Source organism: Thalassophryne amazonica, chromosome 20, assembly GCF_902500255.1.
Source record: "Thalassophryne amazonica chromosome 20, fThaAma1.1, whole genome shotgun sequence".
Lineage (NCBI taxonomy): Eukaryota > Metazoa > Chordata > Actinopteri > Batrachoidiformes > Batrachoididae > Thalassophryne > Thalassophryne amazonica.
Window position 1 is genome coordinate 56,785,084 of NC_047122.1, and position 144,179 is coordinate 56,929,262.

The following is a 144,179-nucleotide window of genomic DNA, read 5'->3' on the forward strand; positions in this document are numbered from 1 at the left end:
AAAAGGGAGAGCTGCAGGAAACAGAGAGAAGTCAGTGTGTTATTTATTCAGGAGAAGAGGATCAGATGGGGGGAGATGGATGAAGAAGGCCAATGAGAGCCAGACACAGATCTGGACCTAAACCTGCTTTATCTAATGCTCCTTGAGGCTGCAGAATTGTGTACAACTACACAAAACTGTTGCAAAGAGTGGTCACAAACTGAGTGCAACATTCTCACAACTCTCTATATATGTGTAATTTTATCTTTGGATGTTGCATTAATCTCAACGATGGGGGTTAGGCAGGCAGACAAAAGCTAAGAAAAGGTATGGACCATCTTAGGGGTGTCTTAAATTGCATTACAAGATTCTTCCACACATGAATAGATTGTAATGTTTACAATTACAGTTACTAAACTGTTGTTTTTGCATTTGGTTTTTTTTTAGGGGGGGGGGTAGATCCCCCCAGCACCCACTATACCCGCTCATTCAGTAACACCCATCCCCCATTGGAAGTAGACTCTACATATAGCAGCGGTGGCCGATGACAAGGTGGCTAAGGTACGCAGCTAACTGTATGATCTGTCATTTAAGAAGTTTTATTACATTTAGTGTTGTAAACATGTGAACACTTACCGATGGAGGGACAATCTCTATTATACTGGACACTTCTCATAGTATTTTTAGATGTTTGCCGGCAACAAGAAGTGGTTTTCTCTGTTTCTGATTGTCCTGTGCCTTTACACTCACTCACCCATTTGTCGGCGACGGTCTTTGCATTCTAAATCAATAATGCACTGAGTAAGTTTGTTCTGTACCAAATGAAAAGACAACCCTAAAACATTTTAAAAATAAATCAATAAGGAAAAAATAGAGCCCAAGTTGTAAAATATCAGAGTTCCACTTCAAGGAGAAGCCTGAGCAAACACCCTGGGTAACAATCAATGACATAGTTAATTAATTTTGGATAATCTCAATAACTCTATTGAAAATATCTCTTGAGAGGTATATTTCAGGAAAATCTTTGCAGTTGTGTTTCCATCTCCGGTGTTTCCATCTCACAGAGGAGGATGGTTTAGATTGCTGTGTGGAGTGATGGGTACCACAGGCTGGATACACACCAGCAGAATAACAAAATCTCTACAGATGGGTTCAGCATACAGAAAGTTTCAGAAAGTTTAGAACTATTCTCCACAATAAAGTAGTTCATCTGACATCTTTCTTCTTTTTTTCAAACACATTGTTTGATGACATTAAACCACGTTTAGCAATTTTCCAGACAGACGGGGTTAGGTGACAAGTGTTACAGACGAGGAAGAAACTCAGTTTCTATACGCAGACCCAAGGGAGGGGAGACTAAATGCCACCTTCACATCTAGCAGGCGGATTGATTCGGGGCCTTTGGGGAGCAACGGGAAATACCTCAGCCTGACAGGAGACACAAAACCAAACAATCAGCGGCCCCTTGAGAGAGGGTTCAACTGCAGTATACTTTGAATTACGAGCCCCAGGCATTTGGTTTGTTTTATATAACAGAAAATCTTTCGACATTTGAAATGCATATTTTAAGACACAAAGCACTTAACCTAATGGATGAACACTGGCAAATTTCTAATGCAAAATTTAAAAAAAGGGCATGTCTGATGTAAAATTTAATACTCTGAAATGAACTTAATTAATATACTTAATTATGTGATGTGCATTATAGTCTGTAAGGTACATTCATTCATTTATTTTCTATACAGACTCCAAACAAGGGTCAAGGCAGGGGGGTTGGGGCATTTCCCAGCAATCATAGGACATGAGGTGGGGTACATCCTAGAGAGGACTCCAGTCTAACACAGGGCCACATATACACAGGCAAACACATTCACACTTGCACGCACTCGTCGGACAATTTAAATTTTCCATTTCACTTAACCTACACATCTTTGGAAGTGGGAGGAAGGACCTAGGAGAACAAGCAAACTCCACACAGAAGGGACCAGGTGGGAAGTGATGCCACGACCTCAGTTACATCAATGTCTCAAGAAATATCATCCGCTACATGCAATTTTTCTAATATACCAGTTTATGTCAACCTTTTACCAATCAATTCTCTTGTTTGTTTACTGCAGATGTCATGCAAGATAAATACTGAAATTTTAGGTAATTACAGTAGGAATGTAGACATGGGTTCCTTCCATCTTATGTTGAATTGGGGAAGCATTTGATTGACTTGGCTGCTTTGTGACACAAACCAACCAACAAACAATCGGATGTGACCGAAAACATAACCTCCTTGGTGGAGGTAAAAAGTTTTTGCATTGAATTTGTTGAGACATTCACTTGTCTTGGTCATGATACTCTCTGTCATATTTTCCTTTGAGATCAACAGAGACCTGGGAAAAGCTTTTGGGATCATAAAGTGCATTGGAGCTTGGAATCCCAGAACCTACTTATGTGATGTGGGAAACTTTTTTTGAGGTTTCATGGCAACTTTTGGGTTTGGGTTCGAACTAACAAGCACTAACAGGCACCCAGGTACTGCCAAGGTGTAAGATTATGTAGACATATGATTGTTTCAGCTATTGCAGTATATGTGCTGCACAGCCAATGCTATAAGTATCTTTGATGACCATCAAAATCAGACCTAAGTGAGATGAAAGACAATTTTAGTCCTCCTCACTGAACATTGATCTTGATGGACCAGGAAGGAAAGAGTCAACAAAGCATGGAAATACGGTGGACATTTAATTTGAAGGGCCCATAGAAATTGGACAGCACCTGCCCCATCCCTGTCTTTATAATGAATTATTTGTCATGGTAACTGTTGCTTAGCAATAGTTCAGTCATTATTTCGATAACCGGACATATACATCCACCCATATACAAACATTGATGGATTTGATAAAAGCTATCAATAGCATCAAAGATGGAACTGAGTCAGGTTGAAGTCAAATTTAATCCTCATCATTGAACTTTTATCTAGTTAATTTTTTTAGGTAGATATTATTAACTAACTAGAAGCACTCAGAGAGTGCAAACCTCCGCCAAGGCCATGGGATTACTGACGCCATAACATCTACATGCCGTGGAATCATTGAACCTATAAAAGTGTAACAATGATGTTTGCTCAGTAGTAAAAAAAGTTTCATCTGCTGTGACTGGATAGCATGTATCCTTAGCGCTTGGCATCACAGTTTATTGCAACTTGCACCTTTCCCAGAAGCTACTGTCATCTGAGCACTGATATTAATATTGCACGTGCTTATAGACAAAAACAAATAAGAGACAAAATTCAATTTATTATTCAACTAAACTGCAAATATATCAATTTTTTAGCATTTATGAAACACTTCTCTAAACAAGGCCATAGGGTCACTGACCCTAAATAGATTCCCTCCTTGGCACAGTGATCTATTTCTTTTTGTCTCTTTCTCTAAACTTGTATATAATAATCATTAGATTATTAATCTATAAACAAAAATAAATTTAAGAAATATTACAATTTGAAAACAAATGCACCCGAACGTGATGACAGCTGCAACTGCTTAATGCTAACTTTTAACATTGAAAATGCCATAGACATGCTAACATGTTAGCATCGGGATCTGGATCATGATCCGGATCACCACTAAAATTTAATCACTTGTTCCTCTTGTCATTTCCAACCTCCTTGGTGGAGGTAACAATAAGAAATATTACAATTTGAAAACAAATGCACCCGAACGTGATGACAGCTGCAACTGCTTAATGCTAACTTTTAACATTGAAAATGCCATAGACATGCTAACACATTAGCATCGGGATCTGGATCGTGATCCGGATCAACACTAAAATTTAATCACTTGTTCCTCTTGTCATTTCCAACCACTCCACAAAATTTCATCAAAATCCATTCAAAACTTTTTGAGTTAACCTGCTGACAGACAGACAGACAAACAAACAAACAAACCCGACCGAAAACAAAACCTCCTTGGCGGAGGTAATTATTGCTAAGTATTTCAGCATTGTGCCCAAGGAAGCAAAGAAGTGTGGAAGGAAGTGTGACTTTTAATTTGGAAGGCCTTTTAACTATTTCAACATTGGGCCTTCCCCTTCTGCTATCACATACACTCACTTACACAAGTATTTCAACACTGGTCCATCCATCACTGAGGTCCATACGTATTTGGACATGTAAACATGTATACACACACATACAACTGGCATTTATACATAAGATCTTTTCAAAGTGGGATAGCTGACTGTAGGAGCAGAAATTTGTTTTAAGGAAGAATGTGGGACAGTGCTCAATTCCTCTCAGCACACCACAATGTCCACTTTTCACTATTGTTTGGACACACTTGCATACGTGAATGGTGAGTTAAATATCAAATATTTACTCTCAAGTTGTGACTCAACATTGGAAACATTTGGGTGAAATGCCAGATTTGCAGACACTCAATAGATCTGAGGCAAATTTGATTTTTGGAGCCACTTCTATACGAACACAAGCTTCTATGAGATCTCCAACATGCCATGTTTGGATTTGGATTTACACTTAGTTTATTTTGGCTTGGTTCTTTGCCAGAAAGATGTAATCCCACTTCAGTCTGTCTTCATATGAAAAAGTGAGTGCAATAAAAAGTCAGTGGACCCATTTTATTTTTTGGATAGAGGCCACAAGGGGAACAGCAGTGTCACTGAGTTTGCAAGATATCAGCAAATGCAGCAGCAATGCACTTAACTTCATTTCACCTCATCTCATATGTGCACTTTTTTGACATGTAAAAATAGCAGCATGTACGTTTCCTCGTGCATAATTTCAGAAATGCATTTTCCCCTTGCAAAATTCTTGCATGCATTCACTTAAAAATTTCCAGAATTTCACAATAACAGGGCAATGGAAAATACATCATGTGATTATTAACCATGGTTGGAAGTCACACTAGTCAACATATTGTACAAGACAAACTGATCTCAAACCAGTGTTGCCCTACATTAGTTTATGTTTGGAGTATAATGTCCCTTATTATTCCACATCCTCAGTGTGGGATGTCATGCATCAATGAACCAGCAGCTGTGCTTATTAAACCAGCACTGTTATGTCTGCTCCTGGGTTAAAATTTCCAAATAAAAATCAAGCAACTGTGCTGTGTTATGACAAGACAGAAGGCAGTGGGAATGTGAGTGCACAGCACATGAATGACCAGGAATGACATCAGTTCATCAGTTGATGCATATCAAGATTAACTTTATTTATCCCGAAGGAAATTATTTTGCCAGAGTACCGAAACAGTAAACAACAATACACAATTACAGAAAGTGCTATTAGTTAAATAGGAAAGAAAAAAAAAGCCAACTAGAATACAAGTACCAAAACCAAGTGTAGAACAGTGACTAAAATGATAAAATAAAATCTAATAAGTACAATGTTTTTATGCACAAGTTGTTTGATAATTTCAATTTAATTTCAATTTCTTTTTATTTATATAGCGCCAAATCACAATTGCCTCAAGGCACTTCACACATGTAAGGTCGAACCTTACCAACCCACCAACAGTGATAAGGAAAAACTCCCTCTGAGGAAGAAACCTCAAGCAGACCAGGCTCAAAGGGGTGACCCGCTGCTTGGGCCTTGCTACAGACAAAAAATTATAAAAGAATTCACAAAATGAACATACAGTAAATGTTGCCAGTGCACAGGATGGTTTCTGAAACAGATACCACATGCATCTCTGGATAGAGCCGCACCTCAAACAGAGAGAAAAGAAAAAAAAAAAGAAGCAGAATCAAGCATCAGAAAGACAAATACAGTATAATTTGTCAGCATTAAGCAACAACAAAAACAAAAGAAATACTAAGGCAATCACCGGCCACAAGCCCTAAGCTTCACCAAAAGACCCAGAACCTAGATAAAGTTGAGGCTGCGGCCTGCTCCATTTACTAATAAAATGAATTAAAAGAGTAAAAAGCATAGAAGCGTACTATGCCAGTATGCTAGCCATACAAAAGGGAAAATAAGTGCGTCTTAAGTCTGGACTTGAAAGTCTTTACAGAATCTGACTGTTTTATTGACGCAGGGAGATCATTCCACAGAACAGGGGCACAATAACAGAAACATACACATAAATTGAATAACTCTTTTCATTATGTATTCATTCTGTAGAAGGGGGAGGAATGATACAGTCCGATTGCCACAGGCAGGAAAGAGCTCCTGTGGTGTTCTGTGGTGCACCTCTGTAGTCTTAGTCTACGACCAAAGGTGCTCTGATAGGACGTCAGTGTGGGATACAGGGGGTGGGAGGTCTTCAGCATCCTCCTCTCTGACACTTCCAGCTCAACCCCCAGGACAGAGCCAGCTCTACTGATGAGCTTGTTGAGTCTGTTCATGTCAGCTGCCTTCAGCCTACCACTCCAGCACACTATGTGAGGGCTCATTGTGTGAGTCTTAATCCTTATTATTTGCCAATGGAGATTTCCCACCCTACCGTCCTCATTGTTTAGATCCTACCGGCAGCTGATGCGTTACGGGCCAGTGATGTCATCACCTCCACAACGGCGAGGCTACAGAAACTGCACCCAGGTGATTTCATTGCTATCTCTGGGGATTTTATCCTTGTTACCCTTTCAACATCCCTTCCCACTTTCAAGCAGTTTGTTGATTATAACACAAAAGACAATAGACCTGCTGTATGCTAATGTCAGTTTCAATTTTCAAGTTATTTTCATTTATATAGCACACAGGCAACTGTTGTGAAAGTGTCGTGACACGGACCCACAACAGGGGGCGGTAATGAACGGACAATGGATAAGCCAAAAAGTAACAATTCAATGTTGTGAATCGCACAACGAAGTACAGACAATAACAATATGGTGGAATGTCAATTATACACAAGGTGGCATGTGGGCAGGCTCGAAGACAGAAGACGTCTGGTGAGAGAAGAGCCGGATCCCACACAGCTTCCACCACCAACGGATCTGAAGAACACCAGAGCCGCCAAGCCCTGCGCCCCAGGTGGCCACTGTCTTCAGCAGTCAGACCCGGTACTGCTGGCAGAGAACAGAAACAGTATTGATGAGTGCGAGTTCGCACACTCAGTAATCCCACAGTCTGTGTTTAGTTAGGAGGGAGCACCTCCACCTCCAATCACACACTCGTGCAGCTCCTGTCTAACCACTTATCTGGTTGGAGTGTGAAGCGAAGCCGTCGCTGATCACACCAAACGCCAATCCCACAGATAAGGCAGACACCACAGGAAAACGGCTGCAAAAGAGTTCAGACTATTATTCAGTGTTAAGTCAGCAGAGAAGTTACCTGAATGGTAGCTGATTTCTCGGCGAGGAGGTGGAGTTGCAGTCCGGCCTTTGTAGTGGTGGTGATGGGTGACAGCTGGTGTTGATAGGTGACAGCTGTCACTTCCAGCGGCTCCGACGCCCTCTCGTGCTTGGAGCCCGCACTCCAAGCAGGGCGCCATCTGGTGGTGGTGGGCCAGCAGTACCTCCTCTTCAGCGGCCCACACAACAGCAACAGTGGTAAGGAAAAACTCCCTCTGAGGAAGAAACCTCAAGCAGACGGGACTCAAAGGGGTGACCATCTGCTTGGGCCATGCTACCGACACAAATTACAAAACAATTCACAAAACGAATAGGAAATGTTGCCGGTGCACAAGACAGGAGGGTTTCAGAAACAGGCACCAGAAAGATAACAAATACAATATAATTTATCAGCATTAAGCAACAAGAAAAACAGAAGAAATACTAAGATGATCGCTGGCCACTCACTCTAAGCTTCACTAAAAGACGCAGACTTTAGATAAAGTTGAGGCCACGGACTGCTCCGTTTCCTAATTAAGGGAGCATACAGTGCCACCCTCCAAAGCGAACCATAATCTGGTATATTTAGAGCCACTTTACATCCCTGCAGTCTGGCAGCAACCTGTACTCACCAGAGTGGTACAGAGGTGGCCACAGGAGTCAGTAGACAGTCTTTGTGGATGTTTTGAGGTGGCTGACTGGGGTGCGCTAGTGATGCGCAGGGGGAGGACATGTGTCCAGGATTCCACTGCTTATTGTTCACATAGACAGTGACATGGCCACATACTGGGTTTGAAAGCTGCTGGCTCATTCTGTTGTCTGCACTGCAGGGCAGTGATGCCGGTAACGCGTTACTTACTAACGCGTTACTCTAATCCGACCACTTTTTATAGTAACGAGTAATCTAACGCGTTAATCTTTCCAAATCAGTAATCAGATTAAAGTTACTTCTCCATGTCACTGTGCATTACTATTATTTTCATTGTGGGTCGATAGCAGCATTAAACTTGGTCTGTGGGCAGGAGGTCAGGGTTCGACTGAACTGCCCACTTTAAGTGAGCTGTGAGCTTTTCATCCACGGTTTTTTGCAGCTGCTCGACTCGTCCTCACCTCTTAAAGCGCGGTGATCAGCACACCTGCACTGAGCTTTACAAAGACATTTTTATACTTTTTCCCCTCCTTTATTTAGAATTCTGAGCTGAGCCGCTCCGTATCGTCTCGTTAAAAACAGCTGATACTCTGCGACGCGTCAACAACTAACACTATTTTCCACTCAAATGCACCTAAACTCTCTTTCTGAGGACCACATGATGTGAAAACGCAATAAAACTTTCTTACCTGTAAATCTGGTCCTGTTTTCTGCATAAATAAATGTTATCCATTCTTTGTGCTCAAACGCCAAAGCAGGGGCGAATCCAGATGGAATGGGGGCGTGGGGCAAGGATGTGCCCCCCCACAACACCCCTAGATTAAAGGTCCAGTTTTGAAGCCGTTTTTACTACAACTACTAATATTGCTTAAAATAATAATAATTTCGACAAGTAAAATGTTTAGAGAGTTAGAATTTAATAGTTACATTTCTAAACAATGTAGGTTAGAAATTGTTACTGTTACAGCGCTGTCAACAGTTAAATATGAGGTCAAGAAAGAGGTCTTTATTTTACTTTTTATAAAATAAGTATTTATTTTCATTGAAGTCAAGAAAGGGTGACTATAAAGTGAGTTGTTGTCGGCAGCTGGGAAAAGTAACTAAAAAAGTAACTAGTAATCTAACTTAGTTACTTTTACAATTGAGTAATCAGTAAAGTAACTAAGTTACTTTTTCAAGGAGTAATCAGTAATCAGATTACTTTTTCAAAGTAACTGTGGCAACACTGCTGCAGGGGCAGCCTGGAATGTTCATCATGCACGGACAATAAGGGCTTACAGTGCATGAAACGTGCTTCACACAATGAGCATTGTTTTGCAGTACACTCGTGTTGGTAAAAAAGAGAGAAACTTGAAAACAAACTGCACACACTTTTAAGTTTATTCCATTTTGAGACATTGTCACATATGGCATTGTTATTATTTTGTTTGTGCCTCTGAGTTAGTGCCTTTGTTTGTGCACGTAATAAATAATGTACACTTGAATATTGGGGTGCTTGTTATTTTCATTTTGTCAAGCTACAATCTAAGAAATTAAAATACAATGCAGATTGTGTTATTTGTGAAATGAGTGCAGCAGTTAGTGGGTGTGTGTGCAGTTCAAAGACCCACCAGTTGCTGACCATTTCAGATTTCCTCTGGAAATATACTATAATGCTATGAAAGCCATATTAACAGACGCTACAGTTGTTAACAAGAGGATATGCACAATAAACATATAGCGCTGCGTTCATGCCGCTTGTAATCAGCAGTGATCTGGTAATTGTGTGGCACACAACTGTAGACTGCACATCAATCAGGGTGAAAAATTGGCAGTGGGAGATGGGCCTTAGTCACGCTAACCCCCTCATTTGTTAATGCCAGGAAGAGTTCTGCCTTTCAAAATAAAATAAAAAAAACATTTTTGATGTGTAACTTCATGTGGTACTTCCACTGCTTTGAAGATGAAATGCATTTGTCTCAACTTTTGAAAACCTGAGGCATATTCACTGCAAAGTACATTTAATGAACAGATAAATCAGTCATTCAAAAACAGTTGGCTTTATCCCCCTGGTGGTCTGTCAGTGTTCTGCAGGTGGGCCATGAGAGGGCATTAAAAATGACTAAAGAAAAATGTCTTTAATTTAGAATTCTGCAATGAAGTTTTAAGTTAGTCAGAAATATCCATGGTTATTTTAAAAATATAATCATAAGGAATCAAATAAAACCGTGGGATTAAAATTGCATTATGTATTGATTTGAACACGTGTAACATTAATGACGGATGATGAATAGATAGCCAGCCTTCATTTTAGGCTAATGTCTCTATCAAAATTGGAATTAAAGGTTTAGACAGGCCACAGCCTTATAACACCATTACACAATAAATGTCTTACAGCATATAATGAGGTTAAACTGATTAAATTGTGGGGAACTTTAATGCACCATATCCATACAAAAGCAACTTTGTTTGATATATATATATATATATATATATATATATATATATATATATAGTTTCTACACCTGCTTACTCCAATTTGGGGTTAAGGGTTAAGGTGGAGGGGCTGGAGCTTATCCCCAAAGTCATAGCTCTTGAGGCTGGTTACACTCTGGAAAGGATGTCAGTCTGTTATGAGGCCACAAATAGACCGACAAACACAAATCAAAACCCTCACGCACACCTACGGACAAATTAAAGTTTCAAATCCACCTAACCTGCATGTTGTTGGATGTGGAAGGAAGCCTGAGCACCTGAAGGGAACCCACACAAACACAGGAACAACATACAAACTCCACACACAAAAGGCCACAAGTGGGAATTGATCCCACAACCTTCTTGCTGGAAGTTACAGTGGCAAAAACTATTGTGCATCAACTCAGAATCTGTGCAGTTGGCTGCCTGGATATTTATTATTATACGAGGTCTGTTAGAAAAGTAAGGGACCTTTTTATATTTTGCAAAAACTAGTTGGATTTGAATCATGTGTGATTGCATCAGCCAAGCTTGAACCTTCGTGCGCATGCGTGAGTTTTTTCACGCCTGTCGGTTGCGTCATTCGCCTGTGAGCACGCCTTGTGGGAGGAGTGGTCCAGCCCCCTCGTTGGATTTTCATTGTCAGGAAATTGGCTGATCAACTGCCGCTTTGCTTCATCAAAATTTTTTCAGAAAGTGTGAGAGACAGCCAGCACCGCCGTTCGGCATAAGCAGACTACGCAGCTTGCGTGGGGCACCAACCATGTTGCACTAGTTTGCAGGGCCTCCAATTGACTGAAAAATGTGTTGAAATTATTACATTATTACCAGTGATGCCGGTAATCTAACCACTTTTTTTTGTAACAAGTAATCTAACGCGTTAATCTTTCCAAATGAGTAATCAGATTAAAGTTACAAAGTTAAAGTTACAAAAAACTCCTGTAACAGTGGAATGTGCCGTTCATTTCCAAAGTAAACGCTTTGTTGATCCGGACGTCGTCTGACTACCAGAGAAATGGCAGAAGAGTTTGACATCAGTACTTTTTCGGCATGAAAAGACGTGCGGAGGGATTCGCGCGTCGGGACGGAGGCGCAGGGCACAGAACAAAAAGCAACGCCGTGATGAAGCCTCACAGGACATGTGGCATATCCAGCTCGTCCACAATTTCTCGGATAGTCACACAACTGAAAAGCCACCGAAAGCCATCTGAATCTTCTGAATGGTGCAAGAGCTGGGCATGTTAGGGCTTGTCCTGTGAGACCAACACGGAGGTGCTTTCGTCCCGCGCCATGAGCGGCTCCGTGGCGAATTTCTCCGCTCCTCTTTCCATTACAAAAACTCCTGTAACAGTGGAATGTGTCGAAAAAGTGCTATGTCCAGCTGTCTTGCCATTTCTCTGGTAGTCAGACGACGTCCCGGATCAACAAAGCGTTCACTTTCGAAATGATCTGGTCGTTTGAGCCTGTCGATCGCCACTCGGTGCACGGCGCGCGATCCGCCGCTGTGGGCCGTCTTTAATCCAGTTGTAATTGTCCTTAATCTCTGTGATCCCCATAAGATCTTCACCGAAACCCATCTGAATTTTCTGAATGGTTTCCACTTGGCTGTCTCTCACACTTTCTGAAAAAATTTTGGTGAAGCAAAGCGGCAGTCGATCAGCCAATTTCCTGACAATGAAAATCCGACGAGGGGGCTGGACCACTCCTCCCACAAGGCATGCTCACAGGTGAATGACGCAACCGACAGGCGTGAAAAAACTCACGCATGCGCACGAAGATTCAAGCTTGGCTGATGCAATCACACGTGATTCAAATCCATATAGTTTTTGCAAAAAATAAAAAGGTCCGTTACTTTTTTAACAGACCTCGCATTTATTTATTTATTTATTTTAACTGTGCAGTGTAACAAAACACATAAAATGACTTAAATGCATGACAAGAAAATGTTGAAAGTCTCTTTGGGAGTATTGATCACAGGAAACAATCAGCCACTGTGTCAGCTGTGTGACAGGACAACTTCCTCTGCTTTCATCCTCTGAGTTATATTTTGTTATCTGGGTCGGTGATACTTGATCACTGCCATGGCAGAATATCGAAAAGAAACCAGATATACTGAAAGCCTGTGGTTTTTAGAATTCAGCTGTGACTGTGTCCATTCAGACTGAGATTAAGTGCACAACCATGCTGTAGTGCAGATTGAAGCTTTTATTGTGCAGTGTGAGATATGGCATTTATGATGCATTGGAAAAGAACAGTGGTGTCAAAGATGGGAGAAAGGGAAAGTGTTGTAGAGGCAACACAGAGGACGGGACTGTGCCAAAAAAAAAAAAAAAAAAGACAAAGAAAATTGATAGAGGAAAGTTTCCAGTTCCCACTCTCTGTGGTGGGCAGAGTATATTTTTGTAGCTTCCGCTACAAAACAGGAGTCAGAGGAAGGGAGAAAGTCAGAGAGTGAGTCTGGCTGTGTGTGTGTGAATTTGTAAATTAGGCGCGCCACTCCACTTTAAGAGCTTTGGCACTTCAGCCAACATCCTGAAGCGGGCTGCTCTCCACCTCACCCCTCCTCTTGTCTCCTCCTGACCGGCGCACGGACTCTAGAAGCTTAAAGAGAAGGCAGAGAGGAACTTTGCACAAGTGAGGTACCTCCTGGGAAACAAGCCCACGGTTGGTTTCCTGGACTACGCTGGTCTAGGGGAATAGTGGCGCGACAATAGAAGGCAACCCTTTTTTTCCTGTGTGTATGCTTCTGGATGCACATATTGCAACAGAGTTGCAGCAATGACAAACCCGGGTCAAAGGAGAAATTAGAGGCAGAACCAGCAGGGGTTGGACTGCAAAGGCTGGAATCAGCGTGTTGAAGATTTTACCAACAGACGGCAAAAGAAAGAAGAACTCCACTGCCTCATTTGAGGATTTTGCCCCTGTCATGGGCCACCTTCTGACCCTGACTCTCCCTTACCTGGCCTACCTGCTGGCCACTGCGATCAGCTTAGAGCGTCGCCAGCACCACGTTCAGCACGGTCCCTGTAGCTACACCTTTATCCTCCCTGAGGTCGAACACTGCCGGTCCCTGAAGGACTTCCAGGTCACCAACACCCTCCAGAGGGACTCTCCGCTCCAGGATGAAATTGATGTGAGCCAACCTAAGCAGGGTAAGGCCCAAAATGAGAGGCCTTCCTGGCAGGAAAAGAAACTGGAGAGCCTAGAGAGTGCCATGGAGAATAACACCCTGTGGTTGCAGAAGGTACAGTCTGGTGTTTGAAATGGCTGAGTGATGGCTTTTTGTATGTCTTCATCTCATGGTTGCATTCTTTTGCTAATTATCACTGTTTGCCTGTTTTGATGTGCAAATATTAAAATGTGTCAACAATGAGTAAACCTCTTTTTAAGCAAATTGTGCACCAAAATTGGCATTGATTGTGCAGAAAATTTAACATATTGGGCTAATAGTTAGACCTGGGTTCAATTGATCGTTGCACCACCTTAATGTGTCATTTGACTAGACACTTAATTTGCATTGTCCTGGTAGTCCACCCTGTGATAAATGGGTACCAGCCTTGAATTAGCACTTGGACCAATGGACTTCCGGGCCTATATAGGACGTACTACTTATTTGACATAAAATGAGTCCAAAAAGTGTTCTGTCTGGGATTAAGAATAATGTGGAATGAAAGCTACTTAACATTTTATTCCAGAGAAAATCAAAATTCAGAAAAAAAAAAATCTTTACATTTTCTTTGCTACAACTAGATAGGCATTGCTGCACATAAACACAGAAACAGTCAAAATGGTAACAACTGAAACATTCAGACTTGATATATAACAAAACAAAAACATAACAAAATTAAAACTGACATATATTGCAGATGCCATGGTCAGGGATAGTGGCAAGGCAGTCAAGCCTTGTTTCCATTGTGGAAGGTTCCTGCTTCCAGGCCACTCCTGCCCATTCTCAAAGTAATGTGGATAAACGGGCATAAGATTGGAGCCAAATCAACATTCAGATCCACCTCAGATCTGCTCTGGTGACCCTGATTGAAAAAAGGGAGAAGCTGAAGGGATTTATGATAGAGCAAATGGAATAGGAGTTGAGTTACCAACTTAAAGGCATTCAAGGTGTGTCCACTTCAGGCTGTCTGTCTTTCGACAAGACATTTCACCTACATTTTCCCAGTCTACCAAGCTCCAAGTAGTTATTGACCTCAGGTAGTGAGTAACCTGCAATGGACTAGCCTCCCCTCCAAGGGGACACATCATATAACCCAATCCGGAATTATATGTCGGCCCTGTTGGACTGGAAACAGTTTACTTCCTTCCAGCTTTAAATTTTGAAAGCAGAACTGCCAACATGCTACTGCATTTATATTTTGCTTCCAGGTTCAAGAAGATGTCTTTAGCAATACGTTCTCTCAGTGGAGGTATAGTTTCTGTGAGTCCCTTAGACTTGTGTATGTTTTTAAAGACATATTTGTCAAATACATGTACAGAGATTGGCCTGTTTATTAATTCAGCTGTGTACTCTCAAAGGATTTACTACCTTTGATATATAGTATGATGCAATCAAATGGTTTGGTGGGTGAGTGTGGAGTGGGTGGCAATCATTTTATGAGCTAGATGACAAATCCTTTTTTTTGTTGGCTTGCCATCCTCCGTTTCTGAGGTTCAGTTTTTTTTTTTTTTTTTACCCACCTCTGCTTTTCATTCATTCATTCATTCATTTTCAACTAGTTATCTGGGTCCAATTCATGGCGGCAGAAGAAGAAGCAACTCATTCCACACTTTCCTACCCTTGGCCAAGTCCCGTAACTCTTCCCGAGGTATCCCAAGGCATAGCTAAGACAACTGGGAAATATAATCTCTCCAGCATGTCCTAGGTCTTCCCCAGGGCCTCCTCTCTTTTGGAAGACCTGGAAGACCTCTCAGGGAGACAACCAGGTGATGGTCTAGTGGTTAAGCTGTTGGGCTTGAGACGAGAAGATCCTTGGTTCAAATCCCAGCCTGACCGGAAAATTACAAAGGGCCCTTGGGCAATGTCCTTAATCCCCTAGTTTCTCCCAGTGTGTAGTGAGCGCCTTGTGTAGCAGCACCCTGACATTGGGGTGAATGTGAGGCATTATTGTAAAGCGCTTTGAGAGTCTGATGCAGATGGAAAAGTGCTATATAAATGCAGTTCATTTACCATTTAGGATAGGAGCTGAAATCAACTGGTAAACTGAGAGCCTCACTTTGTGTACCTCAGCTTTTCATACATCAGACATAATAAACTCGTGCAACTCATCACTTGATCACATCCACACTACTATCACCCTGCCTTCATTATTGATATCTAATTTCTGAGGTGGGATTTCCTGGATGATGGCTGGATACATATCTTGGCTCGGTGACCATATGTGGTGTATGTGTTTTCCTGTATTTAAGGCCAGCGGGATCACACAAACTCCCCGTTGCATGAGAGAGGTGAAAGACACGATGAAACAAGTCTGCTAATGTCACACAGTGCCAAATATGTCTCACACAGCTAAGCCTTCCAAACTGAGTATCCCCACCCCCCACTGGTGAAAAACACAAACTTCACTTTTCATAATCCACATATAAGCCTCAGTCTGAAATATGAACACTGCACATTTCCTCAGTGGGACTGAGAAATAATTATCTGTGGACAACATATTTTTGAACATCAGGGCTTTTGGTGTTTGCAGTTCGATCCTGGATTATGATGGTCTGATGGGATTAAATGAAATAAAGTGATTCCAAGCATTTTCAATAATGTTTTCATTGCAAAGGCCATCAGAGTACAAAATAGTGAAAAAGGGAACTTTATTTTATCGCACATTTTTTTAAAGATTCCATCACTTGTTCTTCCTATTTTTTTTTACACAACCCACCAAAACTCTGAACTGTATCTTCAGTTCCATCATTCTTTGCTTACTGCTCCTTGAAGAACTCTATTCTGTTTGTCGCTCGTTGCAAATTCCTGTTCCCCTGAGCCACTTGCTCTGTTCAACAGGACTACTTGCAACTCAGACAATTCACTCTGTCTGCTCCTTGGATGACTCCATTCCATCCATCGTTAATCAGAATAATTAATTGTCTCTATAAATAACTGTGATTTTTGTTACTTGGGAATTTATTCTATTGTTTATTGTGTCTTCAAGCTTCCCTCAACAGTTTATTCCATTTCTCATTAATTGGGATTACCTGCTCAATATATATATATATATATATATATATATATATATATATATATATATATATATATATATATATATATATATATATATATATATATATATATATGCCCTTCGTTGAGATTTCTTCTTCAGAAGAACAATTTATTTGGACCATCCTAAATTGTGACTTCCTACTTCTCATAGTTGTAAAATCTGGTCTTCTTTCATTGCCACTTCCTGGTCCTCTGAGGAGCTCTGATCAGTCTTTTTATCTTTCATCTGGACAACTGATCCTTCCAGCAACTAATTTTCATTCATTCATTGCCTCTTTCTGCCTCATATCAGTTTATTCTGTCAATCATTTCTTGCAACAACCTGCATCATGGTATTCAACTATTACAATTACTTGTTCTCCACAATGTCTTATTGTTCTCATAATTTTTGTGACATTCTGTTTTTACAAAACTGTTCATTCCATTCATAGCTCATTGCATCTTCCTGCTGCCCAGACCCATTAATTCCATTAACCATGCATTGTAATGTCCTACTTCTCAAAACAATTCATTACATTCCTCACAAATTGCCTACATCTTGGAACAGTTTATTGCATTCATCATATATTGCAACTTCCTACTTCTTGGAATTTACATTCATCATATGTTGCAAATTCCTATTTCTCGGAATGGTTCATTCCATTATTCATTCATTGCAGTGACATGTTTCAAAATAATCTATGCCCGTCACTATTTATTGTCAGTTACTATGTCTCAGAACAATTCATTCCATTAATTATAAAGAATTTGCATCTTCCTACTCTGACCAATTCATTCAATTAGTTGTTCACTGCAATTCCCTCTTCTGAGAAGCAGTTCATTAATTTTGTGTTCGAGCTCTTGGTTCATTTTTTTTTCACTCTTTCCTTTGTACATAAAAAGCCTCCGTTATTCACTATGTTAGTAAGTGAACATGGGATCCAGAGGGTGTTTAATTACACAAACTTGTGTTTCATAGTAGCAGAAGGCAAATGCATATTTGATAAAAAAGATGAAATTATTTTGGTCACTTGAAAGATTGCAAAGAGCAGGTACCTCAGTGGGATAAGGAGAATGAGTAGTCTGTTGACCTGGGTTTGATTCCTGGTTATGCCACCACCTGTCTGTGCCTTGAGACATTTTCTTGGTTTCACTCCTTTCTGTTTCGGTCCATCTCCTCCATTTTTATCCAGACTCCTCTGCTCCTTGGGGATGATGTATGTGTATCTTCCCACACCTTGACTTGTCTGCTGTCAGATCTCAAACTATCTGTCTATCTAGCTTACCCTCTCTTGACACACACTCAGAAACGTACAGGAAAAAAAACACACACACACACACACACACTCAAATCCCCTGTGCAAAGTCTGTCTGATGCTCAGTCTGTGAACCGGAGACCAAGTTCCGTGTGGAGCAGGGGTGGGCATCGAGGGCCGGGACACTGCAGGTTTTCCATGCAACCATTCACCTCAGCAGGTGGGTTGCTGATGAGCTTCTCCTCTGAACATAAACACCTGGTTGTCAATGAAATCACCTGCTGAGACACCTGATCATTAATGAAATCACCTGCTGAGGTGACTGGTTGCACGGAAAACCTGCAGTGTCTCGGCCCTTTATGGCACATGATTGGCCACCCCTGGTGTGGAGCGTCTCACAAGGCTGCACTACACATGCACGTCAGACAGATAAAATATAAATGAGAGAACATGTGCACATTTTCATTGAGGTTTACAATATGTCATGCATGCATCCAGTGAAGCTGGCAACTACTAACCGGTTAATCCCCCGGTTTGAAATTAATCACCTATCTGCTACAACCAGGTGAAGTTGGGGCACTCCCTTGACCTTATTATAATTGCTGGGGTCATCAAAACAGAGGCACTTGTGCTGGATCATGTCCAGAGAAAGGCACCACACGGACAAAAACTCGTACCTGACCATTTCTGACAATGCAAGTGATACTCATGCAAATCTACATATAAGTACAAAATACATTTGGTGTCACCTTATGTAACTGGTTAACTTCCAAGTCTCACCATCAGAAATCAAAGATTCAAACTACTGTAAAAAGTCACTGTTCCTGTTAAAGGTGTTAATATTTGGAATATTTGCTCTGATACATTAAATCATTTGGTAACTTGATTGGCTTATGAATTAGGTTTATCGATTTTGTTTCGTTTTTGGGTTTGTGCATGGTGCACTGCTGTTTGCTGTTTGTGTTTTGAAATTTTAGTTTGATGATTAATTTATATTTTGTTTTTGTTATAACGGGTATATGTGCAGGTGTGGTCACATGGTTTGTGCAGTTGGTTTCAAATCCCACCCCTGCCACATTCCCTCCATGTAATGTGGAGTTGCATCAGGAAGGGCAAAACTGAAAACTTATTCCAATTCAACATGCAGATCCACCTTGACTCTGCTGTGGTGACCCCGGGTGCAAACATGGGAGCAGCCAAAGGGTCTTACTTACTATCATGGGTACAGTATATGCATATTTTCTTTTTTATACATATGCATATATTTTTTTTATTTTTTTTGGTAAAGGGGTGGGCATTTATAAGCTTTTGCTTCTGCCTACACCCTGTCGGGCACATGGGTACATTGTTAAATTGTTTTCTTTGCTATTTTGAACCTGTTTGTGCCAAATAAATAAATTATTTGTGCCAAATAAATAAATTAATTAATTCATACAGTAAGACAGAAAGCACCAGGACCCTCAACCTTCATGCTCCTGCAAAGGTCTTTGCATCACCAAACACCTTTACACAAGAACTTCATGAATATAAGTCTCTAAGCTGTTCCCAGGTATGTCTTTATCTAAAAGTGTGCATGGACTGCAGAGGAAAAAATTACAAATAATGTCATTGTCTACATACCTAAGGACCAAATAGTGTCTGCATTCATTTATACACTGATGAAGTAGCTAATGTTATCAGTTCTGCTAGTAGCTAATCAATGCTTGGCACTACAAAATCAATATGATATCAAGGCATCTCGTGTTGAGTAAAATGCTGAAACAGTCAGCCAGCCCTTCTACAGTGAACTTTCTGTTTTATTTCAAGGTCTTAATTAAAAAAAAAAAAAAAATGCATTAACCATTAAGAAATTACCAGCATTTATGTACATGCAGTACATAGTTTTCTTTGTGAATTTCCCTCCATACAAAGAACAATAGAATTAAACAATCGCAATGTGCTTGTAGGATCGATTTTCAGTTTTAATTCAAGGCGTTTAACATGATGTTGCACTAACAATTCAGAATTACTGCTGTGTTTATACAAGGTACTTCAGTTTCAGAGGCTACAAGTACTTAGACAAACTAAATGTAACTATCTATGCAAATTATCACCTTATTGCCAGTTTTATTTCAGTGTTGGTAAGTCACTGACTTTATTTCCATGGTCCTCTGTGTTAAATCTGACTGGAATAATTTATGTTCTTTTTTGCCCATGAAATAAAAAAAAAAGACTAGTGGGTGAACCCAGACACATGCAGGATCTATGAAGGCGTTACAGACTTCTGTTGATGTCAGTGGAGAAATTGACATAGCTGTATATGTCCCACATCCTATCTCAGTGGTGGAAGAACATGAACACCTTTACTCTGTGGACTTCTTGGAATGGGAACTTTGCAAAATCATTTGCAAGAAAGAAGAAACTACTGCAAAATCATCCTTCAAATAAAATCTGAAGTGGACACAAGCCTCAAACTTTCAACACCCTGCCCGGACAAAGCATGATGCATAAAAGATCACAGTGCTGCTGAGGTTTCCACATAAACACTGCATGACCCGAGAGGACCTCTTCTGAATATACGTGAGGGAATACTGACCTTTCACCCTGAATGGGAAGGCCTTTTCAGCACCTCGTGGAGCTCATTACAGCGATTTGCATACACTAGGGAAGAACTTCAGTTCGTGATGACGAGCTTGAGACCTGCGTGAGTGGGCATGTGTGTATGTGCACATACGTATTTCAATGAAACATTGCAGTGTTTCATTTGAAGCTTCCACTGGGATGGTCCGACCCTCACTGTGAGCTTTCTGCACAAGCCCCATGAAAGAACTAATTCAGCAAGTTTCACAAAAGAATCTCTAAGTGGATGAGCATTACGGGACAGTATTAATGTTTCGGATTCCTTCTCATATTTTGAAGAAGAAAGCAGTGTTGGGTTTTGATTTTCTCGAACCCTAATGCAACCCCCGTTGACTCCCTTTCACATTTTGCTACCCTGATGTGTTGGCACGGTGGATGTGAGCATGTTTTTGTAAGTGCTTTTACAAGCCTGACAGGATTATGCTAATGCTGAAATATTGCATAGAGATCAAGGTAGCTAGGCTACCCTTAGTGACCTAATTCCTTTGCCTAGTAATGTTTCATTAAGCCAACGTTGCAGCACATTGCCCACGATGCTCACATTATCCAGTTGCCTTTTATTTTCGTTCACTTCACTGTCTTGAACACTCTGATTTCACCATCGCGTTTTACTCACATTTTAAACCCAAATGGGATTGTACCAGCGCTGCTGCCGCAACCCATCAATCACGTCATCAGATATGAAACATATTGACATTGCCCCTATCTAACAATCCTTAGGTGGCGCAGTCGCTCATTTGTCTGAACAGTAAGCAGATATATTTCCCCTGTCATACATCAGCTGTTTCTTCTATGCACAAACCTCACACTGAACCCAAAACTGGTACAAAAAGTGTTGGTTGTGGCACTTTTGAAGGTTTTGGGAGCATTTACATAGGCCATATAAGGTTACAATAACATAACTAGGGTTGCCACCTTTCAGAAATGAAAATAAAGGACACTCACTGCGGCTCCTCAAAGCCACTACCACCACCCAAGGAGTGATATATTTAATTTTGAAAAAAAAGCATTTAGTCATACCTGCTTTATTAACATTAAGCTGTTCATGATAAACTGTGCAGTCACTGAAGTGTGCAATAATAAACATAAATATTAAGGAAAATCTCTTTAATCACTTTAATCTTTTTTCACTTTAATCTTTAAAGTGAGGACATTTTACTTTAAGAGGAAATAAAAAAATAAAAATACTTGTTTGCCTTGTACTCATTGCCACTAAAGCTGTCAAGCCAGGGGTTCGACTCTTCCCACTCACATCTGTACATTTGCAAATGTTTTTGCTTCTTTGGATGTGGTGGAGTTTCAGGTATAGACATACCAGGCAACAAGGCAACCCGTGACAGGACCAGAAAGGTGGGCATATGGAGATGCAGACTTGAAAGTCTGAGGTCTATCCGCTGTACCTGTAGCAAGAACCCAATGCGAGGTACAGAGATGACACTGACAGCCCTTAATATTTCCTGTGTTTCATTTTGTTCATTATTCAGTTTTAATGAGTGTGTGGGATATTTATGAAAATACAGAACAATTTACATCCTTTATTGATAAAGGTAAGAGTACCAGCTTCATTACTAAAGTCAGGAGATCCAGTACCATTACTAAAGTCAAGAGTTTTAGCTCTATTACTAAAGTTAAGAATTCCAGCTTCATTACAAAAGTCAGGAGTTCCAGCTTCATTACAAAAGTCAGGAGTTCCAGTTCCATTACTAAAGTCAAGGGTTTCAGCTCCATTGCTAAAGTGAAGACTTTCAGCTGCATTACCAAAGCCAGTACGTCCAGTTCCATTTCAAAGTCAACAGTTTCAGCTGCAACAGAAAGGTCAAGAGATCCAGCTCCATTACTAAGGTCAAGATACAATACGGGACACAACAATTAATTGTCAAATAAAGGACAATTCTGTATTTTAAGGGATGGGTGGCAACCTTAAATGTAACACATTTTGCTAATGACTGTCTTAAAGAAAATGCTAAGCACAGCTGATGTCACCCATGTTGACTAGTGTCAACAGCCATTAGAGTCATCTGATATTGGGAAACATTTTGGTTGTATTGTCTTAATGTTCTGGCCAAGGTACCAATTTCCATACACTCTAATGGAACATGATCAATGCTAAAGTGTCTCCATGATATGTTTAGGAAGTATTTAGATCTCAGTAACCATGGAGGCTGGAGAGCACATGTTAATCAGGGAAATCCAACTTTTTATTTGATCCAATCAATCTCCCTGCCCCCACAAATGAACAGAAATTCAGATAGCACCACAGCACAAAAAGCTAATGCATTTACCATTAATACGATACGATATGATACGATACACTTTATTGTCCCCTCAGGGAAATTTGTCTTGGACTCATGCTAGGTGCCTTACAAAAAAAGAGAAAACAAACAATACAGATAAAAACACAACCACATCCATAACAAATTAACATGACAGGAGTCAGGAGAAACACCATAAATATTGCATAATTCCAATTTTAAACATTATTGTTTAACAATTTAATAGACATGGGGACGAATGAATTTTTAAATCTATTCAGCCTACTCCGAGGAACTCTGTACCTTCTCCCAGAAGGAAGGAGAGTGTACTCTGCGTGAAGAACATGAACTGAATCCATCAGTATCCTCTGAGCTGCTTTCAAAACAGACTCTTCATAGAGTGAACTGAGGGACTGATATTGTTTCTTTCCGATTATCTTCATTGCATCATCAATTTTTCTGTTAAGTTTCGTTTTAAATTGTACAGAAAGATTGCCGTACCAGGCAGTCATGCCATACCTAACTAGGCTCTCTAACACTGCCTGGTAAAACAACAACATAATTTTCTGATTGACTCCATACAAACGAAGTCTACGAAGGAAATAAAGTCTTTGATGGAATCGGGAGCACAAACTGTCCACATGTGCAGTCCAGCTGAAGGTATTGTCTATGTGCAGCCCCAAGTACTTGTATGAGTTGACCTGGTCAATGGGAATACCATGTATGACCACAGGAGTATGGTCCCCAACAGTCCTTGGATCCAGAATCATTTCCTTGGTTTTATTGACATTTAAAACCAAGTGGTTGTCATCACACCACTGCACAAAGTGTTTCACTTCAGGGAAGTACTTTGTTGGACTTGAGTCTTTGTGCAGTAGGCTCAAAATAGCTGTATCATCAGAAAATTTAAAAACAAAGTTATTGCAATAGTTATTTGTACAGTTATTAGTATAAAGAGTGAAGAGAACAGGAGAACTGACACAGCCTTGTGATACACCTGTATTTGATGATTTGAGTACCGAAAGAGCTTGATTAACTCTAACTTGTTGTAATCTATTAGTTAAAAAGGAATGATACCATCTGATTAAAAGTGGGTTAACATTCATTTCCTTTAACTTGGACAACAACAGGTATGGCTGTAATGTATTAAAGGCTGAGCTGAAATCAACCAATAAAATCCGTACATAAGCAGTAGGATCTTCCAAGTGCTTAAGTGAAAAGTGGGTTAAGCTGTTAATGGCATCGTCAGTGCCTCTACTCTGCCTATAAGCAAATTGGAATGGATCAAGTACAGGGTTAACAACCGTCTTAAGGAAAAATAGCATAATCTTTTCAAAGCACTTGCTTACAACAGATGTTAAAGCTATTGGCCTATAGTCATTATTTCCAAGTGAGCACGATTTTTTGGCAATTGGAACAATAATGGATCTTTTCCAGAGGGTTGGTACAGTATGAAGGTCTACGGACTGCTGGAAGACAGGACACCAAGCAAGGGCCAGTTCTTCTGCACATGCTTTTATAAGCATTGCAGAGATGCCGTCTGGGCCGGTGGATTTTTTTGTAGACACCTTCTTAAAGATTGATTAAACTCTCCATGAGTCGATTGCAATCCTAGTATTTTGATCAACAGGAAGATTTTCCAGAATATTCTTACAATCATCAGAAAAATCTTGTGTTTCAAACCTCAGAAAAAAATCATTTAACTCATTTGATTTTCCTTGATCATTTGTTGCAAGTGTCTTTTTAGCTGGATTCGTATTTGTCATTATCTTGATGTTATCCCACAGCCTTTTAATGTCTGATTCGCTAAAGTTCTTCTCAATAGTTTCCCTGTGTAATATCCTGGCCTTTTTCAGCAATGTATTAAGTTCTCTTTGTACCACTTTCACACTCATTCTATCTTTGTTCTTAAATGCTATTTTTTTCCTATTAATACACTCTTTCACCTGTTTAGTTATATATGGCTTATTATTTGGGTACACTGTAACTTCTTTCTTACTCATAACACTGTCTACACAAAATTTAATGTAATCTGTTATTGCTTCAGTGGCTTCATTTATTTCCATTTCATGAAATATTTCCCAATTAGTGCAGAGAAAGGATCCTTTAAGTATCTCCATATTGTCTTTGTCCCATAAAATCACTGTCTTTGTTTGTGGCTTACTTCTTTTAAGAGCAGTCTTATAAAGCGGGATCAACTGGACAATATTATGATCCGAATTTGAAAGTGGAGGCTTTGATTTGGCAGTGTAAGCATTTTTCACACTGCCATAGCATTTATCCAACACTTTGTTTCCACGCGTTTCGCATTTTACATATTGTTGAAAACCAGGAAGAGATAATTCTAATTTACAGTGATTAAAATCACCCAAGACAAACACTGGGGCCACCGGTGTACGTTGCAACTGTTTATGAATGCATTCAGCTATAAGGCTTGCTGTTCTTACTGCATTCCCACTAGGTGGAACATAAACAACACAAATGATTATATTCCCAAACTCCCTCGGGAGATAGAAAGGCCTCAGTGACAGACACAATAATTCTACATCCGATGTACACGTAGTCTCCCTCACGGTATAGTGCCTGCACCAGCTGTCATTCACAAGCAGGCAAACCCCGCCCCCTCTGCTCTTTCCTGACAACTCGGATCTGTCCCCTCGGATAAGAGAGAATCCCTCAAGTTCAACAAGAGAGTCAGGAATATCTTGATGAAGCCAGGTCTCAGAAAAGACCAACATACCAGCTTCCCGGTATTCCCAGCAAACTTTGGCGTCTATACGGAGCTCCTCGATCTTGTTTTTTAATGATCTTACGTTGCCAAACAATATGCCAGGTAATGGAGGTCTGGTTCCTCTCCGCCGGAGACGCTGATGTATTCCCCCTCGTCTGCCTCTCTTTCGCTGTCTGCCAGTTATCGGTTGTACTTTCACAACATCAAGGAAATCCGCTGGTGCTGTTATTTCCCGGCGACGGAGGGCCAGCAATGCGTCTTTGGAATACCGCAGCGGTAACGGATCCATGACTTCGCCGTGGAGCATTGTTTGGCATACCGCCAGCCCCAGCCAAAAAACGACGGACAACAAAAGTTTGTATGCAAAATTCATGATAATGCTTCTTCAAGCGTTCCTGACATCCCGCACACTCGCGTGCTAATAAAACAAAAACATGTTAAAAGACATAAAATAAGTTAAAAAGGCATAAAAAAAGGCATCCAAACCAGCATGAGCCCGGGTCGCCAGCCGTGCAGCACCACTGGAAGTTATTATTATTAATTGGATCAATTGGTTTAGTGTTGGCTTAATCACTTTGGTAGATGAATTAGTAGATATTCATTAAAGCATGGCTGTGTTCCTATACTGTATTTGGAAAAAAAAAAAAAAAACAAAACAAAAAAAAAAGTACCTGTGTTGCTACCTGTAACACATAAGTCGGAGGCAAAGACCCTTGTGCAGAGAACCACTTTGATGTAAAAGGCAAACAGTTTTTCTTTGCAGCCCGCACAGTGAAGCAGTTCTGTGTACACAGAAAAAAAGCACTCCATTCACTATAGTCATCTGGGTGGAAACAGAGAGCTTGGCTAACCGTGGGAGAAAGCAACGATTCCAGCAAAATGAAGGCAGTCCAAAAAGCAACAGTGTCTATGAGGGAGTCAGAAATCAAGTCAAAGCACAGTTAGCAATCAAACCAGCTGGCATATCCAAGAGTCGGCAGGCAATGCTTGACAAACATTCAGTAAACACAGGAAGGCTGTATGGGTCAGCAACTGGAATCAAACACAGAGGAATGACATGAGAGAGAGAGAGAGTAAGCATAGGCACGAGACAATCTGGCACTGGAGTGAAGGGCTGTGATGGTTAAATAGTGTGTGACGTAATTTATCAGGAAATGAGTGTGCACATGAAACTAGAATCTTGAGTGCACATCAGACAGGAAATAAATTAAAGAAAATACACAAAGAGCAATTACCAAACAAACAGCATTAAAGGAAACAATAATGGTGAAGAGGTTTCACTACAAACAAGGTAAAGGTAAATATGTCAGAGTAAAACACATTAAAACAGTTTGAGATATATCTCAAACAGTTTAAAAACTGTTTGAGATATACTCATTTGGAATATCCCAGTCAAATTTGGTGAAAATCCAATCAATGTAATAAAAGTTATCATTGGCAAAACAAAGTGTGACTGATGCACTGAGCTACAGCAGGTAAAATAAGTACTGAAAATGTCACCATTTTTGTCAGTAAATATATTTCTAAAGGTACTATTGACATGAAGTTTTCACCAGCTGTCGGTAACAACCAAGATAATCAATAAATACAAAGAAACCAAAACAAATAAGTATAGAAATTAAGTTATGTGTAATAAAATGGAATGACACAGGGAAAAATATTGAACATGCTTCTGGAAATTTATTGAATACTTCAAGATGCCTCCTGCATGGAGAAACTAGTGTCATGCATTGCTGAGGTGTGATTTTTGGCTAATTTTTTCCACACAAACAGTATTCAAATCTTTAAGGTTCCGTAGACCTCTTCTATGAACTCTGATGTTTAGTTCTTTCCATAGATTTTTCTATTGTTTCGACATCAAGTGATTGGATGGGCCATTCTAGCACCTTTATTTTCATTCTCTGAAACCACTTGAGAGTTTCCTTGGCTGTGTGTTTGGGATCATTGTTTTGCTGAAATGTCCACCCTCATTTCATCTTCATCATACTGGTAGATGGCAACAGAATTTCATCAAGAAAGTCTCAGTACATTTCCCATTCATCCTTCCTTAAATTATACGACATTTGCCAGTGCCAGATGCTGACAAACAGCCCCACACTGATATTCCTACCTCCAAACTTCATTGTTGGTACTATGTGTTTTGGGGGTGGTGTACAGTGCAATTTATGGTGTGTATTATGGTATCCAAAGAGTTACATTTTGGTCTAATTTGACAAGACTATATTCTTTTACTTACTTACTTACTTATTACTTACTTATATTCTCCCAGTATTTCACAGGCTTGTCTAAATGTTCAGCAGTAAACTTTAACCAAGCTTCAACATGCTTTTTCTTCAACAATGGAATCTGATGTGGTGAGCATGCATACAGGTCATGGAGGTTGAGTGCATTGTTTTCTTTGAAACAGTTATACCTGCTAATTCTATTCCTTTCTGAACCTCTCCACAAATGGTCCTTGGCTCTTGGGCAACTCTTCTGATAATTCTAATTACTCATCTGCCAGAAATCTTGTGAGGAGTACTTGGCCATGGCCAGTTTATGGTGAAATGATTTCCACTTTCAGATTATGACCCCAACAGTGATCACTGGATCATTCAGAAGTTGAGAAATCCTTCTGTAACCAATGGCATCAGTTTGTTTGCAGCAGTAAGGTTGTGAAGATCTTGAGAGAGCTCTTTGCTTTTACCCATCATGAGCTGTTGTTGTGTGACACCTTGGCAATGACAGAACTTTTTATAGACCATCAGTTGGGATTCAAACATCTGATATTAATTTGCACTGACAAGGGACAGGATTGCTTTCTAATTTCTAATAGATTTCAGCTGGTGTCTTGGCTTTCTATGTCTTTTTGCACCTCCCATTCTTCAGGTGTTCACTTCTTTTTCCTGTCATTTCCTGTGTCACATTTTAACACAATTTATGAACAATGATGGTTTGATTTCTTTGTATGTGTGGATAACTTGGGTTGTTACCCACATCTGGTGAAAATTTCACGTCAATAGCACCTTTAGAAATATATTTACTGAGGAAAATGGTGACATGTTCAATACTTATTTTTCTTGCTTTAACAACGCACAGACAAGTGCACATATATTTCCTCCTTCTGGCTTTGTGGCCGGTGATGGATAATAAATTATTTGACCAACATATCAAATGATAGAGCTCCCATAATTTGCACAGAACTGATTCTACTTGGCCCTCCTACATATAGAAAGAGAAAACTGTGCACCATCCCAAATGTGATTCATCTTGCTGCATTGTGCAACATAGGACACAGTTGCAGTTAATATAAATGTCAGAAAGACTCAAGCCCCATGGATTGAGCTGTGCTGCTTAAGTGTAGAACAAAAATGCTGTGGACAGGAAGCTGGTAGTGGCTACATAAGGCTGATTTACATTGCATGGATCTTATTGGCTTCATTCCTTTTGATAATCCCTTCATAATCTTCATTATTGGGGGAATTTTGTTTCCTGTCTTAGCTATCATAAAGTAAAAAAAAAAAAAAAAATCATGATGGTCTCACAGAGTGAGACAAAGAGGGACAGTTGGAATGTAAAAGTCATCTGGAATGGTGTAGGTGATCAAGAGGGAGAAACAGAACCATGTCATGTCTATTTTCCAACTGGAATAAGTATTTTTATCCTCTAAAAGCAACACAAAAAGCTTTTTTGTTGTCACCATATATTGTCATAATTCCATCCTACTACAAAATAGCCATTTGCAATGACAATAATAACTGTTGCCTCATTCGAAAATGATTTGATTTTGCAAATCGGCACTAATAAACCCAGTACTTTTCAATGCAAAGTCGATTTTCCTGTCATGTGGTTTGATGAGTAATCTCTGATCCTTTTTCCACAGAAATTCTTCCAATATTCAAGTTGTTTAGTTCAAAATAGTCTCCTTGTTTAGGTTTTTGCAAGCACAGGCTATTGCCTATGACACACAGTTTCATAGCTCATGGTAGGAAGAGCGGAATTCATCTTTGAGATGTTTGCTCAAATACACCACATTAATAAGAAAATCTGTCTGCTGAAATAAGATTGATGCTGTCCTATTTTTACTCCTGCTATAATACCGCATGATGGGTTTTTGCCAGACCATCTTACTCCGGGATTGTGAGTGATTACAGCGTCTAGCTGACTTTCTCCAAAGTATGGCTATCATTTTGCTCTATTGTTGATCAAACCATATCAAATTCCACAGAAATATGACCACAATGCAACATTTTGTGGAACTTAGGATAGGTGGATGCATGGCTGGACCAGGGGTGGTGCAAATTTTGGATGGTAGAAATGGTTAACCAAACTGATGAGCATAACTTAAACTGCTTGGTTATGGTAACTGTTTAACTGTAAAATATGCTACAGTGTAGCAGTGTCCAGTGCAAATACTCCAAAACTGGAACTCCAAAACATTACAGGCAGCACAGTGGCTTTGTGGTTAGCACTGTTGCCTCACAGCAAGAAGGTCATGGGTTGGATTCCCAACTGGAAATCCAGTCATTTTCGTAAAACATTATGGGAAGCACAGTGGATTAGTGGTTAGCACTGTTTCTTCACAGCAAGAAGGTCATGAGTTTGATTCCCAATTGTGGCCTTTCTGTGTGGAGTTTGCATATGTTCTCTCTGCATGTTTATGTGGATTTGCTTGGGTTTCCTCCCACAATTTAAAGACATGCAGGTTAGTTGGATTGGAAACTTTATAATTGTCCAGGTCTCCCTTGCAAAAGCGGTCTCGATCTCAATGGGACTAACCTGGTTAAATAAAGGTTAAATAAAATTAAACATTCATTTCTGATGGCTGGCTGAATGGCTGGATAGATGATATGGAGACATTGCATGTATCCTAACGTGAGAATACTATGGTGTAGTTACCTTGGCTGAGCCACTATGCTGTCAATGAACATAGTTTGTTGGCTTCTTTAAAAGATGAACCAACATTTTACGCACTCACAGTCTGGAGGTCAGATGCCAAAAATAACTATACAGATGGATAGGCCTTGGGTCAGGGAAGAATTAATATAATCTTGAGTTGGAGCTGACATTAGTTCAAATTATTTTCATTTATCAGTTTCTTTTCTTTCAATCACTTCCCATGCATCTCAAGAACTGGCTTGATGACGTCATAAAAATGTATAGATGCTTCACAAATAGATCCAGCTTAGATGGCTGAATATATTCATCTAAGGAGACATCTATCAACTGGCAGAGGGTGGACATTCGTGCTCTTCATGGGTGGTGCAGGCTCATTACCCTGTGTGATGGCAAAGTGGTGACAATAGGATATTGTTTTCACTGTGTGTGTGTGTGTGTTTAACTCAAAAATGGCTGATAAGATCTCCTTCAAACATGGCACCAAAATTACTTCAATATATATATAGAGGTAATTAGCTTTTGGAGATGTTTGGTCAAAAGTCAAGAGAAACAGTCTTAAAAACTTTTATATCTCAACAACCAAGAAACCTAGATGGATGACCTAATAACCCAATCTCACGCCATTTCATGACAGCATCACGAAAAGTAAATGAATCTACTGGATCATGAAACCGTCATGAAAAGTGCCACATTTTTGTGACAGGAGCATAAATTCATTTTGTGATGGGAGCAAGAAATGTGGGGTGCAGTTTATCTGTATCTGGAGTACCAGATTAGACTTCAGAACTTCCTTGTTTCTTCATGGCAAACATTCAACAAGGTGTTTGAAATATTCTTCAGAGATATTGGTCCATATTGACATGATAGCATCACACAGTTTTCCATTCAACCAGTCTGCCCATTCTCCTCTGACATCAACCAGGCATTTTTGTCCAGACAAGTGCTGCTCATGGGATATCTTATCTTTTTTGGACCATTCTCTGTAAAGTTTAGAAATGGTTGTGCATAACAATCCCTATAGATTAGCAGCTGAACATCTGAAAGACCAGTCCATCTAGCACCAACATAGATGCCAAGTTGAAAGTCCCTTAAATCTCCTTCCTTCCACATTTATGATGCTTGGTTTGAACTTCAGTAACTTGTCTTCACCACGTCTAGACGCCTAAATGGGTTAAGTTACTGCCATGTGATTGGCTGATTAGCTATTTGTGTTAACATGCAATTGAACAGGTGTACCTAATAAAGTGACTGGTGAGTGTATATTTACTTATATATTTATATTGTGGCTTGTGATCACACAGGGTATGCATCAGAACTTCTGATGCCTTTCATTCTCGATGCAGTTAACCGCCCAGTGAACACATCTCATATTCTGGACAATATCATCTGCATTGTGTTGTCTTCTTTACAGCTGGAGAACTTTATCCAAGAAAATGTGCGTTCTGGGATGGAAGAAATAAAGAGGACTGCTGTACACACCCAGACGGCTGCCATGTTGGAGATGGGAACCAACCTCCTGAGTCAATCAGCAGAGCAGACGCGCAAACTGACAGACGTCGAGACACAGGTGAGTCCAACAGAAAGGATCCGACTGAACACAAGTAAAGGCATTTATAGCCAATCCAAATCGACAACCCTCCAATCACACCCATGGCTTGAAGCATCTGATGCTACATGTGGACACTTGATAATGAGGTAATTATCTGCAAATCAAACAAAACTCGCTGAGGAGCCATGCCCAAAGGTGGACACAACTGTTTTTACCAGCTGGCATTTAGTTCTACAAGCTCTGATTGACACACTGAGTTGTGCAAGGTGCCTGTCAGCAAGCCAATTAAAATTTAAATTAAAACATAAAGCATATGTGTCTTCAAATGTGCCACAGAGCTGCTTTTACAGATTGGACTGTTTTGGTCCAGATGCTTTTTTCCTGCTTTTATTTTTTTTTCAATCCCTGATCATAGTTTACACTGCAGTTTATAATATATTTTTGTAATTCATGGTATTTCTGAAATACTAGGGGAGCTACGACCACTACCTTTGCACCCCCCCCAGGACTAAACCAAACCAACTTTTTTAGGTTCCTTAGATGACCCCAAAACACAATAAGGATGTTCTCAAAAACAAAAGCTGGCCTCAAGCCAGTTATCCAAGATGGCCACCAAAATAGGGTTTGTGCGCAGTATTATTTTCCATGCAAAGTGCAGTAATATGTACTTGTATGGGGTGGGTATTTGGTTGAAGCCTTATGTGTTTGATGTAAACTGGGATATACAATGAAAAAATTGGAGATTGGCATAATATTTATTTAGAGGATGTGACAGTGACCATAAAAAGTCGGTCACGGTCGCCAGCCTCCAAAACAAATGCAACCACTGGTGACCTTGAAACGGAGGTCAAGGTCAAGGCCTTCAAACCCATGCGAAGTACTCCTCCAAGGCATGTACCCACCAAGTATGAAGTTTCGATGAGCAAAAGGTGCCGAGCTACGTTGTGGCAAAGGATTTGACAGTTGTGACCATTGGTGACCTTGAAAAGTAGGTCAAGGTCACTAGCCTTCAAACCCATGCGAAGTACTCCTCCAAAGCATGTACCCACCAAGTATGAAGTTTCGATGAGCAATAGGTGCCGAGCTACGTTGCGGGGAAGGATTTGACAGTTGACCATTGGTGACCTTGAAAAGCAGGTCAAGGTCACTGGCCTTCGAACCCATGAGAAGTACTCCTTCAAGGCATGTACCTACCAAATATTAAGTTTCTGCGACCAATAGGTGCCAAGCTACGTTGGGGCGAAGGATTTGACAGTTGTGACCACTGGTGACCTTCAAAAGTAAGTCAAGGTCACTGACCCTCGAACCCATGCAAAGTACTCCTCCAAGGCATGTACCCACAAAATATGAAGTTTCTGTGAGTAATAGGTGCCGAGTTACGTTGCAGTGAATAAATTGCAGCCGTCCGGCTGACTGGCCGGACAGAGGGACAAACTGATGGAAGGATGGAGGGACGGACAAGCCGGATGCTATATGCCCTGCCTCGCGGTGCATAAAAATCGAAACTTAATGGAAACTTGTATTAATTGCAGTGCAATGAGAAAAAGTATTTCTCGTAGGCTCCAAAGGCTGCGTGAATGTTCAAATTTCCCCAATAGCAGGGTATGTGTGTGTGTGTGTGTGTGTGTGTTTGTGTATGTGTGTGTGTGTGTGTGTGAGAGAGAGAGAGAGATAGAGACTGTGCACAAGATAACTCAAATATAGCTGGGCAGATTTCCTTCACACGTGATGAGATCATTGCTTGGATAGATGGCTAGAGGTGATTAGAGTTTGGGCTAAGTTGATCAACGGTCAAGGTCCAAAATATCTCAACAACCAAGAAGCCTAGATGGATGATCTAAAGCATATATTAATTGCAAAAAAGTTTTTGATTGATCACTATAAATGATTCTAATATGAAGTCACACAGCCTGAGTGTAACAAATAAAGGTGCTGTAGTGCAAATCTTTAATGATTTGTGTTCTTACCAATCAACAGGTGTTGAACCAGACGAGTCGCCTCGAGATCCAGCTGCTTGAATATTCTCTCTTCACTAACCGTCTGGAGAAACATATTCTCCTGCAGACTCAGGAGATCTCACGTCTCAGTGATCAAAACAGGTATGCATCATTTCAAACTGGGTTGCCCAATTAATCGCATTAAGATCATGATGTCAGCCTGTGCAACTATACCGTGTGCCGTTCTGGAGTCTGTGTGCACCCCACCATTAAAATACAGACACTTCTAAAATGGATTTTACAGCCTTTAACATGTGAAAGACAAAGAATAACCTCCTTTTTGTTGTTGTTGTTCTGCTTCGCTCTGTGCACACGTGTGCATCAAGGTCTGCTGATCCTGTTTCTCGTGGGTGTACATCAGTAGCAAGGTAGAATTTAAGTGTCAAGGAAATGTGATGTGTTGTGTCAACCATAGATTTTTGTGCTGAAACATCTGCACTCATTAAGCACTAATGAGGAAGAAAAGAAAGACTAGAGTTCAATAGGGAATTTTCATCTAGCAGATGCTCAATGCTCTTTGAAATTAGGCCATTCAACCTGAGGCTTGTACCCAATTACAGTTGAGTGGACTGAGACAATGCGGATTAAGTGTCTTGTCCAAAGACACACACAGGTAACATGAGCGGGATTCAAACGCAGGCCAGCATACAGTATTGACCAGTAAGGCAGCTTATCCACTGAGCTACCTGCTTGATTCATTTCAAATCCATTGCAGTGATGTAGTGAGACAAAATTACAAAAAAAAGTACTACTGTCCTAATAGTTATGTACCTGACTGTATCTGGTCTATGCAAATTAATAGTTAATGGATTGTTTGAATACACATATACACATTGTAGTGTGCGAATAACTTTGAGAACTTCAAAATATAACGCAATGCTAAAATACCCTTGGCTGTATGAGCATTGCATTCTTTATCATTTGCAGTTGTTTCATTATTAAGATCCCATTGTCGTATGTACAATTTGTACTTGTTCAAATCACATCATCATTTGTTCATGTTGTGCAAATCAAGGAATAGTTGTAGAGCACCCTCTGTGCATTTGCTGTTATTAATGACACAATTGTAACGCCATAGGGAGTTAGCGAAAGTTAGCGTGCAAGCTAATGTCTGCTAACTCCCTATGGAGTTACATTTGTGTCACTCCACAGGGAGTTAGCGAAAGTTAGCATGCAAGCTAACATCTGCAAAATGTCTTGTAAATGGCTCCAGAGATGTTATCAGGTTACAAAAACAGCATTTTGAGTTTTAGAAATGTTTATTTCTCCCTAGCTTTGATATAATATACCAGAAATCAATCAATCAATCAATTTTTTTTTATATAGCGCCAAATCACAACAAACAGTTGCCCCAAGGCGCTTTATATTGTAAGGCAAGGTCATACAATAATTCTGTAAAACCCCAACGGTCAAAACGACCCCCTGTGAGCAAGCACTTGGCTACAGTGGGAAGGAAAAACTCCCTTTTAACAGGAAGAAACCTCCAGCAGAACCAGGCTCAGGGAGGGGCAGTCTTCTGCTGGGACTGGTTGGGGCTGAGGGAGAGAACCAGGAAAAAGACATGCTGTGGAGGGGAGCAGAGATCGATCACTAATGACTAAATGCAGAGTGGTGCATACAGAGCAAAAAGAGAAAGAAACAGTGCATCATGGGAACCCCCCAGCAGTCTAAGTCTATAGCAGCATAACTAAGGGATGGTTCAGGGTCACCTGATCCAGCCCTAACTATAAGCTTTAGCAAAAAGGAAAGTTTTAAGCCTAATCTTAAAAGTAGAGAGGGTGTCTGTCTCCCTGATCTGAATTGGGAGCTGGTTCCACAGGAGAGGAGCCTGACATTTTAACTTCGTTAGCCATCTTTGAATTTGTCCAAGGTCTGTGTCCCAAGATTGTTCCCTGTGAATTTCTGTAATAGGACCTATGCAGAGCACAGACAAGGATGGATGGATGGATGGATGGACGGATGGACCGACAGACGAAAAGCCTTTGCAATACCTGATGGCCAGATTTGATGGCCTTGGGTAAAAATGGCAGTACCTTGGGGTTTATTTATACTCGAAGCGATTTTAATGCTGCACATGTACATGGACATCCAGAAAAATGCATATTTTGCACAGCTGGAAAGCAGGAGCATGTTGCATGAACCCAAAGTGTCAGAGCAATGATTGACACCCAGAGGTATCTCATTTCTTATCATCCTAACCATCTGTTCCAAGTGAAAGTGAAAATGCACCAACACCACCTGTTACACATCTGACTCTTGTTGGCCCTACGTTGCCCTGAGGCCCTCGTCCTTCATGTTGATGACACGGCGCTGACATGTAAATAAATGAATCCGTCTTCACGAAAGCAAACACTGTGACGGGAAGTGTGAAATCACAAAGGTCAAACTGATTTTGCAGCCAGGAGGCTGTTGAGTGAGAGGGAAATGAGGACTCTTGTGGTTATGAGGGACGAGTCCCACTGATCCAACAGGACATGGAGCCAGTTTTGTCATTCGGCCAACTGGAATGAAGAAAGAGACATGTTTGTTTTCGTAGGCATAACATGCAAAATACTACTGGCAGGGAACACGGCACACCCCAGAGACTCTGAGGATATGAAAAAAGCAATATATATTATGATAACAATAAATAGCCGGGTTCATAAGCGTAACCGTTTAACTGTATGGGATGCAATGTGATCCAAAAAGTCATATTTATACCATCAAAACCCCTGAACTGTTTAAACATCACTACTCTCCGTGCTTACACCGCTTCTCAAACCACAAAGGAGAACAATTTGTTAGCTCGCTATGCCAATTTTATTGAATGTTCTCTCACAAAGTGACTGTGAAATGGATGTGATTGTAAAAATAATTTGGATTGTCTTAGTGTTCCTTCCAGGGTGCACAGTGAAATGTTGCAGAAAGTGAGAGTTTGAGGCATTTAGCCAGCACATGCACAGAACTGAAATTTAGCACATTGAGTCAGAGCAATTGGATTGTTTCGATGAGACACTGCAAATAAAGCTGGTGAAATCAGCCTGTTGGATTTATGGCGTTTGATTAAATTGAAGCCAATGCGGATGTGGCAAATCTTGCAGTTCCCCATGTAAACCTCCATGTTATCATATTCAAATTTAAACCACAAATAAACAAGTCTACAGTCTGGTATTAAGAAAAAACAAATAAAAACTTTTGGCGTCTATAGTTTCAGCATACACAACAACTGTACAGGACTGCATTTTTTTTTTTATCTAACTCATCAGTTTAATCAATTTTATGCCATAAAGTCATGAATAATTAGGGATATGGCCACTTTGAATAACAGCTGTATGCTGGATTCAGGGCCCCGCTAGCAGTGGCAGTTAGCGAGGCCATGACTCAGCATTCTCTCAGCATTTAATCACAATTATCAGACATAATAAGTCTTGCTGTTTGGTTAATTGTACAAACACAAACAAAACATTTGGTGCTCCACTGTTTACATTATGTGAAATTTTAATGTTATTTAATTCTTATGTTAGCACTGTTAGCTCTAAATCAAGAGCAAATTAGTCCATAGTTTGCTGATATTACATCCATTGATGGGGCAACGGTTACAGATGCAATCTGTATGCTGGTCATACATTTAATACTCAAGCTACCCGTGTTGAAAACCACCACCCTAAACACACACAAAAAATATCAATCAAGCCCCCAAACCAAAGTTAGCCTGTTAGTTAATCTTTGCCTTGTCTTTTTTTACTTTTTCCGAGGACCTCAATGGAAATAGGTTTTATGCATTACTGTGTTAGCCTCGACAATTTTATATGCTGTATTGTTTTTAAATACAGTAAAAATTGCATATAATGGATTCAGCTGGACCAGCGAAATTTGTCTGTTATAATTGAAATCTGTTATATGTACAAAATGGACAAAATCTGTATACGTATATAACTGACAACATCTGTTATATGTATGTAACAATTTGTTATAGCCATGAGGTGTCAAACGATCTACGGGGAATCCCCACCTCCAATCAGCTATAGTTTCAACTTGTTTGACAATTGCAAGATGCATTCAGGATTCAAACTGGTTTTGCACAGGTTCCACAGTTTTACCTATTTTTGAGCCTGTAAGGGGTTCAGCAGAGTTAGGCACTTCCAAGATGGCGACATTCGTAGCTGCTCTACTTGAGTTTCAAAACCTTAATTCAGAAAACCTATTGGTTTTGTCACAGAGGGTTTATACTGTATACAGTGTAAGTGTGTGTGTTTTCCTTTGGAATTTCAACCGATACAGGAAAAGACAGAAAAATAAACAGTGAACTAGGTGTATCACATTCATGTCATTTCTCCAGCCAAAATCCACCTGATTAACACACCATATATTAGATCCAGAAACACAATTTAACATAATATGGGTTTTTAGTATTTTTTCGATTTATTATATAAAAGCAGTTCTCACAATAATACATCAATACTGGGATGGATGAGTTTTCACCTTTTGTGTTTGACAGTTTTCTGGAAGAGAGGCTTGTGGCGTTGGAGGCGCGCTACAGTAGGAGAGCTGCTGGGTCTGCAGAATGAGAAGCAGCAGCTTCAGGAGGTTCTGGAGAGACAGAGTCACCGGGTCAGTCAACTCCAGGGTGAACTCGGCAGCTCATCACAGAACAGCACCTTAATACAGAGACAGCAAGAGGTGCTTTCAGATACGGTGCAGCAGCTAGTGGCTATGGTCAACCACTGTAAAGGTAAGAGGGCTATTCCAGAGAATGCATCCCTCCCTTAAGGGAGGTGATAGTCTAGTGGTTAAGCGTTGGGCTTGACAGCAGAGGATCCTCGGTTCAAATCCTAGCCTGACTGGAAAATCACTTGGGCAAGGTCCTTAATCCCCTAGTTGTGTGTAGTGGGTGCCTTGCACGGCAGCAGCATGACATCAGGGTGAATATGAGGCACTGATGTGTAAAGCACTTTTAGCATCTGATGCAGATGGAAAAGCGCTATATAAATGCAGTCCATTTACCATTTCTTCCTGCGTAATCCACAACGGCAAATCAGGGTATGTTTTTAAGCATCATAGTAACTCTTTGATCCATCTTTGTCAATCTACAACAAACATGGTATATATGGTAGTTATGGCCCTCACCGGCACCAGATTTGAAATCACAATTCAGATTTTGGACTGTTTAAGAATTTCATCCTGTTTCTCAAAATCGGTGACAGCATGTGGTAACGTCTGGATATTTGCAGTCTTAACGGCTTCAATCATCTTTACAGGGTATGCGTAGTGATTACGGCTTGAATCTTGCTTGATTGTGCTCTATTGGGGTTAAAAGTTATTGTTATTTTGTTAAAGTTGAACAGCTCGATCATGTCTGGCAGAGGGAGCAAATCCTGACTTTTTTTTCAGACGGGTGGGCAGGTTTGCACTTTATAAGCCAGCTGGTTAGTGGGAAAGATGGATTAAACCATTTTATCTCATTTTTGCACTTTTTGGATGATGGGAAATCATAGTAGAACGATGCACCTGTGGAGTAGCCCTGTAAGGGACATGGATTTATTGTCTCTGTAGCAAAAATAAATCATGAAGTCAACCAGGCAATAAATCAGTTTAGTCAAAACCTAAAAGTAAAATCTCATTGCTGTGCCCAAAATGATTTACATTTATGTTTGAATTACATTTCGTGAGCACCATGCAGCCGTCCTCTGTCCCGTTGAACATTTGCTACCACTGTACTTTGAAGGATCTTGGGCTCAAACAAACCTATCTTGGCACATCAGCTGTCCAGTCACCACAGGAGCAGTGACTTGATTTGTAGCACTTTTTCCCCCCATTTTGTGATGTTACAGTCTCATTCCAAAATGGAGTAAAATCATTATTTCCCTCAAAATTCTACTCACTACACCCCATATTAGCAACAAGAGAAAAGGTTTTTTTTTTTCTTTTGCTAGTTTATTAAAAACAAAATAAAACAAAACAAACAAAAAAAAGAAATCACATGTACATAAGTATTCACAGCCTTTGCTCAGTACTTTGTTGATGCACCTTTGGCAGCAGTTAGAGCCTCAAGTCTTCTTGAATATGATGTGACAAGCTTGGTGCACCTATATTTGGGCAGTTATGCCCATTCCACTTTGTAGCACCTCACAAGCTCCATGAGGTTGGATGGGAGCGTCGGTGCACAGCCATTTTCAGTTCTATCCATAGATGATCAATCAGTTTCAGGTCTGGGTTCTGGCTGGGCCACTCAAGGACATTCACAGAGTTGTCCCGAAGCTACTCCTTTGATATCTTGGCTGTGTGCTTAGGGTTATTGTCTTGATGAAAGATGAACCGTCACCCCAGTATGAGGTCAAGAGTGCTCTGGAGCAGGTTTTTATCTAGGATGTCTCTGTACATTGCTGCATTCATCTTTCCCTCAATACTGACTAGTCTTCCAGTTCTTTCCACTGAAAAACATTCCCACAGCATGATGCTGCCACCATCTGTAGGGATGGTGCCTGCTTTCCACCAAACATGACCCACCATGTGCCTTTTACTAAGGAGTGGCTTCGGTCTGGCCACTCTACCATACAGGCCTGATTGGTGGATTGCTGCAGAGATGGTTGTCCTTCTAGAAGGTTCCCCTACCTCCACAGAGGAATACCGGAATTTTGACAGAGTGAACACTGGGTTGCTCAGTTTAGATAGGCAACCAGCTCTAGGAAGAGTCCTGGTGGATCCAAACTCATTTGTGGTTGATGGAGGCCACTGTGCTCATTGGGACCTTCAAAGCAGCAGAAAGTTCTATACCCTTCCCCAGATTGTTGCAACGGCCAACAAATCCTGTCTTGGTGGTCTATAGACAATTCCTTTTGACTTTATGCTTGGTTTGTGCTCTGACATACACTGTCAACTGTGGGACCTTATATGTAGACAGGTGTGTGCCTTTCCAAATCATGTCCAATCAACTGAATTTGCCCCAGGTGGATGCCAATTAAGCTGTAGAAACATTTCAAGGATGATCAGTGGAAACAGGATGCACCTGAGCTCAATTTTAAGATTCATGGCAAAGGCTGTGAATACTTATGTACATTTTCATTTTAATTAATTTGCAAAAATCAAAAATAAATAAATAAATTCCCATTCCCATTGTGGGGTATTGTGTGAGTGCAAAGTCGTATTTTGGCTCACAGAGGCTATAAAACATGAACTAGGTCCTCAACATGTTGACATGACCTGCAACTCCTTGGTACCACATGACCTTACTACTCCACGAGGTCATCCGGTAATTTAATTAATTTAATTTAATTTAATTATCTTATAATGCACCAAATCACAGCAAAAGCTGTCTCAAGGCACCTCACATGAAACAATTCAACATAAAATTTAAATAAATAATTAAAAATGAATAAATATTCAAATACATAATTAAAAACAGAAGTAAAATCCGGTACAGAATTTTCCCAAAGCTGGGTGGGTGATTTGCCTGTTCAAGGGTTCTTGTTTCAAACATTTGATTGAATCCATATTTTCAATCAAAATTTTTAATTATTTTTCAATATTTGTAATTTTTTTTTTTTTTTTTACCATTTGTCAAAAATATGGTTTGTTGAAGAGACCCAAAAAAAAAAAAAAAAATCTCAATACAGTACTTTTCCAGAGTATATGGACTTAGGAAGTCACTGGACAAAGATGTTTAGCAATGCCAAAATCCTTACACGGGATGCAGGGGACCTTAGGAATAATTAATAATTAATTAAATCCCAACTGTGATGTTGCCTAAAACAAAAAAAACAAAAACAAAAAAAAAAACCTTTTACACTCAACAAAAATATAAACGCAACACTTTTGGTTTTGCTCCCATTTTGTATGAGATGAACTCAAAGATCTAAAACTTTTTCCACATACACAATATCACCATTTCCCTCAAATATGTTCACAAACCAGTCTAAATCTGTGATAGTGAGCACTTCTCCTTTGCTGAGATAATCCATCCCACCTCACAGGTGTGCCATATCAAGATGCTGATTAGACACCATGATTAGTGCACAGGTATGCCTTAGACTGCCCACAATAAAAGGCCACTCTGAAAAGTGCAGTTTTATCACACAGCACAATGCCACAGATGTCGCAAGATTTGAGGGAGCGTGCAATTGGCATGCTGACAGCAGGAATGTCAACCAGCAGGACAGCAGGAATGTCAACCAGAGCTGTTGAATGTTCATTTCTCTACCATAAGCCATCTCCAAAAGCGTTTCAGAGAATTTGGCAGTACATCCAACCAGCCTCACAACCGGAGACCACTTGTAACCACACCAGCCCAGGACCTCCACATCCAGCATGTTCACCTCCAAGATCGTCTGAGACCAGCCACTCGGACAGCTGCTGAAACAATCGGTTTGCATTACCAAAGAATTTCTGCACAAACTGTCAGAAACCATCTCAGGGAAGCTCATCTGCATGCTCGTCGTCCTCATCGGGGTCTCGACCTGACTCCAGTTCATCGTCGTAACCGACTTGAGTGGGCAAATGCTCACATTCGCTGGCATTGGCACGTTGGAGAGGTGTTCTCTTCACGGATGAATCCCAGTTCACACTGTCCAGGGCAGATGGCAGACAGCGTGTGTGGCGTCATGTGGGTGAGCGGTTTTCTGATGTCAATGTTGTGGATCGAGTGGCCCATGGTGGCAGTGGGGTTATGGTATGGGCAGGCATCTGTTATGGATGAAGAACACAGGTGCATTTTATTGATGGCATTTTGAATGCACAGAGATACCGTGACAAGATCCTGAGGCCCATTGTTGTGCCATACTTCCAAGAACATCACCTCATGTTGCAGCAGGATAATGCACGGCCCCATGTTGCAAGGATCTGTACACAATTCTTGGAAGCTGAAAATGTCCAGTTCTTGCATGGCCGGCATACTCACCAGACATGTCACCCATTGAGCATGTTTGGGATGCTCTGGACCGGCGTATACGACAGCGTGTACCAGTTCCTGCCAATATCCAGCAACTTCACACAGCCATTGAAGAGGAGTGGACCAACATTCCACAGGCCACAATTGACAACCTGATCAACTCTATGTGAAGGAGATGTGTTGCACTGCATGAGGCAAATGGTGGTCACACCAGATACTGACTGGTATCCCCCCCAATAAAACAAAACTGCACCTTTCAGAGTGGCCTTTTATTGTGGGCAGTCTAAGGCATACCTGTGCACTAATCATGGTGTCTAATCAGCATCTTGATATGGCACACCTGTGAGGTGGGATGGATTATCTCAGCAAAGGAGAAGTGCTCACTATCACAGATTTAGACTGGTTTGTGAACAATAGTTGAGGAAAATGGTGATATTGTGTATGTGGAAAAAGTTTTAGATCTTTGAGTTCATCTCATACAAAATGGGAGCAAAACCAAAAGTGTTGCATTTATATTTTTGTTGAGTAGTTCAAACTGCAAATCCCTAATATATACTAAATTGTGTCCAAAATTGCTTTCACATGTAAAACCCTCTTGGTAATCCCATATCTTCATGATTTTGCAGAAATCTCCAACACGCCCAAAGAAGAGCCCCTTACTTTCAGAGATTGTGCTGAGATCCTGCGATCAGGAGTGACAGAGAGCGGAATATACAGCATACGTCTTCCCAACTCCTCCCAGACTGCCAAGGTACTGAGGCTTTAAAGGTCATTGCCTTTTCACGCTAAATATCACATAACTGACTGCAACGTGTAACAAAATTTCACCAGTGTTTCTTGCCGTATCTAAAAGTACCGTAATTTTTCCTCAGTATTATTTACTTTATACCAACTTCCACTTGGAACATCACACACTAAATATTGACATTTTGAGGGCTTACCAGTTTTTATGGAGCTCAGTAAACTCGGGAAGGTCAAAGCCGTCAGTTTTATTGGAAGGTGTGCTGGGATTTTGGTACAGGGGTTGATAAAAAATGCCATGCTGGGAAGACAGCAGTCAAGTAAAAAGTAACAAGAGTGTTATACCCGATGGGCGTCACGGCGAGTGAGCGTGTGTAGCTGAAAGTTAATTTGGTAATAGCTGAGGAGGGTACCTTACTTCCGCTGACTCAGATCATCTCGCCCTCGCAACCTCAACCAGTCAACCGGTCTCTCTCTTGGCAGGCTACATTTTCTGTGAATCCCAATTTGCCTTCCGGTCTGACCATCAGACCTCATTTCACCAAAAAAAAAAAAAAAAAAAAAAACAGCAGTCAAATAGTTTATTGTTATTATTCAATACTTTCACATAGTTTGCCGTTTGGCACCGTCCCCTCTCCCTCCTCTTTTTTCCCCGTCTTCCTTCCTGGCGGGGCAGCCAGGTGTTTGGCATTGATGCCATGTGTTTCCTGCTAACTGGGGCCAATGTAGTTTCAAAGATGAAAGTTTGATCCCTCCCCCCCCCCCTTCCCCGCCCCTCCTCAAAACCACCCACATTAAACAAAAAAGAAAGAATCATTGTAGCTTTCAATCTATGCCATCTAATTTCAAAGTGTCTGGCAGGCAGGGTGGCTGCATAAAATCAGACCGTATACCATTTTCAATGCATCATGGGAATTTTTTTTTTATTAAGTGTGCAGAAAACATCTCTGCTGGATGCACATAGATCTACCTCTGAGTCAGCCTAATCACTAATTCATTACAAATGTTGCAAATTAACAATGTTTACAACCCACACAAGATAGGCACTCAAAAAGGGCCAAACCTCACTAATGCCAATAGTCTGATCTCCTGTGGTGATTATGTGATCTTCTACAATATATCTTATAAATTTAATGCAACACATGTCCAGTTATTTAAATTATTGCAAAAACTAGAAGCACTCAGAGAGCGCAAACCTCCACCAAGGCCATAGGGTCACGGACGTCACATGTAATACCCTTTGGCAAAGAGACTTATTCCACATCGTTTCCTGCATCTACCGTCATGTTTCAGATTCTGTGGTTAAACCCTTAGCTCTTCAGCAAATGTATTTATAAAGAGAAACTGCATGAATTACACTTTTTTTATTTTATAATAACAAGTTTATTCAATGAGGAGAAACAAATGCTAAATTATTGTTGTTGTATTGTTGTGTTAATTTGTTCAGCTTTTGTGACCCATCTTCATGAAGTTAGATGCACAAATGTTGAGACTGGCCCTATCCTTCAATGATAAAGAATCCTTAAAAAAAATTGCTGGATCCGCATCGTGTTCCGGATCATTACCAAAATTCAATGACTTCTAAGTTAGGCCAAGATACACCCCTGGTAAAAATTTCATTGAAATCCGTTGAGGATTTTTTGAGTAATCCTGCTAAACAACCAACCAACCAACCAACAAACGCACGCGACCGAAAACATAACCTCCTTGGCGGAGGTAATAATGGTTCTAAAACTTGTTAGTAACCAGTAGATGGTGTACAGGGGAGCAACCATCAATTCCTCCTCTTTGTTTCTTCATTCTTTCAGATGTTCTGCAAAATACATATGAAAAGCAGAGAAAGTGTATCTATTTTGGGCTACTGTATTAACACGGCAGTGCAACATGATGGCCTCCATGAAAGGGACCAGCTCCTATAGCGATGTGAAGAACTTAATCTAAGATGATGAAAACTATTTTTTGTAGCCAGTAAACCAGTATTGATCAGTATGTCTGGTATTTATATTTGTATATTTCTATTATATTTTTAAATTTGTAAACTGTGTTTTGTTTTGTTTTTTTAACTTTCACTTTGAATACTCTGTGTGCTTCTTACCCTGTGTGCTGCTATAAAATGCTTCTGGAACCTCAATTTCCCTGAGGGAGTCTTCCCAAGGGATCAATAACATTCTAAAAAATCTAATCTAATATAATCTAAAAACTCCTACATTGTACATACTGAAGCTTTAAAAGTGTACATACTGTCTTTCATAATATGCATTTTATAAATAGTTACAATGCATACTGCTGGTGATATATAAAATTAATTAAGGTATTTATTGTGCACTACATCTGCCACGCCATTAACACTTAACTGAAATAAACCGGTTTTGAAAATGGATGGACAGAGGTCCATGTAGTATTCCTGAGAAATGAATGAAGTCTAAAACAAATACCCTTTTTACTGAAATATAAGTCACATTTTTACTAGCTTGTGGGGTCCTCTAATTTATACTTCGGTGTGACTTATATACAATAAATAAATAAATACAAATCACACGTGTTGTTAATAATAATTATTATGATGGCTATTTATTTGTGATTTTCCCAAGGAATCAAAGCACTAAACAAAATAAACTCTAATAATTAAAGAATAAAGGACACTAATAAAACTAACTAAGCAACAATGAAAAAAACAAAACAAAACAATAAAATAAATATATAATAATTTTTTTTTTTAACCGGTAAGACTACTCCGGAAAATACTTAAAATGAATAAAAATAAGAAACCCTATCCTGGAATGTTAAAGAAAGACAAAAGAAGAAGATGAAAAAAAAAATCCATTTTGCACTGTTCCACTCCACAATTGTATTTTATTTTAAATATTCTACCTTGGCCCTTGGGGGTTAGTAAGGTTAGACCATACTTTTGTGAAGCACCTAGAGGCAACTCTGTTGTGATTTGGTGTTATATAAATGAAAATAAATAGAAAATGGAAATTGGCCCATGCTCTACCCCTCCATTAAATTTTATGGAAGTTGGTCTGGAGGTTTTTGCATAATCCTCCTGACAGCCAGACAGACAACCAAACTGAGAAATAGTAATGAAAGCATAATTTTGTTGGCAGACAATTAAGTTTATTGCAAGAATTTGATTATATATATATATATATATAAAATATCAGTTATCAAGTTGTTCACCAATGAATATGGATTTATACACCCTATATATATAATATCAGTTATCAAGTTGTTCACTAATGAATATGGATTTATACACCCTGAAGAAAACCATACACCTGAGGCACCCTGAGGCCGAAGGGTGTATGTATAAAGCCATATTCATTGGTAAAACAACTTGATAATGATTTTATCATATACCTATAAGTGATAAATGCATGCAGAACACAATGCGCATGCTCTCCCTTCACTCACTGCCTCCGGGAGTATGGATATGGGACCCGCAAAGAATCCAAGTCATGGCCACGGAGCTCTGCGGCTGCAGTTACTGAGACCGTGCAGTGGGTGCTGTGGCATCAAAACAGTGAGCGTAGTCTCTGGACCTGGTGCTGGAGTTGGATGCAGCTCAGCCCAGCAGAGACAGGGGCGGTGTGAGTGGCCGCTGCGGCGCTTACCGAGCCTGCAGACTCAGTAAGCACATTGGAGGCAGTGAGAGCAATCGCGGTGATGCCCGACCAAGTGCCGCGACCAGCCCGCCTGATAAGGACGCAGAACACAATGCGCTGTTAAAAAAAAAAAAAAAAAAAAAAAAAAAAAAAAGAAGGAAGCATGCAAAATTGCACTAAAAAAATCTGCGAAACTGCGAGGGCCGCGAAAGGGAGTTACGTTCTAAAAATAACCCGCGATAGGCAAAATCAGCGAAGTAGTCAGCGTTATTTTTTTACAATTATTATAGATGGGTTTCTCAAACAAGCATTAAGATTTTCTCACTTTTCTCTCCTGTGTAAACATTCAAAGTTCAAATAGAACCTTTTCCTATAAATAATTACAACTAACGATTTTAATTTTAACGATCAACCTACAAGGTTGGACACATAAGAAATATTAACAGTGAGTCACCAGTATTTCACAGTTCCTCTGACCATGCCTCTTCGTCGTGGCGCCGCTCTGCTGTCCGGATTGGCCGATACTCGGGTGGTATGAAAAATATTACCCGGTGTATTGCTATTTATTCTTTAGTGTTTTATCCAATCATATTGGCATATCATTTATAGGTATATGATATGATATATGTATATATCACACCCATCAACATGATTCAAAGTTAAATACCTCACAAACTGCTGGGGCTGTGTTGTTATTTAAAAAATCATAACGCCAAATAAAGTGTACTTTGTTTTTAAAGTTTATGATAAAACCTTTGCCCCAGATGACTCACTACTGACTAATAAGAGAATCTGCAGTATTCAATACAGTTCTGCTGGTATGACTCAGAATAGTGGCCATATATTGGATATTACTTCAATTGAGAATTCTATTTCAAGGCTTTGGTTTTATACTCAGCGTGTTGCTTTTAAGGCCAGAACGCTGGCATAATGTGGGATAATCAGTGAATATTGCTGTGGCTGCTGTGTTTTCTGATGTTAGCGCCTCTCGAGTATGATTTCTCTTTCCTGTTTTGTAGAAGTGCTCTGTTGGTTTTATAACAAAAAAATAGAATGTTGATGTATGACAAATTACGTATTTTGACGTATGACAAATAGAAATACATGTTCACATATCAGCAGTCACACACTGCACAACAATTCAGATGGGGTAAAGTCAGCTATTTGGAAGCCAACAGACAAATTATTAGAAAGTAACAAATGTCACATGATAGTAATTTTAGTCAACATTGCACAGTCTGATGATGCATCCACCCTTTAGCTTTGATATTCAAATGCAGTTAAAACATTATATGGGAGTCAAAGAGGCATCTTTCTGCCTAGATCCAACATCCTTCTGCTTACACAGCAGACTGCTAAACTTTGATCATGAGTACTCATCTTTGATCCTGATCAGTAATCTCTGATCTTGAAATGCTGATCTAATTGCAATGCCTAAACCCTCACTTTGGTCATTTCATGGGGGCTATGTTGTCATTGCTGTCTCCACGTCAGCTTGTTTGTCTGTTTGCAGAATATCTCTCCTTTGATCCAATAATTGCTGTAAACATCATCAGAATTAAGGATCAACTCAAGACACAATGCTGAAATGATGATCACTGTAAACAAGATCACAGTTGTAGCACAAAGGCAGGATTTAGAGCAAAGATTCAAAATTAGCTATCAAAGTAGTAGTAGTAGTAATAGTAGTCAGTCCTGTATGTTGAGGCCCATTAGCATAGAAGTTATGCGTAAAATGTCACTATGATTGTGGATTTTATGGTAAAAGCACCAAATTGTCCACACACTTGTATAATGAAAAAGATATTGTGCCAAGCTCAATTAAAAATATATTTAAAAAAATAAATAAATAAATAAATAAGCAATGTACTTGGTACAGGCAGGTAAGAAAACATTGAAATTACACTTCATTTTGACTGTATGGCATGTAGTTAGAAAGAGAGCATTTTGAAGGTATTCCCAAATGGCATCTTGTATTTTACCATTTATTATCCAAAATACACATTGTATGACATCTACATTATCATTAATATTATTTCAAAAATGTCTGTACAATCATTTCACATATTTGCCCCATTGCATCGTTGGTCTTATTACCAGGTTTCTGTAGTTTGAAGCAGAGGAGAGACGGCCACTACCCTGGATGGGATGCCAATCTGACATCCTTTTAAAGCTGGGTGGCAACAATGTAGATTGTTTGTCCATACAGACAGGGTGATGTAGGAATTAACCCAGCTCGAGATAGCAATAGCCTTCATTGAGGTACCTATTGTAAAAAGCAAAAGGGGGGGGGGGGGCGTCTGTGGGGGTTATGGTTAGGTGAAGGGGTAGGGTTGGAAATAGCAAAACAAAAGAAAACAAATGTCATCGAAATGCCACTCATTTTGTGATGGGATCATGAAAATAAATGTAAGACTGTGCTGGAGATCTCACCAACAAACAAATGGCGATGAAAACAAGCTCCTTGACGGTGGTGCAAATAACCCTAGCAACACAAAATGCATTTAATCTCACCACTCACAGGAGAAATCGACATATTCATTTAATCACGATGCCCAAGAGAAGCTGGAATGTGTCCAGTTAACACCGAGAGCTTGTAAAAGGATCCCCTTGACAAGTATATATTTCAAATGCTGTCACCAGATGAATAAGTGCATTTTATTCCTATCTACAAATGGCAAAAGTGAAGCCAAGTAAGAAAGGAAACAACACAGGGAACCAAAAATGCTGGCGCCTCTTCTTCAGGACTCACTCATGAGAATTAGAGGAGAGGAAGTTGATATGTTAATTTTTTTTTTTTTCTCCTAACCACCTGGGTCATATCATTGCACGGCACCTAGAAATGTTCACTTCCCCCTCCGTGTTCCTGAAGCTTCCAAGGCAACCTTGAAATAACAACAAAATGATGTGTTTTATTTCTTCAGGTCATTTCTAGCCATGACTCCCATCACTCTCCCCGCATTGACTGCAGTGCCGCCGAGGGGTGTGATAGCTTGAAATTAATCCCAGTTTACTGACACATATGGTCAAATTTGATTGAGATTAGCATCGATAGTGTTGTCATTTGCCTTCATTTCTGCAGGTTTTCTGTGATATGAAGACCAGAGGCGGGGGGTGGACGGTGCTGCAGCATCGGAGAAACGGGTCTGTAGACTTCCATCGTGGGTGGAGGGACTACAAAGCGGTGGGTGATGCAGGATGCAACCTTTGTGCATTTTCCTGAACAGATCAGTATTGTGAGACCACACGGGGGGTTCCACTAGCTATCCGTGGGCGGTCCGTGCACAGACAGCCGTGGGATACCAGCAAGCCTGTGATCCCAGGTGACCCACGGTTGTTGTATTTGGCCTCCTTGATGTTCTCTACCACCCCTTGTGTTATTGCACCTGCTCTCACTCGTTCTCCCAGTGTTACTCCCACACGCCCATGTGCATGCAAAACACATATACACATGTCAATTCAATTAGAATTATTTGTACAGCGCCATCACAACACAAGTCACCCAAAGGCACTTCACAAGGGTAAGGTGTAACCTTACCCACCCATAAGCAAGAATATTAGTAAGAGCAGTAAGGAAAAACTCTGACAGGTAATTTTGATTATAGGTAGAAACCTCAGGTAGACCAGCCTCAGACAGGTGACCATCTGCTCTGGCCATACTAACAATAACACAATTATAATTAAGAAAGCACAGCCCCCCCCCCAAAAAAGTCAAACATGCAAAGACAGAGATGGTTCAGCTAAGCAAGCAAATACAGTCCCAATAATAATAGAGTCCCATTGTCCAAACAATCAAGTGGTACAGATCATGCTCACATGAAGTGCAACACATCTGGGATCATCATAGTCAATTGACAGATCTGTTCCAGAGAACATTTCCCAAAGCATAGTCAGTTGTATTAGATGAAACAGCAAAGTAAAATATCGTCTTCCACCACAGGATTTCTGAAGGCATCCAGGGGGAAGTCAGTGTGACACATTTTGCTTGGTTGGTTGAACAAAATAATCCAAGATGGCAGAATATGTTCTGAGACAGCTGTCTTTCTGGATGAATCTAGTATTAATTTGGATATATCTAGTACAAATCCAAAAATCCTGTTTTTGAACAAGATAATACCGCTGAGGTGATTTATACGACATCTTACGGAGATGTTAGCGTGTTCAGTAGCATTACAAGAATGTCACCGAATGCCACCATTGTACTGAAACAATCAATCACACTTTGGTTTCATCAAGCAAGCAAGCATGGAGGAAAAGCTCACAGTGACCGTATCTGGTTTCTATCATTAACATTGTGCACCTCAAGTAGTCACGAGGTGGCCATTGCCCTGGGACGCCCCAACGAAACACACCAATTGCTTCTTGCCCTCATTTGTAGTGAATCTGACAGTAGAATAAATGGATGTGCATTGTTTTATGAGTGATAGTGGATATGGTTTGTATGTTGTGCAGTGTAAGTGGTAATATTAAGAACACAATTTTATTGTGTATCTTCAGAGGAAATTTTAATTGCCCTAACTGTTCGCCAAGAGCAGAATTTTATATATTACGACAAGATTGTGTTAGCTGCCATGGCTAACTACTACAGAGGGAACTGGCAGCAATGCTATCCACCATAGCTAACTACTACAGAGGGCACTAGCAGCAATGTTAGCCACCAGGGCTAACTACTAAGGGCCTGAGTAGCAATGTTAGCCACCAGGGCTAACTACTAAGGGCCTGAGTAGCAATGTTAGCCACCAGGGCTAACTACTAAGGGCCTGAGTAGCAATGTTAGCCACCAGGCTAACTACTACAGAGGGCACTGGCAGCAATGCTAACAAAAAATATTGAGCCCTTCAGTGGTTGAAAATACTACTTCCATCAGTCTCCACAATATTATAAGTGATAAACATTTTTTGTGATGATTTTATGTTGGCTACATCTTTAATTAATGTGTTTTTCAGACACCGGATGACTCACATTAGCTGGCTGAAAAGCTGGATATTATGACACTTTAAAAAAAAAGAAGTTGTGACTGGACCCAATACAGTTTTCATACACAAGGGACTATGAAGTTCTTCCAGGCCTCTTGTTGAGCACACTTTTGTTTTGCTTGGATTTTTATTTAAATAATGTCTTTGAGAATCGCATCACACAGTTTTCTCAAAGGAATCAATAGTTTGTGAATAGCGTGTGTGTGTGTGTGTGTGTGTGTGTGGTGTGTGTGTGTATGTGGTTGGGGGGCGGGGTGAAACATCCTGTTGAGTCTTCCTGACTGTATTAAATTATCAAGTAAAAGCCAGATTGGGATTTTAGATTGAAGAGTGAAAACAAAAAAAAAATGTTTCTCACCTGCTCCAGCAAATCAGTTGTCACAGCTTGAACTTGGAATAAAATGCATAACACACTGCAAACACAAAGGAAAAGATAATAAGAGCTTCAAAAAGACCCCACTAAAACCAAAGCAATATTTTCACAAGCGAATGATAAATATTTGGCTCCATTTTGGACGCTGGAGGGCGAGCGGCACTGTGGATGGCAGATAACCTATGTGCTGAAGGTCTCTGGTGACCTTGTTCATGCTCCCAGTCCAGCATTCTCCCAGTTTGTGCCCATATGTTGCTCCCTGTTGGTGAAATGATAAATGATTCTTGCTATATAATATTCAATATCACTTAAATGCAAGAACAAACTCTTGACAACTAATAATGCATGGATAATATCTAATATAAAGTATTCATAAGGAGCCAAACTAATTCTTAATTCTATTCATACGTAGTGCAACCATAGGGGTTATGGTTAGGGTTATGGGTAGGGTTAAGGTTAGGTTTAGGGTTAGAGATAGATTTTAAATAAAGTTTAAAATTTATGATATGTATGGTGACTTCATACTTTGACCCATTATCAAGTGTGAGACACTGTGGCCTACATGCATGGTATGGGGTCAGTCTTTAACCTAGTTGCCGGTATTAGCCACAGTTATTTGAAAATTTACTTTATTAGTTGCTTTTTTAGTTACTTATGCAGCTTTATGCACTTACTTTATTAGAAGCTGCCAACAACTTGTAACTAATAAGTTATGTAACTAATAAGGTAACTAGTAATCTAACTTAGTTACTCTTAAGATTGAGTAATCAGCAAAGTACTTAATAATTACTTTTCTGAGTACTCAGTCTTAAAAATAAATAAGTTAGATTACTAGTTACTTATTATTTACATTCAGCAGCTGCCGACAAGTTGTCCACAGCTGCTAATGGAGTAACTGTATAAAGTAACTGTAACATGTAACTTTAAAAAAGTAACTAATAAAGTAACTTTTCAAAGTTACTGTGGCAACAGGTGCTCGGATCCCAATCATTGTATTTATTTATTTATTTTTTGTGCTTATAGATAATTACGAGAGGTGGGCGATACCGGGAATTTGGTATTGATCTGATACCAAGTAAATACAGGCCCAGTATCGCCAAATCGATACCGATACTTTTTCATATTTAAGCTTCATAGATCCAAAGGATCCAAAAGATCTAGGATAGAATTTCACCAAACATTGCATGTGACAACAAAATACTTTATTATCACAATCACATTTTTGTTTAAAAATATCACTCAACACAACTTAAAACAAAATCTCCTGATGTAGAGGGCTGACAAACCACAATACAAGGGTGCACTGCTCCATACTGTGTGACACAGTGCAGCGCTGCTCTTACAGACAGAGAGTAGACTTTGATGAATCTGCGTGCGGGAGAGAAAAAAAAGCTTGAGTATCAATATTTTTACACAAGGATCGTTCAATATCAATACCAGCGTTGGTATCAATATTGTCAATATTAGGATCGATCCGCCCACCTCTAATAATTACAAATATTTTGCATCCACATGGAGTGTTTAAAATCATTACTTGATAAGATAATTTTGGCTGTATATATGGATAGAAAACTAGTAAAGTAGGGTAACATAATCATGTGACCTAGATTAACCAATCAGAAGTGATACATTCAAATAGATTTTATATTCTATTTATATTCTGTCTAATCAAAATCTACAGATGTAGTACTCGATTATCTACTTTTCTGCCTTGAAAATACAAATAGTAAGGAGACTTAACATTATAGCGGCAGTGATTGACAGTTAGCATATGCATGCTCAAATTAATTTGACCTTTTCACACTGCGAGTTCACCTCTCACATTCCCTCGTGTCTGTCAAATATGACATTTTGTTCTTGAAAGCCCTTAGTGGGATTCATTAACCAAAGTTGCATTTTGCCTGTCTCTCTCAAGACAACATTATTATTAATTCCCTGGTGCGACAACATTGATTCCCACTGTGAAACAGCTCTGTCAGAGCCATTATTCCCACAGAACACTCACTGGAGCCCATTTACTTTCATTAACACTGCAGATTCCTTCATTTTAACTTTTAATCTGGCCTCCAAACTCACACTACTCATGTGTGAGTTTGTGTACTTTTATTTGTGTACTTTTATATTCTTGGAATATTTTGGAAAATATGTTATTCCTAATTTCTTTCACAATTTATTCCACATACATAGATCAGTCAGTCTGCATTTTCAATCCCAAATCAGAAAAAAAGATGGGAAAAGAAAAAGAAACAAATAAACACACACACAAATTTTTTTTTTTTTTTTTTTTTTTTTTGTACATTTTTGGTAATGTTCATTGCCAAATCAGGAAAAAATGGAATAACATGGAAAATGCAAAAAAAAAGAAAGAAAAATGGTGATCATTACATTTACATCAACTTCTGTTTCATTTGAAATAGTATGAACCCATCTTCCATATTTTCTTTGATGAAATTCATTGTTCTTAATATCCATGTATTCTTCCATTTAAGACCTGCAACACATTGCAAGGAATAATTTGCCCCATCTGTCATGCTTAGTTATCATGTTACGGGGCAATATGTCATACGTCATAGAATCCAATGGACGTCAACCTTGTTTGACATTTACATTGGAGGCCAAGCATTCAGCACAGTCGAAACGCTTCCATTTATCAATCCTATTAGCTCAGCCAATAATTTGCATAACTTTTTACCAAAACTGGAGCAACTTTAACTTTGGACCCCTATACAAACTGAAACTGACCTTTGTCAGCATTTTTGCTGTTTTTACCCCATAACTCCAGAACATTCAGTTATAGATAGTCCAAACTATACCTTTTTGGAATTGATATGAGCAGACAAATAATGTGGTGTAGTATTCAACATGATTGGTGCATTTTTAAATTTTGACTTCTGTGTAATTCTTTATTGACCCCTGTAGGTCTTTAGAGGTCAGCTCCAGGATGTCTCCATATCTGAAAAGAAACAGCAGTTAATTTAGAATAGGTGTGCCAAATTCTATGCTTTTATCACAGAATGCACAATTGTTTTGCTATGCCACCCCACTAACTTGGAATTTGGCTGACACCTGCGGCAAGAGGGATTGAATGGGCTCTCACAGGGCACTCTCTGTCTTTCAGCCACTGGTGTGTGCGAATAGTTGTAGTGACAGGTGGACAAGGCATTGGATGCAGCACCGATTTTTCATGAATGGCATGCAATTCCTCCTTGTGCACTACTCTGCTTCAATCGTGTCATGTGTGAAAGGGACCCTTAGATTTGTTTTCCTGTTTTAGAATCTTTCTCTACTCCAGGCCAACATGAGTATGTGAATGGGGATGCAACAGTCAAATGTGCTGTTTCCAGTCTCTCCAGTCACATAATTCTTTGAGAGTTGTCATGCGTGATTTGGTGGCTTCCCTCACTAGTCTGTTTCCAGCATGGTCGCTTGCTTTTTGAAAAGTGCCTACTTGCCACAGATTTACCATACAGTATCATACTATTTTTATGTCTTAATAATTTATGTAAATGAAGTCAGAGATACATTAATTGACTTGGTGTTCATGTATGAATTTATGATTCAATCCATATGTTTAGAATAAATTGCCCACGTCCCAACTTTTATTAGAATGTGTTGCAAGCCTTAAATTAAGAATTAGTGTATAGTAGCAAACGGAAAGAAGCTGATCACATGAACTATGAAATATCTTGAGTTTATGTTTGCAATGAAATAGATGTCAAAGTAAATGTCAGAATCCCTATGGTGTGTGTGTGTGTGTGTTTATTTGTTTCTTTTTCTTTTCCCATCTTTTTTTCTGATTTGGGATTGAAAATGCAGACTGACTGATCATATGTATGTGGAATAAATTGTGAAAGAAATTAGGAATAGTCTTCATGACAATAGTGAAGGAGATCATGTTGATGTTTACCAAAAAGAAAAAAAATGCAGTGGATCACATTTATATAGACAACCTACATTTTTAGATTTTGCAAGTCTGGGCAGTGCAGGATTTCCAGGTAAATTAAAGTGTCATTTGTGCATCTGCTTGCATTGGGAGTGGAATATTCACTTCATAAACTCAGTGGACTATCTGATGTCATCACTATGATAAATGTGGCTTCCTAAATTGAGGTCCATTTTCATATTAACTTCAAAATACTTGGCAGATTAGGCGTTGAGTCATCCCTCTTGTTAGATTTTTTTTTGTTTTCATCCCATTGTTTTGCTCTCTTTGTGTCCATTCCAGGGCTTTGGGGAGCTGTCTGGGGAGCACTGGTTGGGGAATGATATCATCCATACACTGACCAGCTCCCGGGAATACAGTCTGCACATCCAGCTAAAAGACAGAGACGGCAGCGAAGCCTTTTCACACTATGACCGCTTCTACATAGACGGAGAAGAGAACAACTACAGGTAACCCTCCAACATAAAATACTCACATTCTGAATACCAGTAGGAGGAAAGGCTTGTGGGCTAACCATGATATTTTACAGGATAAGACCACTTGCAGGCTATTTTTACCTGAGGCCATCAAATATGGCCACTGGGTTTTGCAAAGGCATGTCATCCATCTGTCCGTCTGTCCGTGTTCAACATAAGTCCAGTCCCACTACTGCCAGACTCTTGAAATTCACAGAGAACATTCTTGGTAGACGGACCTTGGACAAGTTCAAAGATGGCTAACCTTGATGTATTTTAAGAGGTTCAAAAGAAACATTCTGTTTCAATCTGATTTGTTTTCTTTTTGAGTGACGCGGGTGACGGCCAATCAGAGTAGAGCTGCACTGTGACGTCAGTCGCCGGGCTCTTCAAATCTGCTTTATTTCGTGTGTTTATATACATGTTTCTCATATATTATGTAAAAGCTAGCGAGAAATAAACACTTCTAAAACTGAAAAGGCTGTTTTCAGAAACTAATAACACCTCTGAACTTATTTACAAGACATTTTGCCAAGGAAAGCAAGGTGATGTCACTTCCTGGTGTAGCTACTTGCTAACAGCTTTATATAGCTGGTATATTATGTAAACGCCAATGAGAAATAAACAGTTCTACAACTGTAAATGCTGGAGTCATTTACAAGACATTTTGAGGATGTTAGTTTGCACGCTAACTTCTGCTAACTCAAAGCTAACTTCCTATGGAGTTAAATTTGTCTCATTAATAACTGCAAATGCACAGAGGGTGATCTATAAATATTCCTTGATTTACACAACATGAACAAATGATGATTTGATTTGAACATGTACAAATTGTAGGTAAAACAACAGGATCTTAATAATTAATGAAACAACTTAAAATTAAAAAGAACACAATGCTCATACGACTGAGGGTATTTTAGCGTTGCGTTATATTTTTAAGATAGTGCCTTTTGAAGCTGATAGGTTTTCCACTAGCGCTGCAGTACTTTGATTCTCATGGTGTTGAAGCCATCATCTCAATGGTCAAATGTTTTTGACAGCTTGTATGACATCATAATTACTCTATATATGGTACTGTGCAAATGTTTTAGACATCCCAGGCTTCCATCCATCCATCTATTTTCTTCCGCTTTATCTGGAGTCGGGTCGCGGGGGCAGCAGCTCAAGCAAAGCCGCCCAGACCTCCCGATCCACACACCTCCCCCAGCTCCTCCGGGGATCATTAATGAAATCACCTGCTGAGGTGACTGGTTGCACGGAAAACCTGCAGTGTCTCGGCCCTTTATGGCACATGATTGGCCACCCCTGGTGTGGAGCGTCTCACAAGGCTGCACTACACATGCACGTCAGACAGATAAAATATAAATGAGAGAACATGTGCACATTTTCATTGAGGTTTACAATATGTCATGCATGCATCCAGTGAAGCTGGCAACTACTAACCGGTTAATCCCCCGGTTTGAAATTAATCACCTATCTGCTACAACCAGGTGAAGTTGGGGCACTCCCTTGACCTTATTATAATTGCTGGGGTCATCAAAACAGAGGCACTTGTGCTGGATCATGTCCAGAGAAAGGCACCACACGGACAAAAACTCGTACCTGACCATTTCTGACAATGCAAGTGATACTCATGCAAATCTACATATAAGTACAAAATACATTTGGTGTCACCTTATGTAACTGGTTAACTTCCAAGTCTCACCATCAGAAATCAAAGATTCAAACTACTGTAAAAGTCACTGTTCCTGTTAAAGGTGTTAATATTTGGAATATTTGCTCTGATACATTAAATCATTTGGTAACTTGATTGGCTTATGAATTAGGTTTATCGATTTTGTTTCGTTTTTGGGTTTGTGCATGGTGCACTGCTGTTTGCTGTTTGTGTTTTGAAATTTTAGTTTGATGATTAATTTATATTTTGTTTTTGTTATAACGGGTATATGTGCAGGTGTGGTCACATGGTTTGTGCAGTTGGTTTCAAATCCCACCCCTGCCACATTCCCTCCATGTAATGTGGAGTTGCATCAGGAAGGGCAAAACTGAAAACTTATTCCAATTCAACATGCAGATCCACCTTGACTCTGCTGTGGTGACCCCGGGTGCAAACATGGGAGCAGCCAAAGGGTCTTACTTACTATCATGGGTACAGTATATGCATATTTTCTTTTTTATACATATGCATATATTTTTTTTTTTTTTTGGTAAAGGGGTGGGCATTTATAAGCTTTTGCTTCTGCCTACACCCTGTCGGGCACATGGGTACATTGTTAAATTGTTTTCTTTGCTATTTTGAACCTGTTTGTGCCAAATAAATAAATTATTTGTGCCAAATAAATAAATTAATTAATTCATACAGTAAGACAGAAAGCACCAGGACCCTCAACCTTCATGCTCCTGCAAAGGTCTTTGCATCACCAAACACCTTTACACAAGAACTTCATGAATATAAGTCTCTAAGCTGTTCCCAGGTATGTCTTTATCTAAAAGTGTGCATGGACTGCAGAGGAAAAAATTACAAATAATGTCATTGTCTACATACCTAAGGACCAAATAGTGTCTGCATTCATTTATACACTGATGAAGTAGCTAATGTTATCAGTTCTGCTAGTAGCTAATCAATGCTTGGCACTACAAAATCAATATGATATCAAGGCATCTCGTGTTGAGTAAAATGCTGAAACAGTCAGCCAGCCCTTCTACAGTGAACTTTCTGTTTTATTTCAAGGTCTTAATTAAAAAAAAAAAAAAAATGCATTAACCATTAAGAAATTACCAGCATTTATGTACATGCAGTACATAGTTTTCTTTGTGAATTTCCCTCCATACAAAGAACAATAGAATTAAACAATCGCAATGTGCTTGTAGGATCGATTTTCAGTTTTAATTCAAGGCGTTTAACATGATGTTGCACTAACAATTCAGAATTACTGCTGTGTTTATACAAGGTACTTCAGTTTCAGAGGCTACAAGTACTTAGACAAACTAAATGTAACTATCTATGCAAATTATCACCTTATTGCCAGTTTTATTTCAGTGTTGGTAAGTCACTGACTTTTTTCCATGGTCCTCTGTGTTAAATCTGACTGGAATAATTTATGTTCTTTTTTGCCCATGAAATAAAAAAAAAAGACTAGTGGGTGAACCCAGACACATGCAGGATCTATGAAGGCGTTACAGACTTCTGTTGATGTCAGTGGAGAAATTGACATAGCTGTATATGTCCCACATCCTATCTCAGTGGTGGAAGAACATGAACACCTTTACTCTGTGGACTTCTTGGAATGGGAACTTTGCAAAATCATTTGCAAGAAAGAAGAAACTACTGCAAAATCATCCTTCAATAAAATCTGAAGTGGACACAAGCCTCAAACTTTCAACACCCTGCCCGGACAAAGCATGATGCATAAAAGATCACAGTGCTGCTGAGGTTTCCACATAAACACTGCATGACCCGAGAGGACCTCTTCTGAATATACGTGAGGGAATACTGACCTTTCACCCTGAATGGGAAGGCCTTTTCAGCACCTCGTGGAGCTCATTACAGCGATTTGCATACACTAGGGAAGAACTTCAGTTCGTGATGACGAGCTTGAGACCTGCGTGAGTGGGCATGTGTGTATGTGCACATACGTATTTCAATGAAACATTGCAGTGTTTCATTTGAAGCTTCCACTGGGATGGTCCGACCCTCACTGTGAGCTTTCTGCACAAGCCCCATGAAAGAACTAATTCAGCAAGTTTCACAAAAGAATCTCTAAGTGGATGAGCATTACGGGACAGTATTAATGTTTCGGATTCCTTCTCATATTTTGAAGAAGAAAGCAGTGTTGGGTTTTGATTTTCTCGAACCCTAATGCAACCCCCGTTGACTCCCTTTCACATTTTGCTACCCTGATGTGTTGGCACGGTGGATGTGAGCATGTTTTTGTAAGTGCTTTTACAAGCCTGACAGGATTATGCTAATGCTGAAATATTGCATAGAGATCAAGGTAGCTAGGCTACCCTTAGTGACCTAATTCCTTTGCCTAGTAATGTTTCATTAAGCCAACGTTGCAGCACATTGCCCACGATGCTCACATTATCCAGTTGCCTTTTATTTTCGTTCACTTCACTGTCTTGAACACTCTGATTTCACCATCGCGTTTTACTCACATTTTAAACCCAAATGGGATTGTACCAGCACTGCTGCCGCAACCCATCAATCACGTCATCAGATATGAAACATATTGACATTGCCCCTATCTAACAATCCTTAGGTGGCGCAGTCGCTCATTTGTCTGAACAGTAAGCAGATATATTTCCCCTGTCATACATCAGCTGTTTCTTCTATGCACAAACCTCACACTGAACCCAAAACTGGTACAAAAAGTGTTGGTTGTGGCACTTTTGAAGGTTTTGGGAGCATTTACATAGGCCATATAAGGTTACAATAACATAACTAGGGTTGCCACCTTTCAGAAATGAAAATAAAGGACACTCACTGCGGCTCCTCAAAGCCACTACCACCACCCAAGGAGTGATATATTTAATTTTGAAAAAAAAGCATTTAGTCATACCTGTTTATTAACATTAAGCTGTTCATGATAAACTGTGCAGTCACTGAAGTGTGCAATAATAAACATAAATATTAAGGAAAATCTCTTTAATCACTTTAATCTTTTTTCACTTTAATCTTTAAAGTGAGGACATTTTACTTTAAGAGGAAATACAAAAATAAAAACTTGTTTGCCTTGTACTCATTGCCACTAAAGCTGTCAAGCCAGGGGTTCGACTCTTCCCACTCACATCTGTACATTTGCAAATGTTTTTGCTTCTTTGGATGTGGTGGAGTTTCAGGTATAGACATACCAGGCAACAAGGCAACCCGTGACAGGACCAGAAAGGTGGGCATATGGAGATGCAGACTTGAAAGTCTGAGGTCTATCCGCTGTACCTGTAGCAAGAACCCAATGCGAGGTACAGAGATGACACTGACAGCCCTTAATATTTCCTGTGTTTCATTTTGTTCATTATTCAGTTTTAATGAGTGTGTGGGATATTTATGAAAATACAGAACAATTTACATCCTTTATTGATAAAGGTAAGAGTACCAGCTTCATTACTAAAGTCAGGAGATCCAGTACCATTACTAAAGTCAAGAGTTTTAGCTCTATTACTAAAGTTAAGAATTCCAGCTTCATTACAAAAGTCAGGAGTTCCAGCTTCATTACAAAAGTCAGGAGTTCCAGTTCCATTACTAAAGTCAAGGGTTTCAGCTCCATTGCTAAAGTGAAGACTTTCAGCTGCATTACCAAAGCCAGTACGTCCAGTTCCATTTCAAAGTCAACAGTTTCAGCTGCAACAGAAAGGTCAAGAGATCCAGCTCCATTACTAAGGTCAAGATACAATACGGGACACAACAATTAATTGTCAAATAAAGGACAATTCTGTATTTTAAGGGATGGGTGGCAACCTTAAATGTAACACATTTTGCTAATGACTGTCTTAAAGAAAATGCTAAGCACAGCTGATGTCACCCATGTTGACTAGTGTCAACAGCCATTAGAGTCATCTGATATTGGGAAACATTTGGTTGTATTGTCTTAATGTTCTGGCCAAGGTACCAATTTCCATACACTCTAATGGAACATGATCAATGCTAAAGTGTCTCCATGATATGTTTAGGAAGTATTTAGATCTCAGTAACCATGGAGGCTGGAGAGCACATGTTAATCAGGGAAATCCAACTTTTTATTTGATCCAATCAATCTCCCTGCCCCCACAAATGAACAAAAATTCAGATAGCACCACAGCACAAAAAGCTAATGCATTTACCATTAATACGATACGATATATACGATACACTTTATTGTCCCCTCAGGGAAATTTGTCTTGGACTCATGCTAGGTGCCTTACAAAAAAGAGAAAACAAACAATACAGATAAAAACACAACCACATCCATAACAAATTAACATGACAGGAGTCAGGAGAAACACCATAAATATTGCATAATTCCAATTTTAAACATTATTGTTTAACAATTTAATAGACATGGGGACGAATGAATTTTTAAATCTATTCAGTCTACTCCGAGGAACTCTGTACCTTCTCCCAGAAGGAAGGAGAGTGTACTCTGCGTGAAGAACATGAACTGAATCCATCAGTATCCTCTGAGCTGCTTTCAAAACAGACTCTTCATAGAGTGAACTGAGGGACTGATATTGTTTCTTTCCGATTATCTTCATTGCATCATCAATTTTCTGTTAAGTTTCGTTTTAAATTGTACAGAAAGATTGCCGTACCAGGCAGTCATGCCATACCTAACTAGGCTCTCTAACACTGCCTGGTAAAACAACAACATAATTTTCTGATTGACTCCATACAAACGAAGTCTACGAAGGAAATAAAGTCTTTGATGGAATCGGGAGCACAAACTGTCCACATGTGCAGTCCAGCTGAAGGTATTGTCTATGTGCAGCCCCAAGTACTTGTATGAGTTGACCTGGTCAATGGGAATACCATGTATGACCACAGGAGTATGGTCCCCAACAGTCCTTGGATCCAGAATCATTTCCTTGGTTTTATTGACATTTAAAACCAAGTGGTTGTCATCACACCACTGCACAAAGTGTTTCACTTCAGGAAGTACTTTGTTGGACTTGAATCTTTGTGCAGTAGGCTCAAAATAGCTGTATCATCAGAAAATTTAAAAACAAAGTTATTGCAGTAGTTATTTGTACAGTTATTAGTATAAAGAGTGAAGAGAACAGGAGAACTGACACAGCCTTGTGGTACACCTGTATTTGATGATTTGAGTACCGAAAGAGCTTGATTAACTCTAACTTGTTGTAATCTATTAGTTAAAAAGGAATGATACCATCTGATTAAAAGTGGGTTAACATTCATTTCCTTTAACTTGGACAACAACAGGTATGGCTGTAATGTATTAAAGGCTGAGCTGAAATCAACCAATAAAATCCGTGCATAAGCAGTAGGATCTTCCAAGTGCTTAAGTGAAAAGTGGGTTAAGCTGTTAATGGCATCGTCAGTGCCTCTACTCTGCCTATAAGCAAATTGGAATGGATCAAGTACAGGGTTAACAACCGTCTTAAGGAAAAATAGCATAATCTTTTCAAAGCACTTGCTTACAACAGATGTTAAAGCTATTGGCCTATAGTCATTATTTCCAAGTGAGCACGATTTTTTGGCGATTGGAACAATAATGGATCTTTTCCAGAGGGTTGGTACAGTATGAAGGTCTACGGACTGCTGGAAGACAGGACACCAAGCAAGGGCCAGTTCTTCTGCACATGCTTTTATAAGCATTGCAGAGATGCCGTCTGGGCCGGTGGATTTTTTTGTAGACACCTTCTTAAAGATTGATTGAACTCTCCATGAGTCGATTGTCCTAGTATTTTGATCAACAGGAAGATTTTCCAGAATATTCTTACAATCATCAGAAAAATCTTGTGTTTCAAACCTCAGAAAAAAATCATTTAACTCATTTGCTTTTCCTTGATCATTTGTTGCAAGTGTCTTTTTAGCTGGATTCGTATTTGTATTATCTTGATGTTATCCCACAGCCTTTTAATGTCTGATTCGCTAAAGTTCTTCTCAATAGTTTCCCTGTGTAATATCCTGGCCTTTTTCAGCAATGTATTAAGTTCTCTTTGTACCACTTTCACACTCATTCTATTTGTTCTTAAATGCTATTTTTTTCCTATTAATACACTCTTTCACCTGTTTAGTTATATACGGCTTATTATTTGGGTACACTGTAACTTCTTTCTTACTCATAACACTGTCTACACAAAATTTAATGTAATCTGTTATTGCTTCAGTGGCTTCATTTATTTCCATTTCATGAAATATTTCCCAATTAGTGCAGAGAAAGGATCCTTTAAGTATCTCCATATTGTCTTTGTCCCATAAAATCACTGTCTTTGTTTGTGGCTTACTTCTTTTAAGAGCAGTCTTATAAAGCGGGATCAACTGGACAATATTATGATCCGAATTTGAAAGTGGAGGCTTTGATTTGGCAGTGTAAGCATTTTTCACACTGCCATAGCATTTATCCAACACTTTGTTTCCACGCGTTTCGCATTTTACATATTGTTGAAAACCAGGAAGAGATAATTCTAATTTACAATGATTAAAATCACCCAAGACAAACACTGGGGCCACCGGTGTACGTTGCAACTGTTTATGAATGCATTCAGCTATAAGGCTTGCTGTTCTTACTGCATTCCCACTAGGTGGAACATAAACAACACAAATGATTATATTCCCAAACTCCCTCGGGAGATAGAAAGGCCTCAGTGACAGACACAATAATTCTACATCCGATGTACACGTAGTCTCCCTCACGGTATAGTGCCTGCACCAGCTGTCATTCACAAACAGGCAAACCCCGCCCCCTCTGCTCTTTCCTGACAACTCGGATCTGTCCCCTCGGATAAGAGAGAATCCCTCAAGTTCAACAAGAGAGTCAGGAATATCTTGATGAAGCCAGGTCTCAGAAAAGACCAACATACCAGCTTCCCGGTATTCCCAGCAAACTTTGGCGTCTATACGGAGCTCCTCGATCTTGTTTTTTAATGATCTTACGTTGCCAAACAATATGCCAGGTAATGGAGGTCTGGTTCCTCTCCGCCGGAGACGCTGACGTATTCCCCCTCTGCCTCTCTTTCGCTGTCTGCCAGTTATCGGTTGTACTTTCACAACATCAAGGAAATCCGCTGGTGCTGTTATTTCCCGGCGACGGAGGGCCAGCAATGCGTCTTTGGAATACCGCAGCGGTAACGGATCCATGACTTCGCCGTGGAGCATTGTTTGGCATACCGCCACCCCAGCCAAAAAACGACGGACAACAAAAGTTTGTATGCAAAATTCATGATAGTGCTTCTTCAAGCGTTCCTGACATCCCGCACACTCGCGTGCTAATAAAACAAAACATGTTAAAAGACATAAAATAAGTTAAAAAGGCATAAAAAAAGGCATCCAAACCAGCATGAGCCCGGGTCGCCAGCCGTGCAGCACCACTGGAAGTTATTATTATTAATTGGATCAATTGGTTTAGTGTTGGCTTAATCACTTTGGTAGATGAATTAGTAGATATTCATTAAAGCATGGCTGTGTTCCTATACTGTATTTGGAAAAAAAAAACAAAACAAAACAAAAAAAAAAGTACCTGTGTTGCTACCTGTAACACATAAGTCGGAGGCAAAGACCCTTGTGCAGAGAACCACTTTGATGTAAAAGGCAAACAGTTTTTCTTTGCAGCCCGCACAGTGAAGCAGTTCTGTGTACACAGAAAAAAAGCACTCCATTCACTATAGTCATCTGGGTGGAAACAGAGAGCTTGGCTAACCGTGGGAGAAGCAACGATTCCAGCAAAATGAAGGCAGTCCAAAAAGCAACAGTGTCTATGAGGGAGTCAGAAATCAAGTCAAAGCACAGTTAGCAATCAAACCAGCTGGCATATCCAAGAGTCGGCAGGCAATGCTTGACAAACATTCAGTAAACACAGGAAGGCTGTATGGGTCAGCAACTGGAATCAAACACAGAGGAATGACATGAGAGAGAGAGAGTAAGCATAGGCACGAGACAATCTGGCACTGGAGTGAAGGGCTGTGATGGTTAAATAGTGTGTGACGTAATTTATCAGGAAATGAGTGTGCACATGAAACTAGAATCTTGAGTGCACATCAACAGGAAATAAATTAAAGAAAATACACAAAGAGCAATTACCAAACAAACAGCATTAAAGGAAACAATAATGGTGAAGAGGTTTCACTACAAACAAGGTAAAGGTAAATATGTCAGAGTAAAACACATTAAAACAGTTTGAGATATATCAAACAGTTTAAAAACTGTTTGAGATATACTCATTTGGAATATCCCAGTCAAATTTGGTGAAAATCCAATCAATGTAATAAAAGTTATCATTGGCAAAACAAAGTGTGACTGATGCACTGAGCTACAGCAGGTAAAATAAGTACTGAAAATGTCACCATTTTTGTCAGTAAATATATTTCTAAAGGTACTATTGACATGAAGTTTTCACCAGCTGTCGGTAACAACCAAGATAATCAATAAATACAAAGAAACCAAAACAAATAAGTATAGAAATTAAGTTATGTGTAATAAAATGGAATGACACAGGGAAAATATTGAACATGCTTCTGGAAATTTATTGAATACTTCAAGATGCCTCCTGCATGGAGAAACTAGTGTCATGCATTGCTGAGGTGTGATTTTTGGCTAATTTTTTCCACACAAACAGTATTCAAATCTTTAAGGTTCCGTAGACCTCTTCTATGAACTCTGATGTTTAGTTCTTTCCATAGATTTTTCTATTGTTTCGACATCAAGTGATTGGATGGGCCATTCTAGCACCTTTATTTTCATTCTCTGAAACCACTTGAGAGTTTCCTTGGCTGTGTGTTTGGGATCATTGTTTGCTGAAATGTCCACCCTCATTTCATCTTCATCATACTGGTAGATGGCAACAGAATTTCATCAAGAAAGTCTCAGTACATTTCCCATTCATCCTTCCTTAAATTATACGACATTTGCCAGTGCCAGATGCTGACAAACAGCCCCACACTGATATTCCTACCTCCAAACTTCATTGTTGGTACTATGTGTTTTGGGGGTGGTGTACAGTGCAATTTATGGTGTGTATTATGGTATCCAAAGAGTTACATTTTGGTCTAATTTGACAAGACTATATTCTTTTACTTACTTACTTACTTATTACTTACTTATATTCTCCCAGTATTTCACAGGCTTGTCTAAATGTTCAGCAGTAAACTTTAACCAAGCTTCAACATGCTTTTCTTCAACAATGGAATCTGATGTGGTGAGCATGCATACAGGTCATGGAGGTTGAGTGCATTGTTTTCTTTGAAACAGTTATACCTCTAATTCTATTCCTTTCTGAACCTCTCCACAAATGGTCCTTGGCTCTTGGGCAACTCTTCTGATAATTCTAATTACTCATCTGCCAGAAATCTTGTGAGGAGTACTTGGCCATGGCCAGTTTATGGTGAAATGATTTCCACTTTCAGATTATGACCCCAACAGTGATCACTGGATCATTCAGAAGTTGAGAAATCCTTCTGTAACCAATGGCATCAGTTTGTTTGCAGCAGTAAGGTTGTGAAGATCTTGAGAGAGCTCTTTGCTTTTACCCATCATGAGCTGTTGTTGTGTGACACCTTGGCAATGACAGAACTTTTTATAGACCATCAGTTGGGATTCAAACATCTGATATTAATTTGCACTGACAAGGGACAGGATTGCTTTCTAATTTCTAATAGATTTCAGCTGGTGTCTTGGCTTTCTATGTCTTTTTGCACCTCCCATTCTTCAGGTGTTCACTTCTTTTTCCTGTCATTTCCTGTGTCACATTTTAACACAATTTATGAACAATGATGGTTTGATTTCTTTGTATGTGTGGATAACTTGGGTTGTTACCCACATCTGGTGAAAATTTCACGTCAATAGCACCTTTAGAAATATATTTACTGAGGAAAATGGTGACATGTTCAATACTTATTTTTCTTGCTTTAACAACGCACAGACAAGTGCACATATATTTCCTCCTTCTGGCTTTGTGGCCGGTGATGGATAATAAATTATTTGACCAACATATCAAATGATAGAGCTCCCATAATTTGCACAGAACTGATTCTACTTGGCCCTCCTACATATAGAAAGAGAAAACTGTGCACCATCCCAAATGTGATTCATCTTGCTGCATTGTGCAACATAGGACACAGTTGCAGTTAATATAAATGTCAGAAAGACTCAAGCCCCATGGATTGAGCTGTGCTGCTTAAGTGTAGAACAAAAATGCTGTGGACAGGAAGCTGGTAGTGGCTACATAAGGCTGATTTACATTGCATGGATCTTATTGGCTTCATTCCTTTTGATAATCCCTTCATAATCTTCATTATTGGGGGAATTTTGTTTCCTGTCTTAGCTATCATAAAGTAAAAAAAAAAAAAAAAATCATGATTGTCTCACAGAGTGAGACAAAGAGGGACAGTTGGAATGTAAAAGTCATCTGGAATGGTGTAGGTGATCAAGAGGGAGAAACAGAACCATGTCATGTCTATTTTCCAACTGGAATAAGTATTTTTTTATCCTCTAAAAGCAACACAAAAAGCTTTTTTGTTGTCACCATATATTGTCATAATTCCATCCTACTACAAAATAGCCATTTGCAATGACAATAATAACTGTTGCCTCATTCGAAAATGATTTGATTTTGCAAATCGGCACTAATAAACCCAGTACTTTTCAATGCAAAGTCGATTTTCCTGTCATGTGGTTTGATGAGTAATCTCTGATCCTTTTTCCACAGAAATTCTTCCAATATTCAAGTTGTTTAGTTCAAAATAGTCTCCTTGTTTAGGTTTTTGCAAGCACAGGCTATTGCCTATGACACACAGTTTCATAGCTCATGGTAGGAAGAGCGGAATTCATCTTTGAGATGTTTGCTCAAATACACCACATTAATAAGAAAATCTGTCTGCTGAAATAAGATTGATGCTGTCCTATTTTTACTCCTGCTATAATACCGCATGATGGGTTTTTGCCAGACCATCTTACTCCGGGATTGTGAGTGATTACAGCGTCTAGCTGACTTTCTCCAAAGTATGGCTATCATTTTGCTCTATTGTTGATCAAACCATATCAAATTCCACAGAAATATGACCACAATGCAACATTTTGTGGAACTTAGGATAGGTGGATGCATGGCTGGACCAGGGGTGGTGCAAATTTTGGATGGTAGAAATGGTTAACCAAACTGATGAGCATAACTTAAACTGCTTGGTTATGGTAACTGTTTAACTGTAAAATATGCTACAGTGTAGCAGTGTCCAGTGCAAATACTCCAAAACTGGAACTCCAAAACATTACAGGCAGCACAGTGGCTTTGTGGTTAGCACTGTTCCTCACAGCAAGAAGGTCATGGGTTGGATTCCAACTGGAAATCCAGTCATTTTCGTAAAACATTGGGAAGCACAGTGGATTAGTGGTTAGCACTGTTTCTCACAGCAAGAAGGTCATGAGTTTGATTCCAATTGTGGCCTTTCTGTGTGGAGTTGCATATGTTCTCTCTGCATGTTTATGTGGATTTGCTTGGGTTTCCTCCCACAATTTAAAGACATGCAGGTTAGTTGGATTGGAAACTTTATAATTGTCCAGGTCTCCCTTGCAAAAGCGGTCTCGATCTCAATGGGACTAACCTGGTTAAATAAAGGTTAAATAAAATTAAACATTCATTTCTGATGGCTGGCTGAATGGCTGGATAGATGATATGGAGACATTGCATGTATCCTAACGTGAGAATACTATGGTGTAGTTACCTTGGCTGAGCCACTATGCTGTCAATGAACATAGTTTGTTGGCTTCTTTAAAAGATGAACCAACATTTTACGCACTCACAGTCTGGAGGTCAGATGCCAAAAATAACTATACAGATGGATAGGCCTTGGGTCAGGGAAGAATTAATATATCTTGAGTTGGAGCTGACATTAGTTCAAATTATTTTCATTTATCAGTTTCTTTTCTTTCAATCACTTCCCATGCATCTCAAGAACTGGCTTTGACGTCATAAAAATGTATAGATGCTTCACAAATAGATCCAGCTTAGATGGCTGATATATTCATCTAAGGAGACATCTATCAACTGGCAGAGGGTGGACATTCGTGCTCTTCATGGGTGGTGCAGGCTCATTACCCTGTGTGATGGCAAAGTGGTGACAATAGGATATTGTTTTCACTGTGTGTGTGTGTGTGTTTAACTCAAAAATGGCTGATAAGATCTCCTTCAAACATGGCACCAAAATTACTTCAATATATATATAGAGGTAATTAGCTTTTGGAGATGTTTGGTCAAAAGTCAAGAGAAACAGTCTTAAAAACTTTTATATCTCAACAACCAAGAAACCTAGATGGATGACCTAATAACCCAATCTCACGCCATTTCATGACAGCATCACGAAAAGTAAATGAATCTACTGGATCATGAAACCGTCATGAAAAGTGCCACATTTTTGTGACAGGAGCATAAATTCATTTTGTGATGGGAGCAAGAAATGTGGGGTGCAGTTTATCTGTATCTGGAGTACCAGATTAGACTTCAGAACTTCCTTGTTTCTTCATGGCAAACATTCAACAAGGTGTTTGAAATATTCTTCAGAGATATTGGTCCATATTGACATGATAGCATCACACAGTTTTCCATTCAACCAGTCTGCCCATTCTCCTCTGACATCAACCAGGCATTTTTGTCCAGACAAGTGCTGCTCATGGGATATCTTATCTTTTTGGACCATTCTCTGTAAAGTTTAGAAATGGTTGTGCATAACAATCCCTATAGATTAGCAGCTGAACATCTGAAAGACCAGTCCATCTAGCACCAACATAGATGCCAAGTTGAAAGTCCCTTAAATCTCCTTCCTTCCACATTTATGATGCTTGGTTTGAACTTCAGTAACTTGTCTTCACCACGTCTAGACGCCTAAATGGTTAAGTTACTGCCATGTGATTGGCTGATTAGCTATTTGTGTTAACATGCAATTGAACAGGTGTACCTAATAAAGTGACTGGTGAGTGTATATTTACTTTATATTTATATTGTGGCTTGTGATCACACAGGGTATGCATCAGAACTTCTGATGCCTTTCATTCTCGATGCAGTTAACCGCCCAGTGAACACATCTCATATTCTGGACAATATCATCTGCATTGTGTTGTCTTCTTTACAGCTGGAGAACTTTATCCAAGAAAATGTGCGTTCTGGGATGGAAGAAATAAAGAGGACTGCTGTACACACCCAGACGGCTGCCATGTTGGAGATGGGAACCAACCTCCTGAGTCAATCAGCAGAGCAGACGCGCAAACTGACAGACGTCGAGACACAGGTGAGTCCAACAGAAAGGATCCGACTGAACACAAGTAAAGGCATTTATAGCCAATCCAAATCGACAACCCTCCAATCACACCCATGGCTTGAAGCATCTGATGCTACATGTGGACACTTGATAATGAGGTAATTATCTGCAAATCAAACAAAACTCGCTGAGGAGCCATGCCCAAAGGTGGACACAACTGTTTTTACCAGCTGGCATTTAGTTCTACAAGCTCTGATTGACACACTGAGTTGTGCAAGGTGCCTGTCAGCAAGCCAATTAAAATTTAAATTAAAACATAAAGCATATGTGTCTTCAAATGTGCCACAGAGCTGCTTTTACAGATTGGACTGTTTTGGTCCAGATGCTTTTTTCCTGCTTTTATTTTTTTTTCAATCCCTGATCATAGTTTACACTGCAGTTTATAATATATTTTTGTAATTCATGGTATTTCTGAAATACTAGGGGAGCTACGACCACTACCTTTGCACCCCCCCCAGGGACTAAACCAACCACTTTTTAGGTTCCTTAGATGACCCCAAAAAACAATAAGGATGTTCTCAAAAACAAAAGCTGGCCTCAAGCCAGTTTATCCAAGATGGCCACCAAAATAGGGTTTGTGCGCAGTATTAGTTTCCAGCAAAGGTGCAGTAATATGTACTTGTATGGGGTTGGGTATTTTGGTTGGAAGCCTTATGTGTTATGGTAAACTGGGATAATATCAATGAAAAATTGGAGATTGGCATAATATTTATTTAGAGGATGTGACAGTGACCAGAAAAACGTCGGTCACGGTCGCCAGCCTCCAAAACAAATGCAACCACATGGTGACCTTGAAACGGGGTCAAGGTCAAGGCCTTCAAACCCAGCGAAGTACTCCTCCAAGGCATGTACCCACCAAGTATGAAGTTTCGATGAGCAAAAGGTGCCGAGCTACGTTGTGGCAAAGGATTTGACAGTTGTGACCATTGGTGCACCTTGAAAAGTAGGTCAAGGTCACTAGCCTTCAACCCAGGCGAAGTACTCCTCCAAAGCATGTACCCACCAAGTATGAAGTTTCGATGAGCAATAGGTGCCGAGCTACGTTGCGGGGAAGGATTTGACAGTTGACCATTGGTGACCTTGAAAAGCAGGTCAAGGTCACTGGCCTTCGAACCCATGAGAAGTACTCCTTCAAGGCATGTACCTACCAAATATTAAGTTTCTGCGACCAATAGGTGCCAAGCTACGTTGGGGCGAAGGATTTGACAGTTGTGACCACTGGTGACCTTCAAAAGTAACTCAAGGTCACTGACCCTCGAACCCCATGCAAAGTACTCCTCCAAGGCATGTACCCACAAAATATGAAGTTTCTGTGAGTAATAGGTGCCGAGTTACGTTGCAGTGAATAAATTGCAGCCGTCCGGCTGACTGGCCGGACAGAGGGACAAACTGATGGAAGGATGGAGGGACGGACAAGCCGGATGCTATATGCCCTGCCTCGCGGTGCATAAAAATCGAACTTAATGGAAACTTGTATTAATTGCAGTGCAATGAGAAAAAGTATTTCTCGTAGGCTCCAAAGGCTGCGTGAATGTTCAAATTTCCCCAATAGCAGGGTATGTGTGTGTGTGTGTGTGTGTGTGTGTTTGTGTATGTGTGGTGTGTGTGGTGAGAGAGAGAGAGAGATAGAGACTGTGCACAAGATAACTCAATATAGCTGGGCAGATTTCCTTCACACGTGATGAGATCATTGCTTGGATAGATGGCTAGAGGTGATTAGAGTTTGGGCTAAGTTGATCAACGGTCAAGGTCCAAAATATCTCAACAACCAAGAAGCCTAGATGGATGATCTAAAGCATATATTAATTGCAAAAAAGTTTTTGATTGATCACTATAAATGATTCTAATATGAAGTCACACAGCCTGAGTGTAACAAATAAAGGTGCTGTAGTGCAAATCTTTATGATTTGTGTTCTTACCAATCAACAGGTGTTGAACCAGACGAGTCGCCTCGAGATCCAGCTGCTTGAATATTCTCTCTTCACTAACCGTCTGGAGAAACATATTCTCCTGCAGACTCAGGAGATCTCACGTCTCAGTGATCAAAACAGGTATGCATCATTTCAAACTGGGTGCCCAATTAATCGCATTAAGATCATGATGTCAGCCTGTGCAACTATACCGTGTGCCGTTCTGGAGTCTGTGTGCACCCCACCATTAAAATACAGACCTTCTAAAATGGATTTTACAGCCTTTAACATGTGAAAGACAAGAATACCTCCTTTTGTGTGTTGTTGTTCTGCTTCGCCTCTGTGCACACGTGTGCATCAAGGTCTGCTGATCCTGTTTCTCGTGGGTGTACATCAGTAGCAAGGTAGAATTTAAGTGTCAAGGAAATGTGATGTGTTGTGTCAACCATAGATTTTTGTGCTGAAACATCTGCACTCATTAAGCATAATGAGGAAGAAAAGAAAGACTAGAGTTCAATAGGGAATTTCATCTAGCAGATGCTCAATGCTCTTTGAAATTAGGCCATTCAACCTGAGGCTTGTACCCATTACAGTTGAGTGGCCTGAGACAATGCGGATTAAGTGTCTTGTCCAAAGACACACACAGGTAACATGAGCGGGATTCAAACGCAGGCCAGCATACAGTATTGACCAGTAAGGCAGCTTATCCACTGAGCTACCTGCTTGATTCATTTCAACTCCATTGCAGTGATGTAGTGAGACAAAATTACAAAAAAAAGTACTACTGTCCTAATAGTTATGTACCTGACTGTATCTGGTCTATGCAAATTAAATGTTAATGGATTGTTTGAATACACATATACACATTGTAGTGTGCGAATAACTTTGAGAACTTCAAAATATAACGCATGCTAAAATACCCTTGGCTGTATGAGCATTGCATCTTTATCATTGCAGTTGTTTCATTATTAAGATCCCATTGTCGTATGTACAATTTGTACTTGTTCAAATCACATCATCATTTGTTCATGTTGTGCAAATCAAGGAATAGTTGTAGAGCACCCTCTGTGCATTTGCTGTTATTAATGACACAATTGTAACGCCATAGGGAGTTAGCGAAAGTTAGCGTGCAAGCTAATGTCTGCTAACTCCCTATGGAGTTACATTTGTGTCACTCCACAGGGAGTTAGCGAAAGTTAGCATGCAGCTAACATCTGCAAAATGTCTTGTAAATGGCTCCAGAGATGTTATCAGGTTACAAAAACAGCATTTTGAGTTTTAGAAATGTTTATTTCTCCCTAGCTTTGATATAATATACCAGAAATCAATCAATCAATCAATTTTTTTTATATAGCGCCAAATCACAACAAACAGTTGCCCCAAGGCGCTTTATATTGTAAGGCAAGGTCATACAATAATTCTGTAAAACCCCAACGGTCAAAACGACCCCCCTGTGAGCAAGCACTTGGCTACAGTGGGAAGGAAAACTCCCTTTTAACAGGAAGAAACCTCCAGCAGAACCAGGCTCAGGGAGGGGCAGTCTTCTGCTGGACTGGTTGGGGCTGAGGGAGAGAACCAGGAAAAAGACATGCTGTGGAGGGGAGCAGAGATCGATCACTAATGACTAAATGCAGAGTGGTGCATACAGAGCAAAAAAGAGAAAGAAACAGTGCATCATGGGAACCCCCCAGCAGTCTACGTCTATAGCAGCATAACTAAGGGATGGTTCAGGGTCACCTGATCCAGCCCTAACTATAAGCTTTAGCAAAAAGGAAGTTTAAGCCTAATCTTAAAAGTAGAGAGGGTGTCTGTCTCCCTGATCTGAAATTGGGAGCTGGTTCCACAGGAGAGGAGCCTGACATTTAACTTCGTTAGCCATCTTTGAATTTGTCCAAGGTCTGTGTCCCAAGATTGTTCCCTGTGAATTTCTGTAATAGGACCTATGCAGAGCACAGACAAGGATGGATGGATGGATGGATGGACGGATGGACCGACAGACGAAAAGCCTTTGCAATACCTGATGGCCAGATTTGATGGCCTTGGGTAAAAATGGCAGTACCTTGGGGTTTATTTATACTCGAAGCGATTTTAATGCTGCACATGTACATGGACATCCAGAAAAATGCATATTTTGCACAGCTGGAAAGCAGGAGCATGTTGCATGAACCCAAAGTGTCAGAGCAATGATTGACACCCGAGGTATCTCATTTCTTATCATCCTAACCATCTGTTCCAAGTGAAAGTGAAAATGCACCAACACCACCTGTTACACATCTGACTCTTGTTGGCCCTACGTTGCCCTGAGGCCCTCGTCCTTCATGTTGATGACACGGCGCTGACATGTAAATAAATGAATCCGTCTTCACGAAAGCAAACACTGTGACGGGAAGTGTGAAATCACAAAGGTCAAACTGATTTTGCAGCCAGGAGGCTGTTGAGTGAGAGGGAAATGAGGACTCTTGTGGTTATGAGGACGAGTCCCACTGATCCAACAGGACATGGAGCCAGTTTTGTCATTCGGCAACTGGAATGAAGAAAGAGACATGTTGTTTTCGTAGGCATAACATGCAAAATACTACTGGCAGGGAACACGGCACACCCCAGAGACTCTGAGGATATGAAAAAAGCAATATATATTATGATAACAATAAATAGCCGGGTTCATAAGCGTAACCGTTTAACTGTATGGGATGCAATGTGATCCAAAAAGTCATATTTATACCATCAAAACCCCTGAACTGTTTAAACATCACTACTCTCCGTGCTTACACCGCTTCTCAAACCACAAAGGAGAACAATTTGTTAGCTCGCTATGCCAATTTTATTGAATGTTCTCTCACAAAGTGACTGTGAAATGGATGTGATTGTAAAAATAATTTGGATTGTCTTAGTGTTCCTTCCAGGGTGCACAGTGAAATGTTGCAGAAAGTGAGAGTTTGAGGCATTTAGCCAGCACATGCACAGAACTGAAATTTAGCACATTGAGTCAGAGCAATTGGATTGTTTCGATGAGACACTGCAAATAAAGCTGGTGAAATCAGCCTGTTGGATTTATGGCGTTTGATTAAATTGAAGCCAATGCGGATGTGGCAAATCTTGCAGTTCCCCATGTAAACCTCCATGTTATCATATTCAAATTTAAACCACAAATAAACAAGTCTACAGTCTGGTATTAAGAAAAAACAAATAAAAACTTTTGGCGTCTATAGTTTCAGCATACACAACAACTGTACAGGACTGCATTTTTTTTTTATCTAACCATCAGTTTAATCAATTTTATGCCATAAAGTCATGAATAATTAGGGATATGGCCACTTGAATAACAGCTGTATGCTGGATTCAGGGCCCCGCTAGCAGTGGCAGTTAGCGAGGCCAGGACTCAGCATTCTCTCAGCATTTAATCACAATTATCAGACATAATAAGTCTTGCTGTTTGGTTAATTGTACAAACACAAACAAAACATTTGGTGCTCCACTGTTTACATTATGTGAAATTTTAATGTTATTTAATTCTTATGTTAGCACTGTTAGCTCTAAATCAAGAGCAAATTAGTCCATAGTTTGCTGATATTACATCCATTGATGGGGCAACGGTTACAGATGCAATCTGTATGCTGGTCATACATTTAATACTCAAGCTACCCGTGTTGAAAACCACCACCCTAAACACACACAAAAAATATCAATCAAGCCCCCAAACCAAGTTAGCCTGTTAGTTAATCTTTGCCTTGTCTTTTTTACTTTTTCCGAGGACCTCAATGGAAATAGGTTTTATGCATTACTGTGTTAGCCTCGACAATTTTATATGCTGTATTGTTTTTAAATACAGTAAAAATTGCATATAATGGATTCAGCTGGACCAGCGAAATTTGTCTGTTATAATTGAAATCTGTTATATGTACAAAATGGACAAAATCTGTATACGTATATAACTGACAACATCTGTTATATGTATGTAACAATTTGTTATAGCCATGAGGTGTCGAACGATCTACGGGGAATCCCCACCTCCAATCAGCTATAGTTTCAACTTGTTTGACAATTGCAAGATGCATTCAGGATTCAAACTGGTTTTGCACAGGTTCCACAGTTTTACCTATTTTTTGAGCCTGTAAGGGGTTCAGCAGAGTTAGGCACTTCCAAGATGGCGACATTCGTAGCTGCTCTACTTGAGTTTCAAAACCTTAATTCAGAAAACCTATTGGTTTTGTCACAGAGGGTTTATACTGTATACAGTGTAAGTGTGTGTGTTTTCCTTTGGAATTTCAACCGATACAGGAAAAGACAGAAAAATAAACAGTGAACTAGGTGTATCACATTCATGTCATTTCTCCAGCCAAAATCCACCTGATTAACACACCATATATTAGATCCAGAAACACAATTTAACATAATATGGGTTTTTAGTATTTTTTCGATTTATTATATAAAAGCAGTTCTCACAATAATACATCAATACTGGGATGGATGAGTTTTCACCTTTTGTGTTTGACAGTTTTCTGGAAGAGAGGCTTGTGGCGTTGGAGGCGCGCTACAGTAGAGAGCTGCGGGGTCTGCAGAATGAGAAGCAGCAGCTTCAGGAGGTTCTGGAGAGACAGAGTCACCGGGTCAGTCAACTCCAGGGTGAACTCGGCAGCTCATCACAGAACAGCACCTTAATACAGAGACAGCAAGAGGTGCTTTCAGATACGGTGCAGCAGCTAGTGGCTATGGTCAACCACTGTAAAGGTAAGAGGGCTATTCCAGAGAATGCATCCCTCCCTTAGGGGAGGTGATGGTCTAGTGGTTAAAGCGTTGGGCTTGACACCAGAGGATCCTCGGTTCAAATCCCAGCCTGACTGGAAAATCACTAAGGGCCCTTGGGCAAGGTCCTTAATGCCCTAGTTGTGTGTAGTGGGTGCCTTGCACGGCAGCAGCATGACATCAGGGTGAATATGAGGCACTGATGTGTAAAGCACTTTTAGCATCTGATGCAGATGGAAAAGCGCTATATAAATGCAGTCCATTTACCATTTCTTCCTGCGTAATCCACAACGGCAAATCAGGGTATGTTTTTAAGCATCATAGTAACTCTTTGATCCATCTTTGTCAATCTACAACAAACATGGTATATATGGTAGTTATGGCCCTCACCGGCACCAGATTTGAAATCACAATTCAGATTTTGGACTGTTTAAGAATTTCATCCTGTTTCTCAAAATCGGTGACAGCATGTGGTAACGTCTGGATATTTGCAGTCTTAACGGCTTCAATCATCTTTACAGGGTATGCGTAGTGATTACGGCTTGAATCTTGCTTGATTGTGCTCTATTGGGGTTAAAAGTTATTGTTATTTTGTTAAAGTTGAACAGCTCGATCATGTCTGGCAGAGGGAGCAAATCCTGACTTTTTTTCAGACGGGTGGGCAGGTTTGCACTTTATAAGCCAGCTGGTTAGTGGGAAAGATGGATTAAACCATTTTATCTCATTTTTGCACTTTTTGGATGATGGGAAATCATAGTAGAACGATGCACCTGTGGAGTAGCCCTGTAAGGGACATGGATTTATTGTCTCTGTAGCAAAAATAAATCATGAAGTCAACCAGGCAATAAATCAGTTTAGTCAAAACCTAAAAGTAAAATCTCATTGCTGTGCCCAAATGATTTACATTTATGTTTGAATTACATTTCGTGAGCACCATGCAGCCGTCCTCTGTCCCGTTGAACATTTGCTACCACTGTACTTTGAAGGATCTTGGGCTCAAACAAACCTATCTTGGCACATCAGCTGTCCAGTCACCACAGGAGCAGTGACTTGATTTGTAGCACTTTTTCACCTCCATTTTGTGATGTTACAGTCTCATTCCAAAATGGAGTAAAATCATTATTTCCCTCAAATTCTACTCACACACACCCTATTAGCAACATAGAAAAGGTTTTTTTTTTTCTTTTGCTAGTTTTAATAAAACAAAATAAAACAACAAACAAAAAAAGAATCACATGTACTAAGTATTCACAGCCTTTGCTCAGTACTTTGTTGATGCACCTTGGCAGCAGTTAGAGCCTCAAGTCTTCTTGAATATGAGTGACAAGCTTGGTGCACTATATTTGGGCAGTTATCCCATTCACTTTGTAGCACCTCACAAGCTCCCATGAGGTTGATGGGAGCGTCGGTGCACAGCCATTTTCAGTTCTAGTCCATAGATGATCAATCAGTTTCAGGTCTGGGTTCTGGCTGGTCCACTCAGGACATCACAGAGTGTCCCGAAGCTACTCCTTTGATATCTTGGGCTGTGTGCTTAGGGTTATTGTCTTGATGAAGATGAACCGTCACCCCAGGAGAGGTCAAGAGGTCTCTGGAGCAGGTTTTTATCTAGGATGTCTCTGTACATTGCTGCATTCATCTTTCCCTCCATACTGACTAGTCTTCCAGTTCTTTCCACTGAAAAACATTCCAAGCATGATGCTGCCACCATCTGTAGGGATGGTGCCTGCTTTCCACCAAACATGACCCACCATGTGCCTTTTACTAAGGAGTGGCTTCGGTCTGGCCACTCTACCATACAGGCCTGATTGGTGGATTGCTGCAGAGATGGTTGTCCTTCTAGAAGGTTCCCCTACCTCCACAGAGGAATACCGGAATTTTGACAGAGTGAACACTGGGTTGCTCAGTTTAGACAGGCAACCAGCTCTAGGAAGAGTCCTGGTGGATCCAAACTCCATTTGTGGTGGATGGAGGCCACTGTGCTCATTGGGAACCTTCAAAGCAGCAGAAATGTTTCTATACCCTTCCCCAATTGTGCAACGGCAAAATCCTGTCTTGGTGGTCTATAGACAATTCCTTTTGGACTTTATGCTTGGTTTGTGCTCTGACATACACTGTCAACTGTGGGACCTTATATGTAGACAGGTGTGTGCCTTTCCAAATCATGTCCAATCACTGAATTTGCCCCAGGTGGGACGCCAATTAAGCTGTAGAAACATTTCAAGGATGATCAGTGGAAACAGGATGCACCTGAGCTCAATTTAAGATTCCATGGCAAAGGCTGTGAATACTTATGTACATTTTCATTTTAATTAATTTGCAAAATCAAAAATAATAAATAAATTCCCATTCCCATTGTGGGGTATTGTGTGAGTGCAAAGTCGTATTTGGGCTCACAGAGGCTATAAAACATGAACTAGGTCTCAACATGTTGACATGACCTGCAACTCCTTGGTACCACATGACCTTACTACTCCACGAGGTCATCCGGTAATTAATTAATTTAATTTAATTAATTATCTTATAATGCACCAAATCACAGCAAAGCTGTCTCAAGGCACCCTCACATGAAACAATTCAACATAAAATTTAAATAAATAATTAAAATGAATAAATATTCAATAACATAATTAAAAACAGAAGTAAAATCCGGTAACAGAATTTCCCAAAGCTGGGTGGGTGATTGCCTGTTCAAGGGTTCTTGTTTCAAACATTTGATTGAATCCATATTTTCAATCAAAATTTTTAATTATTTTCAATATTTGTAATTTTTTTTTTTTTTTTACCATTTGTCAAAAATATGGTTGTTGAAGAGACCCAAAAAAAAAAAAAAAAATCTCAATACAGTACTTTTCCAGAGTATATGGACTTAGGAAGTCACTGGACAAAGATGTTTAGCAATGCCAAAATCCTTACACGGGATGCAGGGGACCTTAGGAATAATTAATAATTAATTAAATCCCAACTGTGATGTTGCCTAAAACAAAAAAAACAAAAACAAAAAAAAAAACCTTTTACACTCAACAAAAATATAAACGCAACACTTTTGGTTTTGCTCCCATTTTGTATGAGATGAACTCAAAGATCTAAAACTTTTTCCACATACACAATATCACCATTTCCCTCAAATATTGTTCACAAACCAGTCTAAATCTGTGATAGTGAGCACTTCTCCTTTGCTGAGATAATCCATCCCACCTCACAGGTGTGCCATATCAAGATGCTGATTAGACACCATGATTAGTGCACAGGTATGCCTTAGACTGCCCACAATAAAAGGCCACTCTGAAAAGTGCAGTTTTATCACACAGCACAATGCCACAGATGTCGCAAGATTTGAGGGAGCGTGCAATTGGCATGCTGACAGCAGGAATGTCAACCAGCAGGACAGCAGGAATGTCAACCAGAGCTGTTGAATGTTCATTTCTCTACCATAAGCCATCTCCAAAAGCGTTTCAGAGAATTTGGCAGTACATCCAACCAGCCTCACAACCGGAGACCACTTGTAACCACACCAGCCCAGGACCTCCACATCCAGCATGTTCACCTCCAAGATCGTCTGAGACCAGCCACTCGGACAGCTGCTGAAACAATCGGTTTGCATAACCAAAGAATTTCTGCACAAACTGTCAGAAACCATCTCAGGGAAGCTCATCTGCATGCTCGTCGTCCTCATCGGGGTCTCGACCTGACTCCAGTTCATCGTCGTAACCGACTTGAGTGGGCAAATGCTCACATTCGCTGGCATTTGGCACGTTGGAGAGGTGTTCTCTTCACGGATGAATCCCAGTTCACACTGTCCAGGGCAGATGGCAGACAGCGTGTGTGGCGTCATGTGGGTGAGCGGTTTTCTGATGTCAATGTTGTGGATCGAGTGGCCCATGGTGGCAGTGGGGTTATGGTATGGGCAGGCATCTGTTATGGATGAAGAACACAGGTGCATTTTATTGATGGCATTTTGAATGCACAGAGATACCGTGACAAGATCCTGAGGCCCATTGTTGTGCCATACTTCCAAGAACATCACCTCATGTTGCAGCAGGATAATGCACGGCCCCATGTTGCAAGGATCTGTACACAATTCTTGGAAGCTGAAAATGTCCCAGTTCTTGCATGGCCGGCATACTCACCAGACATGTCACCCATTGAGCATGTTTGGGATGCTCTGGACCGGCGTATACGACAGCGTGTACCAGTTCCTGCCAATATCCAGCAACTTCACACAGGCCATTGAAGAGGAGTGGACCAACATTCCACAGGCCACAATTGACAACCTGATCAACTCTATGTGAAGGAGATGTGTTGCACTGCATGAGGCAAATGGTGGTCACACCAGATACTGACTGGTATCCCCCCCAATAAAAACAAACTGCACCTTTCAGAGTGGCCTTTTATTGTGGGCAGTCTAAGGCACACCTGTGCACTAATCATGGTGTCTAATCAGCATCTTGATATGGCACACCTGTGAGGTGGGATGGATTATCTCAGCAAAGGAGAAGTGCTCACTATCACAGATTTAGACTGGTTTGTGAACAATAGTTGAGGAAAATGGTGATATTGTGTATGTGGAAAAAGTTTTAGATCTTTGAGTTCATCTCATACAAAATGGGAGCAAAACCAAAAGTGTTGCATTTATATTTTTGTTGAGTAGTTCAAACTGCAAATCCCTAATATATACTAAATTGTGTCCAAAATCGCTTTCACATGTAAAACCCTCTTGGTAATCCCATATCTTCATGATTTTGCAGAAATCTCCAACACGCCCAAAGAAGAGCCCCTTACTTTCAGAGATTGTGCTGAGATCCTGCGATCAGGAGTGACAGAGAGCGGAATATACAGCATACGTCTTCCCAACTCCTCCCAGACTGCCAAGGTACTGAGGCTTTAAAGGTCATTGCCTTTTCACGCTAAATATCACATAACTGACTGCAACGTGTAACAAAATTTCACCAGTGTTTCTTGCCGTATCTAAAAGTACCGTAATTTTCCTCAGTATTTATTTACTTTATACCAACTTCCACTTGGAACATCACACACTAAATATTGACATTTTGAGGGCTTACCAGTTTTTATGGAGCTCAGTAAACTCGGGAAGGTCAAAGCCGTCAGTTTTATTGGAAGGTGTGCTGGGATTTTGGTACAGGGGTTGATAAAAATGCCATGCTGGGAAGACAGCAGTCAAGTAAAAAGTAACAAGAGTGTTATACCCGATGGGCGTCACGGCGAGTGAGCGTGTGTAGCTGAAAGTTAATTTTGGTAATAGCTGAGGAGGGTACCTTACTTCCGCTGACTCAGATCATCTCGCCCTCGCAACCTCAACCAGTCAACCGGTCTCTCTCTTGGCAGGCTACATTTTCTGTGAATCCCAATTTGCCTTCCGGTCTGACCATCAGACCTCATTTCACCAAAAAAAAAAAAAAAAAAAAAACAGCAGTCAAATAGTTTATTGTTATTATTCAATACTTTCACATAGTTTGCCGTTTGGCACCGTCCCCTCTCCCTCCTCTTTTTTCCCCGTCTTCCTTCCTGGCGGGGCAGCCAGGTGTTTGGCATTGATGCCATGTGTTTCCTGCTAACTGGGGCCAATGTAGTTTCAAAGATGAAAGTTTGATCCCTCCCCCCCCCTTCCCCGCCCCTCCTCAAAACCACCCACATTAAACAAAAAAGAAAGAATCATTGTAGCTTTCAATCTATGCCATCTAATTTCAAAGTGTCTGGCAGGCAGGGTGGCTGCATAAAATCAGACCGTATACCATTTCAATGCATCATGGGAATTTTTTTTTATTAAGTGTGCAGAAAACATCTCTGCTGGATGCACATAGATCTACCTCTGAGTCAGCCTAATCACTAATTCATTACAAATGTTGCAAATTAACAATGTTTACAACCCACACAAGATAGGCACTCAAAAAGGGCCAAACCTCACTAATGCCAATAGTCTGATCTCCTGTGGTGATTATGTGATCTTCTACAATATATCTTATAAATTTAATGCAACACATGTCCAGTTATTTAAATTATTGCAAAAACTAGAAGCACTCAGAGAGCGCAAACCTCCACCAAGGCCATAGGGTCACGGACGTCACATGTAATACCCTTTGGCAAAGAGACTTATTCCACATCGTTTCCTGCATCTACCGTCATGTTTCAGATTCTGTGGTTAAACCCCTTAGCTCTTCAGCAAATGTATTTATAAAGAGAAACTGCATGAATTACACTTTTTTTATTTTATAATAACAAGTTTATTCAATGAGGAGAAACAAATGCTAAATTATTGTTGTTGTATTGTTGTGTTAATTTGTTCAGCTTTTGTGACCCATCTTCATGAAGTTAGATGCACAAATGTTGAGACTGGCCCTATCCTTCAATGATAAAGAATCCTTAAAAAAAATTGCTGGATCCGCATCGTGTTCCGGATCATTACCAAAATTCAATGACTTCTAAGTTAGGCCAAGATACACCCCTGGTAAAAATTTCATTGAAATCCGTTGAGGATTTTTTGAGTAATCCTGCTAAACAACCAACCAACCAACCAACAAACGCACGCGACCGAAAACATAACCTCCTTGGCGGAGGTAATAATGGTTCTAAAACTTGTTAGTAACCAGTAGATGGTGTACAGGGGAGCAACCATCAATTCCTCCTCTTTGTTTCTTCATTCTTTCAGATGTTCTGCAAAATACATATGAAAAGCAGAGAAGTGTATCTATTTTGGGCTACTGTATTAACACGGCAGTGCAACATGATGGCCTCCATGAAAGGGACCAGCTCCTATAGCGATTGTGAAGAACTTAATCTAAGATGATGAAAACTATTTTTTGTAGCCAGTAAACCAGTATTGATCAGTATGTCTGGTATTTATATTTGTATATTTCTATTTATATTTTTAAATTTGTAAACTGTGTTTTGTTTTGTTTTTTTAACTTTCACTTTGAATACTCTGTGTGCTTCTTACCCTGTGTGCTGCTATAAAATGCTTCTGGAACCTCAATTTCCCTGAGGGAGTCTTCCCAAGGGATCAATAACATTCTAAAAAATCTAATCTAATATAATCTAAAAACTCCTACATTGTACATACTGAAGCTTTAAAAGTGTACATACTGTCTTTCATAATATGCATTTTATAAATATTTACAATGCATACTGCTGGTGATATTATAAAATTAATTAAGGTATTTATTGTGCACTACATCTGCCACGCCATTAACACTTAACTGAAATAAACCGGTTTTGAAAATGGATGGACAGAGGTCCATGTAGTATTCCTGAGAAATGAATGAAGTCTAAAACAAATACCCTTTTTTACTGAAATATAAGTCACATTTTTTACTAGCTTGTGGGGTCCTCTAATTTATACTTCGGTGTGACTTATATACAATAAATAAATAAATACAAATCACACGTGTTGTTAATAATAATTATTATGATGGCTATTTATTTGTGATTTTCCCAAGGAATCAAAGCACTAAACAAAATAAACTCTAATAATTAAAGAATAAAGGACACTAATAAACTAACTAAGCAACAATGAAAAAAACAAAACAAAACAATAAAATAAATATATAATAATTTTTTTTTTTTAACCGGTAAGACTACTCCGGAAAATACTTAAATGAATAAAAATAAGAAACCCTATCCTGGAATGTTAAAGAAAGACAAAAGAAGAAGATGAAAAAAAAAATCCATTTTGCACTGTTCCACTCCACAATTGTATTTTATTTTAAATATTCTACCTTGGCCCTTGGGGGTTAGTAAGGTTAGACCATACTTTTGTGAAGCACCTAGAGGCAACTCTGTTGTGATTTGGTGTTATATAAATGAAAATAAATAGAAAATGGAAATTGGCCCATGCTCTACCCCTCCATTAAATTTTATGGAAGTTGGTCTGGAGGTTTTTGCATAATCCTCCTGACAGCCAGACAGACAACCAAACTGAGAAATAGTAATGAAAGCATAATTTTGTTGGCAGACAATTAAGTTTATTGCAAGAATTTGATTATATATATATATATATATATATAAAATATCAGTTATCAAGTTGTTCACCAATGAATATGGATTTATACACCCTATATATATAATATCAGTTATCAAGTTGTTCACTAATGAATATGGATTTATACACCCTGAAGAAAACCATACACCTGAGGCACCCTGAGGCACCCTGAGGCCGAAGGGTGTATGTATAAAGCCATATTCATTGGTAAAACAACTTGATAATGATTTTATCATATACCTATAAGTGATAAATGCATGCAGAACACAATGCGCATGCTCTCCCTTCACTCACTGCCTCCGGGAGTATGGATATGGGACCCGCAAAGAATCCAAGTCATGGCCACGGAGCTCTGCGGCTGCAGTTACTGAGACCGTGCAGTGGGTGCTGTGGCATCAAAACAGTGAGCGTAGTCTCTGGACCTGGTGCTGGAGTTGGATGCAGCTCAGCCCAGCAGAGACAGGGGCGGTGTGAGTGGCCGCTGCGGCGCTTACCGAGCCTGCAGACTCAGTAAGCACATTGGAGGCAGTGAGAGCAATCGCGGTGATGCCGACCAGTGCCGCGACCAGCCCGCCTGATAAGGACGCAGAACACAATGCGCTGTTAAAAAAAAAAAAAAAAAAAAAAAAAAAAGAAGAAGCATGCAAAATTGCACTAAAAAAATCTGCGAAACTGCGAGGCCGCGAAAGGGAGTTACGTTCTAAAAATAACCCGCGATAGGCAAAATCAGCGAAGTAGTCAGCGTTATTTTTTTACAATTATTATAGATGGGTTTCTCAAACAAGCATTAAGATTTTCTCACTTTTCTCTCCTGTGTAAACATTCAAAGTTCAAATAGAACCTTTTCCTATAAATAATTACAACTAACGATTTTAATTTTAACGATCAACCTACAAGGTTGGACACATAAGAAATTATTAACAGTGAGTCACCAGTATTTCACAGTTCCTCTGACCATGCCTCTTCGTCGTGGCGCCGCTCTGCTGTCCGGATTGGCCGATTACTCGGGTGGTATGAAAAATATTACCCGGTGTATTGCTATTTATTCTTTAGTGTTTTATCCAATCATATTGGCATATCATTTATAGGTATATGATATGATATATGTATATATCACACCCATCAACATGATTCAAAGTTAAATACCTCACAAACTGCTGGGGCTGTGTTGTTATTTAAAAAATCATAACGCCAAATAAAGTGTACTTTGTTTTTAAAGTTTATGATAAAACCTTTGCCCCAGATGACTCACTACTGACTAATAAGAGAATCTGCAGTATTCAATACAGTTCTGCTGGTATGACTCAGAATAGTGGCCATATATTGGATATTACTTCAATTGAGAATTCTATTTCAAGGCTTTGGTTTTATACTCAGCGTGTTGCTTTTAAGGCCAGAACGCTGGCATAATGTGGGATAATCAGTGAATATTGCTGTGGCTGCTGTGTTTTCTGATGTTAGCGCCTCTCGAGTATGATTTCTCTTTCCTGTTTTGTAGAAGTGCTCTGTTGGTTTTATAACAAAAAAATAGAATGTTGATGTATGACAAATTACGTATTTTGACGTATGACAAATAGAAATACATGTTCACATATCAGCAGTCACACACTGCACAACAATTCAGATGGGGTAAAGTCAGCTATTTGGAAGCCAAACAGACAAATTATTAGAAAGTAACAAATGTCACATGATAGTAATTTTAGTCAACATTGCACAGTCTGATGATGCATCCACCCTTTAGCTTTGATATTCAAATGCAGTTAAAACATTATATGGGGAGTCAAAGAGGCATCTTTCTGCCTAGATCCAACATCCTTCTGCTTACACAGCAGACTGCTAAACTTTGATCATGAGTACTCATCTTTGATCCTGATCAGTAATCTCTGATCTTGAATGCTGATCTAATTGCAATGCCTAAACCCTCACTTTGGTCATTCATGGGGGCTATGTTGTCATTGCTGTCTCCACGTCAGCTTGTTTGTCTGTTTGCAGAATATCTCTCCTTTGATCCAATAATTGCTGTAAACATCATCAGAATTAAGGATCAACTCAAGACACAATGCTGAAATGATGATCACTGTAAACAAGATCACAGTTGTAGCACAAAGGCAGGATTTAGAGCAAAGATTCAAAATTAGCTATCAAAGTAGTAGTAGTAGTAATAGTAGTCAGTCCTGTATGTTGAGGCCCATTAGCATAGAAGTTATGCGTAAAATGTCACTATGATTGTGGATTTTATGGTAAAAGCACCAAATTGTCCACACACTTGTATAATGAAAAAGATATTGTGCCAAGCTCAATTAAAAATATATTTAAAAAAATAAATAAATAAATAAATAAGCAATGTACTTGGTACAGGCAGGTAAGAAAACATTGAAATTACACTTCATTTTGACTGTATGGCATGTAGTTAGAAAGAGAGCATTTTGAAGGTATTCCCAAATGGCATCTTGTATTTTACCATTTATTATCCAAAATACACATTGTATGACATCTACATTATCATTAATATTATTTCAAAAAATGTCTGTACAATCATTTCACATATTTGCCCCATTGCATCGTTGGTCTTATTACCAGGTTCTGTAGTTTGAAGCAGAGGAGAGACGGCCACTACCCCTGGATGGGATGCCAATCTGACATCCTTTTAAAGCTGGGTGGCAACAATGTAGATTGTTTGTCCATACAGACAGGGTGATGTAGGAATTAACCCAGCTCGAGATAGCAATAGCCTTCATTGAGGTACCTATTGTAAAAAGCAAAAGGGGGGGGGGGGGGCGTCTGTGGGGGTTATGGTTAGGTGAAGGGGTAGGGTTGGAAATAGCAAAACAAAGAAAACAAATGTCATCGAAATGCCACTCATTTTGTGATGGGATCATGAAAAATAAATGTAAGACTGTGCTGGAGATCTCACCAACAAACAAATGGCGATGAAAACAAGCTCCTTGACGGTGGTGCAAATAACCCTAGCAACACAAAATGCATTTAATCTCACCACTCACAGGAGAAATCGACATATTCATTTAATCACGATGCCCAAGAGAAGCTGGAATGTGTCCAGTTAAACACCGAGAGCTTGTAAAAGGATCCCCTTGACAAGTATATATTTCAAATGCTGTCACCAGATGAATAAGTGCATTTTATTCCTATCTACAAATGGCAAAAGTGAAGCCAAGTAAGAAAGGAAACAACACAGGGAACCAAAATGCTGGCGCCTCTTCTTCAGGACTCACTCATGAGAATTAGAGGAGAGGAAGTTGATATGTTAATTTTTTTTTTTTTCTCCTAACCACCTGGGTCATATCATTGCACGGCACCTAGAAATGTTCACTTCCCCCTCCGTGTTCCTGAAGCTTCCAAGGCAACCTTGAAATAACAACAAATGATGTGTTTTATTTCTTCAGGTCATTTCTAGCCATGACTCCCATCACTCTCCCCGCATTGACTGCAGTGCCGCCGAGGGGTGTGATAGCTTGAAATTAATCCCAGTTTACTGACACATATGGTCAAATTTGATTGAGATTAGCATCGATAGTGTTGTCATTTGCCTTCATTTCTGCAGGTTTTCTGTGATATGAAGACCAGAGGCGGGGGGTGGACGGTGCTGCAGCATCGGAGAAACGGGTCTGTAGACTTCCATCGTGGGTGGAGGGACTACAAAGCGGTGGGTGATGCAGGATGCAACCTTTGTGCATTTTCCTGAACAGATCAGTATTGTGAGACCACACGGGGGGTTCCACTAGCTATCCGTGGGCGGTCGTGCACAGACAGCCGTGGGATACCAGCAAGCCTGTGATCCCAGGTGACCCACGGTTGTTGTATTTGGCCTCCTTGATGTTCTCTACCACCCCTTGTGTTATTGCACCTGCTCTCACTCGTTCTCCCAGTGTTACTCCCACACGCCCATGTGCATGCAAACACATATACACATGTCAATTCAATTAGAATTATTTGTACAGCGCCAATCACAACACAAGTCACCCAAAGGCACTTCACAAGGGTAAGGTGTAACCTTACCCACCCATAAGCAAGAATATTAGTAAGAGCAGTAAGGAAAAACTCTGACAGGTAATTTTGATTATAGGTAGAAACCTCAGGTAGACCAGCCTCAGACAGGTGACCATCTGCTCTGGCCATACTAACAATAACACAATTATAATTAAGAAAGCACAGCCCCCCCCCAAAAAAGTCAAACATGCAAAGACAGAGATGGTTCAGCTAAGCAAGCAAATACAGTCCCAATAATAATAGAGTCCCAATTGTCCAAACAATCAAGTGGTACAGATCATGCTCACATGAAGTGCAACACATCTGGGATCATCATAGTCAATTGACAGATCTGTTCCAGAGAACATTTCCCAAAGCATAGTCAGTTGTATTAGATGAAACAGCAAAGTAAAATATCGTCTTCCACCACAGGATTTCTGAAGGCATCCAGGGGGAAGTCAGTGTGACACATTTTGCTTGGTTGGTTGAACAAAATAATCCAAGATGGCAGAATATGTTCTGAGACAGCTGTCTTTCTGGATGAATCTAGTATTAATTTGGATATATCTAGTACAAATCCAAAAATCCTGTTTTTGGAACAAGATAATACCGCTGAGGTGATTTATACGACATCTTACGGAGATGTTAGCGTGTTCAGTAGCATTACAAGAATGTCACCGAATGCCACCATTGTACTGAAACAATCAATCACACTTTGGTTTCATCAAGCAAGCAAGCATGGAGGAAAAGCTCACAGTGACCGTATCTGGTTTCTATCATTAAACATTGTGCACCTCAAGTAGTCACGAGGTGGCCATTGCCCTGGGACGCCCAACGAAACACACCAATTGCTTCTTGCCCTCATTTGTAGTGAATCTGACAGTAGAATAAATGGATGTGCATTGTTTTATGAGTGATAGTGGATATGGTTTGTATGTTGTGCAGTGTAAGTGGTAATATTAAGAACACAATTTTAATTGTGTATCTTCAGAGGAAATTTTAATTGCCCTAACTGTTCGCCAAGAGCAAGAATTTTATATATTACGACAAGATTGTGTTAGCTGCCATGGCTAACTACTACAGAGGGAACTGGCAGCAATGCTATCCACCATAGCTAACTACTACAGAGGGCACTAGCAGCAATGTTAGCCACCAGGGCTAACTACTAAGGGCCTGAGTAGCAATGTTAGCCACCAGGGCTAACTACTAAGGGCCTGAGTAGCAATGTTAGCCACCAGGGCTAACTACTAAGGGCCTGAGTAGCAATGTTAGCCACCAGGGCTAACTACTACAGAGGGCACTGGCAGCAATGCTAACAAAAAATATTGAGCCCTTCAGTGGTTGAAAATACTACTTCCATCAGTCTCCACAATATTATAAGTGATAAACATTTTTTGTGATGATTTTATGTTTGGCTACAATCTTTAATTAATGTGTTTTTCAGACACCGGATGACTCACATTAGCTGGCTGAAAAGCTGGATATTATGACAACTTTAAAAAAAAAGAAGTTGTGACTGGACCCAATACAGTTTTTCATACACAAGGGACTATGAAGTTCTTCCAGGCCTCTTGTTGAGCACACTTTTGTTTTGCTTGGATTTTTATTTAAATAATGTCTTTGAGAATCGCATCACACAGTTTTCTCAAAGGAATCAATAGTTTGTGAAATAGCGTGTGTGTGTGTGTGTGTGTGTGTGTGTGTGTGTGTGTGTATGTGGTTGGGGGGCGGGGTGAAACATCCTGTTGAGTCTTCCTGACTGTATTAAATTATCAAGTAAAAGCCAGATTGGGATTTTAGATTGAAGAGTGAAAACAAAAAAAAAATGTTTCTCACCTGCTCCAGCAAATCAGTTGTCACAGCTTGAACTTGGAATAAAATGCATAACACACTGCAAACACAAAGGAAAAGATAATAAGAGCTTCAAAAAGACCCCACTAAAACCAAAGCAATATTTTCACAAGCGAATGATAAATATTTGGCTCCATTTTGGACGCTGGAGGCGAGCGGCACTGTGGATGGCAGATAACCTATGTGCTGAAGGTCTCTGGTGACCTTGTTCATGCTCCCAGTCCAGCATTCTCCCAGTTTGTGCCCATATGTTGCTCCCTGTTGGTGAAATGATAAATGATTCTTGCTATATAATATTCAATATCACTTAAATGCAAGAACAAACTCTTGACAACTAATAATGCATGGATAATATCTAATATAAAGTATTCATAAGGAGCCAAACTAATTCTTAATTCTATTCATACGTAGTGCAACCATAGGGGTTATGGTTAGGGTTATGGGGTATGGTTAAGGTTAGGTTTAGGGTTAGAGATAGATTTTAAATAAAGTTTAAAATTTATGATATGTATGGTGACTTCATACTTTGACCCATTATCAAGTGTGAGACACTGTGGCCTACATGCATGGTATGGGGTCAGTCTTTAACCTAGTTGCCGGTATTGCCACAGTTATTTTGAAAATTTACTTTATTAGTTGCTTTTTTAGTTACTTTATGCAGCTTTATGCACTTACTTTATTAGAAGCTGCCAACAACTTGTAACTAATAAGTTATGTAACTAATAAGGTAACTAGTAATCTAACTTAGTTACTCTTAAGATTGAGTAATCAGCAAAGTACTTAATAATTACTTTTCTGAGTACTCAGTCTTAAAATAAATAAGTTAGATTACTAGTTACTTTATTATTTACATTCAGCAGCTGCCGACAAGTTGTCCACAGCTGCTAATGGAGTAACTGTATAAAGTAACTGTAACATGTAACTTTAAAAAAGTAACTAATAAAGTAACTTTTCAAAGTTACTGTGGCAACACTGCTAGTGGCAGGTGCTCGGATCCCAATCATTGTATTTTATTTATTTATTTTTTGTGCTTATAGATAATTACTAGAGGTGGGCGATACCGGGAATTTTGGTATTGATCTGATACCAAGTAAATACAGGCCCAGTATCGCCAAAATCGATACCGATACTTTTTCATATTTAAGCTTCATAGATCCAAAGGATCCAAAAGATCTAGGATAGAATTTCACCAAACATTGCATGTGACAACAAAATACTTTATTATCACAATCAACATTTTTGTTTAAAAAATATCACTCAACACAACTTAAAACAAAATCTCCTGATGTAGAGGGCTGACAAACCACAATACAAGGGTGCACTGCTCCATACTGTGTGACACAGTGCAGCGCTGCTCTTACAGACAGAGAGTAGACTTTGATGAATCTGCGTGCGGGAGAGAAAAAAAAAGCTTGAGTATCAATATTTTTACACAAGGATCGTTCAATATCAATACCAGCGTTGGTATCAATATTGTCAATATTAGGATCGATCCGCCCACCTCTAATAATTACAAATATTTTGCATCCACATGGAGTGTTTAAAATCATTACTTGATAAGATAATTTTGGCTGTATATATGGATAGAAAACTAGTAAAGTAGGGTAACATAATCATGTGACCTAGATTAACCAATCAGAAGTGATACATTCAAATAGAATTTTATATTCTATTTTATATTCTGTCTAATCAAAATCTACAGATGTAGTACTCGATTATCTACTTTTCTGCCTTGAAAATACAAATAGTAAGGAGACTTAACATTATAGCGGCAGTGATTGACAGTTAGCATATGCATGCTCAAATTAATTTGACCTTTTCACACTGCGAGTTCACCTCTCACATTCCCTCGTGTCTGTCAAATGTGACATTTTGTTCTCGAAAGCCCTTAGTGGGATTCATTAACCAAAGTTGCATTTTGCCTGTCTCTCTCAAGACAACATTATTATTAATTCCCTGGTGCGACAACATTGATTCCCACTGTGAAACAGCTCTGTCAGAGCCATTATTCCCACAGAACACTCACTGGAGCCCATTTACTTTCATTAACACTGCAGATTCCTTCATTTTAACTTTTAATCTGGCCTCCAAACTCACACTACTCATGTGTGAGTTTGTGTACTTTTATTTGTGTACTTTTATATTCTTGGAATATTTTGGAAAATATGTTATTCCTAATTTCTTTCACAATTTATTCCACATACATATGATCAGTCAGTCTGCATTTTCAATCCCAAATCAGAAAAAAAGATGGGAAAAGAAAAAGAAACAAATAAACACACACACAAATTTATTTATTTATTTATTTATTTTTTTTGTACAGTTTTGGTAATGTTCATTGCCAAATCAGGAAAAAATGGAATAACATGGAAAATGCAAAAAAGAAAGAAAGAAAGAAAATGGTGATCATTACATTTACATCAACTTCTGTTTCATTTGAAATAGTATGAACCCATCTTCCATATTTTCTTTGATGAAATTCATTGTTCTTAATATCCATGTATTCTTCCATTTAAGACCTGCAACACATTGCAAGGAATAATTTGCCCCATCTGTCATGCTTAGTTATCATGTTACGGGGCAATATGTCATACGTCATAGAATCCAATGGACGTCAACCTTGTTTGACATTTACATTGGAGGCCAAGCATTCAGCACAGTCGAAACGCTTCCATTTATCAATCCTATTAGCTCAGCCAATAATTTGCATAACTTTTTACCAAAACTGGAGCAACTTTAACTTTGGACCCCTATACAAACTGAAACTGACCTTTGTCAGCATTTTTGCTGTTTTTACCCCATAACTCCAGAACATTCAGTTATAGATAGTCCAAACTATACCTTTTTGGAATTGATATGAGCAGACAAATAATGTGGTGTAGTATTCAACATGATTGGTGCATTTTTAAATTTTGACTTCTGTGTAATTCTTTATTGACCCCTGTAGGTCTTTAGAGGTCAGCTCCAGGATGTCTCCATATCTGAAAAGAAACAGCAGTTAATTTAGAATAGGTGTGCCAAATTCTATGCTTTTATCACAGAATGCACAATTGTTTTGCTATGCCACCCCACTAACTTGGAATTTGGCTGACACCTGCGGCAAGAGGGATTGAATGGGCTCTCACAGGGCACTCTCTGTCTTTCAGCCACTGGTGTGTGCGAATAGTTGTAGTGACAGGTGGACAAGGCATTGGACGCAGCACCGATTTTTCATGAATGGCATGCAATTCCTCCTTTGTGCACTACTCTGCTTCAATCGTGTCATGTGTGAAAGGGACCCTTAGATTTGTTTTCCTGTTTTAGAATCTTTCTCTACTCCAGGCCAACATGAGTATGTGAATGGGGATGCAACAGTCAAATGTGCTGTTTCCAGTCTCTCCAGTCACATAATTCTTTGAGAGTTGTCATGCGTGATTTGGTGGCTTCCCTCACTAGTCTGTTTCCAGCATGGTCGCTTGCTTTTTGAAAAGTGCCTACTTGCCACAGATTTACCATACAGTATCATACTATTTTTATGTCTTAATAATTTATGTAAATGAAGTCAGAGATACATTAATTGACTTGGTGTTCATGTATGAATTTATGATTCAATCCATATGTTTAGAATAAATTGCCCACGTCCCAACTTTTATTAGAATGTGTTGCAAGCCTTAAATTAAGAATTAGTGTATAGTAGCAAACGGAAAGAAGCTGATCACATGAACTATGAAATATCTTGAGTTTATGTTTGCAATGAAATAGATGTCAAAGTAAATGTCAGAATCCCTATGGTGTGTGTGTGTGTGTGTGTGTGTGTTTATTTGTTTCTTTTTCTTTTCCCATCTTTTTTTCTGATTTGGGATTGAAAATGCAGACTGACTGATCATATGTATGTGGAATAAATTGTGAAAGAAATTAGGAATAGTCTTCATGACAATAGTGAAGGAGATCATGTTGATGTTTACCAAAAAGAAAAAAAATGCAGTGGATCACATTTATATAGACAACCTACATTTTTAGATTTTGCAAGTCTGGGCAGTGCAGGATTTCCAGGTAAATTAAAGTGTCATTTGTGCATCTGCTTGCATTGGGAGTGGAATATTCACTTCATAAACTCAGTGGACTATCTGATGTCATCACTATGATAAATGTGGCTTCCTAAATTGAGGTCCATTTTCATATTAACTTCAAAAATACTTGGCAGATTAGGCGTTGAGTCATCCCTCTTGTTAGATTTTTTTTTGTTTTCATCCCATTGTTTTGCTCTCTTTGTGTCCATTCCAGGGCTTTGGGGAGCTGTCTGGGGAGCACTGGTTGGGGAATGATATCATCCATACACTGACCAGCTCCCGGGAATACAGTCTGCACATCCAGCTAAAAGACAGAGACGGCAGCGAAGCCTTTTCACACTATGACCGCTTCTACATAGACGGAGAAGAGAACAACTACAGGTAACCCTCCAACATAAAATACTCACATTCTGAATACCAGTAGGAGGAAAGGCTTGTGGGCTAACCATGATATTTTACAGGATAAGACCACTTGCAGGCTATTTTTACCTGAGGCCATCAAATATGGCCACTGGGTTTTGCAAAGGCATGTCATCCATCTGTCCGTCTGTCCGTGTTCAACATAAGTCCAGTCCCACTACTGCCAGACTCTTGAAATTCACAGAGAACATTCTTGGTAGACGGACCTTGGACAAGTTCAAAGATGGCTAACCTTGATGTATTTTAAGAGGTTCAAAAGAAACATTCTGTTTCAATCTGATTTGTTTTCTTTTTGAGTGACGCGGGTGACGGCCAATCAGAGTAGAGCTGCACTGTGACGTCAGTCGCCGGGCTCTTCAAATCTGCTTTATTTCGTGTGTTTATATACATGTTTCTCATATATTATGTAAAAGCTAGCGAGAAATAAACACTTCTAAAACTGAAAAGGCTGTTTTCAGAAACTAATAACACCTCTGAACTTATTTACAAGACATTTTGCCAAGGAAAGCAAGGTGATGTCACTTCCTGGTGTAGCTACTTGCTAACAGCTTTATATAGCTGGTATATTATGTAAACGCCAATGAGAAATAAACAGTTCTACAACTGTAAATGCTGGAGTCATTTACAAGACATTTTGAGGATGTTAGTTTGCACGCTAACTTCTGCTAACTCAAAGCTAACTTCCTATGGAGTTAAATTTGTCTCATTAATAACTGCAAATGCACAGAGGGTGATCTATAAATATTCCTTGATTTACACAACATGAACAAATGATGATTTGATTTGAACATGTACAAATTGTAGGTAAAACAACAGGATCTTAATAATTAATGAAACAACTTAAAATTAAAAAGAACACAATGCTCATACGACTGAGGGTATTTTAGCGTTGCGTTATATTTTTAAGATAGTGCCTTTTGAAGCTGATAGGTTTTCCACTAGCGCTGCAGTACTTTGATTCTCATGGTGTTGAAGCCATCATCTCAATGGTCAAATGTTTTTGACAGCTTGTATGACATCATAATTACTCTAATATATATGGTACTGTGCAAATGTTTTAGACATCCCAGGCTTCCATCCATCCATCTATTTTCTTCCGCTTTATCTGGAGTCGGGTCGCGGGGGCAGCAGCTCAAGCAAAGCCGCCCAGACCTCCCGATCCACACACACCTCCCCCAGCTCCTCCGGGGGAACCCCAAGGTGTTCCCAAGCCAGCCGAGAGATGTAGTCCCTCCAGCATGTCCTGGATCTTCCCCGGGGCCTCCTCCCAATGGGACATGCCTGGAACACCTCTTCAGCGAGGCATCCAGGGGGCATCCGGAAAAGATGCCCGAGCCACCACAATTGACTCCTTTCGACGTGGAGGAGCAGCGGCTCGACTCCGAGCTCCTCCCGAGTGACCGAGCTCCTCACCCTATCTCTAAGGGAGCGCCCAGCCACCCTGCGGAGGAAACTCATCTCGGCCGCTTGTACTCGCGATCTCGTTCTTTCGGTCATGAGCCAAATCTCATGACCATAGGTGAGGATCGGAACATAGATCGATCGGTAAATCGAGAGCTTTGCCCCCCTACTCAGCTCTCTCTTCACCACGACGGTCCGATACAGCGACCGCATCACTGCAGATGCTGCACCGATCCGTCTATCGATCTCACGCTCCATCCGTCCCTCACTTGTGAACAAGACCCCGAGATACTTAAACTCCTCCACTTGAGGCAAGGACACTCCACCGACCTGAAGAGGGCAAAGCACCTTTTTCCGATCGAGAACCATGGGCTCGGATTTGGAAGTGCTGATTTTCATCCTGGACACTTCACACTCAGCTGCAAACCGCCCCAGTGCATGCTGAAGGTCCTGATTTGACGAAGCCAACAGAACCACATCATCCGCAAACAGTAGAGACGAGATTCTATGGTTCCCAAACCAGATCCCCAATACACCCTGGCTGCGACTAGAAATTCTGTCCATAAAAATAATGAACAGAACCGGTGACAATGGGTAGCCCTGGCAGAGGCCAACGTGCACTGGAAACAGGTTTGACTTACTACCGGCAATGCAAACCAAGCTCCTGCTGTGGTCGTACAGGGACCGGATAGCACTTAGCAAAGGACCCCGGACCCCGTATTCCCAGAGCACCCCCCACAGGGTGCCCTGAGGGACACAATCGAATGCCTTCTCCAGATCCACAAAACACATGTGGACTGGTTGAGCGAACTCCCATGAACCCTCAAGCACTCAATGGAGTGTGTAGAGCTGGTCCAGTGTGCCGCGACCAGGACGAAAACCACACTGCTCCTCCTGAATCCGAGGTTCGACCATCGGTCGAATTCTCCTCTCCAGTACTCTGGAATAGACCTTACTGGGGAGGCTGAGGCTTCTATTATAATTATTAATTAATTAATTATATGCTCCTCCCACATCCCTTCTTTAATGGCATATCAACACAAAATCAATTCCAAAAAAGTGAATATGTGAGCTATATTTTATTCCATAATAATAACAATAAAAGTCTCTTTGGCTTCTCCTTTGTTTTTCACTTGGGGTAGCCACAACAAATCTGAGGTGGGTTTGTATGTTGAATTGGCACAAGTGACTCTTCATTGGAGTAGGCAGGTATGGATGGATGGATAATAATAATAATAATAATAATAATAATAATAATAATAATAATAATAATAATAATAATAATAATGACTTATTTATAAGTGTACTGGGCAGTAAGGATACCACACAAATACAGTTACAAATGATCACACAATATTAAAATGATTGTAAAGCACAATTTCTGTTAAGTCATATTTAAGGTCCTGTGACATACTCTAGTGCAACTTATATCCTGCAAAATCACACATAAATTTTCATACTGGTTATCATTAAAGTTAAAATTCATCACACATTTCTCAAATTTAGGAATAACTATCAATTTTTCAGAAATTTTTTATGCATTACTGATGCAAAAAAATGTGTCTGCATTTCATGCATTAAACATGCCCAAAACATTTGACGGTATATATATATATATATCACACACACATGGAGCACAAGCACCAATACAACCTGGATGGGACTTACTATACTTCCAACATTTTTGATCTGGCATTACATCTTACACCAAACTACTAAACATAGTTATGATGTATTCCCAAAAACACGACTTACTATCTCAAATATTTAATCATCGCATTACTAGAAGTGTTTGGTAATTAGTACTTCATAACACATAATATGACAAAAGCCTGCACTAAAACACTGCCATCTCATTTACAGTGTCAGAATGTGACATGAAAAGCGTTGTAATGAGTGCTCAATTTCAGTAAGTGTATGATGAAGAGTCTTCTTTTGTGAAAGGCATAATTGCAATGGAAAAACAACCCTTCAATCTGTGCTCTCCCTCTGGCTGCAAAACCTATAATACCACGAGGGAATTAAAAAAAAAGCAATATCAGCAGCTCGGATTCCTTTCATTGAGTGTTAAATTTGGAGAATCATTCGAATCGTTTTGAAGAACACTATTCACATTGCGGTCATTGGAGGACAAACAACCACCTTTGACTGACTACACTTTTCATCTTCTTCTCTATCACCGTGGTTACTGCTGTCCGTAAAAATCCCAGAGGTGAACCGCATTCACCGGCGTATATCAGGAGCACTTGGCATGACCTGCTCCCACCTGGAGCTGACAATTCAAGCAAAGCTTCCCTGGAACCCCGCTATCACTAACAAGATTACACATGGCAGTGTTGAATCACTTCTTAGTGCCAAAATATAAAAGAATAGACTAGAAACCAAAAGTAATCTCTTTTAGATTTCTTCTAAATTGACTTGGAATGCTTGAAAGTTTAGAAAATACGCACCGAAAGGTAAAAGCGTCATAATCGTGTGTGGGTGTATGCATTCCCCGAACACTAATAAGAGATTGTTCCACATAATGAGCGCAACCAAGCTGAAGCTTTTACAATTCCACTGTTGCTACTCTTCATGAGTTGACGTACCTCAGTGAGTATAATCACTTCTGTTGTTTTCAACCTCTGACAACATGTCTGCTTAAATTGTTGAATATGCAATACCTTTAGTACCTTTACACAACAAAGACGCTGACTCTGTCTGTGGGTTTTTGTTGAAATTCCCAAGTCAGAACTGCGGAGCAGCATGGCTAATGCTTCGCCATGCTCGCCTGTTCCCCAGAGCAACACGGAGGGCTTCACCTGAAAGGCTGTAACATTATTCAATCATTAATCATCAGTATGACAGACCACTTTCCCATTGAGGTCGCCTTTACTTTGAATGTAACAGTATATTTGTCATTAAAATATACAATAACAATAAAAGAAGACAGGAACGTTCACAGGGATTAACCTGTGGTCTGCAGTACTGACGGAATAGTTGAACTAATACATCTGGAAGTCATGGATAAGGCAAATATTTTTCGATAGGTTTGAAGTTTTTTTTTTTTGTTTTTTTTGTCTGTGGATGCCACAGGCAAAGTGAATGGTCCAGTCTTTCCTATTCCAGTAGGACATCCTGTAGCCTGTGGTTCCATTCCTGTCCAATATGATGCTTTTTCAGGTTTGTCTTAGCCCCACTGATGCTTCTTGAAAAGGACAAGTCCTCTAGTAAAGTATCCAGAAGGGCTAGAAGTTTACTCTGAAATTCTTCTTGCATTTCAAGTCACTCATCCAATTGACTTTTTTTAGTTGAAGACTAAGAAGACTAAGCTATCTTAGGTAATTATAGGCCAATCTCCAACCTTCCTTTTCTCTCAAAAATTCTTGAAAGGGTAGTTGTAAAACAGCTAACTGATCATCTGCAGAGGAATGGTCTATTTGAAGAGTTTCAGTCAGGGTTTAGAATTCATCATAGTACAGAAACAGCATTAGTGAAGGTTACAAATGATCTTCTTATGGCCTCAGACAGTGGACTCATCTCTGTGCTTGTTCTGTTAGACCTCAGTGCTGCTTTTGATACTGTTGACCATAAAATTTTATTACAGAGATTAGAGCATGCCATAGGTATTAAAGGCACTGTGCTGCAGTGGTTTGAATCATATTTATCTAATAAATTACAATTTGTTCATGTAAATGGGGAATCTTCTTCACAGACTAAGGTTAATTATGGAGTTCCACAAGGTTCTGTGCTAGGACCAATTTTATTCACTTTATACATGCTTCCCTTAGGCAGTATTATTAGACAGCATTGGTTAAATTTTCATTGTTACGCAGATGATACTCAGCTTTATCTATCCATGAAGCCAGAGGACACACACCAATTAGCTAAACTGCAGGATTGTCTTACAGACATAAAGACATGGATGACCTCTAATTTCCTGCTTTTAAACTCAGATAAAACTGAAGTTATTGTACTTGGCCCCACAAATCTTAGAAACATGGTGTCTAACCAGATCCTTACTCTGGATGGCATTACCCTGACCTCTAGTAATACTGTGAGAAATCTTGGAGTCATTTTTGATCAGGATATGTCATTCAATGCGCATATTAAACAAATATGTAGGACTGCTTTTTTGCATTTGCGCAATATCTCTAAAATTAGAAAGGTCTTGTCTCAGAGTGATGCTGAAAAAACAATTCATGCATTTATTTCCTCTAGGCTGGACTATTGTAATTCATTATTATCAGGTTGTCCTAAAAGTTCCCTGAAAAGCCTTCAGTTAATTCAAAATGCTGCAGCTAGAGTACTGACAGGGACTAGAAGGAGAGAGCATATCTCACCCATATTGGCCTCTCTTCATTGGCTTCCTGTTAATTCTAGAATAGAATTTAAAATTCTTCTTCTTACTTATAAGGTTTTGAATAATCAGGTCCCATCTTATCTTAGGGACCTCATAGTACCATATCACCCCAATAGAGCACTTCGCTCTCAGACTGCAGGCTTACTTGTAGTTCCTAGGGTTTGTAAGAGTAGAATGGGAGGCAGAGCCTTCAGCTTTCAGGCTCCTCTCCTCTGGAACCAGCTCCCAATTCGGATCAGGTAGACAGACACCCTCTCTACTTTTAAGATTAGGCTTAAAACTTTCCTTTTTGCTAAAGCTTATAGTTAGGGCTGGATCAATCAATCAATCAATCAATTTTTTTATATAGCGCCAAATCACAACAAACAGTTGCCCCAAGGCGCTTTATATTGTAAGGCAAGGCCATACAATAATTATGTAAAACCCCAACGGTCAAAACGACCCCCTGTGAGCAAGCACTTGGCTACAGTGGGAAGGAAAAACTCCCTTTTAACAGGAAGAAACCTCCAGCAGGTGACCCTGAACCATCCCTTAGTTATGCTGCTATAGACTTAGACTGCTGGGGGGTTCCCATGATGCACTGAGTGTTTCTTTCTCTTTTTGCTCTGTATGCACCACTCTGCATTTAGTCATTAGTGATTGATCTCTGTTCCCCTCCACAGAATGTCTTTTTCCTGGTTCTCTCCCTCAGCCCCAACCAGTCCCAGCAGAAGACTGCCCCTCCCTGAGCCTGGTTCTGCTGGAGGTTTATTCCTGTTAAAAGGGAGTTTTTCCTTCCCACTGTCGCCAAGTGCTTGCTCACAGGGGGTCGTTTTGACAGTTGGGGTTTTTTTGTAATTATTGTATGGCTTTGCCTTGCAATATGAAGTGCCTTGGGGCAACTGTTTGTTGTGATTTGGCACTATATAAATGAAATTGATTTGATTTGATTTGATTTGACTAAGAAGACTAAGAAGACATGTACCTGCTGTAAACATCTAGACAGCTTCTTTATGTGGCAAATCCAAAGTATTGTATGTGACCCATCCAAAAGGAATGAGTCACAGAGAGTATGACATGGGTTAAGAAGGGGTCAGGGGGTGAGGGGTCCTCCGCTAACTTGACAGAATGACTGAACAGAGGTCAAACAGGCAGGATGTGTGGATAACTTCCCTCACCACATTCTTCAGTCACACACACAAAGTTGGCAAGGTTGTAGAAATAGTGTATCATTGTGATATAACAGAATGAAATAATTAACTCCATTCAGACTATTTCAGGTGTTTTACAACAAATATATTGATGTTAGGGAACAGTGTGATTCAAAAGTGGCAAAAGGTATTTCAAAAAAGACCATTTAATAATAATCCATTTTCTAAACCCAGTTATTCCAGTTACGAGTCATGAGGGCAGGGATGGGGCCTATCCCAGTGGTCACTGGGTGAGAGGCAGGGTACACCCTGTGCAGGCTGTCGGTCTCTTGCAGGATTGACACATATAGACAGGCAAACCCGTTCACACTCTGACTCAAACCTCCATGTCTTTGGAATTGGGAGAAAGCCAGAGGACCTGGAGGGATCCCAAGCAAACATGGGGACAACACACAAACTCCACACACAATGGATCATGTTAACCCAAAATTAACTTTGTACATGAAACTGAGTATCTTAAAATTTGTTTATTCTGACCAGATATTTGATTTTGATTCCACTGATCCTGATAACAAGGTCAAATATTTAGACAAATATACAAAATTGCCTTTTAAAACCAAATAGGAAATGAAAGGGATCAGAGGGCTGATTCATACCCTGCACACTCTACATATCACAATATACTGTAAATACACAAGGACATATACGTATGTCTGTAAAGCTGTTTTTACTTCATCATATGACTTCTGTGTGACATTGTTATGAAGTTATTCACACAGATTAATCCCAGATATTTTGCTGATCAATATATACTTTAGACCATCCTTCTGGGCTTTTTGGTTGTTGAGATATTCAAAAAGGTATTTTTTTTTTTTTTTTTTTTGGACCACATTCTTCCTTTGCCTTAATGTTTGACTTCTGCCCAAAGTACTCCAAAATCTAATCACATGTAGATATCTGCCTAAATTTAAAAGTAGTCCAGCAATCGTTGAGTTATATTGTCCAGTCTCACACACACACACACACACACACACACACACACACACACACACACACACACACACACACACACACACAACACAATACCATGATATCACCACTTTTGGTGATGTGTAGGATAATAATAAATTGTTATAGTAAAATATGGCAAACTTTCTGCTGTGATTATTCCTAAATGCCAAAAAGTCAACATTTATTTACATATTATAATGTACATATGGCAATCCATAGTCCAGCCACAACCATTTCCTGTTAATAGACCAAGAACATCTTAAAAAAGAAAAAAATCATGACTTGGTGGAAATACCAGCTAAAAGTGACTTACAGTACATTGTATCTCTGAAACAGCACCATGTCCAACGACAAATATAAACCTCCTCTGCCTTCCTATATTGGCTCTTTCTTGCCTTTTATTTCAGTCACATCGTGAAATTCAAGAAGGCAATCTCATAAAAATGAATTCACATAATGTGTGTGTGTGTATATATATATATATATATATATATATATATATATATATATATATATATATATATATATATATATATATATATAATATATATATATACAGTGAGGGAAATAAGTATTTAAACACCCTGCGATTTTGCAAGATCTCCCACTTAGAAATCATGGAGGGGTCTGAAATTTTCATCTTAGCTGCATGTCCACTGTGAGAGACATAATCTAAAAAAAAAAAAAAAACGGAAATCATAATGCATGAATTTTTAATAATTTATTTGTATGTTACTGCTGCAAATAAGTATTTGAACACCTACCAACCAGCAAGAATTCTGTCTCACACAAACCTGTTAACTTTTCTTTAAGAAGCCCTCTTATTCTTCACTCTTTACCTGTATTAATTGCACCTGTTTGAACTTGTTACCTGTATAAAAGACACCTGTTCACACACTCAATCACTCACACTCCAATCTGTCCACCATAGCCAAGACCAAAGAGCTGTCCAAGGACACCAGGGACAAAACTGTAGACCTGCACAAGGCTGGGATGGACTACAGGACAACAGGCAAGCAACTTGGTAGAAGACAACAACTGTTATTATTATTTATTAGAAAGTGGAAGAAACACAAGATGACTATCAATCTCCCTCTGTCTGGGATTCCATGCAAGAACTCACTTTGTGGGGTAAGGATGATTCTGAGAAAGCCCAGAACTACACAGGAGGACCTGGTCAATGACCTGAAGATAGCTGGGACCAGTCACAAAGATTACATTAGTAACACATGATGCTGTCATGGTTTAAAATCCTGCAGGGCAGCAAGGTCCCCCTGCTCAAGCCAGCACATGTCCAGGTCCGTTTGAAGTTCACCAGTGACCATCTGCATGATCCAGAGGAGGCATGGGAGAAGGTCATGTGGTCAGATGAGACCAGAATAGAGCTTTTTGGAATCAACTCCACTTACCATGTTTAGAGGATGAGAACAACCCCAAGAAAACCATCCCAACCGTGAAGCATGGGGATGGAAACATCATACTCTGGGGGTGCTCTTCTGCAAAGGGGACAGGATGACTGCACAGTATTGAGGATGGATGGGGTCATGTATTGCGAGATTTTAGCAAACAACCTCCTTCCCTCAGTAAGAGCATTGAAGATGGGTCATGGCTGGGTCTTCCAGCATGACAATGACCCCAAACACACAGCCAGGGCAACTAAGGAGGGGCTCCGTAAGAAGCATTTCAAGGTCCTGGAGTGGCCTGACCAGTCTCCAGACCTGAATTCAATAGAAAATCTTAGGAGGGAGCTGAAATGCCAAACCTGAAAGATATGGATGAGCGGACCAAAATCCCTGCTGTAGTGTGTGCAAACCTGGTGAAAATCTACAGGAAATGTTTGACCTCTGTAATTGCAAACAAATATTAACATTGATTTTCACAGGTGTTCAAATACTTAATTGCAGCAGTAACATACAAATAAATTATTAAAAAATCATTCATTGTGATTTCCAGATTTTTTTTATTTTTATTTTTTTTTATTTTTTTTTTAGATTATGTCTCTTACAGTGGACATGCAGCTAAGATGAAAATTTCAGACCCCTCCATGATTTCTAAGTGGGAGAACTTGCAAAATCGCAGGGTGTTCAAATACTTATTTTCCTCACTGTGTGTGTATGTATCTACATACACTGTGTGTATGTAGATGTAATTTATTTACTTTTCTCTTTCATACTTTTCTCAATCTAGCCTTCATGTTGAGGGCTTCAGTGGCACAGCCGGACGGACCACTAGCCTCACCCACCTCGGCACTGAGTTCAGCACCAAGGACAGAGACAACGACCGCTGCACCTGCAAGTGTGCACAGATCGCCTCTGGAGGTATTGCGCTTCCCACCATTTCCTCTAATGATGTCTTGTTGATCCTTATAATGCAGCTTGTTAAAACATCACATGCTGAATTTCATTTCCCCTCTGCACCCGCATAAAAGAACATCTGACTTCCAGCTGCACATCTGAGTGTAACTTTTCACGAGCATAAGTTGAATTGATTCTTTTTCTCAAACCCCCTTGCATAATTGCTTCCTAGGTTGGTGGTTTGAGGCTTGCGGCCCATCCAACCTAAATGGAGTGTACTATCCTGGCTCATCCAATGTGATCCATTACAATGGCATTAAATGGTACTACTGGAAGGGTCCAAATCTGATGGCTACCATGACAACCATGATGGTGCGTCCAGCAAACTTTTGATGACATGATGTTTTCATGTTGTCATAAAACAAATGGAATGGAATGTTCTTCAATATAATGAACAATAGTGAGGAATGTTTACACCTTGGAGGACATGCACATTTAAGGACACTGTATTGAATGATTTTTTTTTTCAGAATTTCTTTGTGTATATATTGTATGTAGACTGAGCAAATTAATATTTTAGTGCTTAAAATCTACTTAAAATGTTGCCTAATATGTAATTTAATAATGATTATCGGTGGTGTGTGCTTTGCTGGTCATAACTCAAGAACACAAATACTAAAATCTAAATATGCAGTTACTCCAAAATACATCAATTAACAAATTAACACTTAGAAATATTTAAGAAAATACTTATTTTTATATCAAATTTATTTTGACACACATTTGCTGTAACTGATGCAGTGATGCTTTTTTTTTTTTCCAGAAACAGATAGATTGTTGAATGTGAGTCCTTATGTGACACTATCTATGCTGGATGTTGTCAAGTCAACAGGGCATATTTGTCTAATGGCAGGCAAAGAAAAAGCTAAACACAATGAGAATTAGCATATGCAGTGCACACACTGGAGATGACACGAACCAATGTTGACACCAATGGTTTACATCAATAATGGACATTGTAACATCTGATGATGCTAACCACAGCTGAAGTTATCCACAGTTGATGCTAAAGATAGCTAAAATCATCGACCATTGCCTTTAAGAACGTTGTGCACTTAAAAATTGGTTGTTGCAATTTAGACAGCTGAACCAAGAGGTTTTCTGGCGAGGAAACTGATTAGTGCACAAAACAGCAAGTAGAAAATTTATGGAAGCATCCACCAAAAACTCACTTAGATGATAGAGTTGAGTCGCTCCTACATCTCCAACCACTTGATCTCACCAAGCACAGAAAGGCTCCACTCATTGATAATACTGTGAACAGCCCCATCTGAATAGTTTCAAACATCCATTGCAGACAGGAAAACAAAAACAACAGTTTAAAATCTGGCACAAACCAGAGATTTCCAAGTTTGTATTTTTCCATTAGTTTTTAGTTTTTGAATATTACATCCCAGTTTGGGTGATAATGAAGAATCTAAGTGCTACTATGCATCCTTGTGTAGTTCTGCACATTGTTGACATAAAAAATGTAAAGCTGTATCTTAAAATTGCTCCATGTAAATAGCAAAAAATTTAGCTAACAGCTAATTTGTGAAGCTAACTTTTCCCTAAGCAGATTAGCTTTTCAGCTAACTTTGAAACTCATTAGCCGACTAATTAGCTTCCACTAAATTTAGTTCAGCTAACCTCAAGTCAGCTAACATTTTCTTTTATACTTTCTTTTCTATAGTTTAACTGTCATAATTATTTGTACACCCTAAAATCATACGTTTGTTAATGTTGGAGCTGAAACACTCATCCAGTAAGCTAAATCGACACACTGCGCAAAGACAAGCATCACCTTAAAAAGAGGGAGGACCAGGAAATGAAGCCAGAGAAACTGCATTAATTAAATGATTAAAATATTTTTCCATGTACATTTTTTTTATATTTCTTACTCATTTTAAACTTTCTGCACTGTAAATAAACTGCATGGTGAATGTAAATGCGTGCTTAATTTCATGTGTTCACTTCTTTATGTACATCTTGATTGTTGTCTCATCTTAGCGTGCTAAACCTCCATGTTTAAGCTACAACATAGATAAAATTTCAGCTCTTTTGGGTTGTTTTTCAGGACTTTCAACAAAAAAATTTAAATTCATAGAATAAAAATGGCAGTTATCAATAGCATCAGCTAAATGTTTTTGCGGTTTGTCACTTTGGCATTATCATAGATAACTTTTCAATTCAAATCTAAAGTTTATGTTAGCTCTGCCCAACACAGGAAATGATCAATGACACTTGTACATTATTTGTACGCTGCTTTATTTGCCGCTCCTTCCTGTTTCATCCCAAATAGTAAATTGGGGTGCGTTTTGAAACATCACAGCAACTTCTTGATCCATCTTTGTCAATCTTGAACAAACGTGGTATATGTAGTAGTTACGGCCATCAGAGGCAGGGGTTCTGAAAATAGGGGTGACATTTTCAAACTGTTCATCCCAGTACATCAAATCATCACCCACATGTGGGAATGTCTGGGTGTTTGTAGAATTCAGTCATGTTTGAACATCTTTAAATGTTGAGTACAGCTTGTAAAACCTGTTTGACCATGCTCCATTGGGGTAAAAATTTTAAATGGAAGCAGTGTTAGTTGGGGTTTGGGGCAAGCTCCTTACTTTTGTTTATGGGCGGATTGCCAGGTCTGCACTTTATAAGCCAGCCAGTTGCTAGGTCTGCACTTTATAAGCCTGTAACCTGGAATTAGCTGTTTCATTTGATTTTTGCACTTTTTTGGGGTCATTGCCAATCGTCGTAGAATGGCGCCCTGTCGAAAAGCAGTATAAGATGGGGTCCTTAGTATCAAGCAGCTACTGTTGTGTAACCATATGAGGTGAGTGCTTTTTTTTGGTTTTGTTTTGTTTTTTGTTTAAAGGAGGGCAGTCAGGATACAGGAGAAGTTGACCCAATGTGAACTAGGCCCGAGGCAAACCCTTCCTCTAAAGTTGAACCCAACATAAAGGTGCCCAGACACTTGCACAAATTTGATTCACGCACCTGCAAGCACTCTGCCATGAAGGAGAGTAAACTCGTCGCAAACCGTTTTAAACTGTTAGAAAGTGTGCACGGCTTCCTGCAATTGAGCAATGGAAGTTTTGAAATGTTCAAAATCTCTGTCACGCATTAATTACGTGAACTTCATGTGAACATTGCACAAACAATTAAAAAACACTGCGTGTGAGTGCGAGTGATTGCATCAGCGCACCGCATTACAGCACAGCACATCTGAATCATTATAACGAGATGTTACCTTTACAGCTGTTTATAAGAAGGAATGAACATGCAACTGTTTTACCAAGCCATTACAGTATAAACATTACAAATTATTACCTTTTGAGATGGTTCCAAATGCATTCTCCACCTCATGAAGTGCAGGAAAGAGAGAGAGAGAGAGAGAAAAAAAGCTCCAGCTGAAACGATCCTCTGATTCTGGAAGCGATTAGAGGTATTTTCAACAGCCAGAGACAAAATGATCCACTAAAAAAATAACTGTTTTATATATGCAGCATCCAGCACACAAAGCACGGCATCCAGCTGGGAACACAGCGGGTGGCATCGTCACAAAGAAATGTGCGAGAGTGTGGGAAAGTCATACAAGTGTCAGGATATCCTAACCCTAACCTGGGGCGAGTTTTCCGGGGTCTGAGTTCTCTTGTTACCGGTAGTCATTATTCAAACATGCCATATAAAATTAACAAAATCTGGTATAAAACACAATTGTACTCCACATTCGAAAGTCAACTAATTTCTGGAAATTCTTCATGACTGGCAGTGTGTCAAAGTTCCATTTATTCACCCTCACAATGAAAGAAGCTAACAGTGTGTTGAAATTGCAATGGAAATGAGTAAATAAACTGTTCTTCTACTTTTGTTGTGTTTATTTTTAAAGATGTCACCTTTTGTTCCAGCATCACTGTCAGAGTAGGAATCATCAGTACGTTCGAACCTGTCAATCCACCCACATTACATAAAAAACTTATAGCAATTTCGAGACTACTGCTTTAAATAAAATACCGTGAACACCTGCAACAATAACAAGTTTGGCCTTTACTTAATCTTCCAAAGAGCATTTCAGAAAGAAAAATCTCAAATTGTTTTGAGTCACAAATTTCTTGAAACTTTATTTGTGAGAGATCGGCCTCATAAATTAACATCATGAATGACATCTGCAAGATCGAATTCCCCTTTGTTGAAACAATAGAATCAGATATGTTGGTTTTCCATGTGACACATGCTGGACTCATGAAATCAAATGGAGATGGTTTTTGCACCATTGATCTAATGAGTCCAGTAACAGCCATCCCCGCAGTACCCATTAGAGAGTGAGTGGCTTTCGACTCGGCTAACGGTGACCTGTGCATCGCCGAAGCGTGCCGCGTAAGCCGTCTCTTGCTAAACAGGAACACAAAGGTTGAAAATTGGATGCAGCATCTCTTAATTGCTCTGCTACTCCAGTGGAAGACAGATTTAAAAGTGTCACCTCCTTTCTCCTAACGTGGCTGTGATTTATTGCCACGTGACTGCTACAAAATTAATGCTGCTGCAGAAATGAGACAATCACCTATCGGCACGCCTCACTCATTCAAGTCATCCGCGGGCAGACGACGAGAGCACTGTCATTTCCCTAAAATGAGACACGAACAAAGAAATTATTGATTTGGGGTGGAATGTGTATGTATGATAGCACAGAAGCTGCAAAGGACTTACTCAAGTTCAACCTCCTCCGTGGATTTGATTTAACGCTGCATTAGGAAACATGCTGGAGATGCTCATGACCATAAAACTACTCAAAAGAATAACGGCACCGCGACTGCGCCTGAACGGATCTTGTGTGAGTTTAAATATATGGTGCAATCAGAGTGGAAACTGCAAGGAAACTGCACATATCATCACAACTGGATTCAGTGCCAGTGAAGCCGCTGATATACAACATAATGTACTGTACTATCACAAAAGCACACAGGCAGGGACACTTGTACACACATGTGCCGCTGCTATGCTGTGACCCCATTGCTAAACAAGTTTATTGCGACCTCCATTGGCTCGACAGGCGATAGATCACAGTGGGGAAGGCTGGGGGTGAATCCATCAAAGCGACTTTAATAAAGACCACCTGATTTGGCCCGCTGGCTCAACAGATGAAGTGGTTGTGTTCAGGTCCAGTGAAGCACACCGAAGTCTGGATTCCAGATTTTCATATACCCTGTTTATTACAGTATGTGAGTTATTTGCAGGCGGGGAAGAGTACAGACAGGCTTGGAATTATGCTACATCAATAAAGTTTTTACCAAGAGCTGTCAGAAATGTCATTTCACCAAAAATACACAATGTATAGTTTGTACTCATATAGTTTAAAGGGGCTATACTGTTCAAAACTTTCTTTTAACAACCTTTCTGGTTATATATGGTTTGGAATGCCAACTTTAAAATCATGAAAGATCCACAATTCCACAGGTGTAGATGAAGAAACTCCCCTGGTACAGTAGATGCAAAGTTTTAGGGTAGAAACTGCTGGATTTAGACTTCTGTGACATATGTAACAGAAGTATGCATCTTTGCTCCAGTGTGCTTTAAGACATACCCCCTGAGGTCTGCTTTCGTAGGCTGTAAAACTAATGGACAAACCCTCACTGACCTCACCCATATGTATTCTGAAGTGAGGATGGTCCTAGATTTTGCCGTCTTCGCTGTGCATGACTCTACTTTGTAAATGGGTTTGGACTGTGGGCAAGACAGCTAAAGTGCCAACAGGTCCACTAATCTGAGCAATACCAAGCTAGCCAAGGCTGAACAGCTGGGCAATCTGGGTTTTGCAGTACAATTGGGATAGTTCTAGATTTCGCCATCTTCGCTGTGCGTGACTCGACTCCCCCCGGCAATCTACAAATGGGTAATTGGCTGGAGCATGGCCAAGACAGATAAAGCGCCAACATGTCCACTGATTGATTAATGCAATTTTGTAACAATGCAAGGTTGCTTAATGGGTGGCTTGGGTGTGGATAATTACAACATATAGTACAGGGGTGCCCATGTTCGGTCCTCGAGATCTACCTTCCTGACACTCTTAGTTGTCTCCCTGTTCCAACACACCTGAATCCAATGAAAGTCTCGTTAGCAGGCTTTTAATGAGCCTTTCATAGGATTCAGGTGTGTTGTAGCAGGGAGACAACTAAGAGTGTCAAGAAGGTAGATCTCGAGGACCGAACTTGGGCACCCCTGATATAGTATATAGACTCAATATGTGTGGCACAATCAGTGCAGCTGATGTTGCTCGCTTGAGGGTGTACATTGATTTTGAATGCAGTGTCTCTCTCTAGGAAATTCAGAAAGCTAAAGAAAAGTGGGAATAGAAAAGAATAGAATAGTCTTTATTGTCATTGTACAATTGTCATTGTAATTTTATACAAACAATAAAACTTGTCCTCTGCAGTTAACCCATCCTAGTTACATTTAGATAAATGGTAAATGGACTGCATTTATATAGTGCTTTTCCATCTACATCAGACGCTCAAAGCGCTTTACAATTATGCCTCACATTCACCCCGATGTCAGGGTGCTGCCATACAAGGCGCTCACTATACACCGGGCCCTTAGTGATTTTCCAGTCAGGCGGGGATTTGAACCCAGGATCTTCTGGTCTCAAGCCCAACACCTTAACCACTAGACCATCACCTCCCCTAGATGGAATCCAAACACTAGGAGCAGTGGGCAGATTATCTTTGGAGTCTCCTTTGATGGCCGTGAAGCCCAAAGTTGGAAACACAACATGTTCCACAGTTCAGGCATGGAATACCCTTCCCTGGATGGAGAGGCCTGAGGTCCAAATGTGCGTGATGGCAGTGGCAGTCCTGCCACTTGCAGAAGTTTTCAGATGACTCTGCCATTGTGGGCTGCATTGGACATGCTAGCTCCGAAAAATGATGCCCACCTCTTCCACCATTTGGAAGATTCAGATGGCTTTCGGTGGCGTTTCAATCGTGTGACTATCCCAGAAAATGTGGAAGAGGTGGCATGGCATGAATTTCGCTGCAACTCTTTTCATGGCCAAATCTTCTGTCACAGTGGAAAAAGTGTTGATGTCCACATCTTCCACAATTTCTCGGATAGTCACACGACGGTCCCACATCACCACAGCGTTCACTTTGGAAATGATCTGGTCATTTCAGCATGTTGATGGCCGACCGGAGCGCGGCTCGCTCTCCACCGTTGTGCAGCCATCTTTAAACCGGTTGTACCGCTCCTTAATCTGTGTGATGCCCATAGGATCGTCACTGAAAGCCGTCTGAATAATCCAAATGGTTTCCACCTGGCTGTTGCTCAGTTTCTGGCAAAATTTGATGCAGTCGCGCTGCTCCAGTGGTTCAAGGTTGGCTCATGCAAGCACACGTGATTCAAATCCATCAGGTTTTTGAAAAAAATAAAAAGGTCAGATACTTTTCTAACAGACCTCGTACAGGAGCAGCGTTCAGATGAGATGCTGCCATCTTGTGATTGAATGTGATAATGCATAATATATTTAACATAAGTCACTTCATGATGTAAATTGCATTACCAGCCAAACAAGTTAAAAAAATGTGACTTTTATAGTCCAGAAAATGCAATATATGAACTTAAAAGTACTTCCGTTCAAGAGTGAATGCCTGTATCTCTGATGACCTACTGTGTATATTAAGTGATGTGAGCAGATTGTAACCTCAGCAGGTTTTGCTCCAACATTACCTTAAACCTTAGCACTGGATTTATCATTTGACCTAGCTGATAGATGAAGAACGAAGAGGGAGAGAGAAAAAAAAAAAGTGTAATAGGGACGAGCCAACTGGTCATAACTCCTCATCTCTCTCTCTCTATCTCTCTCTCTTACTCTCTCCACTGTTGCTATGATTCATAAGTAGTACGATGGGCAAAATCCAGGTGTGGCGGTTTTTGGCAGCGACGGAGGCAGGGAAGCCATGCGCTTTACTGTGTCAGCATGCGGCCCGTTTAACAGCGGCCATCAAAAAAAGCAATATCATCCCTATATCAGCCTGTCCTCTACGATACATCACCTCCTGTGTCTCTGGAGGTTTTCGTTATAGAAGGAGAAAAGTCAAAACAGCAGGAGGAGATTGAAAAGCTGACAATGGCAAAAATGCTTCTTTTGGCCACTTGGGGGCACTGGTGCCACAGAGAATTGCTTCAGCCTTTTTTTTCTTCTGCACTTGCTCATGGATTGTCATGAGATGAGAATCAAGTTTCTCCAGCACAGGTCTGCATTATATAACTGCACATTCATTAACGTATCTCATGCCATGTGCTCCGTCCTGAGCAGATGGTGAACTGAAGGCTATGGGGGACATTTGTAAGGAGGCAGGACTACCTGAGTGAAAAATCACATTAGAACCTTTGAACATCAGCAGCAACTTTGGATGAGTACTCGCACACTTGCAGAACAAGTGTTAACGGTTGTTAAAATAAAAAATAAAAAAAAAGCTGCAACAAAACCCTGACCTGCTGCAACTCTTATCGGTTTGATAATTAAGAACACAGTTGAATAACTTTGCTTGTGTTGCTTTGCATTAAAATATGCAGAGTAGCTCGTACTGAGGTTGGAATCCAATTATCAGAAAGAAATGGCTCCTGTGGGCAACATTCCTGTTGCCGTTTCAGCCTCCGGGCTGCGGCTCTCTGTTGGCTTCGTCCTCAGAAAAACTCTTGCTTCATACCTCCCCTTTTATGCAAACAGCTTGCCTCCCCAGATGGAGCGATGTGTAAATAAGACATAAGGCAGACAGGCACAGTTGAGGGGCTCAGTTACTGTTCAGCAAAATGTTCCAATGAGAAACATGTGAGACCGAAGTTGCTTTGAATGCGGTGTGATTGCTGCAGATGTACGAGATTCAGTGTTTTGCAAACAGCTGTCATGACTGGGTTTGCACGCATCACAGAGTTTACCAAGCTCGGCACAATGCATTTATTAAACTCTGGCTTAGTGCAACATAGTTTGACAGATTTGACAGCCCAGTTGTGCTACTGGTGTAAAGCGGTGCGCAGCGCAGCTCAGATATCACTGCCACAATAGTTTTCAGTGGCAGCCCCTCTCTGGATCTCCACATTATTGTGGTGCAGGGGTTTGTGTGCTCCAGTGATTCTGAGAGTTGTGTTCTCTGGACCGTTAGCTCCTGGTAGGACCACCCTTGGGAAAATTGGTCCCAGTTGAGGAGACAGACAAAAGGTGATCCAATTGACCCCTTATGACAGACAGACCTAAGGATGGAGTCACCTCATCCTGGTGTCAGGCCATGGGTGGGTGGGGGGCTGTGAGCATTTGGTCTACAATCACAAGACTCGGTTGGGCTCAGCCCAAAACGCAACACAGCAGGGAGTCTACAAAGGGTCTGGTTCACTGCTTTACAGATAGTGGACAGGGACAAATGCCCACATGGGCTGAATATTTACCAGCTAGCTTGGAAACACCTCAGGATTCCCTGGAAAGAGTTACAGTACTAGGCCAAGGATAGGGAGGTGTGGGATGAGCTGCTTGGTCTGCTGCCACCACAAAACAACGCCGACCAGAATATGTGTCAGAAAATGAATGAATGAATTAATGAATTAATAAGAACCCCATGAACTCAATTTATTACGTTTACTTTGACTTCTGTTGTATTGCAGACAGTCTGAATCCAAGATACTTCACTATTTGGTTGGTCTCTGTGAAGGCTCTCAGTTGTCCAGGTGGTTTCAATAGTAGAGAAGCTTGACTCTTTGACTGGACTGGGTTGCTTGATTCGAGGACGTTTTGCTTCAAATCGCAGAAGCTTCCTCAGCTAAAATTCTTGCTCTGGTAGTCTGACTTCTGTCTTGACTCTTGTAGAGAAGAATAACAGAAGCCACAAAAGCTGGAGTTTTAAACCTAACCAGACCCCTCCTACTGAGAGGCAGACTGCTATAGGCTAGTGACTAAACAATTGCTCTAATTAGCACCTATTGTGCTCTAGTTAGCACCCTCCTAATGACAGGGTAGCTATCCCTCCTAACGATGGGACTGATGCCTCTCCTGACGACTCTCCTGATGACGTGAATGACTCATTACCATGAACAAAAGACTGAAACTGCTTTGACCTGAGTACCCCATTGTAAAGGCTATACCTGCACCGCAGAGAGGGCACCGGTGGACATCAGTCTGCAGTTCTTCTCCACCTTAAAGACACTAACCACACGTTTGAGGACAAGGAAGTTAAAATCTTTGCCAGAGAAAGGAAATGGTTTGAGAGAGGAGTGAAGGAGGCATTGTATGTGAAACAGTTAAAATCCAGCCTTAACTGGGGAGGGGGTCTGAGACATGCTTTGTCTCCTGTTTACAATGCTGACTTGCAAGCTGACTTGAGACTTGACTTGAGACTTGTGATGTGGGACTTGAGACTTGCCCATTCATGACTTGAGAATGACTTGACAGTGACCTTGTCCAACCTCTGCCTGTTGGGATCCACTAATTCATCCAACAATAGTGATAATGAACTGATATATTCAGTGACATGAAGGATGGTGTTAGACATATAATGCCAAAAGATGGTCTGGTTATGGTGTGCAGAAAAATGCTTTCAGAAACTTCTAAAAGTCTCACATGGTAAGTTTATAACAGGATATGAGGTATTATCCAACACAGCAACAGCTCTTCATGGCAACAATGGAAGTCCTAGAGCTACATGACCATCAATTTGACACATCACTGTCAACCATATCCTCAGATAACTGATAACTCAGTGCAGCTGCAGAATTAAGCTTGTTTTCACAAGGGAAAGCAAAAATCCTCACCGGTGACATGGCCAAAAGTGAAGAAGGAATTATGCAAAGTTATTCTTGTTAGGCCTTCAGTGAACCATGAGATCTCAATATGACAGTGAAAGTGAACAACAGGAATTAACACTGACATAATGTCTTCGTGGTAAAAAAAAAAAAAAAAAAAACATTGATTGCACTTGTTTCATTATATTTAATCTACACTACAACAAAAAAAGAAAACATCACTTAATTATGAATGCATATACATCAGTTGATCATAATAGAAAACTGCCTAAATAACATAATTTCTTAAGTTTTTTAATTGAGAAATATAAGATGATGTTATCTGGACACATTCTGATCATGTGCAATCACGTGCATTTTTAAATAACATCAATCCAACAGTTTTTTTTTTTTTTCTTTTTTGGTTAATGTAAAGGTATTGTGCACTGCTGCATGAATAAAAAAAAGCAAAACAAGGCTGAGTATGGTGGGATTTAATAGAAATTTGAAAGTTGGTGAAGCAGAGAAATACACAGTTGTTTTGTCCGTGTTATGTAAATAACAATTCTCAATTAAAATCATCATATTATATAAATTACTATATTAATTACTAAGAGTTCTTGGGTAAAGCCCCGTTTACACATAGACGGTTTTGTCGGCAGGTAGTACGTAGACCGAAGTTCGCGGTAGTTCTGGCTGTTTTCGCGGTGGAAAGGGGCGGAGCATTTCGCCTGCATTTTGACCGCCATACTAGCCGTAAATGCGTGGATAAAACACCGCTAAATCCGCCGAATAAAGCGACGTTTTGACGCCGTAGCATCCGGCACACTTCAGGCAACGGGGGTTAATACCCACTCTATCCTTTACAATCGCAGGTTAAGACGCGTGTGAGAACGGCGGTGTTCTGCTGCCGCTGATAATGCCCTGTGTACCGCTGGATTTATCCAGGCAAATCCTGCGTTACTCCAGGAACTTTTGCATATAGGCACCGCCCCCAGAGTATAATAGGCTGAAGCAGCAGGAATACATGCCTCTGTCACTGCAGGGGGAGGGAGATCATCAGCCTTTTCTTCTCCTTCTTTTTCCCCTCCTCAACGTGTTGCTCGGTCTCCACCACAGTGCTACCCTCTGCTTCTGAACCAGACCTCTTGGTAAGTCCTTGCCGCTGCCAATTTTCTTTTAGGAGGCATACTGGAGCTTCTCTGCAAAAATATCTGGAGCTGGCCGTGAGTGATAGGCTTGCACGCAGCGCGCTAGCATTTTTATATTGACTGCTGCCTATCGGCCATTTGGAACGGCGTTAACCGGGAGGTGCCGTTTAGAACGGCGTACTGTCCGCTAGCGCCGTTTTGTCTGCCTCTGTCGCCGGTTAAAATGCCCTTGAGGACGCTGATGTGGGCTCTATCGCCGTTTTACATGCCGTTGATTAGGGATACAACGCCGGCCGCCAATTACGGTGGTGTAAACTGCGGCAGTACAGGAAGGGGCAGGATGAAATGCGATTAAAAAGTATCAAACACCGTTGTTCGCGTTGTCTCCGTCGTCATGCGAATTCTCTGGGAGCGCTCCCGGAATTATTCGACATGTTGAATAATTTTTTCCCGGTAAAGCCGGAACTAAGCCACGCCCCCAGTGCCGGCGTTAACAACGGCGTGTGATCCTTAAGACAGCCAAAAACTCTTCCGGCACGCTTCCGGGAGCTCTTACTGTCTATGTGTAAATGGGGCTTAAGGTCCTTAACCCCCAGGTTGCTCCTGATGTGCAGATGAGTGCATTGCATGACAGCACCCTAACATTGATGTTTATGAATTTGATGTATCACTGTGAAGCACTTGAGCATGAAAGTGGTGAACAGTGCATCCAGAAAGATTTCACAGCACTTCATTTTTTCCATATTTTGTTATGTTACAGGCTTATGCCAAAATTGAGAAAATTAATTTTCCCCTCAAAATTCTACTCACAACACCCCATAATGACAACATGAAAAAAAGCTTTTTGTTAAATTTTTCAAATTAAAAATTAAAAACTAAGAAATCACATGTACATAAGTGTTCACACCCTTTGCTCAGTACTTTGTTGATGCACCTTTGGCAGCAATTACAGCCTCACGTCTTCTAGAATATGATGGCACAAGCTTGGCACACCTATCTTTTGAGCAGTTTTCCCCATTCCTCTTTTCAGCACCTCTCAAGCACCATCAGGTTGGATGGGGGTGTTGATGCACAGCCATTGTCACATCTCTCCAGAGATGTTCAATCAGACTCAGGTCTGGGTTCCAGCTGGGCCACTCAAGGATATACACACAGTTGTCCTGAAGCCACTCCTTTGACATCTTGGCTGTGTGAGTGACCATAGGCTTCTTGGTCACATCCCTGACTGAGGCCCTTCTCCCCTGATCACTCAGTTTGGATGCGTGGCCAGCTCTAGGAAGGGTCCTGATGGATCTGATCTTCTTCCATTTACTGATGATGGAGGCCACTGTGCTCCTTGGGACCTTCAAAGCAACATAAATGTTTCTGTACCCTTCCCCAGATTTGTGCCTCCAGATAATCCTGTCTTGGATGTCTACAGACAGTTCCTTTGACTTCAAGCTTGGTTTGTGCCTTTCCAAATCACGTCCAAAAAAAAACAAAAAAAAAAAAAACATTTATCCCAGGTGGACTCCAGTTAAGCTGTTAAAAAGATTTCAAGGATGATCAGTGGAAACAATGCACCTGAGCTCAGTGTTGAGCTTCATGGGGTAAGTCTGTGAAAACTTATGTACTTGTTGTTATGTCTTTTTTTTTTTTTTATAAATTTGCATACATAAAAAAATCACATTGTCATTATGGGGTGTAGAATTTTGAGGAACAAAAATAATTTTATGCATTTTGGAAAAAGGCTGTAACATAAAAAAATGTGGAAAAAGCGAAGTGATGCCAGATCTACTGTATCTGTTTTATATCAACCATGTGGTTGCATCAACATTTTTTTTTTAATCTACATGTGAACTTTCAACATTTTTAGTTTGATCTGTGTTTTGTTTACATACTGTGTGCTGTTATAGCCATTGGGAGAGATGGAGTGGTTTGTGCTTATTGACAATCAAACACTCTTTCATGAATACGCTTCAAAATGTTGTTTTCCTTCTGGTGACCTCCTTTTGGTGGAAGTTAGTTGTTTAACATGATGAAGTACTTCAGGCACATGCATGCTAATACACTCTGACATAGGTTTTGTTGCCTTCTCCAATATGGCCGACCAGTGGCTTCAATTTTTAGACACAGCCCCACCAGGTCAGTGGAGATGCTACACTGCATTGCTGAAAGAAGGAGTCCAAGTACCAATTTAGACAAAACTTCTCAAAGGTGTAGGGATTGGGGCTTCTTCTTTAGTCAGCCATACGTTGAACGTTGAAATGGAAAGAAATGGTCAATTATTGATCAAAGCCGTGACCAAGCTTGAAGAAATGTCATGTCAACCAACCACTTGCCGAAACAAAACAGTACTAAACCACAAGATGATCTAGAAGTGTAGCTACAGATCATAAAGGATCTTTAAGAGGGATTAATACTGTATGCAAACGGAAACTGGTCATGATTGACCAACAAGCTCCCAGGCACTGCACCTCTGGGTATTGACTTTTTGACTTCTGAGATAAAACTAGTTTCTCAAACACTAATGGATGCCAACAAATGGGTTTATTTCTGCCTCTGTCTGTTCACTAACTGGTCATGCCAGTCAGACCAGGCTTCTGCCCTCATAAGGCCAAATGCCAAGAGCTCCGCTATTACTGCAATAATTGGCTTGAATTGGCCATTAATACTCAGCTTGGGTCAGAATCCAAAACATACATCACTACACAGATGTGAATGTGATCAAACAACATCCCAGTCCTGGTTTTAATACTTCACTTACTAAAATGTAGATTTTTTAAAATGCATTTATGCATATGAAGTAATTTATATATAGTGAGTATGGGTATGCACTTTAATAATCAATTTCTATACCATGTAATTTCTTTGTAAAGGTGTGTTTTACTTTGTTGATACACTGTTGTTGTTTTGAATCATGACACGCCTCACAATAAGGTGTCATGTTAAATTATCACCAATTACAACAATCAGCGTTGTTAGTGTGACAACAGGCACTTTTATTTCAAACTGTCAGTCATAATTTAATAATATTCATTGGGTGCTTTAAAGGCTCTGGTCTTCTTAGTTTATTTTACAATGGTCCTATTTTGAGAACATTTCCTCTGTCAGACATTCATGTGTTATTTATGGATTATTTATGTGTTCATAGTGTGCACATTTTAAGACATACTGTAAGTCTTGAATATTTTGTCCCTCTTCCATGAAAATACAGATAGACCTTGCTGGGTACGTCAATAAAATTGTTCTCACAACATGTAAAACCTGTCAGTGAGACCCCATTACCAGCATGCTAGCAGAATTTATTTATTTATTATGAAAATGGATATGCTAAATCAGGGAAACTGGGAAAAGTTTAAGTTATCAAACTGAGAAAACTATGGAATATTGTCACTGTCCCCTGTGTGGTCAGAGGGGTTCTGGTCTGACTCCCCGGTTGTAAATAACAAAAATGGTGCCACCACTCATTAGAAAAAATAAATAAAAAATGCAAACCAACATGAAATGCTGTCACTCAAAGCACTGAAACGTAAGTTAATGTTTAGATTATTTTATTTTATTTTTTAGCAAATCCCATGATGAATTACACCCACATTGCATGCCATCAATATTCCCATTCCACACGTATTTATTTCACGTTAACTGCTAGGCCATGTTACCGTGGGACCGGTGTCACAGACCAAACGGTCCACCCGTAAAAATTGGTCCGCCCTGCCTCCACTGCACATGCCTCATTTCTGACTCAGCAGTGTCTCTTCAGCCAAAGCGATCAAATGAATTAATGGGATTATTAACCATCAGATGACAAGGTAAAACCTCTTAAATCATTCTAAAGTCAGCTTTAAGCAGGAAGGAGTGTTGTGTGTTGGGGGGGCGTGGCTGGCTGTGTTGGTGTTCTTTTCTTTTCTTTGCTCTCCAGGTGGCATGAGGGCTGATTTGTCTGTGGAGAAAGTGCTGGCTGAAGAGTCCTCACCCTTATTAGCGTCATGTGGAACACCTGTGGCAGGGGCTCACGTGCGGCCTTGAAGACTTGCAGCTGAAGCAGATAATTGGATGGCGTTCTGCATATAAGTCATGTGTGATTTGAGCAGAACTGCCGGGAACTCGACCTTGTGATGTTCGTTTGTGAGACACTGAGGACCGCGCCTGGGTTTGACATATCGAGCCCGTGAAGCAGGGAAGGGTGAGGACACATGCTGTCAGCACACGCTAAAGGTAATTAAGTGATTAAGTGTTGATAGTATCTTGGTGTTTTGTTACACAGTAAACTGAGATTTTGAAGAGAATTGTGCAGCTTGCTTCTCACTGCGGTGGCGTGCAGGATAAGTGATCCTCCACCTGTTGTGAGAGGCTGCTCATTTGCATAAAGTTAAAAAGAAACATTGACCTGAGTGTGTTGCTGATAGCGTGTGTTATGCGAAAGATAGAGTTGTATCTGCTGACTCACCTCACCTTCTCTTTGCTCCACAGAGAATCGGTTCGTTGTGTCCACCTGGGGGGTGTTTGGCAGTGGTAGTGAGTCCAGGAGCGCCGGGCTTTAATCTTTGCGGGCGCTGGTGAACGTGCCACTTATCACTCCACCAGAGGGACGCTTTTATGTTTTACATTTGTAAGCACAGGTGAAAAATAAATTGTTTCTGTTGGGAACCGCCTTCTGGTTATTTTTACCGCTGGGTTCTGTCAGACGCAGGTCCGCTCCTCAACCCGCGTCGACGCATAACAAGGAGGTGGTTTTAAGCAGGAATAAGGCGATATTCAGTGACGCTTTAAAATGACGGATGCGCAGTGAACGCATCAGCTAGCAGCTCATGTATCCACGGCACTCTGATCACTTCCTCTGTCTTTTATGATGAAATAATGCTGAATTTATGTGGAAATGATTGTTGTACAAAAGCTTCAGATATCTGTCGCTGAGATAGATGATGACTGGAGTGCAATTTTAAGCAGAAACGAGGTGATAATCCGTGAACCGCAGCTAATGACGCATGTGCAGTGAAGGCAGGGCAGACCACTTTTTAGGGGGGGACCGTTCCGTCGGTGACACCGGAACTCGTCCGCGTGGAGTTTGTGGGACCCTGAAGTAGAGAACAGTCTTTTCAGAATCTAAGACTGCTGAACGTTCCATTTTGCAACTCCTTAGTTCACCTGCACTAACTACTGGTTTGCTGTTCATTGTAGTGTTGTCTGTTACTAGTCGTATTTCTCATGTTTATCCCATAGTTTTCTCCTATCGATGTGTCCTCCAAATTACTGTTCTCCAGTAATTTAGCTTTATTTCCTGGGCACTCGTTTTCAGTTTCACATACATGCTCACTTCGAAGTTAATTGCATTATACACTATATAACTAAAATCCTTCAATCCAGTGTCAGATTGTCTTGTGGGTAAAACAGGTTTCTCATGTTCTATCTCCAGTCTTTTGATCTCCAGTTGACGACCTTCATTGACTTCCTGTTTTTATCTATTGGGCATCCTGTGTGCTTTGTTTGATTCCCGATTACTAACCTATGGCTAATGAAATTCGGTCCTCCTTTTTCTGTTACCCTCACAGACATTGTTTCCTTTTGAACTGATTATCTGTGTACCAGATATCGCATGTAGTAACAATGATGACATTGCAACACCATGTGCATTGCACATGCATGTTGAAGTTCATAGGCATATGCACAAAATACTGTGCTTGAATACCTTGAACATTTTCATGCCACGGTATTAAGGAGCATCTTTTGGTGCATGTGTGTGCTTTTATTTCCTTCCCCCTCCTTTTTTAAATCATTGTCTCTGTCAGCACACTGTTCAAATTCACCCATTCTCTTTCTCCGGCACCCAAATACACACACGCTGAGAACATGAATCACGCTAGACACTTGCGACTTTTCATCAAGCTTGGTCGCGGCTTTGATCAATAATTGATCAAGGGAATCGTCTAACTGCTCAAAGACTACGAGGAGGTTGTGGAAGCATCCATTTCTTTCCATTTCAACTTTCAACACACGGCCGACTAAAGAAGAAACCCTCATCTAGCGGAGCATCACAACCACATATAATTCACAGCAGATGCTCCCTCCACCGTGCACGTTTCATTACCTGAAGCTCTAAGACCTGCCAAGTCATACACGTCTAACCACAGGCTACAGGCCGTGATAACGCGTTACCTTCTGAGATCTTAAATGTCTCGATGGCTGAGAACTAAATGCCACAGCCTGTGGGTTCTATGGTTTTCTGATAGGCAATTTTGCTTTGCAAAATCTGTCTAGGCTCAATGACTTGGCATGCCACTTGACAGCAAGACTTTCTTTCCTATGAAACGAACATGGCAGGTTGTCTTAAACACTTTTCATTTTTCCGTGACATGTGCATGGACGTGGAAGTGATGCACACACGAGATGACAAAAATGAAAATCCTTACCTTTTGATTTTTTTGCTCTTCTAGCCACCCAACTTTTATGTCATCGTAGCTGATGTTAATATTGTCCAAGGTTTTAACCACTAAATCAGACACGGTATGTTCTCTGTTCCTTATATTTCCTTTTGATTAACATTTTCTGTACTAAATTATGGCAAAGTGCTTCCTATGAAAAATGTGAGTGCATAAGTGGTAAGTTATGCTCTTCCTTTCAGCAAGGAGGTTATATTTTCACCAATGTTCTTACGTAAGTATGTGGGTCGTAAAAAAAATATTCATAAATGTATGGACTGAGCTGTTGAACCATGTTGAGATGTGGGATATTAGTCAAGAAATAAGGGTGGATATAAACAAGATATAATAACATACATATATACATACAAATAATAAATTTATAATATTGTAATGTTTACAAAGGTGCAGTTTTGTATAGATATTGATCTGGACACATTTGTCCATGATAAATTTAGGGATGTTCTTTGGGTTTTTGAGACTCTTGAGGCTTTTTGTTTTGTACCACTGGGGGCAGCATCACATAAAGTAGCTAACAGAGCAGCATAGAGAGAGCCCAGAAGAGAAAACTAACTGTTGTTTGCATGAAGTTCCCATTTTGAACATGTGGGAGCACTTAAAAACTGCATACAGAACATAAAGTTCAACCAGGTGCATTTAACCATTTTGCTGCCGACCACTATCGGACATGTTGATTTTGTTTTGACCTTGTTCTTGTTAATTATATTACAAGGTAATTGCACCAACATTTGAACTTTTATGAATGTTTGAAAATACAGAAGCAGCAGTCAAATGAGATAAATTAAACTGATTAACAACATGGGAAGCATGCCGGTGTACTGGTTAGCACTGTTGACTCACAGCAAGATGGTGGGACCACTTCCCAACTGGGCCTTTCTGTGTAGGGTTTGCATGTTCTAATCAGATTTTAAGGTCCTGGTGCTGGCCTATAAAATTGTTCACGGACTGGCACCACCCTATTTAGCTGATCTACACTCAACAAAAATATAAACGCAACACTTTTGGTTTTGCTCCCATTTTGTATGAGATGAACTCAAAGATCTAAAACTTTTTCCACATACACAATATCACCATTTCCCTCAAATATTGTTCACAAACCAGTCTAAATCTGTGATAGTGAGCACTTCTCCTTTGCTGAGATAATCCATCCCACCTCACAGGTGTGCCATATCAAGATGCTGATTAGACACCATGATTAGTGCACAGGTGTGCCTTAGACTGCCCACAATAAAAGGCCACTCTGAAAGGTGCAGTTTTATCACACAGCACAATGCCTCAGATGTCGCAAGATTTGAGGGAGCGTGCAATTGGCATGCTGACAGCAGGAATGTCAACCAGAGCTGTTGCTCGTGTATTGAATGTTCATTTCTCTACCATAAGCCGTCTCCAAAGGCATTTCAGAGAATTTGGCAGTACATCCAACCAGCCTCACAACCGCAGACCACGTGTAACCGCACCAGCCCAGGACCTCCACATCCAGCATGTTCACCTCCAAGATCGTCTGAGACCAGCCACTCGGACAGCTGCTGAAACAATCAGTTTGCAAAACCAAAGAATGTCTGCACAAACTGTCAGAAACCATCTCAGGGAAGCTCATCTGCATGCTCGTTGTCCTCGTAGGGGTCTCGACCTGACTCCAGTTCGTCGTCGTAACCGACTTGAGTGGGCAAATGCTCACATTCGCTGGTGTTTGACATGTTGGAGAGGTGTTCTCTTCACGGATGAATCCCGGTTCACACTGTTCAGGGCAGATGGCAGACAGTGTGTGTGGTGTCGTGTGGGTGAGCAGTTTTCTGATGTCATTGTTGTGGATCGAGTGGCCCATGGTGGCGGTGGGGTTATGGTATGGGCAGGCATCTGTTATGGACGAAGAACACAGGTGTATTTTATTGATGGTATTTTGAATGCACAGAGATACCGTGACGAGATCCTGAGGCCCATTGTTGTGCCATACATCCAAGAACATCACCTCATGTTGCAGCAGGATAATGCACGGCCCCATGTTGCAAGGATCTGTACACAATTCTTGGAAGCTGAAAATGTCCCAGTTCTTGCATGGCCGGCATACTCACCGGACATGTCACCCATTGAGCATGTTTGGGATGCTCTGGACTGGCGTATATGACAGCGTGTACCAGTTCCTGCCAATATCCAGCAACTTCGCACAGCCATTGAAGAGGAGTGGACCAACATTCCACAGACCACAATTGACAACCTGATCAACTCTATGCGAAGGAGATGTGTTGCACTGCATGAGGCAAATGGTGGTCACACCAGATACTGACTGGTATCCCCCCCCATAAAACAAAACTGCACCTTTCAGAGTGGCCTTTTATTGTGGACAGTCTAAGGCACACCTGTGCACTAATCATGGTGTCTAATCAGCATCTTGATATGGCACACCTGTGAGGTGGGATGGATTATCTCAGCAAAGGAGAAGTGCTCACTATCACAGATTTAGACTGGTTTGTGAACAATATTTGAGGGAAATGGTGATATTGTGTATGTGGAAAAAGTTTTAGATCTTTGAGTTCATCTCACACAAAATGGGACCAAAACCAAAAGTGTTGCATTTATATTTTTGTTGAGTGTATTTAGACCCTATGTACCGGCCCGGGCTTTGCGTTCACAGGACGCAGGATTACTTGGTGTCCCTAAGGTGAATAAAAAGACTGCGGGTAATAGAACCTTCCCTTATCGTGCCCCTTTTCTGTGGAATAATCTCCCTGCGTCAGACTCTGTGGAGACTTTCAAATCCAGATTGAAGACACATTTGTTTTCTCTTTTATATGATTACCATATTGTCTTAATATGCTTTTTATTTATTTATTTTACTTTTTTACTCTTTTATTGTGCTTTTAATCTTTTAATTATGCTCTTTGATTTGTTGGTCCATTTTTTTTGTTTTTTGAGTTGTTTTCTGTGAAGCTACTTGAGGCGATGCTGGCGTTATTTGGCGCTCTATAATTTGAATAAATTAAATTCTAATCGTGTTTGCATGTGTTATGCAGATTAGGTGAATCTGAAACTTTAACTTGACTGTGGATGGGTTTGCCTGCCAGTAACTGGCCCTATGTTAGACTGGTGTCCTTTTCAGGGTGTACCCCACCTAGGCTCTAGTCCCCCCTGCGACCTTAACTGGTGTAAGTTTGTATAGAAAATGAATGAATGATTTATAGCTTTTATATCAAACCCTTGTCCAGTTTGAGAGTTATTTTAGAGAGGACAATCTACAACGGAGTGCCATCAGCTCTTGGAGGCCCAGGAACGAGCGCATGGTTACTTTTGGTAACTCTCTCCCTAATGATTTAAATAAATTTTACTGTTGCTTGGACACCTTGGAAAGGGAAGAGTGGACTTCTTGGTGAGTTATGAGGAAAGTGGTCTCTCGATTCTACAGGAGGATGTAAGGAGGGCCCTGTCCAGGACAAAGGTCAGGAAGGCGCCTGGGCCGGATGGCATTCCTCCCCATGTTTTGAAGCTGTGCTCAGAGCAACTTGCACCTGTTTTAACTGACCTCTCTAATATGTCTCTGAGGTGCTGTACTGTTCCACTCAGTTTTAAAAGGTCAGTTGTCATTCCAGTGCCTAAGAACTCACCTGTCACTTGTTTAAATGACTATAGGCCAGTTGCGCTTACATCAGTGTTGATGAAAACCTTTGAATGTCTTGTGCTGGAGTACATTAAAGCCCAGATCCCTGTGTTTGTTGATCCACTCCAGTTCGCATATAGACAGAACAGAAGCATGGAGGATGCTATTTCATTTGCCTTGAACTCAGTGTATAAACACCTGGAGAAGGAAAAATCCCAGGCTAGAATGCTTTTTATTGACTATAGCTCTGCTTTTAATTCTCTTGTTCCTGAAAGACTCATCCAGAAACTGATATTTTTGGGTTTGAATGATACCATTTGCAAATGGATTTTTAATTTTTTTAACTGGAAGACCACAAAAAGTCAAGATCAATGGCTTTGTCTCTGATGAACTTATTGTTAATATTTTGGCTCTTGCTTGCCTCTACTGGTGGTTGGCTCTCACTGCGGTATTGTATCACTTCCTGTTCTGGAGCACAGCGGTGTTTTGCTGTATCTGTTAGCTGTTTAATCTGCGCAGTTAGATTGATCTAATTAATGTAATGTAATCTTCACGTGCCTTAACTAAAGCACTCCCTCTGCTGAATCACCTCTAAATTATTTACACATTATTCACTTTGTGTGTTTTTAGGAATCTGCTAGCTTAGCGCAGCTACTAGCTCTTAGCCGGTTTAGCATGGCGGCTTCTCCTGTCTCTCCCGCACTTTTCTGCTCTGGGTGTGAAATGTTTAGTTATTCCTCTGCCTCCTTTAGCAGTAATGGTACTTGTAATAAGTGTAGCTTATTCGTAGCTTTGGAGGCCAGGCTGGGCGAATTGGAGACTCGGCTCCGCACCGTGGAAAATTCTACAGCTAGCCAGGCCCCTGTAGTCGGTGCGGACCAAGGTAGCTTAGCCGCCGTTACTTTCCCTCTGGCAGATCCCGAGCAGCCGGGAAAGCAGGCCGACTGGGTGACTGTGAGGAGGAAGCGTAGCCCTAAACAGAAGCCCCGTGTACACCGCCAACCCGTTCACATTTCTAACCGTTTTTCCCCACTCAGCGACACACCCGCCGAGGATCAAACTCTGGTTATTGGCGACTCTGTTTTGAGAAATGTGAAGTTAGCGACACCAGCAACCATAGTCAATTGTCTTCCGGGGGCCAGAGCAGGCGACAATGAAGGAAATTTGAAACTGCTGGCTAAGGCTAAGCGTAAATTTGGTAAGATTGTAATTCACGTCGGCAGTAATGACACCCAGTTACGCCAATCGGAGGTCACTAAAATTAACATTGAATTGGTGTGTAACTTTGCAAAAACAATGTCGGACTCTGTAGTTTTCTCTGGGCCCCTCCCCAATCGGACCGGGAGTGACATGTTTAGCCGCATGTTCTCCTTGAATTGCTGGCTGTCTGAGTGGTGTCCAAAAAATGAGGTGGGCTTCATAGATAATTGGCAAAGCTTCTGGGGAAAACCTGGTCTTGTTAGGAGAGATGGCATCCATCCCACTTTGGATGGAGCAGCTCTCATTTCTAGAAATCTGGCCAATTTTCTTAAATCCTCCAAACCGTGACTATCCAGGGTTGGGACCAGGAAGCAGAGTTGTAGTCTTACACACCTCTCTGCAGCTTCTCTCCCCCTGCCATCCCCTCACTACCCCATCCCCGTAGAGACGGTGCCTCCTCCCAGACCACCAATAACCAGCAAAAATCTATTTAAGCATAAAAATTCAAAAAGAAAAAATAATATAGCACCTTCAACTGCACCACAGACTAAAACAGTTAAATGTGGTCTATTAAACATTAGGTCTCTCTCTTCTAAGTCCCTGTTAGTAAATGATATAATAATTGATCAACATATTGATTTATTCTGCCTTACAGAAACCTGGTTACAGCAGGATGAATATGTTAGTTTAAATGAGTCAACACCCCCGAGTCACACTAACTGCCAGAACGCTCGTAGCACGGGCCGAGGCGGAGGATTAGCAGCAATCTTCCATTCCAGTTTATTATTTAATCAAAAACCCAGACAGAGCTTTAATTCATTTGAAAGCTTGACTCTTAGTCTTGTCCATCCAAATTGGAAGTCCCAAAAACCAGTTTTATTTGTTATTATCTATCCTCCACCTGGTTGTTACTGTGAGTTTCTCTGTGAATTTTCAGACCTTTTGTCTGACTTAGTGCTTAGCTCAGATAAGATAATTATAGTGGGCGATTTTAACATCCACACAGATGCTGAGAATGACAGCCTCAACACTGCATTTAATCTATTATTAGACTCAATTGGCTTTGCTCAAAATGTAAATGAGTCCACCCACCACTTTAATCATATCTTAGATCTTGTTCTGTCTTATGGTATGGAAATTGAAGACTTAACAGTATTCCCTGAAAACTCCCTTCTGTCTGATCATTTCTTAATAACATTTACATTTACTCTGATGAACTACCCAGCAGTGGGGAATTAGTTTCATTACACTAGAAGTCTTTCAGAAAGCGCTGTAACTAGGTTTAAGGATATGATTCCCCTTTATGTTCTCTAATGCCATATACCAACACAGTGCAGAGTAGCTACCTAAACTCTGTAAGTGAGATAGAGTATCTCATCAGTAGTTTTACATCCTCATTGAAGACAACTTTGGATGCTGTAGCTCCTCTGAAAAAGAGAGCTTTAAGTCAGAAGTGCCTGACTCCGTGGTATAACTCACAAACTCGCAGCTTAAAGCAGATAACCCATAAGTTGGAGAGGAAATGGCGTCTCACTAATTTAGAAGATCTTCACTTAGCCTGGAAAAAGAGTCTGTTGCTCTATAAAAAAAAGCCCTCCGTAAAGCTAGGACATCTTACTACTCATCACTAATTGAAGAAATTAAGAACAACCCCAGGTTTCTTTTCAGCACTGTAGCCAGGCTGACAAAGAGTCAGAGCTCTATTGAGCCGAGTATTCCTTTAACTTTAACTAGTAATGACTTCATGACTTTCTTTGCTAATAAAATTTTAACTATTAGAGAAAAAATTACTCATAACCATCCCAAAGACATATCGTTATCTTTGGCTGCTTTCAGTGATGCCGATATTTGGTTAGACTCTTTCTCTCAGATTGTTCTTTCTGAGTTATTTTCATTAGTTACTTCATCCAAACCATCAACATGTCTATTAGACCCCATTCCTACCAGGCTGCTCAAGGAAGCCCTACCATTATTTAATGCTTCAATCTTAAATATGATCAATCTACCTTTATAGTTGGCTATGTACCACAGGCTTTTAAGGTGGCAGTAATTAAACCATTACTTAAAAAGCCATCACTTGACCCAGCTATCTTAGCTAATTATAGGCCAATCTCCAACCTTCCTTTTCTCTCAAAAATTCGTGAAAGGGTAGTTCTAAAACAGCTAACTGATCATCTGCAGAGGAATGGTCTATTTGAAGAGTTTCAGTCAGGTTTTAGAATTCATCATAATACAGAAACAGCATTAGTAAGTAAGTCCCTTCAGCTGCTCCCTTGTTTGCACTTGGGGTCGCCACAGCAAATCCAGCATTGGTGAAGGTTACAAATGATCTTCTTATGGCCTCAGACAGTGGACTCATCTCTGTGCTTGTTCTGTTAGACCTCAGTGCTGCTTTTGATACTGTTGACCATAAAATTTTATTACAGAGATTAGAGTATGCCATAGGTATTAAAGGCACTGCACTGCGGTGGTTTGAATGATATTTATCTAATAGATTACAATTTGTTCATGTAAATGGGGAATCGTCTTCACAGACTAAGGTTAATTATGGAGTTCCACAAGGTTCTGTGCTAGGACCAATTTTATTCACTTTATACATGCTTCCCTTAGGCAGTATTATTAGACGGCATTGCTTAAATTTTCATTGTTACGCAGATGATACCCAGCTTTATCTATCCATGAAGCCAGAGGACACACACCAATTAGCTAAACTGCAGGATTGTCTTACAAACATAAAGACACGGATGACCTCTAATTTCCTGCTTTTAAACTCAGATAAAACTGAAGTTATTGTACTTGGCCCCACAAATCGTAGAAACATGGTGTCTAACCAGATCCTTACTCTGGATGGCATTACCCTGACCTCTAGTAATACTGTGAGAAATCTTGGAGTCATTTTTGATCAGGATATGTCATTCAAAGCGGATATTAAACAAATATGTAGGACTGCTTTTTTGCATTTACGCAATATCTCTAAAATTAGAAAGGTCTTGTCTCAGAGTGATGCTGAAAAACTAATTCATGCATTTATTTCCTCTAGGCTGGACTATTGTAATTCATTATTTTCAGGTTGTCCTAAAAGTTCCCTGAAAAGCCTTCAGTTAATTCAAAATGCTGCAGCTAGAGTACTAACAGGGACTAGAAGGAGAGAGCATATCTCACCCATATTGGCCTCTCTTCATTGGCTTCCTGTTAATTCTAGAATAGAATTTAAAATTATTCTTCTTACTTATAAGGTTTTGAATAATCAGGTCCCATCTTATCTTAGGGACCTCATAGTACCATATCACCCCAATAGAGCGCTTCGCTCTCAGACTGCAGGCTTACTTGTAGTTCCTAGGGTTTGTAAGAGTAGAATGGGAGGCAGAGCCTTCAGCTTTCAGGCTCCTCTCCTGTGGAACCAGCTCCCAATTTGGATCAGGGAGACAGACACCCTCTCTACTTTTAAGATTAGGCTTAAAACTTTCCTTTTTGCTAAAGCTTATAGTTAGGGCTGGATCAGGTGACCCTGAACCATCCCTTAGTTATGCTGCTATAGACTTAGACTGCTGGGGGGTTCCCATGATGCACTGAGTGTTTCTTTCTCTTTTTGCTCTGTATGCACCACTCTGCATTTAATCATTAGTGATTGATCTCTGCTCCCCTCCACAGCATGTCTTTTTTCTGGTTCTCTCCCTCAGCCCCAACCAGTCCCAGCAGAAGACTGCCCCTCCCTGAGCCTGGTTCTGCTGGAGGTTTCTTCCTGTTAAAAGGGAGTTTTTCCTTCCCACTGTTGCCAAGTTCTTGCTCACAGGGGGTCGTTTTGACCGTTGGGGTTTTTACGTAATTATTGTATGGCCTTGCCTTACAATATAAAGCGCCTTGGGGCAACTGTTTGTTGTGATTTGGCGCTATATAAATAAAATTGATTGAATTGATTGATTGAATATTGGCTTGCCACAAGGTTGTATTTTAAGACCACTGTTGTACACTTTGTACACTTATGACTGTGTTGCTTCCTTTCCTAAGAATTTGATGATTAAGTATGCAGATGACAGAGCTATTATTGGTTTGATCTCATCTCAGGATGACTCTTTGTATAGATCTGAAGTGCAAAAGGTGGTTTCCTGGAGTGAGGAAAACAATTTGAAGTTAAATACTGCAAAAACGTTTGAGTTGTTGACTTCAGTAAAAACAGATCTCATGTTCTCATTATATTAAATGGTGCTGAGATCCAAACAGTTAAAAACTGTACATTTCTTGGAATGTTTTTATCTGATGACTTGAGCTGAAATTATAACACCAGTGAAACTGTTAAAAAGTCTCAACAGCGGCTTTTTTTCTGCGTAAGCTGAAATAATTCACTCAAGAATATTCTGTTAAATTTCTGTCATAGCTGCACTGAAAGTCTTCTTACAAATGCTATAACTGCATGGTTTGGAAATGCCACTGCTAAAGAAAGAAAGGCTTTGAATAAAGTGGTTGGTTCAGCCAGTAGAACTATTGGTGTGGAACTGTCTGTCCTGGAGGACATTTACAAAAAAAGGCTTCAGTCCCAGTCTTAGGCCATTACTAAAGCCCCCCTGCATCCCACCAGGGACCTGTTTGAGCTTATTCTCTTGGGTAGGCGCTATCGGTCTATTAAATGTGGGACATCACGTTACAGTAAAAGCTTCTTCCCACAAGCTGTGGCAATGATCAATACTCTGTTCTAAATGTATCTTAAATTTATTTTGTGGCTTTGTCGTTTTTATGGCGTTTTATGTCTTTTATGTCTTTTTACTGTTTTGTGTATGTCTTGCTAGTGCACTTTGAGCTCCTTGCACTTTTTTCCCAATGTGGTTTTAATACTGCAAATGGCAAATAAAAATACAACTTGAAACTTACATTTAGATCAGTCCAGTGGTCCAGATATTGCTGTAGTCATATCTATTACTATTAAACTGATTTTGATTCCAATTGTAGCATTTGTCAGAACAACCCCTAAAAGGCAAAAACACCAAAATTCTTCACTGAGGTATAAAAGGTCACAGGTTATGCAAATGTTGTTGTATTTCAGAAAAAAAAAAGCCCAATAGCAATGTCTAAAGTATTTTTAGTGTAAAACAATGTTAAAATGTTGAAACAGAGGTATGCTATAATTGCCCAGTTTCATACTTATTAAATAGTTGTCCTTATGATGAAACATAGGCCTATGACTCCCACAATTATGTGTAACATACATCACAATTCATGGTATGAAATTTATTATCATCTTTTTCATCACAGAAGAGATATAAATAATTAACAAAGAAAATCAACAAGTACAAATCAACATACGAGGTCTGTCAATAAAGTAACGGTCCTTTTTACTTTTCATGTCCAGCTCTTCACAATTTCTCTGATACTTACTGGACTGGTAAGCATTGAAAGCCGAGATAGGCATGTCCAAACTTGTCCTCTGGCACTCCGAAACGGAGGTGTTCCTTTGTCTCGGTTCCAAAGCGAATCAGTCTTTATGCACGAAGCCTCCGCACAGCTTTCCATGACAAAATCTCTTGTTAAAAGTGAAATCTGCCGGAAAATGGCTGATGTCCAGCTCTTGTGATACCCAGAGAAAGAGCACACGACGGTCTCGTATCCACAGAGCCATCCGTTTAGAAATGGTCCGGTGGCTTGTGCCGCGTCGTCGCAGCTCGAAGCGCGGCGCGCCGAGCGTCCTTAAAGGGGTCCTTAAAGCTGTAGTAACAGTCCTTATTCTCTGTGAAGCCCGTAAAATTTTTACAGAAAGCCAGATAAATTTTTCGAATGGTTTCCAGGTGCCTGTCTCTAACAGCTTCTGAAAAAATTCTGATGGAAAAAAAGTCCTTTTCATTCCGCCATTTCCAGACAATGAAAATCCGACTATGGGGCGGGACCACTCCTTCCCAAGGAGTGCTCACAGGCGAATGACGTCACCGACAGGCGTGGAAAAACTCACGCATGCGCACGAGGGTTCAAGCATGTCTGACATAAAAACATATGAATGAAATCCATATAGTTTTTGAAAAAAATAAAAAGGACCGTTACTTTATTGACAGCCCTCGTATAAAAGAGGTTTATTGATGTGTGTCAAGTAAACGTGTTAGAGATGAATTATCTCTCATTTATTAAAGACAAAAGTATCTCTATGAATAATTACATGTTAATAATAACATATTTTGCTCTCTTTTAGTAACACAAATAATATATATTTTATATATACAGTATGACACGTTTTGGATTTCATATATTACAATATAATATAAATCCTCATCATCCCCATGGTTATAACAAAGAATAACATTCTAATGGCAATATGGAAAAAAAATAAAGTAGATTGTTAGCAGTCTATTTCATACCTAGTTAAACTATCATTTGAAGTCTTAATTTTCTGAATATAAAAAATAAATTGCAAATTGCTAGATTCTCAACATCACAAAAATATATGAAACTACAAACCAGACAATTATGGAGTACCTCTTTTTGTTTCATTAAAAGAGGTACTATATTAAAATACTTCAACATTTTAATGTTGTTTTACATTAAAAAATACTTTAGACATTGTTGTTGTGCCATTTTATCTGAAATACAAGAATATTTGCATAACCTGTAACCTTTTATACCTCAGTGAAGAGTTTTGTCGTTTTTGCCTTACGAAAAATGGCATTTATAGGGTACGTCTTTTTGTTGTGTGAAAACAGGTACTGAGGACTGAAATTTTCAATGTTAACATTTTATTTTATTAATGGGACACTCTAAGGCTTCAGAAAAATATAGGTTTGTAGAGTTGTGGGGGGGATTGCACGTAAACCCATGTTGGCCCACGGACTATGTCTGTCTGTTAGCAGGATTACATCAAAACAACTGCACGGATTTTGACAAAATTTTCACCACATATGGATATTAGGCCATGGAAGAACCCATTAAATTTTGGAGGTAATCCAGATGGAGATTCTGGATCATGTTTCAATTCATACAGGCTTTGAAGGATTACTGCTTGAAGAATTATGTCAAACTACAGCAGGTATTTTGATGAAATTTTCAAAGCAGATAGATATTAGGGTATGAAGACTACACTGAATTTTGGAGGTGATCTGGATCCAGACTTCACTTTATATAGGCTTTGAAGGATTACGTCAAAACTACTTCATGGATTCTCACAAAATTTTCACCACTGATACGTATTAAGCCATGGAAGACCCATCAAAGTTTGGAGGTGATCCGGATCCGGATTGTGGATCAATATTTCACTTTATATAGGCTTTGAAGGATTATGTCAAAACTACTTCATAGATTCTCACCAAATATGCACCACAGATAGATATTAGGGCATGGAAAACTCCACCAAATTTTGGAAGTGACCCCAATCCAGGATCAAGATTTCTTTTTATATAGACTTTGAAGGATTACTTCAAAACTACTCCACGGATTCTGACCAAATTTTCAGTACAGATAGATATTAGGGCATTGAAAACTCCACCAAATTTTGGAAGTGACCCCGATCCAGGATCAACATTTCTTTTTATATAGGCTTTGAAGGATTACTTCAAAACTACTTCACGGATTCTGACCAAATTTTCAGCACAGATACATATTAGGGCATGGAAAACTCCACCGAATTTTGGAGGTGATCTGGATTGGCAGACATTACAAATCTTTGGTTGCTCTTGGTTTTTATTTTTTGGGGGGTGGGGGTTACCCACCCAACCAACCCTTGCATTTAAGATTTTTGCTGCTGTCTCATACTCAACCTCACAGACACAAGAATAAAAATAAGGATGGCTCAAGAGAAGAAAAAATTAAAAACAATGAAAAAAGAACACCGAGCACCCTCGCCTCGTGGCTGTTTATCTTCAGGCTGCTTGTGTTTGAGCAAGTGCGAATGCACGTCTGCATGGTTTTATATATTTATTTATTTATTTATTCATGCAGTTGTGGCTTGGTGGGGGGGGGTTGCACACTTTCATGTTTACTCCATCCACTTGAACCGGTACCAGGTGTGCTATCACACATGGGCAAGACACACGTACTTGTCAGCAAGGGAGGGAGAAAGAAAAACATGGAAAGAGATGGGCTGAGAGCCGGAGCGGGTAAGTGAATAAAAAATTCATACAGCTGCGAGTCCCTAAAGCCCCTCTGTCTTTGCCAGGAGTCCTCAGCTTTCAAACTGCAGGCAGGGACGGTGGGACTGTGCAAGACGCACTCATAAGAAGCGATGGGAAGAACAGGGCCAGAGGAGGTGTTGTCTTGGAATCAGGAGTAAGCCGATTGAGAAGCAACAGCACAACAACAACAACAACATCCCTTAATAGCAGCAGGGTGTTCATGACAGCATCCTAACAGGGTGCTGGATCCTTTTCACCACTGTGGCGCGTTTCCCTTCTCTAAGCAAAGAGTGAGAACAGATTGCGTGTGCTTGCACCGTTTTACCGTCGGCTTTCACAATGCCTACACTGAAATAGTGTAAAAATGGGATTTGATGCAAATTAGTTTAAATAAGAGGCTCACGGCTCTGAAAAATGCACATGCGGGAGTGCAACAAAAAACGGAAGATAGGGATCTTTGTAATTATAAAGACAACATCTCGACTTTTACCAGTGACACAGCCTTGAGCTTAAAAAAAGGCAAAAAAAAGAAAAATATGAAAACAAACAAAAAAATGAACGAGGTTGAATTGGTCTCTTCTTTACAGACCACTGCAAGCGTTACCATAGCCATGCAGCATCCTTGGGATTCCAGGGCACAGGGAGTTAAAGGAGGGAGAACTTTTAGAGCTCTACCTCGCTCCGTGTTTAAAAGTGGGTCAACAAGCACACACACATACTGGCTCATACTCTCATGCACACATTTCCAAATCTACTGTACTCCTACTTGTCTGTGTGCTGGGATCAAGCACTTTCATGAGTTGCAGTCTGTTTTTTTCTCCGAGGGCATATGAGCATGACGGCCAAGAAGTAAAGATAAACATAAAGTGTTTGAACAGCTGGAGATGTGCATTGACAGTAAATCCAGTCATATTTATTTTAGAGCATTTAATTTCATTGCACTATATATATCTAGGATGAATTATACACAGATATCATTCGGAACTCATATGATAAATAAAAATGTTGTTATTTGTGATGTATTTTTACACTATGTTGCTTACACTGGATTTCATTCCCCTTCTCTCCAGTGCATACCTGTACCTCTCCAGGATCACCTTAACTGCTCCTTAAGCTTACTGATCCTCATCACAATGTCATCAAATAGCATTATAGTCTAAGGGGATGCTTGCTTTACCTTGACCGACAATCTTCTCATTACCTTTGCAAGCAAAAAAGGGCTCAGAGCTAATCCTTGATGCAAACTTTAAATGCATCCATCATTCCTACACCAGACCTCACCACTATCACCCTGAACTCCTACACATCCCGCCCTAAATTCGCAAACTTCCCAGTGCCCCGTTATTAGCTTAATATAACTCCTCAAACACACAATGCAGCCCATTTTCTATTCTGTGCTTTTTCTTCTGCAGCTTTGCACAACACCATAATTTTTAAAGCCAAGTACTTCAAGCTAAAGTATCTTTCAAATTTCATAAAACTGATCAAATTTAATCTCCAGCGAACACCAAACATTATAATATAGGATTATTTTTGTAACATGTTACAAAATTACAGCTCATTTTAATGAATAGGACATATTTATATGCGGGAAAATATACCATAGTGAATACTGTCTTATCCTTCATCACCATCATGCAACCTAACTACAGGAGGAAGCACTTTTGCACATGTGTGAGGTTTTGAGATCATCTGTGAAGCATCTTAATTTAACATCCATATCATTTCTTGTAAATCACTTCCAAATCTGCCATATTTTGGTCATAGAATCTGATTCTTTGAATTTCTCCCCCTCAGGGTTGTAAATTCTAAATTGCTTCCAGTAGGCATGGATTTTTTATCATATTTACAATATCACTACCTTATCTAAATGCTAAGAAATAAAAATATAGTATTACTAACGAAAATGATTTGTATGACTTATATATATATATATATATTTATATATATATATATATATATATGGCATGAAAGAACTCCAGCCATGTTTACACACTTTTAACCTTTATTTCACCATGTTTGTCCCATTGAGATCAGAAGATCTCTTTTTCAGTGAAGACCTGACCACAAATTCCACTTTCAATCAATCAATCAATCAATTTTTTTTATATAGCGCCAAATCACAACAAACAGTTGCCCCAAGGCGCTTTATATTGTAAGGCAAGGCCATACAATAATTATGTAAAACCCCAACGGTCAAAACGACCCCCTGTGAGCAAGCACTTGGCAACAGTGGGAAGGAAAAACTCCCTTTTAACAGGAAGAAACCTCCAGCAGAACCAGGCTCAGGGAGGGGCAGTCTTCTGCTGGGACTGGTTGGGGCTGAGGGAGAGAACCAGGAAAAAGACATGCTGTGGAGGGGAGCAGAGATCGATCACTAATGATTAAATGCAGAGTGGTGCATACAGAGCAAAAAGAGAAAGAAACAGTGCATCATGGGAACCCCCCAGCAGTCTACGTCTATAGCAGCATAACTAAGGGATGGTTCAGGGTCACCTGATCCAGCCCTAACTATAAGCTTTAGCAAAAAGGAAAGTTTTAAGCCTAATCTTAAAAGTAGAGAGGGTGTCTGTCTCCCTGATCTGAATTGGGAGGTGGTTCCACAGCAGAGGAGCCTGAAAGCTGAAGGCTCTGCCTCCCATTCTACTCTTACAAACCCTAGGAACTACAAGTAAGCCTGCAGTCTCAGAGCGAAGCGCTCTATTGGGGTGATATGGTACTACGAGGTCCCTAAGATAAGATGGGACCTGATTATTCAAAACCTTATAAGTAAGAAGAAGAATTTTAAATTCTTTTCTAGAATTAACAGGAAGCCAATGAAGAGAGGCCAATATGGGTGAGATATGCTCTCTCCTTCTAGTCCCTGTCAGTACTCTAGCTGCAGCATTTTGAATTAACTGAAGGCTTTTTAGGGAACTTTTAGGACAACCTGATAATAATGAATTACAATAGTCCAGCCTAGAGGAAATAAATGCATGAAGTAGAAGATGATATCTCGGCAATGTGGTGGAGGTGTCTTCCTGCTTTTATTCCAGATGTGAGTAGATGATTAGTGACAGCTGTCATGGATGATGAGTGACAGCTGTCACCACGGCTTGTTCCTGGAGGCGGCAGCGCCCTCTCGTGCCTGAAGCCCGCACTTCAGGCAGGGCGTCCTCTGGTGGTGGGCCAGCAGTACCTCCTCTTCTGGCGGCCCACACAACAGGTACTTCATCTCTTTTCAGCTTTAGTGTTAATCTTAAAGAAACATTGTTTTTCCTCACTCTGATACAACTGCTACAGATTCTAAACTAAAATTTAAAAAAAATCTACTCATATTGTGTAAAACAGTAAACACTGATTCATCATGATGAATACCATATAAAATAATCTATATGCTGTAAAAAAAAAAAAAAAAGGAGCCACATGACATTTGGCTCTAATGCAGTTTCAAGGATCTTCTACAACAAGCTTCTAGTTGTGCATAAATGAAATCCATCAGGTCTAAATCTAGCATTGATACTGTATCTCTCAACACTGGGTCTTGACTCCAGCAGTTTGTTCCATTACCATTCCAGTGGGTTTATCTAGAATATGTTTTTTCCAGCTCATTATGCCCACTTTCGCCTCCCATAAGGTCATTACTCCCAATCACTGTGTTCATTTTCACACATGCCAAACCATTATTCCACACTTGGCATGTCTTTTTACCCTTCTGTAATGCTCTCTCATCCACAAACAGTCTTCCTTTACTTTGTCTTTCAGGTTTTGTTACAGTGAGATTGCATGAAAGCATTCAATATTATGAGGATATCATGAAATCATACCAAGTGGAGAAAATACCCTAAAATATAGGCTTATGGACTTTACATTTGTTATGTGGCGATGCATTATAATGCTCTTCAAAGCTGTGTGCTGGGTTTTTTGAAGCAGCTTGCAGGTGTGGAAAGGAATTTACACAATATGCATTACTCTCAAAAGATTTTCAGTATCAACACTCAGTGCCTGTAGAGATTACAGCAGTGTTGAGAATGCATTCAAACCCCTGTTAAAGTGACCTTTGGCACTGCAGAATGATGTCACTTAAGAAGTAAACTTTGCAAAACACACACAGATAACAAGAAAACTATCATCACCCATGCAAAGCACTGGTCAAAGCTTGGTACCACATTTTGTTAACACAGATGTCCAAATTAATGGGTGCAACATATGTCTACATGCATGCAAGCGAAAACATTTCACAATAATGAGCATCTGGATGCACATAAATGTAAACTTTATTGAATCATATATTAATTGATACAATCTACTGAATGTGCATTCTAAACAATCATATTCATGAACAAATTAAAACTAATAGTACCTCCATAGATGTTTGTTAATAATAATAATAATAATAATAATAATAATAAAGAGCTGCAGACACCCACTTGGGTTTGGTTTTGTTGCATCAAGACATTATCATTCTGTTCACAAATGGACTGCCTTATATAATACTTTTCCATCTGAATCAGAATTTCAAAGCGTTTACAATGTTGCCTCACATTCACACACTGATGTCAGGGTGCTGCCATGCAAGGCCATCACTACACGCCGGAAGAAACTTCAGGATGAAGTTCCTTGCCGAAGGGCCTTTAGTGATTTTTCAGACTGGCTGTGGTTTGGATGTGGCTGGAAGCTCAGTTCAAATTACTGAAATAAAAATGATCCTCAGGAAATGAATTATTTACAGTGCATCTGGAAAGTAATGAGAGCGCTCACTTTTCCCGCATTTTGTTATGTTACAGCCTTATTCCAAATTGAGTAAATTTTTGTTTTCTGTCAAAATTCTACTCACAACTCCCCCTAATGAGAATGTGAAAAAAAAAAGTTTTTAGAAATTTTAGCAAATTTATTAAAATAATAACAATAATAATAATATTACTACTACTACTACTAACAATAATAATAATAATAATAAACAAATCAATCACATGCACATAAGAATTCACACTCTTTGCTCAATACTTTGTTGATGCACCTTTGGCAGTAATTACAGCTTCATGTCTAAATAATAAATAATAATAAAATATGATGCACAAACGTGGCACAACTATCTTTGGACAGTTTGTCCATTCCTCACTGCAGCACCTCTCAAGCTCCATCAGGTTGGATGGGGAGCGTCGGTGCACAGCCATTTTCAGATCTTGTCAGAGATGTTCAATCAGATTCAGGTCTGGGCTCTGGCTGGGCCACTCAAGGACATTCACGGAGTTGTCCTGAAGCTAATCGTTTGATATCTTGACTGTGTGCTTAGGGTCATTGTCCTGCGGAAAGATGAACTGTCACCCCAGTCTGAGGTCAAGAGCGCTCTGGAGCAGGTTTTCATCCAGGACTTCTCTGAACATTGCTGCATTCATATTTTCCTCAGAGCTGACTAGTCTCTCAGTTGCAGCTCTGACAGAGTGACCATCGGATTCTTGCCCATGATCGCTCCCACGATGGCTTAGTTTAGACAAGTAGCCAGCTCTAGGAAGAGTCCCAGTGGATTCGAACATCTTCCATTTACACATGATGGAGGCTACCGCGCTGATTTGGACTTTCAAAGCAGCAGAAATGTTTCTGTACCCTTCCCCAGATTTGTGTCTTGAGACAATCCTGTCTCAGAGGTCTACATGCAATTCCTTTAACTTTATGCTTGGTTTGTGCTCTGACATGCATTGTCAACTGTGGGACTTCATATGTAGACAGTTTTGTGCCTTTCAAAATCATGTCCAATCAATTGAATTTACCACAAGTGGACTCCAAATAAGGTGTAGAAACATCTGAAGGATGATCAGTGGAGACAGGATGCACCTGAGCTCAGTATTGAGCTTCATGGGAAATGCTGTGAATTCTTATGTACATGTGGTTTCTTAGTTTTTTTTTATTATTATTATTAATAAATTTGCAAAAAAAAAAAAAAAAACTTTTTTCACATTGTCATTATGGGGTATTGTGTGTAGGAATTTTTCAGAACATGATTTTCATCCATTTTGGAATTAGGCTGTAACAAAAAATGTGGAAAAAGTGAAGTGCTA

The 144,179-nt window shown here is 40.1% G+C and overlaps 1 protein-coding gene across 1 annotated transcript; it reads left to right on the top strand.

Annotated features, from left to right (window-relative positions):
* Positions 1–13,128: 13,128 nt before the first annotated feature.
* On the top strand, positions 13,129–107,298 carry angpt2b (angiopoietin 2b). Its single transcript, XM_034160413.1, is given in 17 exon segments — positions 13,129–13,607; positions 31,713–31,868; positions 33,828–33,949; positions 38,325–38,370; positions 38,372–38,558; positions 43,337–43,461; positions 50,139–50,240; positions 56,631–56,797; positions 58,755–58,767; positions 71,573–71,728; positions 73,688–73,809; positions 78,164–78,396; positions 83,160–83,284; positions 89,970–90,071; positions 96,509–96,675; positions 106,786–106,916; positions 107,125–107,298. Coding segments are annotated over 17 exon segments (2,433 nt in total). The 5' UTR covers positions 13,129–13,289; the 3' UTR covers positions 107,286–107,298.
* Positions 107,299–144,179: the final 36,881 nt, after the last annotated feature.